The sequence below is a fragment of the Raphanus sativus genome, chromosome 4, assembly GCF_000801105.2.
Source record: "Raphanus sativus cultivar WK10039 chromosome 4, ASM80110v3, whole genome shotgun sequence".
Classification (NCBI taxonomy): Eukaryota; Viridiplantae; Streptophyta; class Magnoliopsida; order Brassicales; family Brassicaceae; genus Raphanus; species Raphanus sativus.
The window spans coordinates 17,011,720-17,139,864 of NC_079514.1; the positions used below are offsets into that span (position 1 = coordinate 17,011,720).

At 32.8% G+C, this 128,145-nt stretch overlaps 12 protein-coding genes, 1 long non-coding RNA gene and 1 pseudogene across 17 annotated transcripts; 3 read left to right on the top strand and 11 right to left on the bottom strand.

Moving 5' to 3' along the window:
* Positions 1–9,855: 9,855 nt before the first annotated feature.
* Positions 9,856–10,617, bottom strand: LOC108850421 (nicotianamine synthase 1-like). The gene has a single exon (XM_018623958.2). It carries the CDS (start codon positions 10,615–10,617, stop codon positions 9,856–9,858), a length of 762 nt encoding a protein of 253 aa, XP_018479460.2.
* A 16,755-nt stretch (positions 10,618–27,372) lies between these two features.
* LOC130510894 (50S ribosomal protein HLP, mitochondrial-like) lies at positions 27,373–28,732 on the bottom strand. Of its 4 annotated transcripts, none has more exons than XM_057007595.1 (4): positions 28,617–28,732; positions 28,475–28,510; positions 28,004–28,101; positions 27,373–27,863 (listed from the first exon to the last, which is right to left on the bottom strand). In XM_057007595.1, exons 2-4 carry the CDS (start codon positions 28,506–28,508, stop codon positions 27,465–27,467), a joined length of 531 nt encoding a protein of 176 aa, XP_056863575.1. In that variant the 5' UTR covers positions 28,509–28,510; positions 28,617–28,732; the 3' UTR covers positions 27,373–27,464. The 4 variants fall into 4 exon arrangements, with proteins under 4 accessions (XP_056863575.1, XP_056863573.1, XP_056863576.1 ...); XM_057007593.1 differs by having other exon boundaries at positions 27,373–27,866; XM_057007596.1 differs by having other exon boundaries at positions 28,475–28,526; positions 28,617–28,713.
* A 2,878-nt stretch (positions 28,733–31,610) lies between these two features.
* On the top strand, positions 31,611–32,702 carry LOC108835336 (uncharacterized). 2 transcript variants are annotated; one of them, XR_008944419.1, is made up of 3 exons: positions 31,611–31,974; positions 32,287–32,466; positions 32,593–32,702. It is a non-coding gene; the product is annotated as an uncharacterized LOC108835336 (long non-coding RNA). The 2 variants fall into 2 exon arrangements; XR_008944418.1 differs by having other exon boundaries at positions 31,612–31,932.
* A 3,866-nt stretch (positions 32,703–36,568) lies between these two features.
* Positions 36,569–38,519, bottom strand: LOC108855731 (F-box protein At5g46170). Its single transcript, XM_018629616.2, has 2 exons — positions 37,228–38,519; positions 36,569–36,961 (listed from the first exon to the last, which is right to left on the bottom strand). Exon 1 carries the CDS (start codon positions 38,407–38,409, stop codon positions 37,240–37,242), a length of 1,170 nt encoding a protein of 389 aa, XP_018485118.2. The 5' UTR covers positions 38,410–38,519; the 3' UTR covers positions 36,569–36,961; positions 37,228–37,239.
* Positions 38,520–41,180: 2,661 nt separating this feature from the next.
* On the bottom strand, positions 41,181–45,039 carry LOC108853924 (ornithine aminotransferase, mitochondrial). Its single transcript, XM_018627406.2, has 10 exons — positions 44,769–45,039; positions 44,409–44,517; positions 44,085–44,315; positions 43,846–44,005; positions 43,717–43,772; positions 43,493–43,645; positions 43,311–43,408; positions 43,151–43,231; positions 42,837–43,070; positions 41,181–41,542 (listed from the first exon to the last, which is right to left on the bottom strand). The coding sequence occupies exons 1-10, from the start codon at positions 44,921–44,923 to the stop codon at positions 41,398–41,400; spliced, it is 1,422 nt and encodes a 473-aa protein (XP_018482908.2). The 5' UTR covers positions 44,924–45,039; the 3' UTR covers positions 41,181–41,397.
* Positions 45,040–46,295: 1,256 nt separating this feature from the next.
* Positions 46,296–49,475, bottom strand: LOC108853923 (KH domain-containing protein At4g18375). The gene is made up of 7 exons (XM_057007536.1): positions 49,323–49,475; positions 48,378–49,016; positions 47,571–48,299; positions 47,179–47,475; positions 47,047–47,102; positions 46,864–46,960; positions 46,296–46,720 (listed from the first exon to the last, which is right to left on the bottom strand). Exons 2-7 carry the CDS (start codon positions 48,993–48,995, stop codon positions 46,586–46,588), a joined length of 1,932 nt encoding a protein of 643 aa, XP_056863516.1. The 5' UTR covers positions 48,996–49,016; positions 49,323–49,475; the 3' UTR covers positions 46,296–46,585.
* A 939-nt stretch (positions 49,476–50,414) lies between these two features.
* Positions 50,415–51,171, bottom strand: LOC130511141 (uncharacterized). Its single transcript, XM_057008002.1, has 2 exons — positions 51,110–51,171; positions 50,415–51,000 (listed from the first exon to the last, which is right to left on the bottom strand). Exons 1-2 carry the CDS (start codon positions 51,169–51,171, stop codon positions 50,415–50,417), a joined length of 648 nt encoding a protein of 215 aa, XP_056863982.1.
* A 1,704-nt stretch (positions 51,172–52,875) lies between these two features.
* LOC108850420 (putative F-box/kelch-repeat protein At3g17570) lies at positions 52,876–54,093 on the bottom strand. Its single transcript, XM_018623957.1, has one exon. It carries the CDS (start codon positions 54,091–54,093, stop codon positions 52,876–52,878), a length of 1,218 nt encoding a protein of 405 aa, XP_018479459.1.
* Positions 54,094–60,343: 6,250 nt separating this feature from the next.
* LOC108850418 (cullin-4-like) lies at positions 60,344–62,554 on the bottom strand (annotated as a pseudogene).
* Positions 62,555–68,589: 6,035 nt separating this feature from the next.
* Positions 68,590–71,854, top strand: LOC108851947 (alkaline ceramidase TOD1). The gene is made up of 4 exons (XM_018625425.2): positions 68,590–69,006; positions 69,122–69,322; positions 69,634–70,197; positions 71,401–71,854. Exons 1-4 carry the CDS (start codon positions 68,748–68,750, stop codon positions 71,772–71,774), a joined length of 1,398 nt encoding a protein of 465 aa, XP_018480927.2. The 5' UTR covers positions 68,590–68,747; the 3' UTR covers positions 71,775–71,854.
* An 11,840-nt stretch (positions 71,855–83,694) lies between these two features.
* On the bottom strand, positions 83,695–84,593 carry LOC108850417 (phosphatidylinositol 4-kinase gamma 1-like). The gene has a single exon (XM_057007665.1). It carries the CDS (start codon positions 84,319–84,321, stop codon positions 83,941–83,943), a length of 381 nt encoding a protein of 126 aa, XP_056863645.1. The 5' UTR covers positions 84,322–84,593; the 3' UTR covers positions 83,695–83,940.
* A 161-nt stretch (positions 84,594–84,754) lies between these two features.
* LOC108853121 (nucleolin 1-like) lies at positions 84,755–86,256 on the top strand. The gene is made up of 6 exons (XM_018626577.2): positions 84,755–84,798; positions 84,910–85,050; positions 85,140–85,283; positions 85,373–85,546; positions 85,639–85,934; positions 86,024–86,256. Exons 2-6 carry the CDS (start codon positions 84,956–84,958, stop codon positions 86,116–86,118), a joined length of 804 nt encoding a protein of 267 aa, XP_018482079.2. The 5' UTR covers positions 84,755–84,798; positions 84,910–84,955; the 3' UTR covers positions 86,119–86,256.
* Positions 86,257–88,125: 1,869 nt separating this feature from the next.
* On the bottom strand, positions 88,126–88,723 carry LOC108853248 (uncharacterized). The gene has a single exon (XM_018626686.2). It carries the CDS (start codon positions 88,662–88,664, stop codon positions 88,230–88,232), a length of 435 nt encoding a protein of 144 aa, XP_018482188.2. The 5' UTR covers positions 88,665–88,723; the 3' UTR covers positions 88,126–88,229.
* A 5,043-nt stretch (positions 88,724–93,766) lies between these two features.
* LOC108849623 (potassium channel KAT1-like) lies at positions 93,767–98,085 on the bottom strand. Its single transcript, XM_018623205.2, has 10 exons — positions 97,334–98,085; positions 97,033–97,248; positions 96,796–96,951; positions 96,643–96,700; positions 96,086–96,403; positions 95,087–95,326; positions 94,900–94,998; positions 94,604–94,822; positions 94,061–94,514; positions 93,767–93,972 (listed from the first exon to the last, which is right to left on the bottom strand). Exons 1-10 carry the CDS (start codon positions 97,510–97,512, stop codon positions 93,836–93,838), a joined length of 2,076 nt encoding a protein of 691 aa, XP_018478707.2. The 5' UTR covers positions 97,513–98,085; the 3' UTR covers positions 93,767–93,835.
* Positions 98,086–128,145: the final 30,060 nt, after the last annotated feature.

Below are 128,145 nucleotides of genomic sequence, written 5' to 3' on the forward strand. Positions count from 1 at the left end.
CATGTACATAATCACTGAGAGTACAAGAGGAAGAAAGATGACAATCCGCTTGGGTGCCCTAACAGCAAAACTATCCACACAGCTACCTTCTTCAACAATCGTCTCAAGCTTTGGCAAATTTGAGAATTGCTGTTGTTGTTTCTGATGAGACACAATAAGCCTTGGTGCTACCTCTCCCCATGTTTGAACAAACCTCATTCCCTTAGCCATCTTTCTTTCACTCGGTTCTCTTTTCACAACAACAATTCTGATGTAGTAGAAGGGTTTAGTTTGAGAAAGAAAATAAGACAATTCCTTTTTTTTCTGCCGTTGAGGAGGGCAGAGGAAGATTGAAAAGTGATTTTGACTTAACAAATGAAAAGATCTTTCAACGGGAGAACTTTGAGTTTGAGGTGTATATGAAGTGGAGGAGACAATGCTGAGAGGAGGTTAAATAGAAAAGACTAAAGGTGACAAATATGGAAAATGAGAAGAAAACATGAGTGTTTTCCGGGATATCGAAGAACAATATGTGCGAGCTTTTGTTAGGTTAGCTAAATTTAGAAACTCTAAAAACAGATAGTACTCAAAATAAACTCAGAAGATTAGAGGTTTAAAGTTGGAAAAGGGTCAAACAATTATCTTTAGAACCCAAAAACAGAATGGTCATAGAGAAAACAGAGGAACCTTATCAGTTTTGTAGAACTATAGCCTATAGGCTCATAAATGTAAATAAACATACTGCAAGCTATTAACCCACAAGGGACAATGGGGAGACCATTAGATGACTCCTCGGGTTCAGAAGCACTTGTGTGGGTATACTCCCGTCCATGTAACAGTTGTTGATCACTTATACTCTTTACATACCTGAAAATAGAATAATCAGCTTGCAAAATGATGGACTTTCTCACCATCAGTTAATTGAGTAACACAAGGGATCTTGTTGCTTACCGCCAATGGTAGTAGATAAACAATGGGAGCTTTCATATACTTTTGTACCTACAAGTCAATGCATACAAATATAATAGATACTAAAAGTCAGAAAAATACCACCAATATGTAAAAATGAAGATATTTTTTTGATTGGGAAGGAAAAAGGCATTACCTTCACGTAAAGTACAATTCTTTGGGAAAAGATGAACCTGTAATGTAAGACAGTTTGTTGGTTTTTTCAGTAACACACTCAATGTCATACCGGTCTACAATTTCAATAGCCTGCCATTGAAGGATCATTATAAAGAGAACTTAGACCATGATTATCGCAGGTTGGTGGGGGGCACAGAGGGTGGGAACCAAGAAGGAGGGGGAGGGGGAGGGGGGGGGGGGCACAGAGGGTGGGAACCAAGAAGAAGAAAGGAGAAGAAGTCGTTTGGTGAGGATACGTTTATTGGGCTTGTTCGCAGGTCCGACGACACGTGACGGCCCGCTATTGTTACATTTTAATTTCTTTTTTAAAGTCGAAAAAAATAATAGAAAGAAACCCAAGTGGGTATGAGCTATAATCAATGGTCTTACAAGGTCAAAAAACACACGAGAGATGATATTTTCGAGTATGGAGACTTTTACATGACGAGAAGCAACGGAGAGTAACGGGAAGGAAAACAAAACCCATAAATAGAAACACTGTTTTAACCTGCAAGAGATGTGAAATGTGAAAACTTCAAGCATTACAAGCTGTGAGTTTCTGCTGCTTAAACTGATACAGTGCTGCCGGACTAACACACACACACACACAATGATTCAATGTTTCAGTTAACAATGCTTGAAATGGTTACTTTAAATCGAATTCATTTGCCCTAATCTAACTAGAAGCTTCGTGAAATCCCTAGAAAGAAAAGAGAGGATGAGTCACTTTGGATCGCTTCGAACGTAAGAGGAATGATTGATCAGGAACACGATTCATGGATCCTTCCCCTTCCTTCATTATTCATCTCCACTTCAACTATAAATAATGGAAGAGACTTAGGTTACAAGGTTTCTCAGTATTTATTCCCACATAATGATGAATAGTAAACACTTCACGAAAATCAATTTATTCTCAAGTTTAGGAGTGATAAAATATTGTCAAGACCCTTGGTAAGATTAACTCATTACGGTGGTAGGAGAACACCTCCAAATGCTGGATATAACTCCAAATTTACAGACATGTATACCGATCCCTAGAGTCAACACCAACTCTGTTCGGTTACTTTATGAGATCACTCTCAGAATGTTTTGGACGTTATCGAAAACTAAAAACTGTAGTTTAGTTGCATTGTAAGAATTTTTTTTTCTATAGGTTTTGAAAACAACTTATTTTTTTATATTTATAGATATCTTTCAAATTTATCCAAGATACATAATTGAAAATTTTGCAATAATAAATAGAAGAAATAAATTGGCAAAGATATTGGACTACTTTAATTAAAAAAAAAAGATATTGGACTACTTTAAAGAAAATTAATAGTTAAAAGTTTGGAAAAATAATAATAAAAACATATTTTTTTAGAACATCTCCAAAAGACACTCTATAACTTTAAATATAGAGTTTTTTGTTAGCCAAAAAAGAAACTTCAAATTTGGAGTTTTGAGAAGTGAAACTTTATATTTACGATTCTTAAATATTTTCTCATTTCTCATTTTAATCTTTAAAAACTTCATATCTCATAAATCTCAGATTAATTTCTTTAAATTTAAGTTTTACAAATAAAATTATAAAACAAGCTTTTTATTATTTTAAAAGTAAAATTAGACAACAATAATATTAAAAACAAACTTAATAAAAAACCTTTTTAAAAAGGTACATGAAGACATAATTATTATAGAAATTTAATATTACAACAACAATAATAATCTGGTTTTATATTTTAATGTAAGCTTTTATTAATTAATATTTCTGTAATATTTATATATATGGGTTAGTTATTTATAAACTTTTTTATAAATTTATATTAGTTGTGACAAATACAGGGACCACTTTTGTGAAATACAATCAATTTTGAAATTAGTTTTGAAGTTTTACTTTTGGAGAACAACACTTAAAAACTTCAAATATAGAGTTTGAGAAACTTCAAAATCGAGAGTGTTTTGGAGATGCTCTAAGTCGAAACTCAAATCTAAACTGGCTAAGTAATGATAATTTAGTTCTTATCTACAATCAAGACCAGCATGGATATACGCTGAGCCGCAAAAGATTACCACTAGAATCATCAATCTATGTTATAAAAATAGAAGTACAAAAATAAATTATCCCTTAGTTTTAAACTTATTTACAATAGTATACCGCTAAAGTTATTAATTAATTTACCTTTATGATTCTTTGTTTTTCTGTTTAATTAATGTATTTTCTAATTTAAATAAAACTAAGAAAGTATGACAACAATAATTAATAAACCTAACTTATAATATTCATTGTCTTTTCCTATTTTATTATATATTTGTGTGTTTGGAAATAATTAATAAACTTAGATTTAAATAGTTAATGAACAATATTATTTTTAAATTTATATAATTATTTTTATTATTTATTAGTAATAACTAAAATTAAAATCACATAAAAGAATTATTTATATATTATATAAATATATTATGTTGCATATATTTTTATATAAATAACATCCCAATGTAAGTTTAGTATGATAAATGTTGAAAATATAAAATATATAGCCCCATATGTTTTAAATAATATATACAACAATTTTATTATACATTATCATAAAATTTTGATCCATAAAAAAATAAAATATATTTGTGATGATGTACGGGACATATTCTGAAAAATATGAATGATACAATTTATGGTTTACAAAATAAAATAGAACTAATTAATAGAAACTATAAATCATTGTTTTTAGAAATATCATATTAAATAATTATTTAATCGGGTAAACTTTAAAATATATATTATCACTTATACAAATAAATAATTATTATAAATTTAGATCACATTCCTAGATATTTTATTTATTTAAAATTTTCAAAAAAATCTATACTTTTTTGAAAATCTTGCTAACCAAGTTTAAATCTATATATTCAGTATCTTCATAATCTTTAGTATAAAAATAATATTCAGAAAGTTAACCAAAAAGCAATTAAAATTAAACATTATACTCATAAATCAATTAAGTTGACATATACAATCGGCCAAGACAGTTATGATCCTCCCTAAAATGATTTATAAAATATTTTCACAATATATACACCTTCTCTATTTTGAAAACTATGGATACAACTATGCAAATCAAATACTCTATAGAATAAATTGCCTACAACATTTTTATTTTTTTACAAATATTATAACTAATGTATTAATTTTTAATACTATACTAACTCATTTGTCTACTTTTCTTACTTTGAGTTCAGAAAATTTATTTACGAGATGTTATATTTCTTGAAAATGTTATATTGGTACATACTTTGCAAATTATGTATAACATTTAGTACAAATAATGATAAAAGATATTAACACCCGTTCGGTATAAGCAGGTCAAAATTTAGTTAGTTTATTATTAATAATAATAGTTTCCTTTTGAGAAAGTATCTACTAATCATGCTTTTGTTAGATCCTGCAGACCTCCAATCTATTGTTATTTTCACCTCTATAATAACATTTAGAGATGAAAATGTTCTAACCCACTTCTTTTTCTTTTTCTATAATAGAGATCTCTATTTTTTCTCTATTTGTAGAGGAAGAAATAACATTCTTCTATTTTTTTACTCTACAAAATAAAAATTACTATTTTAGAAAAATACATTTGAGCATATCTCACTTCTCTTATAGAATTCTTCTAATTTAGAGGTGAAAATATCAAAATATATCAGAGATAGTCTAATGATGGCAAATAAAAAATTTAAGCACAATAAAAATGACTTCGTTAGAATACTGTAAGGCATATTAAAGATGTATAAACAGTTTCCTGTCATGCGATTGGTTCTCCTCTCTTTCTTCAGATATGATAGATAGTTTCTTGAAAATAGTATCAGACCAAAATAGCTTTGTGACGGTTGAACACGTTGTGGAATCTTACATATAATTTTAGTATAATAAACTTACAGATAGATGTTTTGATGTTTATGTAATGATCAAGACCCTGATCGCAATACACGACTCGAGCTTACTTCTTAATCAAGTTATTGTAATGAAGAAAAAAGTACAACACTTGTAGACATTAAATGAAACAACAAAAATAAATACACTTTTACCGTTATTATTTTTTGGATCAAATACTTTTACTATTATTTTTAATCATTAATTCAGTCATTAGTAGATATTGGAGAACCTGCATCAGATCTGGCCGCCACTAACCCCATTATTCGTCCCAGTCGTGGTCTGACGACCGAGCTTGCGTGCGACGATCACTGAGTTACCAAATTCATTGGTCACCGGGTTATAAATCTTCAAGACCTCGAAGCCCTTAAGATCACAAGGATCAATGACCTGATATATGTGTTAACAATAGGAACAAGAACCAAACTGAATACTGCTTTTATAAATAGAGAAAAGCTAAAAGCGATACAAGAAACAGAGCAATACGAGATGGTCTTATATATGACCTTAGGTTCGAAACAAAAAACAAATTGAATTCCTAAAAGACTGCAACTAATATGACTACTCCAACTACTCCTAGATATCAGCAGATTTTATTTGACTCATTAATAACTTAATCAAACTCCTAAAGACTTGGACAACAAGCAACGATAACTTCATGCTTCAATTCTTCCCCTAAACTGGAAATGTCCATCTTCCAGTTTACTCCTTTTTGATTCCAACTCCCATGTAACTTCTTAGTCTTTCGAACACTTCACGCTTAACCGGCTTCGTCATCATGTCTGCAATCTGTTCTTCAGTTGAGCAATACTCCAACTCGATCACCTCTTCACTCACCAGCTCACGGAGATAATGATACCTTACTTGAATATGTTTGCTCCTTCCATGTAGTACAGCATTCTTTGACAGCTTAATAGCAGAGCTGTTATCACAGAAGATGACAGTCTCTTCTTCCTGCTCGCTCCCAATACTCTTAAGAACATTCCTTAGCCACACAGCTTGACATGCTTCACTTGCAGCCGACACATACTCAGCTTCAGTTGTTGAGAGGGTAACAATGGGTTGTTTCTTTGATGCCCATGATACAGCCCCTCCTCCATATAAGAATATGTTGCCTGATGTGCTCTTCCTATCATCTTCATCTCCCACATAATCACTATCAACGAAACCAACCCAGCCCACCTCCACTTCCAGAATGATACTGTATTCCAAACTCAGTAGTACCTTTCACATACCTCAGAATCTTCTTCGCTGCCATCAGATGCTGCTCTGTTGGAGCCTCCATATATCTACTCACAAGATTGACAGAGTAGATGAGATCTGGTCTTGTAGCAGTTAAATACCTCAGACTTCCCACAAGTTGTTTGAACATGGTAGCATCTACTGCTGCTCCAGCACCTTCCTTCGTCAATTTGCAGCCTGGTACAATGGGGTTTCTCACGGCATTGCTCTCCTCCATACCAAAACGAGCCAGCACTTCTTTGGCATACTTCCTCTGAGTGATGAAAATTCCACTCATCTTGTGTCACTTCCACGCCTAAGAAATATTTCATTCTTTCAAGATCAGTCATAGAGAACTCACTCATCATAGATGCCTTGAACTCACTAATCATAACCGCAGAGTTGCTTGTGTAGATTAGATCATCAACGTATAGGCTCACTATCAAGATGTCATCTCCCTTCGTCTTAACGAATAAAGTGTGCTCGCAGTAGCACTTAGTGAAGCCTTCTCTCATGAAGTATCCTTCGATCTTGCTATACCAAGCTCTCAGCGCTTGTCTCAGGCCATAGAGTGCCTTCTTGAGCTTGTACACCTTCCCACTGTCCTCCTTTGACTCGAAACCCTTAGGTTGCTGCACATACACATCTTCATTCAGCTCTCCGTGCAGGAAGGCACTCTTCACGTCTAACTGATACACTACCCAACCCCTTCGAGCTGACACTCCTAGGATTAGTCTGATAGTATCCCATCTAGCCACTGGTGCAAACACTTCATGAAAGTCTACACCGTGTGTCTGATGGAAGCCTTTAGCCACCAATCTTGCTTTGAGCTTGTCCACTTCACCCTTCTCGTTGAGCTTAGTCTTGAACACCCATTTGACTCCGATCACTTTTCCACCTTCTGGCAGATCAACTAGCTCCCACGTCTCATTCTCCTCTATGGACTCTATCTCCTTCTCCATGGCTCTCTTCCACCTATCATGTTGCACTGCTTCTTCAAATGTCTCAGGATCATCACCTGAGATGAACATGACAAGTATCTCGTCACGATCTTCTTCCATCTGCAGACCCATTTCATAGTCCCTCATCCACACTGGCCTTTGTTTACTTCTACCAGCTCTTCCTTCAGGCGTGACTGAACCAGTGACATGTGTTGGTGGAAGAGCCTCATTTGCAGCCATCGTTGACGCTTCTCCTCTTTCATTCCTTTCTGCATTCTCTTCTCTCACTTCTTCTTCTGTCTCTGTTGGATTGGGTGTTACTTCTTCTTCTGCAACCTCAATGAATCTGTTATCTTCCACAATCTCCTCCCAATCCCATTTTTTTGTTTCATCGAACCTTACATCTTTAGAGATGATGATCCTCTTAGCCGCTGGATCATAGAGACGATACGCCTTGGATTCTTTGCTCACACCAAACATTACACACTTGATACTCTTCTCGTCTAGCTTGATGCGTCTCTCATACGGTATCAGCGCAAATGCAACACAGCCAAAGATTCTGAAATGCTCCACCGATGGCTTGAAGTTGCTCCACTTCTCTGCAGGAGTGACATTCTCTAGTATCACTGTCGGACTCCTGTTGAGAATGTGAACCGCATACTGAGCCGCCTCTGGCCAAAACCTCAGAGGAACTCCCATTCCAAACAACATGCATCTGACCATGTTCATGACGCTTCTGTTCTTCCTCTCTGCAACCCCGTTTTGTTGGGGTGTGTAAGCGGCTGTTAGTTGACGCTTGATCCCCATCTCTAGACAATAGTTCTGGAAGGCTTTAGAGTTGAACTCTCCACCTCTGTCAGACCTCAAGCACACTAGCATCTCTCCACTTTCTCTCTCTGATGCTGTCTTGAAATCTTTGAAAGTCTTGAAAGCTTCTGATTTTTCAACCAAGAAGAAGCTCCAACACTTACGGCTGTAGTCATCAATAAAATTGATGATGTATCTCCTTCCACTCTCAGACACCGGTGATATTGGACCACAGATATCAGTGTGAACAAGCTCCAAAACTCGGCTGGCTTTCCATGTGCTCTGTTTTGGGATGTTTGTGCGAATCTGCTTCCCCTTCATGCAGACTTCACACACAGATTCGGTGAGCTTGATCTTGGGAAGACCTTTCACCATCTCTTTGTCTGCTAGCACCATCAGACTGGTTTGGTTCAGATGACCGAACCTGCAGTGCCAAACCTCTCCCGTATCTTCTGTCGTACTCATCAAGTTGTTTGCTTCCATCTCCTTCTTCGGCTCTCTAACCTTAGCCAAGATCACAAACATTCTGTTTCTGGACATTGTGGAGCTCATGATCACTCTTCGTTGCTGCTTGTGCCACACCTCACACCTATCATCCTCAATCACAATCTTCAAACCCTTTTCTTGCAACTGTCCAACACTCATGAGATTGTTTTTGAGTCCTGGTACAAAGTAAACAGAGGTGATCACTTGAACCAGACCTTTGATCTCAAGTCTCAAGTTACCTCTCCCTTTTACTTCCATTCTCCGATTGTCTCCGAGCTTGACATGTTGATGAAACGAGGTGTCAAGGCTCACGAACCACTCCATAACACCACACATGTGGTTGCTGCATCCAGAATCCAGGTACCACACGTGTTCCTCCTCATCCTTAACCACTTCTGTTTGAGCCATCAGCAACAAGTCTTCCTCTAGTCCAGCATAGTTGGCGCTCTTCTCCCAACTAGGACATTCATTCTTGAAATGCCCCATCTTATGGCACTTGTAGCACTCAACGTTGTCTTTGTTGAAGCTTGAGCTCCCTCTACCTCTTCCACCTCTTCCTCCTCTGTAACCTCCACGACCTTGATAACCACCAGGATAGCCTCCTCGGCTTCTACCACCTTCCATCTTCAGAGCATGATCTTCTCTCAGATGCTTGCTCAGATTCTGCTCATGAACCAGCAGTGAGCTCTGTAGCTCATCAACCGACATCTCTGTGATGTCCTTTGACTCCTCTATTGCACACACAACATAGGTATACTTCTCCACCAGCGTGCGCAAAATCTTCTCAACCACATTTGCATCAGGTACTTCTTCTCCCAGATTTCTCATATCATTAGCCACCATCATCACTCTAGAGAAGTACTCTGTGATAGAGTCTTCCTCTTTCATCTCTAGGACCTCAAAGTTCCTTCTCAACCTCTGCAACTGAGAGCTCTGTACTCTCTTGTTCCCCTGATATTTGTTTTTCATTGACTCTCATATGTCCTTTGAAGTGTCCTTCTTCACAATGGTCTTCAGTACCCCACCACTCCTTGGATCTCAACAGATTCTCCATAAGCATTGCCCAATGCTCATAATCTCCATCAAACTTTGGAATCTTAAACTCTTTGTCACTCATTTTCACTCACTCACTCGTCTTTATCAGTTTGGATTAATGGCTCTGATATCACTTGTTAACAATAGGATCAAGAACCAAACTGAATACTGCTTTTATAAATAGAGAAAAGCTAAAAGCGATACAAGAAACAGAGCAATACGAGATGGTCTTATATATGACCTTAGGTTCGAAACAGAAAACAAACTGAACTCCTAAAAGACTGCAACTAATACGACTACTCCAACTACTCCTAGATATCAGGAGATTTTATTTGACTCATTAATAACTCAAACAAACTCCTAAAGACTTGGACAACAAGCAACGGTAACTTCATGCTTCAATATGAAAGCTCTAAGGCCATGAGCACTCCTAAGCATGAGAAGCGCTCCAGGTGCCATGTGCATCTCCAAATGCTCAATGGCTTTAACCTTTGCCTCTTTGTCCGTTCCAACCATAGCGGCCAAGAAAACAACGTCATAGCCACCTAGCATCTCCATGGTCATGTTGAGTAAGTCGGTAGTGTGGAAAATGATGCGATGGGACAGGTCAGGGTCGCGTGAGACAAGACGGGAGGCGAGAGCGTTGGCTTGAGGGTCGATGTCAATGTTATGGAACATAGTGTTTGGGAGGTGGTACTTAGCTAAAATAATGGTCGAGAGGGGCATAGGACCCGATCCCACGAACGCAATCTTCGTTGGGACACGGGCCGTGTACTGTGTTAGGAGATCGAACTCGATCTTGCTTAGGTTGAGGTAGTTGGTGTAGGTAGGGAAGATATTTATGTGGTTAAGCGGGTCTTCGAGAGATCCCCACATGGTGGAAAAGTGTTGTTCTAAACATACAACGGCTTCACTACGTAGCTTGATGAGATTGTATCTCATGTCTTGGACTTCTTGACTCATCTTTGTTACGTCGATGTCCGAGTCTGTGCGCAAGCACAAGGCCGTGAGCTGTCCGAATAAGGCATCGACTTCTTTGGATGGGCACAAGCTCTCCAGTTTTGAGATTTGGTCGTGCAAATCGGTTATTTGCTTCAGAAGGTGATTCTCTTGGGACGCCATTTCAACACTATGAGGACACTTAGATTTTAGTTTCTAGAGTTCGAAATGCTTCTGTGTTTTGGCCTAAACATCGTACAAGCCCCCTTTATATAATGACACGCATGTGGGATTCATGTCATGTGGAGATCTATTTCATTTATTTATTTCTATATGTATATATCATTCTAATATATAGTACATTTTAAGTTTCTTGAAAATATATATTGTTAAAATAGAAATACAAAATAGAAATAACCTTCAATTTTACTACTTATTTACACTAGAACTAAGTGTTTTACCCACACATTTGAGCATAATTATTTTACAAGTATTTATAAATTTATATCTTATTAATTTAAATGTTTTCGAAAATTTTAAATCAAACATCAAATTATTTATGTATGACAGTTTTTCATCAAAATATATATGCTTATTACTAAGTCAAAATTTGTAAAATACTCACATTTTTTAAACATATCTCTTTAATTAATATATATTCATGAAATGTTTTATCTTAATTTTAAATTTTATAATAAAAAATATAAATAACAACAAAAATATTTATAAGAATAATCTTATTTTTCAAAATTATGAATTACAATAAAAAATAATCCCACCAATGTTTTGAAAATGTTTAGGAGATCTCTTATGTTTTAAAATATTTATATTTTTTTCTTGCAACCTTGTTTTTGTATGTTTCTCATACGAAATATACTCAATTATTTATTTGGTAGAATACAAACATGAAATTTTATGGTAACACATATTAGCAAAATTTAAAATTGTTAGCAAACATATTCTTAAAAACTAAACACTAATAGATTAAAATAATAAATTATATATGCTATTTGTGTTTATATTAACAAAATACAAAAATATAAATTTCTTAATACCAAAAATATGGATATAATACTTTAATGACATATAAGAGAAGAATTTTTTATAATATTAATAATACAATATCAAATAGTTGTGTAGATGATAATTATCATATTTAAAAAACTGTTTATGATCTAATATATAAATATAATTAAAATTTATTTTAAAAATTATTGACTCACCGAAAATCAAATGGAATTTTTATATAATTAAAATAAGATAATATCAAATATTTGTATATCTGAAATATTGTAATTATCATTTTTTCCAAAACAGTTTATTATTAAAATATATAAAATATTATTGACTAAGTCTAAAATCATGGAGAATATGATAAATCAGCAAAATTGCTTCACAAATAATAGTATATATAGATTCCATTGAGATATTTATTGAACCTATATTAAAGTATGCTTATATTTTCCGAATTTATATAATAGATTTAAGCACCTAATATATTTTCCTAATTTAAATAATAGATTTCCCTAATTAAATCGTAACCAAAACAAAATTTTCCTATAGATTTCTAAATTTATTTAGTAGTAATATATTAAATATTTTTTCAATATTTATTAGTAATAAGTAATAAAGTAAAAAATCACAAATCATAATCGATTTATATAATATATAAAACAATCTATCAAGCTATAAGTAATATGTTTTCATATATATATAAGCTCATTTGATTATAAATATTGGATTTTTATATGCTATACTGCAAGATAATAGATAACTAAAATCATAAAATATAATTATTCAAAATAATAAATAAAAATTTTATGTTTTTAATATGTTATATTAACAATAATGTAATACATTTAAATTTACAAGTATATACTACACTATTTTGTACAAAAATAAATTGTGAAACAAAATTTCAGACGGTCACGACTCACGAGTCAAGTTCTAGGATAAACAATAACAACTTAAAATTATTTTTTCAATAAACTTTTTATTAGAAATTCCAAATATTTGGAATTCGAAAACATTATGACCCACCCTATACTATTTTAATTAGGATAATAGACTTTATATCAGAATATTTTATAAAAACTTTAATTTTAGTTTTTGTTATAATTGCAAAAATTAATTTTAATCTAAATGTATGATCTACAAACATATCGTTTAATATGAAAAAAAAAATTAAAAACAAAAAAAATAAATATCCGTACAGTCGCACAGGTTAAATCTTGTATTCGCTTAAATTTAAATCATATACTTCGGCGTTGGATGGGTGGTACTCTAACGTTTTTTTTTTCCTTTTAGATTGTTAAAGCTGTTTGAATGCATGAATTAGACGTATAAAATAGAATGTACATTTTGGTTTTTCATTATAAAAAAAGGATCAGAAAGAAAAACAGGACGCTGAATTTCTTAGCAACTTGTGGAAGCTTCATTTATTCCAATAGTTTAATTTACTTGTACACTAAAAGGTGTAAGTTTGAATTCCAGAAAAAGTGAAATTATGCAAATTAACGGAAAAAAAGACTTACAAAAAATCTGCAGTGTTATAAGGATTTTGTCGATTCCATAAAATGGTTAAAAAGATAGAGTTAAAACGTAAATTTTCATAAGACAAATAAAAATGTTGACTATAGAATCTTATGTATTATTTATTACAGTTTTATGACTAAAGTATCATTTTGTAATAGCATAATTATCGATTATTAAAATAAAAATTTCTTAACGACTCACATACGTTTAGGGTTGTACTTGTAAATCTTATTAGAACTTAATTCGTTACATTTGACCAAAAAGACTTCCAATTTTTTCAAAGACTTTTATTACTTTTTTTGATGAATTATGTTGAATTAAGTTGATGAATTATGCTATATATATGCGTTTGCTTTTTTGATGAATTATGTTGTGCATCAAATAAATAAATGGAGGAATTTCAATTCTACACTTGCTAATTTTCTTACATTGAACTAATATTAACTAGATTTTGACCCGCACAACCGTGCCGGTATTTATTTTCATGTTTATATATATTTGTTTTATTTAATTAGTATATATTTTTAAGATATTCATATATTTAAATGTTTAAATCACTAATTCAACTACAATGATTCTATAGTTTTCATGCTGTTAATTAAATAATTATTTAAAATAATCATATATATATTGCTTCTTATTATGTATTTAATATTTTCTATTGAATTTGATTTTTGATGATTAAAATGACATATTTGAGAATTATTTTATATTTAATTTATTATAATCCCCGTAATTAAAAGTGTTAGATTTTCTTGAGAAATTTTTTTTGTTTATTCAGTTTATATAATAAATTACTATATATATAAAAGTTTAAGGTTGATGACAAAAAAAGTATAAGAAAAGTTATTTCTGATTATATTTTATGCTATTAAAATTTAAATTAATCAATTTTTGAAAATAAATTTTGAAAAAATTCTGAAAAGATTTTTCAAAGTTTTTGTTAGAATTCAGTTGACTTAATATTTATTTTTATTTTAAATAAAAATGAAGATATTAAATGATATTATAGTTAAGTTATGTCTATTTTATAAATCTTCTAAATAATGGTCCAACTTAAAATATTACACATAAAGTATATTAGTATTTCCCCATGAAGTTATGACTTCTCTTTAATATAATAGATATATAGTATATATTTAGTTAAACAAGTATATTAGTACTTCCCCGAAACTCTGCAATTTTTTTCGTATGGTTGTAAGTTTGATTATTAATTATTTGTGTTCTAAATTGGTTATTAAATATGTTTCTTACATAAAACGCAAAGGAATCCATGTGATCCACAAGTTCTCACGTTTCTTTCGATCTAACGTACCTGTTTCCTAATCTAATTGGATATCACATGGGCTTAAAAAATTGAAATCATAGGGATTTTATTATATAAAGTTTGGTTCTTCAAAGTTACTAATTAACATGATCACGATACATGGCAATTAAATTTTTTAAGATTGTGACATCTTTTTAAAAATATAATGATAATTTTCCTTTTTTTATAATTCAAAATTTGTTTTTTATTTATTTTGTTAGTATATATATTTTGATTATTTAATTTTAATTTATTCGAATCCTAATCAAAAAGATCAAAAAATAAAAAATACAACTATTCACATATTAACACAATTTAAAAATAGTAATCTTTGTTTTTAGAAATTCTTATATTATTAAATATTAAAACATAGTAATTTTCATTTTTACAAATTCATATATCATTAAATACTAATTTTTCTTTACTAAAATCATGAAGAAAAGATTACTGTAAAGAAGTTAAAAATATATATATATCAAGAAATATTTAATAGTAATTATCTTTTTTTCTAAAACTTAGACCAAAAAAATGAAAAAAATATAATATTAATTTTCCTTTATTCAAATGATAAACTAAAAGGAACTAGGATTATTCACATCTACATATATATAGAACTAAACTCCCTTATATTTTTCACTTCTCATATTTGATTACCAAACATAACTATTGATTCAAGAAGAGATACAAAGTGAGGTTCAGCCATTCAGACATTAATTTCTTTTGTCATTATTGTCGTGCTGCTTAAGTTAAAATCTGCTTGCATATGTTATGGCCACCAATATGATTAGGCGTTTGTGCATACATATACATATGATTATTATCATGCTGTTTACTAATATAATGTTGTTCTATGTAGTGTAAGTTCATGTCAACGTAAATTTTCCGCTTTTCATTATTGTCTTACGTATATCATGACCACTATTATGATTATGCGTTTGTACATACATATGATTATTGCCATGCTGCTTAATATAATGTTGTTTTAGGTAATAAGTTCATGTCAACATAAAGTTTCTACTTCAATACGTTTAATTGTGAATATATGCTTATGTGTGTTTGTCCTAATTATTATTTTCTAACTGAAATTGTAATTTAATTTGTTACAATGAATCTTATTATATAAAATTTGGTTCTCAAAATTACTAATTAATATGATCGCGACATGTGATATGTATTAAACTATCTCAAAAGTAAAAATAAATATACTAAGATAATAAAAACGATTTTTGTTATAAATTAAATATATAGTAATTTTCCATTTTTAAATCTTAAATAAAATATAATTTCAGAATATTAATTGATAGTAATTTTATTTTAATATTGTGATACTAATAAAATAAATAAAAACGAATTTTGAAAAATCTTTTTCAAAACTATTTAATAGTAAATTTTATTTTTCAAAGTTATTTAATAGTAACTTTCTAGAAATTTTCCTTTCTTAAAATCCTAAAGAAATATTTTTTAATAACTTATTTTATACTAATTTTCCTTTTCTAAAATCCAAAAACAAAAAGATAATTGTAAAAGATCATTTGGTATTAATTTTCATTTTAAAATTTTACATGTATCATAATGTCTCATGATTAATAAAATATATAACAAGATAATAAAAGGAATTGTTTTAAAAGATATTTTAGAATTATTTAATGGTATTTTTCTATACTTTTTGTTTTAAAAATTTTAAATAAAAAAAATATTTGTCAAATAATTTATTTAAACTAATTATTGTTTTCTAAATTTCTAAAGAAAATATATTGTAAAAAATTTTGATAGTAATTATTTGATAGTAATTGTCTTTTACTCAATCTTAAACATAAGAAAAGAAAATTGTGAGAGAGTGTTTTAAAGTAATTTTGTTTCTTCAATGATAAAACGAATTTTGAAAAAACAATTAGTTAATTGCAAAATATTATTTTAAAATGATTTAATTGTAATTTTTTCAGAAAACAATATTTGAAAAATAATTTATTTAATAATAATTTTCGTTTTCAAAAATCTCAATGAATATGTAATTATAAAGATTATATTGAGTTTGATTATTCAAAGTTATTAATTAACATGATTGTGTACATGATAGTTATATATTTAAAATTGTGATATCTATTAAGCTATCTCATAATTAAAAATATATATACAACGATAATGACAAACGATTTTGGTTAAAAATTAATTATAAATAAAATTTAATAGTATTTTAAAATCTTAAACAAAATAAAATTGCCAAAGATTCTTCGATAGTAACTTTCCTTTAAACATTGTGACATGTGTTAGAATATGTCATGATTAAAAATATATATACTAAAAAGATCAAAACAATGAATTTAGAAAATAATATTTGAAATTTATTTAATAGTAAAACTAAAATTTAAAATTTATTTAATAGTAATTGTTCTATTCAAATAACAGTCTACAACTAATATTATTTGAAAAATAATTAAAATTGAAGTATTTGTTAAAAAAAATATCTATATATATATATATATACTATTCAAACATTGTGATTATTGAAATAGAAATATTAATCAAAATTTATGAAAGAAAATGGATTATTATTACTAAAATAAGTCACCAATATATACTGAAAAATCCAAGAACTAATGTGAATTTTTTTTTATTTTTTTTATATATTCATGAAACTAAAACATCAAATAAAACCCGTGCAAAACACGGATCCATATCTAGTTCCTTATAAAAGGTACGTTAGAGAGAGAGAAAAGTGTCCACATGGCCTGCCGTGAGAATCATTATGTGATCATGTGAAGCAATCACAACTTGTACAAGATTGCCGGAATATTATTAACAAAGACTTAAGACGGGAAGGTCAAAACATACATAGTCATTTCATATCTAATAGAGTTATTTTCATCCTAGGACAGTTTTAAGTTTTTTATTACAAGATAGGACACTTATGGTTCCTAAGGTAGTTTTCTACAACTACAAACTAACTATTTTCTAACTATGTACGTTTTTGAAATTAAATGGGTCCTACAGTTTTTTCGTTTTTTCTTTTTTTTTGTAACATAAAAACAAAATTTCTCTCTTTCATTTTATGTTACGATGGTTTTAAAGGTTAAAGAAAATGAAGATGAAGAGATTGAACGGTTGTCACCTAAACAGGATGTTGATATTCAAAAAGTGGTGGTGGTGCCCAGAAATCGACAAAAAAAACTTGGAGGACATGGACAAAAACGTGTTGTTTATAATTAGTTAAAACTCAATTCTTTTGGAAAAACCTTGTTTTTAATTTTTTTTGATTAATCTAAATAAGATTTGCAATTTTTTTTGTTAAAAACGCAAAAAAAAATGATGATTATGTGAAAAGATATTGATGGCGATGATTATGTGAAAAGATGTTGATAGCGGCTGAGATAGAAAGTTGCAGAGTTTTGTAACCTAAAAGGAAGAAGACATGTTATTTACAAAATTGCCACTCATTAAAAAGGATCAACAATAAGAAGACATATGTATATGTGTACATCTTGTATGCGTACATGTGTACATATTTATGTGTATATGTGCATATTTTCACTTGTGTACATCAATATATCACTAAAACACATTTTATGATTACATACATATATGTCTAGTTGAAGACTAGAATCAGTTCGACATGGAAAATGATTCACATGTACACTTATTTGATGTATCCTATATACATTTTTACATACATTTGCAAGTTTAATGTTGCTCTACATGCATTTTAGTGTACAATATTTTTATGTACATATACTGATGGTGTACAATATTTTTATGTACATAATGTTGCTCTACATGCATTTTAGTGTACATAATGTTGTAATGAATAGTGAAAATAGTTTAGTGTACATAATGTTGTACATCTTGTATGCGTACATGTGTACATATTTATATGTGTACATAATGTTGTACATCTTGTATGCATACATGTGTACATCTTGTATGTGTACATGTGTACATGTTAATATGTGTACATAATGTTGTATATCTTGTATGCGTAAATGTGTACAATCATTTCCGTGTATACATGTAAATATTCGTGGTTGTGTACATGTGTACAGTACAATCATGGTTATGTATAGGCTTGGGTTCGCGGGTCAACCCGCCCCGACCCGCCCCGCGACCCGCGGATCGACTTATTTTTTTGGTTCAAAAATTTGACCTGCATGACCCGCGAGTAAGAAAAATAAGACCCGCACCCACCCCGCTCATTTAAGCGAGTCACCCGCGGGACCCGCGGGTAATATTAAAAATAATAAAAATAATAATTTTATATATTTTATTAATATTTTTTTAAAAAATATTAAAAAAATAATATATTTTTATTGATATTTTTAAAAAATATTTTAAAAATAATATAATTAAATTATAATTTTATATATATTCGTAATATTAAATATTTTTTATAAAAAAAGTCATATTTTTCAAAAAAAAAATTTTTAATTTTGCGGGTTGGCGGGTACCCGCAGTTAAAATTCGATCGACCCGCACCCGCCCCGCATAAAATATGCTTGACCCGCACTCTCACCCGCCCCGCAAATTTTTCAAATCTGTTGACCCGCACCTCCCCCGCAAAGGGTCAAACGGGGCGGGACCCGCGGGTAAAGAATCAAATTCCCAGCTCTAGTTAAGTACATGTATACAATCGTGGTTATGTACAATATTATATATTATTTATGTACACATGTGTTCCAAACATGCTTATTGCACATCAAAATTGTCATTTTATATTACAAAATGCACAATCCATGTGTACACCCATTATCATGTACACCATATTCAGTTTGACTTGATCTATTTTATTATGTATTTTATCATGTACACCATATTCAGTTTGACTTCACCATATTCACATATATTTGTTCATTTTGAATGTACACATGTATATATCAAAAAAGTGTACACAAAATAACATGTGTACATTAAATAAGGTGTACACCAACTTTAGAAATGCATCTTCATAGATCTCAAAAGATAGATCGAGTAATGAAGAAAACGATTTCATCAAAAAAAAATTGAGAAAATAAATTTAAGAATCAGATTTGATTTTTTAAAAAAAAAGAGAATGAAGGAGGAAGAAGACGAAAGAGAAAAAGGAGGAAATATGGAAGAAAGATGTGTGGTGGAGATAAGGACCCGTCAGTGCACTCTCTTTAGTTAGTCAAGGGGTTAGTGGTTAGAGTTGTTAAGTAACTTGGTTGTTTAGAAAAAGTAACGAAATGAAAAAAGAGTTAGCATAAACCGTCTTTGTAGCAAAAACTGCTCTTTTATGTAAAAACAAACTTAAAACTGTCTTGTGATGTAATTGTTTCTATCTAATATATGCAATGCGATATATTCAATTCATATCTCACTTATATGGTGTCGTACCAAAATATACTTGAATTTATATGCCGCGCTAAAACAAATATATTTTATAATATTTTAGCGAAATCATACATCAGTCGCCACATCAACTGTCATGTCATCTACATTTGTCAGCTAATTTTACTCACGAAGATACCATGTGTATAATTATTTTTGAAAAAATAAATAGTCTTTGTATAAAAATAATTTTTTAGAAAATATAAAATTTATAAAAATTTATTATTTAGTAAAATTAACAAAAATTAATTAATGAATTAAATTTTCAATCTTATATAAGAGTTATATTCATAAATTTTTCGATCCTATCACAAACCGTCTTTATAAAAGATATATGTGTTCTAGTGTTCAAATTTAATGCTAGCTAGTGTTGCAAACGTATTACTCTTGATTAATCATGGTTGTGTTAATCTAATTTTTAAAATGTAAATAACATATCTATGATTAATAAAGCATAACAAGATTACAACACTAGCATTGAATTTGAATCATTACAACACATATATAAGTCTTATAAGGACGGTTTGTGATAGGATCGAAACATTTACGAATATATCTTTATATAAAATTAAAATTTAATTAATTAAATATTTTTTGTTAATTTTACTAAGTAATAAAAATTTATGAAATTTTACATTTTCTAAAAATTTACTTTTATTAAATGACTATTTAGTTTTTTTTAATTGTACACATAACATCCTCGTTAGCATAATTAACTGATGTAGCATCCACACAAATAAAAGTAGATGACGTAGCAGCTGATGTGGCGACTGATGTATGATTTCGCCAAAAAATTATAAGCCGGATATGTTTTGGCAGGATCATATAAGTTTAGGTATGTTCTGGCACGGTCATATAAGTTGGATATAAATTGAACATACCGCGATATATTAGTTATGAAATAGTTGTTTTCATGTGGCCTTAAAGGTACATTATTCAAAGAAAGTACTAGAAACATGTCATGGGTGGCGTGGTCCAAAATGACAAAGCCAAAGGCGCTAGGTGGACTAGGGTTTTGTGATTTTCAATGTTTCAACGATGTTTTCCTTGCAAAGCTGAGCTGGAGAGTGCTTAATAACTCTGCTTGCTAACTGAGACGAATCCTGACTAGGAAATATTGTGTAGATGAATCATTTTTACAGTGTACTAGAATTTTCACTACAATAAAACCTCTGCATAACTAAAAAAATTACGAGGAAACAGCTGAATCATAAATTTACATCTGTTATACATCCACTTTACGATGAATATTAAATTCCAAGTATTTTAGTCGTAAACTAAGGAGAAAATACTTCCGTCGTAAAACTAAAGTTAGTTTACGAGAAATTTAATTTTCGTTATAAAGTAGTCGTAAAATTATCTTCTATTTTACGATAAAATTGTTTACATCTCTCTAACGATAAAGTTTCGAGTATATCTACTTCCTTGGTGTAAACATGTTTTTGGTTGGGCTTACAAACAATGTTTCCGCGTAAATGTCTAGTAATATTTCATCTTCTAATTTTGAAAATCTTCTATATATGTCATTTATCTTTCAAACGAAACACACCAAAAAAAACCAAAAACATGAAAAGAACAAAATATGTCTGGTGAAAACTTTCGAGTTACAGAGTTGGATGTATATGCACAGAGATACTAATGGGAGAGTGACGAAATAATTTCTTGATGAGCTGGAGATATTTATGCATCAAACAGATTCTACACCACTCACGTAGAAAAGCAGTAAGTTTTATGTCTTTGTCGAAAATGCAACAATACAAAATTTGCCTCTCATGAAAATGTATGGAAGCATTTAGTAAATAGAGGATTCACGCCACATTGCTATATTTAGTTTCAACATGGAGAAAGTTATAATTGAGGAAATGAAACTAGTATTAGTAATAGCAAATTTCAGGATGAACTTGTTGACCATTTGCATAATGAAAATATTTACCATCTGGAGAATCAGATGGTAGATTATGATAGGGATCATAATACAGAAGAGTTGTGATAGATATTTCTTCTCCAAATTTAACTACAAAAGAAATTGAAAAGCAAATTGATTACTATGAAGCTCAAAAGTAAATTGTGGGGGTAATTGGCATATTCCTGAAAATATACCTGATTATTATGGAGTCCAGCACAACTAACAGAAGAAAAATATATTTTGGGAGTTGTCATATTAGAAGGATCTTCTTTTACAATACAACCTCGATATGATTCAAATAGAGAATAATGTTTTGAGAATATCATGAATACAATATTGAATGTCCAAGGGAAGACAAATGACAGTTGCTCAAGAAGTGAGTTACATATAAAAATTGATGGAAAATTTCAAGTTCCAATATTCAAATCGTCATCAGAACAAAAGTTGGTATTGTTCAACTGGGTGGCATTAGAAGTGAATATTCCTGATGGATACGTTCTAAATCTTTCTAACTGTGTTGAACAAGGTCAAAAGTTCTCTTGAATGAAGAGTAATGATTGTCATGTCTTTATGCAACTACTTCCCTTTACATTTGCAGAACTACTTCCAAAAAATACATGAAACACTTGCAGGTAATATATTAGGAATTAATTCATTAATTTATGCACACATAAATAATATTACTACTAAAGTGTTTGATTTTTATAGAATATACAAGTCATTGGACTATTTTTGAGGGATCTAAGAACATGCACTCTAAAAGAGGATGTCATTCAACAACTTCATGAGAAAATTTTCATCTTAGTGTGCAACTTGGAGAAGATATTTCCTCCGATTTTTTCAAAAATCATTGAGCATCTAGCTGTCCACCACCCATATGAAAAACCACATTTGCAAGAAGAACACATCAATGAATTCGGGGAACCTGAACAACAAATTGATTACATCCTGCTCATTGATCCGCATAATCATCAATATGAAGACGATTTTGATGAAAGTGATGATGTTTGTAGTGATAACTCGGATGTCAATGATGTAGCCAAATAATGGTGTATTTTTCCATATATAAATCAAATGATGAATTTCAGTCTTAATGCATTTGGGGGTTAGGAAAATGTTAAAGGGTTTATGGATTGAGGGTTTAGAGAGTAAAGAATTTATAAGTTAAAGAACTTGGGATTTAGGGATTCGGATTGAGTGGCTGTTCATTCGTCGTAAGAGAGAAACACGAGATCTGGTTGATTTGGTCAGAAATAACTTGTAATATAAAGGTTTCATTGTAAAGTCCTTATAAAAAGAAAACACAGATTTTTACGTAGTAAATTTTGTCGTATAGTCCTCGTAAAATGAAAACGCAGGATCTGGTTTATTCCACGTCATTGCGTCATAAAATCCTTGTAAAAAGAAAATGCGGAAACTGGTATATTCCTCATAAAATGAAAACGTGAGACCTGGTTGACTACTCGTAATTTTACGAGGATTTTAAGACTAAATCTGAAATGAAGACGCCGGATCTGGTTGATTACTCGTAACTTTACGAGGAAATCTAATTCTCTGTATATACACGAACCAACTCGCTGTTAATTTCATAGTTTCTGCCTCTCATTGTCCAAGCAAGGTACTCCTCTCTACTTCCTTTTTTTTTTTTAGTTTAGGTGGTTAATTTAGGGTAATTAATTGATTAGGTATTAGTTTAAGGAATTTATAGATAAGTTTATAGAATTTATAGATTATAGGATGAGGAATTTAAAATGTTACTTGATTAATCTAATTATTTTTTCAGATGGTTAGGAAAAACAAGTTTACACCTCATTACATACCCTTATTTGGTGCGCCTGGTAGTCATGCAGGCTCATCATCTTCCTCAACCCCCGGTTCTTCTGTTCCGGATACAGTCTCTGATTCTCAATCTTCTCAGATAGTCTCCCATATGCCTCTTTTTACTGCACCGCCAATACCTCCTAGGACGACATCATGAATAAAGTAGAAAAACAGAACATCATAGAGGCGTTTGAAGAAAGGTTTAAGTTTTGGCATATACAATATACAATATACAATATACAACATGAACATAGTGGTGTTAGACATATACAATATGAACCGACCGGTGATAGAGCGATGTAAGTTTTGCGTAAGAACATCACATATAAATATGGTAGAGGTCGTTTGTATATTTAACTAAAAGTTTTATTACCAATTTAAATATAATATTTTGATGGATATATATATATATGTAAACTACATTTATTTATTTAGAATATAATTTTATAAATTTAAACTATATTTTATTTATTTGAAATACAATTTTACAAATTCATAAAATTAAAACATGAACTAAATAAAATTAAAACATGAACTAAATGAAAATAGCTGCAATGTCTGTCAAACGAACAAAACTAACAAGTCTGAGCCTACGGATGCTTCAAAACGAACAACAACCAAACAGTCACAGCCGCAAATTCAGACGCAGCTGCAGCTGCAACAACTAAACGAACATCACTTAAATATTGCAGCAACCAAACGAACAGCACTCACATGTACTTGTGATGTATATTAATAATTGTTGTTGGGATTAGATTGGCTTCTGAAACGTTTACACAAGAGACTTTTCTTGAATGAGTCCGACACTGTAAAATCTTGTTTGGGACTAGGATTACTAACTTATCAACAGTTTAGATCGTTGAAATTAGGGTTTAGATTCTTATATCAAACAGAAGTAAGAAATCGTATATACTTAATCCACACCAAAATCAATAACCAAATCGATTTTTATTAAGAGTTCTATATTTCGTGAGAAAAAACAAAGGACAAAGACATGAGAGTGTAGCAGCCACTTTAGGTCTACCAGTCATTGCTAGGATAGCTTTAATCGATTCCCGATTAAAGTCATATCAACAAGCATGTATCGGAACAGTCCAAAAGACATTAAATGCAGGAACAGTATTCGTAACGCTGTTTCCAAACTTTAACGTTTCGCTACAAGATCCAAATCTGTTAAAGACGCTCAAGGTACAACTTCAGCTTATTGGAGCACATACGCAAGAGAAGAATGTAGCAGCCACTTTACATCATCAGATCGTCTACCGAATTCAGGATCACGCTCTCGATCTTGTACTATCCTCATCTGACGAAGCCCTATATCTCGAAGTTACATCAGCATCTCATGCACCAAATTCGATACAAATTCCTCGCCAGATATCACGCGAAGAGCTGATAAGACGACTACCGGAGTCTTGGGTGACAAGCTACGAGACGCTTCATCAAGCCACTCAATCGCCAATTCAATCTTCAGACGTAAGCTTTCATTCGCGAAAAGATGGAACAACGAAGATCAAGTTTGAAAAACCAAGATCTTCGTCATTCAGGAGGCAATTATTTACTCAATTTGCCATCGAGGTTGATGAAAGAGATTTCTACGGCCCAGCTAAGAAACAAGACATTCCAAGGCCTTGTCGATTCAATAAAGACGGAAATATAGTCTATCCTTTCATAGATGAAGATGGACATTGCCGCTTTGACATCTGCACAGCCTGTTCAGACGCCTACTGGAGCTACGAATCCGACGATGAAAAACGAAGACGAAGAAGAAAGACCCTCTATACAAAAGGTATCTCGAGGGAGATCCTTCTGTTGGTCCGTTAGGCGATGATAGTTACGACTTTATAGTCGAATACCCCAGCGCAAAGAAAGCACCAGAGCAAGACTTACTGATGATCAGCCCAAACAACTTTCCTCTGCCGGAAGATTTCATCAAAGACGACGTCGCTCACACCCCAAAAATCCTTTCTGCAGCAATAGGTTCTTCTGGACCAACTCAGCTTAGCCAAGTAGAAAAAGGTTCTAAACTGGCACACAGAAAATTCTCTTACTCAGAATTATCTGTTAACGGCAATAAACCAGAAGGTTAATCAGCTGACTGAATGAGTTAACAAAAGACATCTTAGCCTTCAAAACTCAATAACAGAAATACACGGTCAGCTCAACAGTCCCCATCAAGAAATGATGACGATGGCGAAGCACATGATGGTTGACACGACTCAATTCCGAAACAAAAACGGCTAGCCTCAAAATTCAATTAAAAAACCTCCAACGGAGTTTAGAGAGTCTTATCTACAGTCAACGGCAAAAGGACTCTTACTTTAACCCTTTGGGGAGTACTTCGACAGATTTACCGATGTACCAAGGATCATACTCTCCAGGATTCCTTTCGGGCTACCAAACCCCAAAAATTAGATCGTCACTACCTGGTTTTCTATCCTCCGATGAAGCCTTTACATCAAGGTATGGCTCATATTCTATTTTCACCGAAAAGCCAAGACAAACCAGATCAAAATCAAGGAGGCACAAAGAAGCTGAATTTCAAGTCAACCCATCAAAAAGGCCAACTCTTACGTCGTCGTTCAGTCATGAGTCGGTAGACAACAGAGGAAAAGATATCGCGGAAAAGATATCGGTATCATCGAATTTTCGATGACTAATTTACTAGATAATCTCGTCAAAACCACCGAATTACCGGAGAATCAGCCAGTTCCTCAAGAAGAATCTCAGCCCTCACCGATCGTCAACATCAAGCACTTCTCAGACTCAAGCTCCACTGAGTACGATATAGATTCTGACGAAGAATCGCTCCCAAAACAGTACGTAATTGGTGAAGGATCAAGTACTCCTAAACAAGAGCCAAATATCAATGAAGTATATTCAAGTGAGGAAGACATGAATTATGAAGCTCCAAAAGAAGAAACTCGCAATAAGCGCTTCTCTTCGAAAGTTATGGTGTTTACGTTCGACGACATTCCTTTCGACAGATGGAATGACCGGTTAGACGAATTCCATGCATGGATGAACTCAGAAGCCATTTGTTGAATCACCAAATGCAGAGGAGCTTGAATCACCAAATGCATGGATGAAAGGAATGTCGTCGAACGTAAACACCATAACTTTCGAAGAGAAGCGCTTATTGCGAGTTTCTTCTTTTGGAGCTTCATAATTCATGTCTTCCTCACTTGAATATACTTTATTGATATTTGCTCTTGTTTAGGAGTACTTGATCCTTCACCAATTACGTACTGTTTTGGGAGCGATTCTTCGTTAGAATCTATATCGTACTCAGTGGATCTTGAGTCTGAGAAGTGCTTGAAGTTGACGACCGGTGAGGACTGAGATTCTTCTTGAGGAACTGGCTGATTCTCCGGTAATTCGGTGGTTTTGACGAGATTATCTAGTAAATTAGTCATCGAAAATTCGATGATAACCATATCTTTTCAGGAGATCAAGTTTGAAAAAACCAAAATCTTTCGTCATTCAGGAGGCAATTATTTTACTCTCTTGTTTAGGAGTACTTGATCCTTCACCAATGAAAGCTAATGTCTGAAGATTGAATTGGCGATTGAGTGGCTTGATGAAGCTTCTCGTAGCTTGTCACCCAAAACTCCGGTAGTCTTTTTATCAGCTCTTCGCGTGATATCTGGCGAGGAATTTGTATCGAATTTGGTGCTTGAGATGCTGATGTAACTTCGTCAGATGAGTGTAGTACAAGATCGAGAGCGTGATATTGAATTCGGTAGACGATCTGATGATGTAAAGTGGCTGCTACACTCTTCTCTTGCATAGGTGCTCCAATAAGCTGAAGTTGTACCTTGAGCGTCTTTAACAGATTTGGATCTTATATCGAAACGTTAAAGTTTAGAAACAGCGTTACGAATACTGTTCCTACATTTAATGTCGTTTGGACTGTTCCGATACATGCTTGTTGATATGGCTTTAATCGGGAATCGATTAAAGCTATCCTAACAATAACTGGTAGACCTTTTGTAGCGTGTAAGGTCAAACCAATTCTTACTACACCGAAGTGGAGATGGGTGTAGCCTTGTTGTTGCCATACGGAAGAGATAACATTTTAAAAAAAAAAGACACTACGTGGTTTAGGGTTTTATGTTGGTTGTCTCAAGCAATGTGTTGAGCCAAAGCAAGGATCTTGAGATGTTTCTTCTTGCGAAGCTCGTGAGGAACAGGACCAAACACTCTAGTCCCAATCGGCTGCCGATCAGTTTTAGTTTTCTTGTCTTTATTATCAACAAGAACAACGGCGTTATCGTCGAACCTAACTTCGCTTCCATCAACACGGCCTCTCTGCATCGCAGCTCTCACAACCACACCGTACACAACCGCTCCTTTCTTCACTTTACCGTTTGGCATGGCTTCTTTCACCGAAGCAACGATCGTATCGCCAAGCCTAGCTCCTTTCTTACCCTTGAGAGCTTGAATACACATCACTTTCTTGGCTCCAGAGTTGTCCACGACTTTGAGAACCGTCCCCATTTGAATGAATGTCCTTCTCTGTTGCTGCTGCTTCCACCAATATTAACAACAACAAAAAAAAGTAAGAATCTTTCAGACATCAAAACATTAATTTTGATCCACTTATGTGTTCTGATTCGATCAAAACCAAAACAGATACTTAAAACATGAGGAAGGTTTGTGACCTGAGAAAGGAGGATACTTTCATTCATTATTCCATTGGAAGAAGTAATAGATCCAGAGAACTCATTCTTCTTAAGACTTCCAAGTAATGAACGTCCTCCTGCTCATTATTAGTGTATAAATCAAATTAATTATAAAAGAACATCAACAAAATATTATTCAAAAAAAAAAAAAGAACATCAACAAAAATAAATTACAGAGTTGGAAACTTTTGATTTTAGATTTATTAATTTTTCGAAATCATCATCCAATTAAGATCCAAACCCATCACAATTTAGAAGATTGAATCTCATTTCATCATAACTTTTAATCCCCCCGCCCCCCCCCCCTCCCCCAACCCCGGTTTCTCAAGATCGAGCGTTGCAACCTCAAAAGTCAAACCTTTAACCAATAAAATAAAATTATTATAATATTAATAATAATCAAAACTTGTAGTTCAAAATATAATGATGAGGAAGGAGCAAGTCGCTTACCACGGGAGATTCTTGAAGCTAAAGCTGCTGCCATGTCTACAATAACAAGTTTCTATCTTAATGTCAATCATAAAATATAACGAATATAATTGTAATAATCTTATCAAAAGAGATATATAGATTCGTAAAAATGTTAACTTACGAGGTGTTGATGGACAACAACAGATTCGTTACAGGAGAATCAGATCAGTGAGTGACCAGAGAGAGAGAGAGAGCGAAGCGGAGGATATAGGTAAAGGGTTTAGGAGTGGCAACATATGTAAATACCAGGTTTTCTCAAGGGTATAACCGTAATCATCTTTTGATTCTCCGGTATGTTTCTATTTTCGGCCCTAACAATGAGTGTTGGGCTTCATGTCGTGTATGGCTTTTTTAAGCAACAAAAGAAAAGCTCCAGTTGATCAGGAAAAAGGAAAATTGCGTCGCTGAGTTTCGCAACTTTTCTTTCTCGTCAATGCTTGTACACCATTGGGCTTGGGCTCTAACATGCATAACATTCTCTACTCCTTTGTCCGCGACTTTTAGAATCGTTCCCATTTGAATAAAACGGGTTTAGAACATCTTTGCAATCAATTGTTTTGTTAGTGACGTGAAAATTGAATTTTAAAACTGAATAAATACAACTCTTTGAGGTGTTCATGAACCACTTGCAAAGTATTTGCATAAAGTAGTACAAAAACATGATACGTAAAACAAACCTGAATAGCTGAATAAAGAAAATTTTTTTATCTAAATATTTAATATATATATTTAATATATGCTATAAAATTTTAAATAGTAAATTTATCTAAATATGGGTGAATTTATTGTGAGTTTATTGTTTTACAATCTAAAATATGTATAGGATGGTGAGAGAAAGTGAAACTGGTAAATAATTTGCTAGTTACTATCCAAAATATTTATATATCTTGCATATTTAAGTTATTATGAAAATATATTATTAGTCTTAACTGAATGATATATATTTTTACTTTAAATCACTAAACTTACATTTTAACTTACAACTAGATTTTTACCCGCGCTTTCAAAGCGCGGGTTTATATTTGGTGAAAAATTTATATAATCACATTTATATAATCCGTCTTGTATATGCATTTATATAACTCGTCTCATATATGTGTTTTATATCCGGGTTTATGTTCGGTTAAAACTATATTGTACATGTATTTTTAGGTTTTTAATTTTGAATTAGATATTTTAAATATAAATCAATATAACAGTTTTATAGTTTTGATCGGTGTTTTGAAACCCGACTCGGACCTGCGGTTGAACGAATTACCGGTTTGTAACCCGGTATTTTTAATATTGTGATTTTTTCTAATGATAAGACAAACTCGATGATCATAAGTTGGAAATTTGTTTAAAATATATTTATATTTTTCAAAATCGTTCTAAATGATAATGATTGTTGTCAAAATTAATAATTTTAGAATTAGAAAACCGGTGGTTAATAACAGTATCAAACATGGAAATAATCGATGCAGTATCAAACAAAGAAATAATCGCAGACCGAAATTAAATTAGGAAACCGGTAATTAATGACAAATCAAAAAATAATTAAGAAGAAATTGGCGTAGAATGTCCAGAATACCCTTAATGAATACAAAGGAAAGGTTCTTCAGTAGGGGTAAAAAGATTAAAAATCCAAAACATGCTTGTACTTTAATAGTATAGATATAGTTCAATATTACAGTATTTCAAAAATATTTATGATTTTTAGAATTTAAAATTTAAAATGAGTTGATGTCAGTTACTGTGATGTCTTCATGACTGCTGCCGTTGTGAAACAACCTTCAAAAATTGACATCAACATTTATTCAATATTAAATTTAAAATGTTTATAAACTTAAAATACCATTATTTTAAAAAGTAATAATTATAAAACTGATTATATAGTTTATTTTCAAACTTATGTTGATTTTTTACAGAGTTATTAAACCAATCTCACACATGTTTTGTTTAATTTTTATAAGAATATTTAAATGATTTTAATTATGATAAAACAAACAAATCAAATAGATGCTCCTATATTTACTCTGAAATTAAATCTAAATAAAATATTTTCAAATCTTTTTATTTATAATATAAATTTATATTTCATTTTTTTAAATAAAAATAAACCTTTTAAATATTTTTAGTTTCATATTTATTTAAATTAAATATATATTTCATCTTTCCTTTTAAATAATTTTAAATATCTAGTTGATGTAGTACTTATTTTAAAATGAAGTTTATATTTCCTGTTAACTAAAACAAACTTTTTAAATATCTAACCAATACCAGACTACATGGATCTGGTTAGTTATACTGAAACATAAGCTTTGTTATACTTTTCTATTGGTCTTACCTCACTCATCTCATTCATAACGTCAGGTGTCTGTCTTACCACCAGTTTCAGTGCTTCTTTATCGAAAATGACAAAGATTCCGTCATTGCCATTGTCGTCGCGAACTCTAACCTCGAACCGATATCTACCACATATGATAGATCAAAATGTGTAATCCGATTGAAGCTTAGTAGCTCTTTAGTTGTGTGCTTTAGCATATGTTTTCTGTATTTGATTATAAATGAACCTAACCTGATGAGCCCGGCAGTGTTTGGTTTCTTGCACTGAAGTTAGGGCAAATGAAAGATGTTTCTGACCTTTCCAGTTGCCACTTGCAAGCAGTGCACGAGATGAAGACCAACCATATTCTTCCATGGCATCCGTTATTGTTGCAGTGCAAATGAAGCTAGCGATCTGAATTTTAGATGGGTGTAAATACTAAAAATAAAAATAAAATAAAAAATATCATTTTGTGCGAGGAAGACCAGATCTATGGTGATTCATCTATACTAATAAAATTAGCATTTTGAAGTTCTAGTGAGTATCCACGTCAGCAAAGACGGAAAGAGGCGTTTTAGGACACGAGTCATCCAAAAAAATTACTCTGGCCTATTAACGAATTGGTATTCATCATTAAGTCCAAAATAAAATAAAATATTATACGAGCCCGAAACATTTAATACAATAAAGTTGAGAAATCTGCTTCCTCAGGCTATCCATGACATATTTGTGGGGGAGGCAAATAGTGACACATGTTGCAATCAGACTGGTCTGTGTGTCTCACGCGGTAAGCCTACTTTTGATGTTTGTGTAATTGCGTAAACTACACGCGCATTCATTGTATGCGATTTGTTCTTCGCCGTCGCCGCCGTCTTGGTACCCTCTTCGCGAACGCAAGAGAAACGACTACGAAATCAAATCAGAGAGGACAACCTCTGTCAAGCATTACTTCCAAGCTCTCCCCCCTCCCCTCCCCTCCCCTTTGTTGACTGACTTGAGGGAGCTAATTACAATTCTGCGTACGAATACGAATTTGATGAATTTGATTGGATCCTCTTTTATGTAGGATGTTCTTGCCTCTTTTGGTTATTGCTGAAATTCTACAGGTTTTAGTGGAGTTTTAGCCTCTTTGGTATGTTATGGAGTTTAGCCTTCTTCTTGATTGTGCGAAGAGGTTGTTTTTAGAGAATTTAATCGATTTCGTTTTAAGTTTTGGTTTCTGTTGCTTTTTTGCATAGTTTTCAATGGAGCTTTTGTTCTAATATTAGAGGTTGAATGCTGATAAATGAATCTCCACGATAGTTTGATTTTCTGGGGAAAGTTAGGTTCTTTTTGCTTTAATCTAATCCCTCTGTTTTTTTTTTGTTTTGGTCAAATCTAATTCCACTGTCTATAAGTCATCTTGGCATACGTCAAAGTTTGCGCCTTTAGCCTCTTCTCTGTTCCTCCATTCCCTTTAATCTGTTTTTTTATACCTTGATTGCAGCTAAGCAGGCTTTGTACCAAAAACAGGGTCTGTTTCTTATCTCACTGATCCATCAAAGGTGGAGGAGGCTTCTGCTGAAGGTAACGCACAGCTGGAGGTTGTAGAGAGGTTGCTCAAGGTTTACTTGGCATGCCCTCCCAAGACCAAAAACATCATGGAACTCAAGGTTCAGTTGTAGATGTACGTTTTGCATTTTCAGTACCCTCAAAACATATTTGTTGTTGTTCATGTTTCTTAATTAGTTCTTTCCAACTATTAAACTTTAATTTGTGCGATCCTTATGTAACCTTTGTCATATGTATGCAGACCTTTATTAAGTGGAGAGAGCACACTATCAAAGAATAATAATGGCTTAGAGCAGAGATAAAGAGCAAAGAACGCAAAGAGTCTTTTGTTAATTTTTCTTAATAATAAACCTCACACGATTCTGCAGTTGTTTCATTGAAATGTTTGCAATTTTTTTATAATTTTATGTCTATCTTTAGCACTGATGCTGTTAGGTTATAAATCTTTGGATTCAAATACATTAATGATTTTGTTCAGAATTTTGTGGAGAATAATATGTATGATACAAAGAACAATATCGACATTTTTGCTTCTGTTCTATACAATAAGATTTTGGTTTTCCATAATAAGAACCAGTTTTGAGTTCTAAGCAAAAATATCACAGAATATCTAAACAAATGATGCATGTAATGATCATACACAACTCTGTTTTTCTACTTCCCAGAGGCTACATTGATTGCACTCCGTCGTCATCATGAAGATGTTCAGCTCCTTTGTTCTTTTTTTTTCTATTTCACTTCACATAAATGATGGTAATGCGGCTTAGGTTAGACAAAGAAGAGATGCGTACGTTATTCTTTAGTATATTTATACACAACAAAGAATGGAAAGATAATTACAATTAACTGGAAAAGAAAACCAAATAAAAATGGAACTGTTGTTAATGCAAACTAAAATAAAAACATTTAAACAAATTAAATTACAATATTCAAAACATCTACACATTCAAAATAATATCGAACATAGATACAGTATTTGTTTATCCGACCCCGAATCCATAGTCAAACCAATAAACCCAACGGTCTATAACCCGTATGTAACATATATATATAATTTGTTAATATTATAAGTGTCTTAAATTTATCTAAAGTTGCATATAAACATACATATATGTGTATCCAAATAGTATAGTTTGTAAATCTAGACATGTCTTCCATTATATTTAAATGATTTTCAATGTTTAAAATTGGATAATTTTAATGATAAAATATTATATTTGATAATATTTTTTTGAGGAATATAATTTTCGGAAAAATTCCCAAAAAATATAATTGATATATTAAATTAAAATAGTTTGTACACATTAATAGACGCTATTTACATATCTTGGAGTTGATCTGCGTAGCATTAATCTAACCGAGAGTAGAGAGTGTCCTTGATACACAGAACTTAAAAACCGTTGCAGTGTCAACATATTTATGCACCTGTAAGCCACAAAAAACCCATTATATATCAATTAACCAAAATGGTTCCATAGATGAGTCTCCTTCGATTTTGGGAAGTCCAGAATGTTAAGTTATAATTTCTGAAAAATTCCCAAAAAATATAATTGATATGTTAAGTTAAAATATAATTGATCAGTAAAAACCACCACTTATGCTTAAAAAACCACTTATACTTTTTCTTTTTAATTTAATCAACTTCAAAATAAAGTACTATACTACGGTCACTAACCACTACCAATTTGATCAAAAAATAATTTTGAATTTATTAGAGAATAAGATATATGAATCCGGGGCGTAGCGCCGGAATACCACTAGTATTAAATAATAGGAAACAACCATGGTGATTTGTTACCTTTGCATCCTAAACAAAATGTCTATGGGCCATCATGTATTGATTTTCAATTGGATTAACATTGGAATGACACGTGAATTATTAATCCAACGATATTAGTCAAGCCCAACGAATAACCCATGCATCTCCAATTTCTTTTCCTTGCCACTCAAGCCAAATAATGAAAAATATGAAGTTTTACATATTAATGTGTAGTTTTACGTTTTTAAATTAATATAGTTTTACGTTTTTAAATTAATATAAAATATAAAAACGGAAATCATGCATTAAACATTTATATGAAAATATATAGTTTTACATTTTAATGTATAGTTTTACATTTTCAAATTATAAAGTCTTACATTTTTAAATATATATAATATAAGAAATGAAAACATTGCATTGAACATTTTCTAATACCTTAACATTGCATAAAAATAATAAGTAAATATACAATTTAAAAAATAGAAATACTACATTAAACATTTTTTAAAAAATGTTATAAAAAATATACCATATAATAAATGGAAATATACAACATAAGAAGAAAAAAAGTAAATAAATAATTCTTTAAAAATGCAAATACTACATTAAACAAAAAAGGGAAAAAGTATAATTTTACATCAAACACGTTGCCACAAAACCCATGATCTCACCAACATCAACCTCACACCCATCAAAAAAACTCCAAAGAACTCTAGCAGATAAAAGACAATGGCTCCACCATCAACGCTTGCTGTCCCACCAACGTTTGACGATCTTGAAGGAAATTTCTGTGACAAAGAAGTTTTGGTCAGGCTGATTCATTGCTGAGAAGCCCGGAACTTCAAAAAGAGGAACATGCTTATGGGAGTTGAGTTGCTCCTCAGACTCAAATTTATTCTCTCAAATTAACCTACCATACTTTTATTGTTACCATTCATCACTAAATCTTACGTAATGAAACCACCACAGTCGATAACCATTCATAGGTTTATTTCGACACACTTCCTTCCCCGCTACAAAGATGAACTGAAACCCAACATAAATTTACAAGCTCAACAGGTTAAACATCTATCATAAATTGTAAATTGTGTTGGGTTTCAGTTCATCTTTGTAGTGGGGAAAGAAGTGTGTCGAGATAAACCCATGAATGGTTGTCGGTTGTGGTGGTTTCATTATGTAAGAGTTAACGATGAATGGTAATAATAAAAGTATGGTAGGTTAATTTGAGATAATACCTTTGAGTCTATGAGGAGCAACTCAACTCCCATGAACATGTTCGCCTTTGTGAAGTTCCGGGATTTGCAACAATGAATCAGCCTGACCAAAACTTCCTTGTTACAGAAAACTCCTTCAAGATCGTCAAACATTGGTGGGACAGCAAGCGGTGATGGTGGAGCCATTGTCTTTTTTTGCTAGAGTTTTTTGGAGTCTTCTTTGATTGGGTGTGAGGTTGATGTTGGTGAGATAATGGGTTTTATACCAACGTGTGATGTAAAATTATACTTTTTCCTTTTTTTTTGTTTAATGTAGTATTTGCATTTTTAAAAAATTATTTATTTACTTATTTTTTTTCTTATGTTTTATGTTTCCAATATTATTATATGGTATATTTCTTTTTTTAACATTTAAAAAGATGTTTAATGTAGTATTTCTATTTTTATATTGTATATTTACTTTTTATTTTTTATGCAGTGTTAAGGTATTAAAAAATGTTCAATGCAATGGGAAAGAATTTCTTTTAAAAAAAAAGTAATGTGAAAGAATCGTTAGATTGTATAATACTAGTGAATTATCATGTAAACTGCATGGACCGGGATCCAAGTTCAGACCGGTGAAGAACAAAAGACCATGCCCCACTCTTTACTTATTTTTGTTTAAGATAACTCATCAAAAATCTGTTTGAACAAAAAAAAAAAAAAAAAAAAAAAAAACTCATCAAAAATCTTTGCAAATGAGATGATCTAATATGTAACAATATTTTAGATTCTGAGTTTCGACTTTGGTCGATTAGACGGTCCGTAAATCTCATTTTCATATTTATACCCCAAGTTTCTGATGCTGCTCGACGTTTGCAAAAAAAGTCAAAATCTCTTTATTCAGATGAGAGCGAAGAAGACTAAATATGTAATTCAAACAGTAGCTCGGAAAGGTAAATTCTCTCTACTCAGGTTCTTGTGAGTAAACGCAACTGACAGTAAAGTGAGAAATCTAAGGTTGAGACATAATCATTATAGGCCAAGTTATACATTCATCAAACGCAATGATGAAGTTAACCTGTCCACCCCCTCATGCCTTCCAGAATGGGTCCAGCTTGTTGACATTATCCATATCACCGTATACTTTGAATATAATAAGGCTTATGCTTCTGTAAGCTAATGTCGTGTGATATAAGATAATCCATATCATCACTCTTAGCACATGAAAATCTATTATTATAAAAACTGCAATTTGAGAATGCTCAATTATGATATAAACATTCAAACATCAAGTTGCTTTATACAATTCTAATATCTCTGTTTTATTTTTCTTAAATAACTTTAATAATAACAAGCAAATGTAAATCTCATAACTACAATATATTCACATAAGAGAGACGACAAGCAAAGCGCAAGACATTGTAAGCAACTAACAAAGACAGACAACAAGCCTTACATGATAATAAGTAATTCGTTGGTATTTATATGATTGAAAGATCCTGCGAAAGCTTAGAAGAAAAAATCGCTAGCTGATGCAGCAGGTAGCAAAACTGGTTTATGTATTCATCAAAACTGGATTTAGCTCTCACTCTCTGCTTCCTCTCATTATAGCATTTATATGTAATAATCATCATGAATCGCCATCGGGTTCCCTAACAAACAAGAAATCAAAAACAATGAGAAAAAAAGTTATTTGCTTTCTACGAACAGCAACGAAAAATTGTGACGATAACACAAATTCTCAATTTTCATTCTTCCATCTACGATCACAAATGCTTTAAATAATCATCAGTCGCAATACAGTCAAGAGATAATGACAGTTAAAGTTTCCTAGTGTTGATCAACTTAGAACATTCACAAAGGATATCCTCAAATCACTTCATAATCAGATCATACAGACTCAAGAGAACCAACTTACCTCAGATTCAAGCTAGAACGAGTTCATTTCTAAACAATAAGTCTTCCTCTTGACCAGCAACTTAACAGCTGCCTCATAAGGCTCCTCAAAAGCAGCCGAAGAAACCCAAGAGACATCCGACACTTCCTTCTTGGACTCGCTCGGCCTAATCGCTACCAAAGTCGCACCTTTCAACACAGTCCCATCAGGCAACTCCAAGGTGGGAGCGTACCACAGCCTCATGTTCAAGGCAGGGACAAGAGTTCTCTTGGAAGCCGAAGAAGCCGACAACGGCTTCACCCTTAGCTCTTCAAGCTGATCTCTGTTCATACAAAGCACACCTTGCCCATCGGAATCACTGAGCACTAAACTCCTCAGCGTCTTGTGCTCGGCTATGATCGGCTGTAGCAAGTAATGCCGTGCTGACGCAGCAATCAAAGAGCTGATTGTCCACACAACACGAAGCTTCAAGCCTCCGTTCGTGTAAAACGACTCCGGTATACTCCCGTTATCGTCGGGAGATTCAACGGTTGTAATGTCAGTGAGTTGAGAAAATCTAGTATTCGGTTGGATCACCGAAGATGCTCCGAGAATCAGGCAGTGATCCAAGGTGGAGCCGAACTCAGCTCTCCATTTCAACAAGACTCCGTCGTCGATCCCGAGCTCTCCGGAAGGTAACTCGATGCGTAGGTAACGAATCTCCTCGAAGTTCTTCAGAACCTGAGTAGGAGAGTGGTGCGTTACTCCGCCTTGTTCGATCTCTCCACCTTCGTCTCCTCCGCTGATAGACAGAGACGAGGAGGAGGAAGAAGAAGAGCCTCCTCCGCACGATCTCTTCGCGCCGAGGAACTGCCCCAACGCTTGCAACGGCTTCACAATGCCGCCGACGACGAGGCGGAATATGGAGGAGAAAGGTCCGGACGCGGCGGCGGAGCGGGATTTGATCGAGGAGAGGGAGGAGTTATCGTCGTCGGAGATGACGCAGTCGACGCGGATGAGGACGTTCTCGACTTGAGGGACGAGGGAGTGGAATCTACGGGAGACGACGCAGCATCGGCCGAGGGATTTGACGTCGGAGATTTTGTTGAAGACGAGGAGGAGGATCGAGTCTGGGAGATGGTCGAAGTGGTCGATTTCTAGGGTTTGCGGTGGTGGTTCGGGGTGGATCCGGGAAGGTGGATCTGAACGGGGGATAACGGCCATTTGAATTTTGGATCTCGCGATTTGGGGGAAAGTTGCTAGGGTTGCAGAGAAGGAATCGAATCGGAATCTCTGGTTTTAGAGAAGATAACGCATGAGATATGAAGTTTCGAGAGAGAGATGAAAATGGATGGAGGAGACAGATACACGAGGTTTTTGTCTTTACTTCAGCGCGTGATTGAATCGGCGTGCGTGTTACGCGCGAAGAGAGAGAGAGAAAAAAGGCATTTTACTCATCTGTAATGCAAAACAAAAAGTATTTATTGGTCTAAATTCATATTGTGCATAATTTAGCTATTCCCCTTCCACCTGGCAAAAATCTTTGGGAAATCACGAAAAGTACTATTTCCAAACAAAACTTTCAACAAAAAATGATTAAATATTCTAAATTTTAAATATTCTATTATTAATATTTCAGAAACTTCAGAGATATATGCTAAAATTTTCAGTAAAATATTTTGTTACAAATCTCTCAAACTTTAAGATATATTTCTTTAAAATATTTGTAAAATTTTATAGATTAATATAATTTTAATTTGAGAGATTTACTTACAAAAGTGTTCTAAGTTTTATATTATTTTTTAAAAAAATTTACTAATAAAAATATGTATTTAATTTAATGGGATTTAACCACTAAATCAATTTAAATTTATGAAAATTAGATTTTTGACTTTACATTAGGAAAATATAAATATATATTAGTAGGTGATATTTTGTTGTACGAAGAAAAAGAGAATACTCCCTCTGTCTTTAAATAAGTGTTATTTTGACAGTTTTACAAATATTTTAAAAATAACGAAAATACATGTAAATTTTTATTAGTTACATCTTTTTCACCAAAAATATTTGAAAAAAATAAAATTATTTATAATATCAATGCAGTTTGCAATTAATTTTCAATTGAAAGTAAGTACTCTCTCCGTTTTTTTAAGTTATACATTCTAGATTTTTCACACATTTAAAAAACACATTAAATTTGCATAATTTTTGTGTTTATTTTTTTCCCATAATTTTAAGCCAATATAAATTCAATAAGTGCAATTAAATTTTTCGAAATTTGCAATTAGATAATAAAACATGCATTGGAATTGGAAATGTAAAATATAGATTTTTTTGAAACAATTTTTTTTAGAATATGTAACTTTAATAATGAAAGGAGTATAATTTGTATTGAAATTGTAAAGTGATTCTTCTATGTAACAAGAAGAAAAAGTTAGAATGATATTTATTACTAGAGTATTTAGATAATACTTTTTCTATGCGACCTGTTACCATCAAACATGGTTTCTCCCACCTTTGCAAAACCTAACGAATCTCACTCTTATCTTTAAATCACAATAACTCGTGACCAGTGAGAGATGCATGAAGCACTCCTGGCTAGACAAGTCTTGTGCTGATATGCACGTTGTGTCATGTGTGTTTTTCCGTTTTGCACGCCTCGGCGTTTCTTGATTAAATGCACATTTTACTAGTAGAACATCACAGTTTCTTCCCTCAAAATAGTTTTTATTCCATTGGACAAGAAGAAATGAGCGATATTTTCTCATACAAAAAAGCCGTCATTGGCTGGTATATAATTTATGTGTTATTAAATTTCATCAGGTAATTAGATATTCGAGAGCCAACCACATATGGGGCTTCACGCCTCTGCATGTTTGGGTTGGGCAATTATAGAGACAAGCATATGTGTAATCATGATTTCATGTCCCATATCAATATCTACATACACATGCCAACACGTGGACATACACATTAATACATCCATAATCCATTAATACGTAAAATTTATGAATACAGGCAGTCAGGCAGTCAGGCAGTGGAAATATGATCATAGAAATCTGATGAAATACAAGATTTTTGTCACTATCTAAAATTTTAAAAATATATGAAGCTTTGGAAGATCTTCTACATTTAGAATATATATGAAAACCTAAAAAATTATATATAATTATTGTATTTAAGACATCGAAAATATGTTTATATCCAAAACTATATTTAAATATGGCAAACTAAAATTAACAATTAAATATTATTGAAAATAATAATATTTCAAATTTTAAATATAATAACTATGATATATTAATGTTGTTAAAAATAATAACTATGATATATTATTTGCAATTAAAAAATATAAAAATCAATATATATATACTATAAATGTAAATATAAATATATTATACTATTTAAAATAAAAATTTATATATCATATACTCCCTCCGTATTTTAAATTACATATTCTAGATTTTTCACACATTTCAATAAAACACATTAAATTTGTATAATTTTTTTTGTTCATTTTTCTTCCATAATTTTAAACCAATAAAATTTCATTAAGTGCAATTAAGTTTTTTGAAGTTTACAATTAGATAATTGTAAAAAAAAATAAATCTTTTTGAAAACTTTTTTTTAGAATATGTAACTTTAAGAAACGGAGGAGTACTAATTTTATATAGTAATTTTATATAAACTATTTACTATTTTACTGGTCATATTAGTAAGTATATTAATTGATGTTGCAACATACTTAAAATATTTTTAATCTCACTCTATAAGTAACTCCAAAAATACAGTTTGAATTAAGATGTTTGAACCTTATTCTATTTTTTATTTCATAATGGAATCAAATATGGACTTATTCTATGTAAATATGGGTTTGGAGATGGTCATGTCTATTCAATAACACACTGCTATTATTTTATCGTTAGTTAGCTCTACCAATGAGGCCATCTTCTCTTTGGGTTCTTAACATAAAAATAACTGCCAAAACCAATAAATGTGGAAACAACTAACTCGATTTTATTAAATGCCAAACCAGAAATAACCCAAAGTTATTTCTACCGAGTCCGGTGCGATCCGGTTCGGTCTTTGACGTATTTATCTTTGCTATACCGAACCAGAGTTGTCTTATGAACTCACAAGTCACAAATACACACATTCTTTAAAATAAAAACAATAAAACTAAACCAAATCCAAATCATGTTCCGGCCTGGTTCAAGCATAGAGGTTTCTTCCGCAGCGATCACACTCGGTTAAGTGAGAAACCGGGGTTTTACCCGCATTGATTTTCTGCAGATTTGGAAGATCGACCTCAAGAACATCACGAAGAGCCTTAGAGCCTTCTCGGAGTTCATCAGAGCTGGCAAAAGGAATATAAATAGGGTCAATTTGCTTAATATTCATAGCAGCACCATATATGAAGAATATAACCATGCCTGAAAAGCTGTGTCAATTTGATACAAAAGTAGACAACGCTCTCCTTTCCCGCGAGTAAAAGATAATTAACACAACACTAGATATCATACTATATTATATTTGTCTAATATATAGTACAGAACAATTATTTTATAATACCAACCATTATGAAGAGGATGAAGAAAATAAAAAAGTTGAAAAAGATGAAAGGTTTGTAGAGAGTACACTATACCCTAAACCTAAACTATATACCTTAAACCCAAAACCGAAATTCAAACCATATACACTAAACCCTAAACCCAAACCATATACCCTAAACCTAAACCCTAAACCCAAACCATATACCCAAATACTAAACCCTAAATCCAAACCATATACCCTAAACCCAAATCTTAAACCCTAAACCCAAACCCTAAACCCAAAGCATATACCCTAAACCCAAACCATAAACCATAAACCATAAACCCAAACTCTGAACCTTAAACCCAAACCATATACCCTAAACCCAAACTCTAAACCCAAACCATATACCCAAACCATATACTTTAAACCCAAACCCTAATCCTAAACCCTAAACCCTAAACCCAAACTTTTATCCATTTCGTGACTATACTATACATATTATGGTATGGAAAACTCGACATTCCCACAAACTTTGTATATATAAAATTTTCTAAAATTTTCTTAGAGAGAGAGATGATGAGTGACGACAATGTTGGAGAACAAAACAGTGTAACTGATCAAGTAGTGAGTAAGAAGAATCAAGAGGCAGAGAAAGACATAAATTACAAAAGAAGAGAAAAAAAAATTATCATATTATACTGTAATTTAAAATAGTATGGATTCAAAATTGCGATTATGAAATATTATATAAAATTTATAAAATATATGTTTGTTTTGAAATTTTTAAAAGTGTAGAAAAAAGACTTGTTTTTATCATATAAACAACAAAATTGTACAATTGTTTTTACAGAAATTGAAACCAATTAAGAATTGAAGGGGAAACCATATTTATAAAAAAAAGAAAAAAAAAAAGAAAACCTCATTCAAGGGCAATATAGCAAATATTTCACAAATATCATAGCCTATGCTTTGCTATGTATATATGTTTCATTTAAATCCTACAATGTATATGTGATCAAATTTCCCATATAAATAATCAGTAACTGAAGAATTAGTCGATATAACTAATGATACCGCTCAATAAACCAGACCGGTTAAAGCTGTTTTCAAATTACCTTATGGAGAGTGGTGGAGTTAACCGGACAATTGTGTTGTGAGTCGGTTTAGCCAACACTCCTCTCTCCTTCAAGCTCAAGCAAATATCATAAGCTGAAACAGGAGATAAGCTTTCACTGTTAAACTCAACCGCATTGAACAATCCTCTTCCTCGTACTTCTTTAATGTGATTAGGAAACTGTTTCTTGATTTCATTCAGTTGAATCCTCAGTTCTTCTCCAAGACTTGCTGATCTACAAGGTTCAACCAAATACAAGAACTGAGATATGCTAATCCAAAGAACCAGAGTCGATTTAGAAAGTAAAATTGGTACCTTTCAACGAGTTTCTCTTCCTCGATGACATCTAAAGAAGCCATAGCTACAGCACTAGCTAAAGGGTTTCCACCAAATGTGCTGATTACAAAAAAAGGAACAAGCTTAATAAGAATGATGAATGTTTATGTTACTAAGAAAATATAACGCTTATGAGAACCTTCCGTGTTGGCCAGGTTTGATATGAAGCATCACGTCCTTATCAGCAAGCACTGCGCTTACTGGAATCACTCCTCCACCTAATGCTTTCCCGAGTATCTTTCAAAAACCAAACTCAAAATGATTTTTGGATAAGCTATGTTATGTAATGGTTTCGCTCATCAGAAAACTAAAAGAACATACCACCATGTCGGGACGAATCTCTTCCCAGTCACAAGCTAGCATCTTTCCAGATCTAGCTAGACCGCTTTGTACTTCATCAGCTATCATCAAAACGTTGTGCTCTGTACAGAGTTCTCTAACAGCTTTCAGATAACCCTCAGGAGGAATAACAACCTATAAATACCAATATTATGATTAATCCTCTAAAATGATTTAATCATTTCTAGAAAAAAAAGGAACTTTACTCCAGCTTCTCCTTGAATAGGCTCGAAAAGAAATCCAGCTATTTTATCTCCCTTTTCTGCAATCATTATAACAATAAAGATGATCCACTCATTAAGCTCACTCAATGCAGGAAACAACTTTTTCAGTACCTTTAAAGAGCTTCTCAAGTGAATCGGCGTCACCAAAATCAACTTTAAGATTGCCAGGCAACAATGGTCCAAACCCGCGAGTAGCATCATTGTCACAACTCATGGAGATAACTGCTAACGTACGACCATGAAAGCAACCACAACAAGAGACGATTATAGCCTGTAGAGAGAGAAAAAAAAACATTTATACGTTTGATGCAAACAAGAATGATTCATATGAAGCGAAATATTGTATACACCTCATCTTTGGGAATGTGTTTCTTCTCGTGACCCCACTTTCTTGCAATCTTCAAGGCGGTTTCGACACCTTCAGCGCCGGTGTTCATAGGAAGCACCATCTCGTAACCGAACATGTTAGTGAGACGCTGTGCAAAGACGGGGAACTTGTCGTTGTAAAAGGCTCGTGAACTTAGAGTGAGCTTCTCCACTTGTTCCTTCAGTGCCTTGATGATCTTAGGGTGGCAATGTCCCTGCAGAAAAGAAATCTAACAAGTAAGAAACTTTCGAGTTTTTAAAGTGAAGCTGAGAAGGAATTGAGGTTTTGGAGTGGAGTGTGATTAAACCTGATTAACAGCGGAGTAAGCAGCAAGAAAGTCGATGTATTTTTTGCCTTCAGGGTCCCATATGGTTGAGCCATTCCCGCGAGAAAACACAACCGGAACTGGATGGTAACTAGTTTTTTCAGACTAAAAGGTTAATAAACTAAAGATTTGAGAATTTTCAAAAAAAAAAAGAAAAGAAAGCTCTCAGCCTTTTCTGCTTTTTATTTACATAATAATATCAATCAAGTATGTAAAATCCATTAAGGAGAGACATCCACATCCGATTTGGTATATGAAAGATAATTGGGTATTACTCAAAAAGAAAACAAGTTCCATATTAAATCATGTTCTATACTAAAGAGAGAGAGAGAGAGACTTTACTTGTGGGCGCTGAATTCTGATTCAAGTTCCATCAATCGCTGAGAAGAAGAAGGAGCTTTTGAGTTCGATTCCGCAAAACCTCCATACCTACGCCGTGCTCCGGCAGTAGAGATTCTGGTAGAGACACGCTGAATCAATCGTCTCGTCGCTGCCATTTTTTAGAGTGTTTTAGAAATGGACGCAAACGTTTTCTTTTCTTTTTCGTTGGGCGCTTCTCTCTTCTCTTCTTACTTTTGTTCGTTTCCCAAGAAAGTGTGATAGTTTCTTTCTCGGGATGCAAATCATGTTAAAAAAAATGGTTCGATTTATTAATGGATATTTAAATCGATTTACGGTTTAGTTCGGTTTGATTTCTTTTGGTCTTTTTTTTTTTTCTTTTTCTGTCTGCCTTTTGCTCTTATCTACCCAAGCTGAAACCAAACGAAGGAGAGGTGTGCTTTTGTGATACGGACTTGAGAAAACGACAATATATATATATTATCTTATTTTCATAAGCTTTTTACACATTCCCATGTTCTTATCCTTATTTTTGTTCATTCTGTAATTTAGATTATTATCCAGCAGAGATGAGAAGAATAGAAATCATTTTACAATTGCGTAACGTAATCTAATACTACTACAATGTCAATGACCATATGCGTTTTACAAAAACTTCCAAACGGACCAACATCTCTCTGTTTCTAAGAATCTATCCATCCTCAATGAATTTTTTGATTTACAAAAAAAGATGCTTAAGACTATAATTTATAAAGAAAGTTTATATATGCATATCAGTCACATTGATGAAAGATTGTTAGGATTAAGCGGGAAAGAAGAATTAGAGACAAGGTTTCTAACAACCTAGTTACTAAGTTGAATCCCAGGTTTTTCTGTATAAATGCCAGCGCAAAGTGATCAAACCCGTAAAAGCTAAAGCTCAACACAATCAGAAAACTCTTAAGACATTGATTCTAATGAGAGGGAATCGGAAAGACGCAGTGCGGAGTGACGAGACCCTCAAAAGCTAGAGTGAAACACACAACACATTTAGTAGTAAAGCCTTTACTGTTGCGTGTTCTAATGCTACTCATAACCTAGTACGCTACAAGCACTATCGGATGGATCATGATCAAGTTATGGAGATAAGATACCTCAGAGTTCACGCTTTATGTCTTCTCAGGAAAAGAGTGAATAAGAAACGGTAGTAGAGTTAGATCAATCAATGAACTGCAGCTACTATACCAAAAGAGGAGAGAGTTCCTTAGATTTCAAAATTATCAGACTGCAAGATCCCCCCGGTCATTGAGGAGAAAAGATCTTAAAAGGCTATTGTTATTGATGTTCACTCTAGGCTACTATAAGCTATGGCTGTTCACTGGAGAAATTTCTAGAGAAACACACAAGAACATGATTTGATGAGGATGTGATGAGTATAACTTGGCAATCACATCTGAATAAGCTGAGACATGGAGACAGAAAAACTAACACATAAATGGTCGGACTGCTTTGGACTAAAAAGCATAACGCAGAGAATAAGCAAAGCTTGAATAAAATAAGAAACGATTTGTCTTTTTATTGCACAGAGATAATCATTTATTGAGCGAACAGCTCGCAAGGGAAGGGAGAAAGAATTGTACTATAAGATGTCTATAGCACGAGAAACTATAAACGTTACCGGATGGAGGTGAAGTCTGATGACAGAATACAGATCCAACCATAATCAAACATGAGCTTGATGGATGGATGGATGGAAGGATTGAGAGAGAGAGCTAGAAAGACAGGAACACACTTCCTTGGATAGATAAGAGGATTTCGAGGGGCAAGAGCAAGCAAACTGTTCAGGTGGACATGATAAAAGCTTGGAACAAGTTCTCTGCGGTACGCTTCTGTTCAGATGTTCCGGAAATGAGAGCAATGCGATCACCATGAGAAGAAGATTTTGAATCAGAAATTTCTATCATAGCTCCTGATATCTGAGAGATAGAGAGAGAGAGAGCAAAGAAGGCACACATCATGTGAAAAATGTTAGTTTGGAAAGAAAGAAAGACAGAGAGACGAACGAGGGTATATGGTGATCAGAGAGGAACGAGGAAGGAAAACTAATAATAAAACAAACCCTTCTTATGTTGTCCAAGTTGCCTCCTCCTCTGCCCATTACTTTTCCCACTGCATTGGACGGGATTCGAATCTCCATTGTAGTAGACTGAGGCAACCTGTGAATGCACACATGATATGTTGAAATAACAGAAAAAAAAAAAAGAAAACGAAACCAACTTTCTCCTAATAGCTGCAAACTTACCCTCCATATCTACTGGATGAGTATGAAGAGTTAGATTCATAACTGTTATTCCCCACCTGTTTGTTCAGAAGCTTATGAGCTAACACTAAACAACATAGAAAATCAAATAATTTGAGGAGGAGGAGCTGTTACCGGGAAACTTCCATAACCATAGAGTCCACCACCGCTCGAAGAAAGCATGCCTGGCTCTGGTCTCCTATCAAAATCTACAGAAGAAACTTGCGGAACAGAAGATATGAAAGATGGAGTTAGTGCAAGAGCAGCATTACTACTTCTCCCTGAAGAAGAGAAGAAACTACTCTTCTCAGATCTTGCAGGAGGAGGTTGGTTCCTTGAACCAGTCGTCTCTCTATCTCTTAAAACATCATCTCGAAGCCTCAAAACAATCTGAATAAGAGCATCCCTCACATTGCTTACTTCACCAGATATCTAAACCAAAAAATATATATATATATATATATATATTATTGGAGCAATTAAGCAAAAGCAAAAAAAAGCTGAATGGTTCTAAGAATGGTTTTTACCTCAACGAGCTCATCATTAGGATCAGCACACTTAGGCTTATTATTATCTTTCGAGATATAAATATTAGCGTTTGTCTTCTTCCTAATCTCGCTTATGATCGATCCACTCTTCCCTATAATGCACCCAATCACCTTGGAAGGCACAAGGAGCTGCATCTTAGGTTTCTCATCGTCTTCATCGTTAATCTTCTCTTGAAGCAAAAGCACAGCCTCAACCGCCATAGACTTCAAATCATCAGGAGACTCTTTAGAAGTCACAATGATAACACAGTCCTCATCATGATTCGCCCTTGCCCTTGAGTCATCCACCTCGATATGAGACCCGCTCGCTTGTCTTATCCCCTTAATGGTCGAACCTCCTTTACCGATAACTCGACCGATGTTAGAAGAAGAGCACAGAACTTTCACAACCAACTCTTCTTGCCTAGAAGACCCACCACCAAAAGTACCATGATGAACCACAGGAAGAGCAGAAGAAGAGAATTCTCCATAACCCTGTGGTAGTGTCCCTATAAAGGATGGAACATTGGCTCCATGCTGGAAGAGAGGATCCTGATTCTGGTATAAACCGGTTTGCGGATAGATGGAAAGATCAGATGGGATTATAATACTTGCAGGAGCTTCTTGAACCGTTGCGTCAAGAGGGATCTTTTCTTTAGGACTAAACTTGTACATGATTGCAGAAACAGCAAAAAGAGCTTTCTTCACAGACTCAGCCTCTCCAGATATCTAAATCACACATTAATCAAAACATTAGCAAAAAGAAAAGAGATAAAAAATAAGCAAAAAGGCTTTAAAGACACTAACCGAAACAATGTTATCAAAATCCAAAGCACAAGCATGTGAAGGATCCGAGACATCTTTGGACACAATCTTAACGTTAGCACCGGTACTACTCCTAACCTTCTTAACCGTCGAGCCAGCTTTACCAATCACGTTAGAACACTGGCTAGTCGGTACCAAAAGCCGGCACTCTCTAATATCATCTCTATCTATCTTAGAGTTCTCAGCAGCGGTAGCCAAAGAAGCAACAATAGCGTGGTGGAGTTTAAGGAGAGCGTCTTGAGCAGAACACAAAGGGGTGATCTGGTCGCTCTTCTCTATTTTTTCAGCAATGTCTTTCTTGTCGTTGTTGTTGACCGTGCAGTAGATCGTTAGGACTCTTTCGGTACAGCCTGGGAAAGGGTCAACGACTTTGATTCTGGCTCTGGTTTCTTGTCTGATCGTGTTGATTACTTTGCCGCTCTTGCCTATCACGCTTCCCATGACTCCGCTAGGGCAGAGGATCCTGTAGACGACGAGATCGTCTTTGTTGAGTTTTTCTTCGGTTTGGTGTGAAAGTCTTCTCTTCTGGTTCCTGTTGTTGTTGTTGTGATCGTTGTTGTTGTTACGGTTGTGAGTTCTCTTATTACCACGCTCAACCATTGTTGTGTCTCTTTGCAAAACCTGAAACATGAAATTGGTAATCTTTATTTTGTTAAATTGAAATTCAATTAAATCCAAGAATCTACAAGGCAATTGAATTAGAGAGAAGCCCTAGAAAAAAAAATGAAAATTTTGAAATCGGGTGGATAAGAAAAAATGAAAGTTGGATAATTGGAATTAGATATGAAATCAATTCAATTCAATTCAAGAGAAGGTGAACATACGAGAAGATTGAAGATATTTTGTTCTGTAAGGGGATTATAAGAGATGAGGAAGAAACAAAATCTAATTGTTTGTGCAAACGAGGAGAGAGGTTATTGTCTGTACCAGAGGAAGAGGACGGCGACGTGATACTTTGATGATCTCTTCGGACTTCCGTTATATTTCCTTGTGGGATCAAGGAAGAACCTTACCTTCTTTTTTTTTTTTTCTGATTTTGGTATTTAGTCTTTCTTTAGTCTTATTCTCTCAAAATTATTTATTAGGCGTGTAAAGTTTTTTTTCCTGCAAAGTTTATTTAGGAGGTGTTATTGAATATTGGAATTGAAATCAAGTTTTGGAATTCAAGTACGAAGGATTTTGATAGAAAAGATACAAGTATTCTAATGGATTTAACTGGACTTTTAAATACGTGATGGAATCTATTGTTTTATTTTAATTTTTATGATGGATATTAAGGGAATTCTTTTACGTGAATCTTTGTATTCTTATTCTCCACTAGCGAAGCACAAATGGTGATTGACCATATCAGATTATGGATATGCAGTAGCAAATGCATGTGTTCTTGCTTAGATTAATCTATTGTTCGTGTGTATATACTGGTTGGATTATCTGGTGCCCTATATTTCATGAATCACGGATGGTTCTCCTCAAGTAGTGTGGCAGTTGCGTAGACGGAGGCGAACGGTGGAAGAGGAGAGAAGCGGTGAGTGGTTAGAGATTCGGCGAAACGTTTGGTTTCTTTAAAACGGGCGGATAAGTCGGAGGCGAAGCAATTACAGTGGTGGTGAATGGAGGATGATAATGAGAAAAATGGTGGTGAAGGAAGGATGAGAAAGAGAAAAAGCGATTATATGATGTCATCGATAACGATTTGAAAGTCACGTAAAAAAGGCTAGGATTTGATTCCTCTTGTTTTTTATTAAAAAGTCCATCAAATTCTATTATAACTAATTTCTCAAGAAATCTACGAGGATATTAAATAACAGGTGAAAGTAATTCTTTTCAAATTCTATTTGACAAATCCATAATCCAATAACACTTGATTTTAATTCACCTTGCTCAAATCCACAATGAATAACACTTGATTTCGGGTCAGATTTAGATTCCATCGAACTCCATTAAATTACCAAATTTAATAACACCTCCTTAATTTTCCGTTTTTTTTTTTCTTTTTTTTTTTTACAACAATATGCTATTCTAACGTGATTCCACCGGTCCAGAAAGCCAAACTAGAGGTATCGAATCGACATATAACATAGCTGAAGGTGAACTCCTTGCCCCATGTGCAAGCTTGTCCGCCATTGTATTTTGCGCCCTTGAAATATGTCGAATAGTGAAATTGGAGAAGAAAATTTTACTTCGTCGAAATTCCTCCATATGCGTAGTAAATGCTGGCCATTCTTCAGGTGAGGACACCATCTTTACTAGTTGAGAACAATCCGTTGCAAAAACTACATCTGAGAACTGTAGGGTCTTCATGCACTCCATTGCCCAAATCAGCGCTTCAAATTCTGCGTGTAAAGGAGATAGGCTACGTCGGAGATTCATCGCCCTCATCATCTTGTCCTCTGAATCTATCTTTCGGCAATACCACACTTGTCCAGTAAAAACATCTTGTTCCTTCCAAGATCCATCGACAAAGCATACTCTTGTAGCTCCAAAAGTTTGCCAATCGGTAGGAGACTGAACATTTCTCTGAGGTTTTGGTATCAATAACTGTGCCTCTGACCAAAGTGTTTCTTCAAGGTTCGCTATCCGCAGTATTTCCTGTGGATTCCCATTCCTGTTCGTGTAAATCTTATCATTTCTATTCTTCCAAATATACCACATAATCCAAGGAAAATAATTTGAATCCACTTCTTTCGGTATCCTCCAAAAAAGATAATCCAAACTTGTGAAGACTGATGTTGAGGGGAAAGTTCCTGGTGGGGATGGGATCCTTGATAAGGCCCATGTTTGCAGAGCTGGTGGGCATTCAAAAAGAACATGATTCATTGTTTCTTCCTCCGCTCCACATATATTACATCGAAGATCACATTCAATACCATGTGTCTTTAAATTTTTAAAGACCGGTAATGTTCCGGATAGTATTTGCCAGAGAAAATGCTGCAACTTTGGGGAACAATTTATTTTCCATGCAAAGGCCAATAGAGGTTTTATATTTGGTCCAAAAAATGTTATCCTTGGTCCCTTGTCCGGATACATTGTTTCCGTTTTAAATCCTGATTTAACCGAATATTTTCCAGATTCTGTAAATGCCCAGCCATATGAATCAGGCCGTTGAGTTCGGCTAACTGCCATACCTCTTATGATCTTAACATCGTCCGGATGTATGTATGCATTGAGGAGATTTACATTCCAAGTCTTGTCTAGTGGATTGATGAGGTGCTCCACTAATAAAGATGGATTTAGAAACTGAACCGGGTTTTTTTGTTGTGCTGATCTCGGGCGAGGAGCCGGAATCCAGGGATCATTCCAAACAGAAATCGATTACCCGGTTCCAACTCTTTTGACTAGCCCTTTTTTAACCAGAGATCTAGCTGAACAGATACTTCTCCATCCATAAGATGCAGAGTAAGATCTGTGATCATCCAGTGGATGAGAGTTTCGGAAATACCTTCCTTTAAACACCTTCGAAAATAAACAATCCGGCTTCTCTATTAGTCGCCACAGTTGTTTTGCCAATAAGGCCGTATTGACATCCTGTAGATCTCTAAAACTTAGGTCTCCCTCTTCTTTGGGTGTACACATTTTGTCCCATAAAAACCAGTGTATCCCTTTTTTGTTTCCGCTCCCCCCCACCAAAAATGTGATGTGGAGCTTGTTAGTTTTTTTGTTACCCCTTTTGGGGAGTCTGAAGCAAGACATAACATGCTTTTGCATAGCTGAAGACACTGATTTACTCAACACCTCTTTACCCCCTCTTGTAAGAAACCGAACTGTCCAGTTATTTACCTTCTTATTAACATTTTCATTTAAGAAACCAAAAATTTGTATTTTTGATCCACCGAAACTTTCAGGAATGCCCAGATAATTTCTCATCCCTTCCAAGCTGGAGATACCAAGCAAATCATGAATAACAACTCTATCCTCTGCTGGAACCTGTAGTGATGATTTTAAAAAGTTAATTTGTTGATCTGATGTCCTCTCATAGTCTTTGAGTAATTTAAGAATTACACCACATTCTTGCATTGTCGTCTTACAGAAAAATAAACTATCATAAAATTAAGTTGAATTGAAATTTATATAAAAAAAACAGATGTAGGAAATAAAATAAAAATAAAAATGTTGTCAGTTACATCAATTATATTATATGTCATTACTAACGGTCAGTCCACAATGTATTTGTTCGTTTTCATTTCGGGGATGTATTTATGTGTATAGAACTATACGGTATTGGATATTTTTATTGCATAGATTCTATTGTGGATGTGTAGAGTTTTTTTTCTCTTTAATTAACTCTAATTCGGAATTCGTGGGCGGAATACCTAGTTCAAATTTATGTGCAGATACCTTGGCTAAATTCGCGATTACTAGTTATCATGTATTGCGTGTCTATGAGTCATGTCCTCTGTTTTTACAAAAAAAAAAGAGAAACAACTGCAAATAATAATTGGACTATCTTTTTAAAAGAGACTAGGTAACTTAAATAAACTAATCACTTATCTCTTTTGACTTCACCTGCTACTTGAACCAAACTTGGAACATAGCTGACGAGAAGATCTCTATAATCATCTGGTCGTAGATAAATATAGTAATCATCTGATCCTCGAAGTCGAAGCTGCCAATAATCATATTGTCCTTGTGCGAGATCTCCATGAACTTGTTTACATGCATGTAAATTCTGGTCTCCTCCAACAAAGTAAAATTTAATCCTGTATGAACCTCTCCCGTCTCTACCACAACACACGACCTTGTTATTCTCCTCGTCCACCAAGAAACTCTCTATACACTCCACTGCCATCATACCTGTACTCCAACTTTCACTCAAATCAACAACTAAAAAATATTGGATACTAGCATCTTTTGCCTCATCGATATCAGTGTCTGTCACCCATATCTTCACCTCAAATGAATCATTAGAAAACCTCTGAAGAAACACAGAAAGCTTCTCTTCCCTAACAACTGAGAGATCAAAAATTATTCCATCGAAATAATTAACCTGAAACGGAAGAGAAAGACGTTCAAAAATCTCTCTTTTGAAATCAAACCTTAGTATGTATTTCCTAGTGCAAGGTTTATTCTTGTCCGAAGCAACCCAGTAAACATTTCCCTTCAAAGACACACCACGACTTCTTATAAACCAGATATGAGTGACGCCATCAAGAAGCCTCCATGAATCAGAGTTGAAGTCATATAATTCAAACTCATCCAACTTTCCAGCGCTAGACCTCAAGATTTTGTAGCATTGGCAAGGTTCGTTGTTGTTCTCATATCCTAGAAAATACTTATCTTGCACACTGTTACGATTACTCGGTTGGATCCACCTTGTTTGACCAGTACAAGGGTTCCAGACCACTAGTCTATTCACTAGGCATCTATTGTCCTGTATAGTGCACAATAATAAACCATCACACTGATAGATAGTAGATATCACGACCTGTTGTGAATCTTCTAGAGGGGTGAGTTTACCTGTAAACTCAACGGATGGATCATCAAAGCTGTTGTGGAGATCGATTCTGATTGAATAAACACCATCATCTTTCTTTAAGATAAACTGCCTTGCTGCTTTACCCTTATTCTTCTTGATGAATCTAGGATCTTTGAATAAAGCGAACCATCGTTTGCAAGTTGATCTTAGTTGTGTTAAAGATGTGGCCGGAACCCTAACCAGTATTTCAGATTCTAGTTCCAGTGGGAGATCGGTAAATATCATCGTTGTTTCTCTTTTGATCGCCTCCAAAGAAGGAATGGACAGCAAAGGAAAGTAGGGTTTTTAACTTTCAGCAGAATTTTATAAAACCAAAAAAAAAAGGAAAACTTAATCTAAGTTCAAGATGATTCTTTTTGAGTAAATCTAAATAAATCGCTCATGTCAACTAAACCGACCCGATTCAGGTATAAATCAAGTACGATCGTCTCTTTCTCTCATTGTAATTCATGATCTAACTAGGTGTTTGTGCAGCAATGAAATTTTTAAATTTAATTTATATTTAAAACTACAATTTAGTATTATTTTTAATTTTTATTATTTTTCTTACTAATATTTTAAATTAAACTTTGATTTATTTGAACATAAAATTAAGATTAACTAAACAATTTTTTATTATTTTAATTTATATTTAAAATAGACATGTATATATTTTTCAAAATTATAATCTTAGATAGATTTTTATTTATTTCTTTTAGATAAAATATATTAAATCAACTTGTGAAAAAATAATTAAAATTTTTATATAAAATTATATAATGATCAAAAAGTGAAATTAAACAATATTTTAAAAAATTGTAGATATATAAAAAACTAATGATATTACGTAAAATTATAATTTTATAAAAGAAACCTAGAAAACTGAGAATATTTTTGGTGATAAAACTGTATAATCATAAAAAAATAAATAAACAATATTTTGAAAATTTAAAATATTATTGTATATATATTATTATATTAGTTATTGTCATATTTGAATATATTTGCTTTAATGATGGTGTATAATTTATGGGAAATTTTCAAAAATACCACTTTTATGGTACTACTATTCATTTTACCACCACTAAAAACATATTTTCAAAAATATCTTATTTATTAAAAGATTAAAGATTCATTTTTATATGCTTTTCAAAATTCTAACCTCAAACTCTAATTCTTAAATCCCAAATTCTAAATTCTAAACCCTAAATCTCCAACTCTAAACCCTAAACTCTATACCCTAAATTCAATATCCTAAACCCTAAACCCTAAAACCTCAACTATAAACCCAAAATCCTCGACCCTAAACCCTAAACTATATATCCTAAACCCTAAAACATCAAATCTAAACCCTAAATCCTAAACCTTTAAATCTAAACCCTTCATTAAAAATGGTGGTAAAAGTGGTTAGTGTAAACATGAAAAATGGTACTATGAAAATGGTATTTTTGACAATTTCTCATAATTTATTATCATATTCTAAAAATATTACCAAAAATATAAATCAGCATTTAATGTAATCATCCCTATCACATCTAATTACAAGTAATGTCATCGTTTTAGTATGTCACTAGGTGATAATCCGTGTCCAGCGCGGGATGATGATTTTAAAAATAAAAATTGATTTTGAATTTAATATTTGTGCAATAGAAATTGGAAATTCGTAAATAAGATATAATATGTTATATACGTATTCATATGCATTTTGTCTTTTGCGTATAATAACATGTAAATGAATATCAATCGAAGCATAATTATATATTCTTTCTTCCTATGAGTATATAAATGTGTCCAGTAGTAATATTGAAAAATGCCAGATGAGTTGATGTTGAAATTGTTTATTATGAGGTGATATGCATGTGGTTGAACTTTATGCAGGTTTTATATATATATATAGTAAGAAAAAATATCACGATTTGTGAGTACCTTAAATATAGTAAATGTAATAGAAATGTTGAAGCAATTAGAGCAAATTATAATGATAATTCCTAATTTATAAATCGTCTAATTAATTTGATACTTCCTTATTTATAAATTGTAATTGAAGAGAACTCCCAATTAATGGGATCTGATGTTAATTATCATTAATTCTTTACAACTTGTTTTGCAAGTAAATCCGATATTTGCTACTCCACATCATAAATATGGTAATTTAATCTGCCATGAGTTTATAAGCAAGTATACGATATGTTAGGATCAATATTATCGATTCTTTGATTATATATAGTAAAAATGATCAGCCGTTTTGAATAAATATGGAGATTGGATCTTATATCAGTGTATAAATAAATATATTTTGATTCGAAAATACCTTTTCCTGGATTTTTATCCAGGGATGAATTTTTTTAAAATTAAAGGCTTCACTGTTTTTGATATAAAATGTAATGTGGTCAATTAATACTACTTATATACACTACAAATGAGTATTTATACTTTTTAATAATTTTTATAATTGATACTGCATATATGGAGGGCTCTGTTTAATAAAGTATTAGTATATTATTTCCATGCAATCATATTAATATAATTATTTCTTGGCAAGCCTATTATGATCATAAAAATTGGAATTAAAGCTATCATAAATTTGAATTAATAGATATTTATTTTCTTAAATGCGGTTAGAATAGTATGTCATTTAAAACTTATGGTATATTTTTTTAGCAATATATATTTTGTTTTAGTTGTCCTAAATGCAATAAAAGAGAGTTAATAAGAATCATACGAATAAGCCAGATTTTATTGAAATTCTATTGTAAAGTAAATATAAAATAAAAATAAGCAATATAATAATAAATCCTTCTTAACTCTTAAAAATAGAAAAAATAAACAATAAATTCATCTGCGGTAATCACAGTCTTCAGAACTCTCCATTTGCAATCCTATTATGATGATTAAAAAAATTGTGAGGGTTAATAATATATTTAAGTAAATCTGTTTGTATAAATACATTACCTCTTTTTGAAATCATTGATTTATGGCAGATCATTGGGATCAAACAAAATTTTCGAAATGCCATCAATGTTAGTAGTATTGAGAAGGAGAAAAGTGTGTGGAAGTGTAGCAATGAGGTTGTTGTATTTATATATGAAAGCTGTCTAGGTCTAGTGCTCTAATCAAGTGTCAATCAAATAAACGTATACAATCAAACGTAATATTCGCACTTATTTGTACAAAATATTTAAATCTTCAATATGGCTGACTCGGCTAGTTTCCTTTTTTACAACAAAAGGGATCGTCAAATAAGAGAAAGAAGGCAAGTATAGTATTTGACTTAAGAACTCGATTTTAAAATATCAATCATTGCCATCAATGGTGTAGATTTGGTTGTATAAATTGATACGTAATATTATATGTATAAATTGAATGTTTAATGCACAGTTAAATATAGAATGTACCAAAATGAAACTTATAACGATTTTGAAAACATGGAGAGATCATAGGCCATCAATTCGTCAATTAATTCGTCCATTAATTCAGAGGAATAATACAAAGGTCCTTACAATTTCGTATATGAGTAATTAGTATGTCAATCACACAAGTAAGGTTTAATTTATCAATAGCACAATATGTAATAATTCTAGTAAGTTAAGGGTTTTCTCAAGATAGCGATGAGAGTGAATGTGAGAATGCCACCTAGGAAATGACATTATGTAAATAACACATCAAGTTAAGGTTGTTTTCTTTTAGTGCTCCTAAAATAATATATAGGAGATGTCATATTTATTTGGTGAAATTGATTCTGAAGATTACACGTGTCAAATTCACTTAATGTATAGATAACCGATAAATAAGTTATCCTCCCAATTCTTCCCAAAGGTTATCGACTTATTTTGGCAGGGTGCTTTTAAGGCCTTATCTTCGCATGATCAAGGAGATGAGCTCTCTAACTATACTTTCATAAACACTCTATAACTTCAACTATAAAGATTTTTTTGCTCTCAAAATTTTTTTTTTCAAAATTTCAAATTTGAATTTTATCTTTTTATTTGCATTTTGATCCTTACAACTATGCATTCTATTTATGATTCTTAAATATTTTCTCATTTTTCATTTTAATCTTTAAAATTTTTTATATCTCATATATCTCAGATTAATTTCTATAAATTTAAGTTTTACACATAATCTTAAATAAAAGTTTTAAACAAGCTTTATATTATTTTAAAAGTAAAATTAGACAACAAGAATATTACAAAACAAACTTAATAAAAAATTTTTTTTTAAAGTTACATAAAGACATAATTATTATAGAAATTTAAATATTACAACAACTAATAATTTGGTAAGTTTGCTCCGGAAGTTCCAACAAGAATATTACAAACCAAATTTTGATATAATTACAGCATGCATTATAATGCATAACATGATAATTGAATATGAACGTGATGTCAATGCGCTGACAAAAGGATACAAGATCAGTGGCAGAAGCAACAGTTGAAATGGTGGAAAATGAAGATACCTGTTTCCAAATTTTTAGCTCGTAATCTACAAATTAAAAATGAAAAGAGTCATTTCTTACTTCGAAATGCACTAGATAATCATATATGGGAGCATTACCGAAATAATTTTGTGGAATAATGTGGTATTTTCTTGTAGTTTAATATTTAATTATGTAATTCTATTTTTAGTTTTATATTTTAATGTAAGTTTTTATTAATTAATATTCTGTAATATTTTTATATATGTGTTAGTTATTTATAAAATTTTTATGAATTTATATTAGTTATGACAAATATAAAGATCATAGTGTAAAATACAAATAATTTTTAAGTTAGTTTTGATGTTTTACATCGGGAGAATAACACTTTAAAACTTCAAATATAAAATTTGACAAATTTCAAAATAAAAGTGTTTTTGAAGATGTTCTAAGTACGATGGTTATGCGTGTGTTACGGGTATCAAAGTCCAAGGTGAATGAGTGAGTTCCTTCTTGCAATCCGGATCTGCCACCTTGATATATATGTACATTTATATTATTATATTTTATTTTTCAGGGGATAAATACAACTTGGTCCAATAGTTCATTAATGTTTTTACACCCGGAACAATTCTCATAAAGGTGATAGAATTGTCGGCCGTAAAATCGTTGTAATAGCATAATTAATTAGACATTAAAAAAATACACAAAGTTGATTTTTTGGCGATGAACCATGATAATCAAGCACAAAGTTTGATGCTTATCTCACAACCCTCAAAAAACAGCGACATTGTTATTCAAACCTTGGAACGCAGATGTTTCAATGTTATCTTTAAACCCTCTGATGAGGTCACCATTGACCCCTTTGAGTCGCTTTGTAAGAGACTAAGAGCCCACCACACCCTAACACCCAGACCCTCTAAAGTCACCATGCCGGACGCTCACCGACGTAAGCCGAAAGCGGAAATGTAAGTTAAATTCTTTTGCCTGAGAGATTTCTAGTATATTTTGTTGGCTGGCTGATTCAGCTTTAATCAAATTGCATTAACTGTGTTTTCTCAGTGAGTCCAGTACTCATCTTCTGATTGGTAGACACTTGCCCTTCTAAGCCATATGATTTTGGTAACATATTCAGTTCAACTCTTGAGGATAAAGGTTATGGTGGTTTTAAGCCAGTGACAGCCTATGGTGAAAAGGGAAAGAGTTCTGATGAAGTGATCAACGGCTGTATCAAGTCAAGACTTCGGGTGAGACTCACACCTGAAGATGATGAATTCGAGAAATTCAATTTGATGGTATCGGACATGATTAACTGGACATATGCTTCTGGGGCGCCTTTTATTTTTGGGTTATCTCCAAACCCTTTAGAGATGCCTTGTGCGACAGTGTCTTTGAAGATCTTAAAAGCAGAGGATGCAATGTTCTCTTTGAGACTGTTGATTACATGGTCACATTTGGAAGCTCTTTGGTCTGCAAAAACCTTATTAGATACAAGTTTCAGCGACAGCTCACAAGCGCTTGCTTAAGTAACATTGACATTTCATTTTCCTTTTGGTTTGGTGAACTCTTGTTAATGGAATCACATGATTCCGCGTCTTTCGTCAAATTAAAGCAAATCTTACTCCATTTCCATTTTTTAGCAAATGGTTTTATACCAGACTTAATAAAAAAAAAGATAAGAGATTTAGTTTTACACCATCAAGTAAACAAATCCTTTTTTTTGTAATTGCACTAGCGCTGGACTAAAAGCCTAAAACCATCAATAATCATAAAGAAATTCGCGTTGTGCCCAAGAAAGATTTCCATTTTTAGAAAGGGCGTAGAAACAAGTCTCTAAAGCATAGTTTCCGAACCAAAGTCATATATAGAGAGACACTGGACTTTTAATCCAAAAAAAGAGACACCTTAACTGGATTATCTGATTATGTCTTCTCGATTAGTTATGTGATGTATAGAAACTTGTTATTTCGGAAACTCCGAACTAATTTCCTATGCTGTAATGTAAAGTAATGTCGGCCATTGTTTGTGAATAAATATACAGAGAAGGAACAAAAGTTGTAAACGGCGTTCAACGGAGAGATTTTAAGCAAGATAGTTGTATATCTGAGGGTTGCTCTTGTCCCTCTCCAAGTACTCTCGATCCATCAGGCTTTCGATCCTCTTCTTCAGATCAGCCGGTTTTATTGGAAATTTCAGCTGCAAAATCACAAAACATAACCCATACTGTGTTATTACATTTACAACGGTACTGATTAGAAGAGCATGGCTCAACACTTTGATATCATGAGGGAAGAGATGAATAAAGTTACCTGTTGGAAGAGCTTAGTGATAAGAAGAGTATGGCTCAATAATTTTCTCGTCTTCATTATTCGAACAATTGCTGCATCAATCTGTAAGCCAAAGTTGCGAGGGGAAAGTCATTAATGTAAAATCTTCTCTCATTCTAAGAAACAGTGTCGTAAACAAGAGAAGGAATCAAACCTGGTATTGTCGGTCCTGGAATACTCTCTCTGTTGTACTCGTGTTCTCTTCTACCGTCTCTTTCATCTGGATTGCATTCACCTGCACCCACAAAAAAAAATAGCAATTTGGTTTATATATATATATATATATATATGTCAAAAAGGAAACAAGAGAATATTACGAGGCTCTGGAAAGCTGGATTTACTTTAATGCAATACAGAAGAGCTGTAAAGGTGTCATTAAAATCAAATTCATCCCCGTCTTGTACGTCTCTTCCCTTTGGATACTGCAACAACATTTACATAAGTCTCATCAATATGGAAGCAAAAGCCTTAACCTCAGTAGTAGAAAGCCGAGTTTAACAGAGTGTAGATTTTCAGCCTAACCTTCTGCAGGACACGAACTTTCCCACAAGCCAGCGACTGCAGAGTACTTCTCAGTTCCTTGTCCTCTATGCCAGTGGAATCTTTAATGTCTTCAAATCTTAGTTTCATTGCATTGTTAAATAACATCAATACAACAGCCTAAGACAATCAAAGACAACACATCTTCTAAGCAAAAAAAATGGCAAGTAAAAGCTTGAAAAGGGAGTAAAATAAGAGAAAATCGACTGACCTGAAAAAGGGAAAGAGTAAGCTCCTTTTTACCTTTGGAGAAATCTGCCTTCAAAACATAGTGACCTAATGAATTTTGCCACATTAATCTTCTGCCAATGTACTTGCTCAAATAAAACTCTTTGAAGATATCCTATGAAACAAACATATAAATTAGAAGGAACCATTGTAGAAAGGAAAGTTATATCGGAACTTCTGGTGGAACCTGATAGACATTTAAATCATGAGGAAATTTAATATCCATATGTTGATATGTTGGCCAGTACCTGCATCATGCATGGGAGGTTAATGAAGTTTACAGATGTGTCATGCTATCCCGTAATAATTCTGGATCAATTTGATACATAGCACATACATACCCTGTTGTTAAAACTGTGTGAATGACTCGTTGATTTCCTTTGACAACTCAATATCCTGGAGAAATTTCAAATAAGCAGGGAGTACAAGCTCATTGTAGTTATTCTACATGCACACAGCTTCCTTACAATTGGAATGTTTGCAAGAACATCCAACAATATTGTCTGTGATAAAGTAACAAAGAGTATGCATACTAGGATATATTGTAAGTGTAATGCTCCAGAAAGTAACGTGATAAGAAAGCATCCTTATGTTTCTATAGAATAACTAAAAGACCCACATCTTATGAAAAAATAGAGAAGGAGAAAGAAAAAGAACCTTGATCATTCCTTCGAGCTTGTTTGTAAACTGGCTACCACACTCAGTCTTAAGCTGTAGGTTTCAACAAGGTTGGATCATTGGGTAAGAACTTACCAATATAAGAAAAAAGATCAATGAGAAAGAGATATAGTCAACATGAGTCTGTGATATCCATTTGTTACCTTAGAGATCATTGATTTCTCAGCATCAATTGAAGTGCTCTTTTCCAACAAAAATCTCTTTGCAAGATCCTTTTTATTAAATGCTTCGAACACATCTTTACCCTTCGATCAGAAAAATACGGATTCTTCAGCAAAACCAAATCTAAATGGGTCAAATAGCTGTTTTTCAGACCATGCACTGGTTTAATGCAGTAATGAAACAGAGACAAACACAAAACTAGATGTAATAAATCAGAAATAACCTGAATAAATCTGAACAAAGCCAAGACTTTTTCAAGGGTACTCTCCAATTCTTCTTCAGAAGTACACTTATTCCCAGCACGGAGCTTCTCTTCCAAAAATTTGGCGATAAGTTCATCTGGACGATTCTGCAATATATATCAAGAGTATACATTAAATGGAACACATACTAACATGCAAAATTATATGATTTAATATGGTGAATTATTTATGAGCAGAATGCTAAAGTGATTTTTTGTCGTGATGATTCTTGGTCCATACATAAGAAAATCATTGCTCAACACTTGAGCTAGAACTGGATAAAATTGGTCAAGAGTATTTGGCACCGGAGTGATAGAAATGATACTAGTAACAAGTCAACAACATTATTGTAACTATAATCACTATGTAGGAAGATACCGAAGAGTTGATTTCTATTTAATACATTTTTTTTTGACATTCTAAAACACAATATGCTGGATGCACCCTTTCACAGAATCCAACACGTTTTTGGACATGAATGCCCTTTGCGAAGCAAAAGAAAACAGAAAAATATAATTGTATTCTTTAGTTTAGTTAGCTGTCTACGTAATTTATTTGTTTTCTAGTTAGGACTCAGTTGACGTTCAATAGCTATTAAGATATAGAAAAAGAAGGATATGTTATCGGCTGTTGGATGAAAAAATAAAATGAGATCTTATGGCTAGAGTAATTTGTACTTTTTACCCCATCATGTTTAATTCATTATTTCTTCAATTTCTAATACGCAAATAAATATATAATGACCATATAGAAATCTATTTCTTTTTACTTATTATTTTGATATCGATATACATATACTTTGTACTTTTTACTGAAACTTTCAAATTATAATTTATTGGATATGTGAATTGTGGACGTGGACAAAAAAGTGTGGATAATGTATTAGATATATTTTTGATATTTTATATTTTATGTTATTATTTTTTATCTTATTTCAATTGTGTTTTCATTTACTGTTTATCTCAAATTTTAAGATCTATAAAAATATAATTAGTAAAGTAAATTATATATAAAATTATCTATCTTTGAACATCTATTTTGGTATATATTAACATTTATACCAAAATATGTGGACGTGGAGAATAAAAATGTGCACTTAGGTATGTACGAAGAATTAGTGTACGACAAGAAGTGGATATTCAAACATTAGAAATTGCAATCTATGCCAATCCTAATAATACAACGTGAAGAACTCACATAATCTCATATATGTCATCATCATAAGTTTGATGGACAGAGTTCTAAATCTTACAAATTTTGGGGATAAGGCTTTGTGGAATAAAATTTATGGATATGTTTTCATGGACAAGGTTCCATATTCTTAATAATTACTAGGTAGGACATGCGCCTTGCACAGGGTGAGATTGGTTTCTAAAATTTTAATTTAATTTTAATATATGTTCTAAATTTGTAAACATAGTTTATGGATCGGTTATGTAATAACATTTTCAACATATTTTTGTTCATAATTATTAACTACAGATGATAGACATTTATTTTTAACTACGGATGATAGACATATATTTTTAATTTTCATCTATCTCTTCGTTCGAAAGGTATGTAGCGACAATTGAGTGATTTTTGTTCGTTAATGAAATAAAAAACCAAAATTTCATTCCGGTTTGGTCTTCTGACCAGTGTCTTTGTTCTATTTAATTTTGGTTTGTGTAGATCTATCTGAGGAAGCTTTGAACAAATCAGTAACAAAAAATCAAATACAAATCCCAAGACAATCTGAAGCACTGACTGGAATCAATCAAATCTTTGATAGGTAACATTAGGTTACGTGTATTTTTGTATTGAAAATAGTTAAACTATAGACAAAATACCATCGAAAATAGTTACATGATACGATTCTATAGGTTCTATAGTATAAAGAGAGGAACATTATGCATAACTGAGATCATGATATTGAGTTTTAGGTTAATTGGCAAATATGATTAAATAATATGATTTTTTGGTTCTATAGTATATCATTTATTAGGTTCGTGAATGTAAGATATTATACCATAAAAGGATAACCAAATATCTATATTATTAAAACTGAATTACATTTCAGTTTTGTTTAGAAACATAGATAGTAATATTAAAAAAAAATTAACTATGTTTGGAAATAGGAATAGCATTCGGTCGTTTTTTGCTTTCTTCGCTAATGTCATTTTTTGTAATTTCAGTATCACACGGCTTTAACCAAAATCAAAATCAATAAAATATACATTATCAGTTAACTTACCATGTTTATCTGCTAACCAACTGGTTTGTTTAACTAAACAATTAAAAAAAAACATTGTGTACAGAAAGTCATTTTAAATATAGAAACAACTAAAATTTGACTTAAGCGTATATCTCGAAAAAAAATATTATTAAATTTGAATCAAAAGTGGATAAATATCCAAACAAATTTATCATTCTGGTATCTAAATAACCAGAACCAAACATGATCCGATCGAAATATTTCGGATATTCGAATGTATTTGAATCATATATACTTGAATATGTTATCTATTTTAATAGTTAATATCCAAGATATAAGCTATCTTAAAGTTGACTAAAATATTTGAAATATAAAAAAACACCAAAATACTTAAAATATATATTTCTTCTCCATCCAAATATTCAAGTTAAACATATTTTTAATTTAGGTAATTTGGCTTACATTACTCAAATTTACATGTTATAGTATTTTTATTTTTAGATTTAGGGAAATTTAAAGTATAGAAATTTAAAAAAATTAAAAATAGTTTAAACGGGTTAGCCGGACCCGCAAAGATCTGAATTAAACCGGAATCAAAATTTATAAATAGCCGAATAGAGCTAGAATCTTTAAACTCAAAAATCTCAAACCCGAATAAATTTTAACGAAATTCGAATGGGTACCCAAATACCCACCCTTAGCTTAGTCAAAATAAAATGATCAAATATTACAAATATATAATTAAGTATAAATAAATGAAAACTAAAACTGAAAATTAATACATGTGCGGTCCTACGGATCAAGATCTAGTAAATGTTAAATGTGGGTCTTCTATGTGAGGGGCATATTGTGTAGACAGGCTTCAAATCGCCAACAAATTAAATCTAAACCTGCCATTTATTTAAGTACTGGATCTCAAAAAAAGTTAGAGACAAAAGAATAGAGAGAAGATGATATCATTGAAGCACTTCCATCACTTATATTTATATAAGTTTTAAATTATTTCTTTATTAAATGAGATCAATATATCAAATATACGCTCGATGATACTGATTGGCAAATTGCAAGTTAAGATTTCTTCAAATTTTTTTGTTTTCGGAAGTTGATAAATACGGTTGAATACTGTTTTAGGTTAATATTAAACATTTGAATCAAGGATTTCGTTTGTGATGTAAAGATTAAGAAGGTAGTATAAATAACGGCAATCAGCACTAGTTTTATCTCCACATAAAATTTTGTGATTGCAATCAAGACTTTCCATATACAATACAATATTGACCTAAATAATAATCTAAATTTGCGTGGAGATCAATATATTGATAAAAAATATCACTCACTTATATTCTAAATCATAAATGCATTAAATTAAAGATCATAACTTGCAAATCACGATTACAAATTGATACCATAAAGTGTATCATTTACATTTAAATATATAGAAATTTGATTTCAATTAAATTAGTTTATCTGTGAAAACATTTCAACTTAAATTGTTCTTATATTTTTAATGTTGGAAATTAATATTCTATTTTCTGTAATTTTTTTTTTGCATTGTAAAATAAAAATCACTATAAGAAAATACATATACAAAAACTACAAAAGAGATTTTGCAGGTACAAAAAATATTATAACAGGGGTTTACTTCTTTTTTTTTGAACTAATAATAATGATGAACTAACGTAACTAATCGATTATTTCATTAGTTTATACCGGTACATATAAAATCCAGAAGACGAACCTTCAATGGTTGTTAAATATGTCCCAAAACTATGGAGTTTATTACTCTTTCAATATTTCTTACCTTCTTTTGTTTCCGAAATTATACCTGCGAAATCTCTTTTGTAGTTTTTATAATATTTATAAACTAATCGATTATTTCATTTCAATGAAATATTTAGTAACAAAATAAAACAAACTAAACAATGGACAATAAATAACTAAAAATAACGCTTTCAATAGTTTAGTCCTGGCAAGATAATTTAAACGGTACATAGTTCATCAATTAGAATCTTAAGATCAAATGCTAAAAACAACAATGGTACAAATCAAAATATGAACGATACGTTGCAAAGGCTTTATTATTCAGAAACTGAAAACCAAAATAAAATTTGAATTAATATGCAACTCACATGAAAAGGTTCTTCTTGGTATCCTGAAAAATAAATCATGTCAATGTAGTTTGTGTAAGCAAACATAGAAGTAAAATAATTAACAGATGAAAATGTTCATATATGCTTACTTGTTTTTGAAGGCTTCTATTTCTAGGAGTTCAGGGTCAAACAAAATGTGAGAACATGAAGCTCCTCGTCTATTTGAAGTCACCTGCTTATATATTTGAATCAAAAAGAGAAATCAAATCCTTTTTATCCTTGTTTCAGAAAAGGATCAAACTAAGAAACCAAAACCTTTTTAAATGTCGCATTTTGTCCTCCTACAAAAATTTACCATATGAAAGTGTTAGTTGTTTGGTTAGACATGGCTAAATTGATATAGAGCATATTGCAATAAACCAAAAAAAACTTATTTTTGCATCCATACAAAAATATTATAAAAGTTTCTACACCTTTAGCCTAGTATTGCTTCCAAAAACTTTTTACATCTCTTTTTCACCTTTGAAATGTTTCAACTCAGATATTGAGTGCATATAACTCATTTTTTGTTAGATTGCATACCAGTTCAAACTTGGTTGGTAATGATGCTGAGTAAATGAGTTTAGAAGATCATATATAGTCAGGCAACTTAGGGTTTAGGCACACAAGAATTACCAGAAACAAATATTGAGTAGTTTACCCAAAATTTACGCTATTACTATATTTAACTACACGCATTATCGCCTTCCAAAATTTGGTTAGTACTATATTTTTGAACCTAATATAGGAAACAATATTCAATACGATATTTGACCAAATATTAAGTGTATAGTATAAACTTAAAATGATAACCATTTCTGTGGAGGATTTGGCATAAATTACGGTTATATTAAATAACATACTAAATTAGTTTAAAATTTATTGCAGTTTTCATATATTAAATACGGTTATAATAAAATGGCTTCTGATACATTATATGACTTCTGATACATTATAAAAAATGTTTAGTTTACTTTTAATAAAATGGCTTCTGATACATCTTGCATTGAAAAAAAAAACAAATATTAGATTTTACAACATTATACTACATAATTGCGTAATACATTATATGACAATGATCTATGGTAACCTTTTATATATGGCAATATATTTTGATAGAAAATGAAATCATGGAATGAGTTAATGGGAAATAGAATTAAGAAAAATAGTAATGATCTTTGACTTTCCTTAAACATGAAATGATGAAATCGGACATATCTTTGACTTTCCTTTTTACACGAAATCGTCCAATTATTCATTTTGAACTATAATGTATATGAGGAAATTCGAGTGGTACCACAATGGCATTTTTTTGTAATTTCTCTAGTGAATCAAGGGTGATTTTATATATGGGCTGAGAGTGAATATGGTGCTGACACGTCAGCATGGCACTCATGTAAATAACTTACACATTTAAGGTTACTCTTTAAAAATGCTTCTTGATTAATAAGAAGGAGATTTCAGTATAAATATTGTGTAAGTTTAAGGGTTAATCTCAATTTGTACTTAGATAATTTAGTAGCAACTATTAAAATGTAATAACCAATTCGAAAATCTATCACCAGTGTCCAGAATTTCTGGAAAACAATGTGTACACAGCACATTGTGACAAGTGGTAAATAGAACTTTTAGCCGGCATGAAAGAAAGAAAATTACTAATTCGAAAATCGCATCTTTCCATATTTGCTTTTGTAATATTTTCTTTCCAAAATGTACATCATAAATTATAGAAACGGTGAGCAAAATATAGAAACAAGGATTTTAATTTAATTTATAAAAGATTTTCGGCCTTTTATAAATAATTAAAAATATTTTTTCAGTAACGTTTCACCATAAAAAGCTGCTAAAGTTTCTAACTTCCAGTTAGTTCATCAGCACAAACTTAAATGAAAGATCCTCTCCTTTCCTCCCTCTCCATCATCAACACCAATTCTCAAGAAACAAATTACCAAGAATGATGAATAAACCGTAAAATATTTCCTTCCGATGAGAAAATTCATCAGAATCACCGCGTCTCCGCCTCTCTATGTCCGATCAAAGCTCCTCTGTTTCTCACTTGTCTACTTATTCACAACACTTTCTCTGTTTATCTACGTCTCTCTCTCAAGAAACCAATGCATCTTTCGGTATTCACCTTTCGATCCGATCCAAACAAATATCTTCTCTTATCCTTCTTCTTACGGTGAACACAAATACGCTCTTCCCACACACAGATCTTCTTGCTCTTCCCCTGTTTTCTTCTCAGGTAAACCAAAAAAAAAAAGATCATAAAAACGCAAGTGTGTTTTCTGTAAGATGGGTATTAATGTTTTTAACGAGTAACGATTTGGGCATTGTGTTTGTTGTTTTATTTGAATCAGATTACTGGACAGTGTTGAATGAGATACAGAGTATATGCAGCGACTCATCATCGTCGGAGGAGTTAAGATACATTAATGGAAAAAGCGAAACTTTCGGTGGAAACTTCAGTACCGAGAAGAGATTTTCTTATTTCAATCATTCGGACAATGACGTCGAAGTTCCATGTGGTTTCTTCAGACATTTTCCTGTCAGCGACTCCGGTGAGATATCATCCTCCTTAGTAAACCAGATATTGATTAACCGGTTGAACCAGTAACCGATTTATGAGTTTTTTTTTGTGGTGCACAAAAAAAGTTATGGTTGTTTGTAATATTATTATATATAACAATTTTAAGCATGCATTTTAAATGTTAAAATCATAACTGTATTTGTTGTCACTATTTGAGAGCCCAAAGGGTTAAATAGAGACTGTGATTAGCGCAATAACATCTCTTGCGATGGTTAGATATTTATTAGTTGAATTTTATCTATAATTTATAGTTTATTTAACTATTTTCTATGATTTTGGTAGATAGAGCTGAGATGGAGAAATGTGGACTAGTAGTTGCATCAGCCATTTTTAACGACCATGACAAAATCAGACAACCAGTCGGACTTGGAGTTAAAACCCTAGAAACCGTTTGTTTCTACATGTTCATTGACGACAAAACACTAAACTCTCTCTTCCACCACAATGTCATCCCTAAAAACAATCCAAGAGATTACAGAGTCGGCGTATGGAGAATCATCAAAATCTCAAAGTCCGACAATCTATACAACAATCCGGCTATGAACGGGGTTATACCAAAGTATCTAATACATAGATTGTTTCCAAACTCAAAGTTCAGTATATGGATTGACGCGAAAATCCAGCTCATGATCGATCCGCTACTTCTAATTCATTCTATGTTGGTAGTGCCTGATGTTGATATGGCCATATCTAAGCATCCGTTTTTTGTAAATACGATGGAGGAGGCTATGGCTACTGCGAGGTGGAAGAAATGGGGAGATGTTGATGGGCTAAGGATGCAGATGGAGACTTATTGTGAGCATGGTTTGAAGCCTTGGAGTTCTCATAAAATGCCATATCCCACAGGTAATATGATTTTCACTAGTAACGAACAAGCTTTAAAACCTCTTTAATGTAAAATAAATGATACGGAGTAATCTCAAAGTACGAACTATGATTTTCGTATAAATAATCTGATAGTGGATTCATTGTGCAAGCTTATGCTGGCTGATAATTATTTTTCAAATTAATGTTGGTATGATTTTAGACTTTAACTTTTATTTTACTAGTTTATTTTCACTAAAACCCAGTGCTTATTTTATCTGTTTACTTTTCAAATAGAAGATCATAGTTCAAACTAAAAATTTCTTTCATATCAGTGATTTTCTTTCAAATTTCTATTTTGATATTTGGTATATATTATGATATTATGGTCCAAGGTTGGTTGATGTATAACATATAGTTAGAGTACTCTCCACTCTTTCTGTGCTAATGAGGTTAAGGTAATCATCTTTAGAAAAACAGATACCTTTCTTTGTCTAGAATGTTTTATTTTTTTGAAATTTCTTTGTCTAGAATGTTGGTGTGTACTCTAATACATTACTTGGCAATAAAGATTAAAAGAGTCATGTCTTATGCATGAAGATTGGCTTTTAGTCGGTTAGGTTATGCTCTTTTTAATTGTGGCTTTTCAAAAAAATGGAGTCACGGGTAATCATGAAAACCTTACGTTCAATGATTCAATTCGTAGAGATAACTTGATCTTTTAGTGATCGAGTACCAGTATTATTATGTAGATCATTATCGATACTGGAATATAGGAATAAGAAAATAGTATTACAAACAACAAAAAACATTTTAGATTAAATTAGATGATAAAAACAATATGTGTTCTTGCTTGAGTTCTCGCTGTAGATTTGTTTTTTCTCTTTGGTTTGGTTGTTGGGCATATTCGTTTTGGAAAAATAATCATAGTTGCAATCAAAGAATCACGATGTGGTCCCATATAAGAACATCAATGAGAATATGAGAGAGAGATATGAGGGTCCCAAAACGCAAGTTGATCTATGGTTTTGGTCGATCTAAGAGATATTTCTTACGTCATATAATTGCATATATCTGAAGCTAGAGTAAGCATACTTCTATTTTCTTATATATGGATAATAAAAGAATAAAAATACTATTTTTACAAGTTTTATGTTGGGTATTAACGTTCTTAAAAATCAGGTGTGTCATAGTAAATGTCGTGACCAGCGAATTTACAATTTGCCTTGATGTTGACATTTTTAGATGTACCAGACAGTGCGTTGATACTGAGAAAACACGGAATAAGAAGCAACCTATTCTCGTGCTTCATGTTCAACGAGTTAGAAGCGTTTAACCCTCGAGACCAGTTGGCCTTTGCGTTTGTGAGGGATCACTTAAACCCAATGGTGAAAATGAACATGTTTGAGGTCGAAGTTTTTGAACAAATAGTTGTTGAATACAGACACAATCTCAAAAAGATTGAGACATCTTCGCACGAGGAACAAGAAGAAGAACAGAGACAAAAGTCATCAAGAATAATACAGAAGAAACGTAGATGGTTAGATCATGAATCTTGGTCTCTCAACGGTAGTAGTTGTAAGAGTTATCTCATGGAGATGTGGGGTGATCACCATTGATTTTTCTTTTTTTTTGAGCTGGTATTTTAAGTTGTTAATATTATTTTCACTATAGGTTCAACGTTGAGGTTTTATCTTCATTACTAAAACATTTCAGTGTAGTCTAAATTATGATTTTCGACCCGCTAAATAATTGTAGATTGACTAAATATGAAAACAGAAGTAATCATACAAACGTTATTACATGAGATGATTATCAGCTAATGTATGTAGAAAAAAGAAAAGTTCAGCGTACACCGTTGTCAAATCATTCTCTTTGGCGAAAACAGCGACGGGAAAAGAACGTGACAGTCCCGACGGACCAGCAAACAGGGGCGGCAACGTACGGGTACGGGGTCATGTGCCCCTACTCTTTTTTTTTGTTTTCTCTTAAATAATTTAAATGTATTTGATTAAATATTATATAGTTTATGGTAAAAATACAAAAAATGCCCCAATCTTATTATATTTTTGATACTGTTAACATTGTGCCCCCAATTGTAAATGTGTCTAGATCTACCCCTGCCTAGCAAATGTGATTTTCATCGGGTCTCGAGCATCAATAAAGATCATATGAAAAGCTCTTTGCTCTTGATGCCCGTGAGACTGACCGTTCTCAACAAAAGCAGACATCCAAGTTGTAAAGGTACGTAAAAAAAAGTTGTAAGGTACGTATCAAGCATTTTTTTTGGAACATAGAAAAGACGAAATTATCATTTATTTTATTTAATTATATTAATTTGAGCACATTTAGCACATTACATAATTATTTTGGTCAGATATTACAGAACCGCAAAGATTTCTACGGTTCAGTTATTAAAACCAATTGTATATTTCTAAGATCCATAATACACACATGAACCATAACTTGGGTCAGTGCTAGTGATTATGCCAGTATTATTATTGTAACCTCCACACCATTCCTTGATGCGATTATGGAGTTGGAAAAACGCATTCATCACAAATGACGCATGGCTGATGAGAGTATCAGGCTCGAAACAAGATCCACCATGGTAGATTGGTCTACAATCGACGAATTTATGTTCGCACCCTAGATATATATTTAGTTTTAGTTCTGCATCTGTCGCCGTCGATTTTGCTATGCACCATTGTTTGGAGGTTGCTACAGGAAGGTGATGCACCGCAATGACAGATAAAATTATGAAAAGGACTTTCAACAATAGGTAAACTTTTAACATTGTTTGTAAATGGTAATTGAAATTATACGAAAATTAGTATGTATTGGATATCTATGTGATTTTACTTGTATATATATATATATATATAACCACACATAACTGCACATGTATTAATATATTGCCCAAAAAGAGATGACTTTTTTTTTCTGTTGACCAAAATCTAAAATTTATAGAAGATAAATTAATAGAGTTGAATATAATATTTACATATATTCTATTAAAACTAAATATCTATTCTATTAAAACTAAAGTACGAAATAATATTTGTCTATTTTTAAGTGGTCTATTACATATTTTCATTCATTTTAAGTAATCTTAAACCATTTCATTTATTATCATTTCTAATAAATTTGACAGCATTTATCACGACGACAAAATAAAAAAAAGACAGCATTTATTACAAAGTATAAAACACAATTTACCTATTTTATTACATCTTTCTTTTTAAATTTTCATAACTACTTCATTAATTGCATTTAATATAATAGTTCTAGCTCTAGTTCTTATAAAGATAAGACTGCTGATTGATATAAGGAGAATTAACAAAAGTTGCTTAGATTACAGTGAAATGAGCCGTTTCAAAAGAAAATGCTTTTGGCTCTTAAATATTACAGCCTAACCTCTTTAAATTAATTATACTTGATAAATTAATATACACTAAAAATCTCTATAAATTAATATAATTTTATAGTCCCAAATTGAGTTTTTGGTTCAATTAGTATATCGATAAATTAATACTCTCTATAAATTAATAAAAAAATTATAGTTTTGGTGTACTTCCAACATTATTAATTTATAGAGATTTTACTGTATATGGGAAAATCAATTAAAAACCTCTAAAATGGTCACTATTTCCACTTTAAACCTTCAAACTTTAAATTTCCAAAATAAACCCTCAAATTAATAACATTCTCAACAAAAACATTGAAAGTGGCTCACATGTTTTCTTTATTATTATGGTGGACATAATTATAGACATCATTGATGTGATTCTTAACTCCATTAGTTTTACTTAAACATATATTTTATTAACATTAGTTAATTTATTACCGATAAAATATTTTTATTTTATTTATAGAATAATTAACTTAAAATCTCTGATCGATTTGGTTTTTAGAACAGTCGTAAAAATCTGAGAAAAAATAATAACAAAAACTTTAAAGAGAAACCAAAAAGTGAAGAAGAGATCTGTTTATATTAAAGAAAATATAAAGTAATGATATTCTTAATATTTTAATCTTTTTAATTCATATTTATGTTTCCTAACCTGTGGTGCTTCTTTAATTTTAATTTTGTTTTTATTGCGGAGCTTTTTAAAAGTTATAAGATAACCGTTTCAATTTAGTTTGATTTGTAGGAGTAAAATAATTCTAGATTGATATATTCTTCGTATACAAATTGTTTATTACGATAAATTTTATTTGTTTACACTGCAGAGAAGAGGAGACAATGAAAAAAAAAATTAGTTTATTAAAAAAGTAAATCTAATAAACTATATGTTTAACTAAAACAAATATAATTAATCATCACGTCAACAGTGTTTATAATTCTGTCCACCATACTAATAAAGAAGCACCTAAGCCATTCTCATCGCTTTTGTTAAAAGTGTTATTACTTTGAAGGTTTTTATGAAAGTTTAAAGTGGAAATCATGACCACTTCCGACTTTGTAATGGGATTTTCTCCTTCTATACGCTTCCCTCAACATTTTTCATAAATAAATGATTTCATGCACCTGAAATTTAACTAAAAGCATCTCAAAAAACTATCTATCTAAATATTTGAATTTTCATGGAGAATTTCATGTTTACCATTTTAATAGTACAATTATTCATGTACGTGAATTTTTGAGATAATCATAAAAGGGAAAAGTATTAAGAATATACCCACTGAACACTGTTTGATGTTTGATGAGACCATTACATCACCAACTTTCCCATTTTCTTTCTAGAAGCACGTGAGGATGAAGTGGAAGAAAAAAAATATGTGATTCATGTGTTTCTACCAATTCTATGGTGTAACATAACACATAATATTTTATTTAAAATGACACATCTAAAGAATCCAAGCATTGAGCGAATACAATGACAATAAAGCCAACACTACTATCATATATATAACTTAGTATTGTCAACATATGCACCATCCGCCAAAGTCCGCATGTTCTAATTCATATGTGTTGTAAACGAAGGTATCATATATGAAGTCTAGGTGGCTAGACAATGTTACACATAAGAAAGAAGAACAACACATATAGAACCGGTGAAGTAAGATGATCCAAAAATGGAGGAATCAACTATATAAGATAGCACAAACATATCCAATACTATACTATAGATGTTTATTATAGTATTGTTTGAAGAAACTACAACACACTGTCTACTTAATTCACTGGGGTACGTAAAGAAAGAAACCACACAGTGTGATAAAAGGTGGGCGAATGTGTTATCTGCTGATAGAAAAAACACAAGTAACTACTTCGGATCGTAAAAGGATCTCAATTGGCGGAATTTAATATAGCGGATCCATATATTACTTAATTATTGCTTAAATAGTTGAAAGTTATTCTATATTATCAAAGATAGTAGTATAGAAATGATTGAATACATAGGAAACCTGAAAATCAGATAAGGCATGCGACTAAACATTAGAAAAGTAAACATAAGTATTTATATAGAAGTCTCGTTGGTCTACCGAAAAGCATAAGCTTGAGACACAATAGGAGTGAGATCGAAACACTGTTACAAATGCATGGCGACTGATACATAATTCGTTAGTGTTATACTGAACCATACATAACTTTCAAAATAGTACATAAATTGAGCTGCTCACAGCAGTAAAAAGAGATATTAGTCACATAGGTTAGTGTGTCACAAAAAAAAGTCACATAGGTTAGTAAAATTGACAACTCATAAGTAACACATGAGTAGAAAAAACACAACATAAGGGTTTCGTTCAACATGTCGTTATGGTATTGGTCGGGGTTGAAGGTTGAGAAGGCTACAACTGCATATGTATTCGCTGCAAGTGACTTATCAGTGAGCAAGGCACACTGATTCAGACTTCGTGTGGTACTACATTCCAGTAGCACAGCATTGTCACACATATAACCCAGTGAAATGTAAATCATGAACGTCAACCACATAAACAAATGTATTCCTAATAAGAAAACACAATGGTACCTAATCTATAATATACCAATTACATAAAACAAATTGTAGTATATACTATTTCAATTAAGCTTATGGTATATACATCATTCTACAAAATAAATTGTGCAACATATCCGAAACTATGATAAAATATTAGTAACCAATAGTACCAACATATATCATATTAAGGCTGGGTAAATTTTGTGGAACCGAAAAACCGACCTGAAAATCAGGTTCCTGAACTCGATCAGACCCAGGGTAAATAACCAAATGGGCCTAAACTGATTTATCCGAAGAACCAGTACCCAACCCGATCCGAACCGAGAACCAAATGAGTATTTGAAGATATCCAAAATATAAATATATATATTTTAAAATATTATTTATAGAGATATGTATAATTATTTTAACAATTAAAATATAAATTAAATATATTAGTTATTTTGTGTATTTTGGATAAAATATGATAGGTTGGATAGAAATACTCAAAAATGTGTCCAATGAGTATTTTTTAGTTATTTGGGTAGTTTGAATACAAAATATCCTAATCGAATCGGGTAATATGGTTACTTTGAATATTATTATCCGAATTCATTTTAGATATATTAGTTATTTGGTTATGTTTAGATTTTTACATCAGAACCGAACCCACCCAAACCCGGGAGGATCCGACTCGAACCTGACCCGAAATTTTATAATACCCGAATGAGGCTTAATTTCTAAATCCTAAGAACCTGATACTCGAAAGAACCGATCTGTATCCAAACGGATACCCAAATGCCCAGACCTATGTCATATACAATATACAGAACGTTCAACAAACTTCACAATGCCGCAACCAACTATATCAACAAACATTTCCTATAGACACTACATGCACGATACGACACCATCACACACACATTTTGTACAAATTATACTATTACATTGTCTCATGTAGAATAGGCCTACATAATTGAATGGGGAGAAAAATATAGTAAGCATGTCTACAAAACCCATATGAGTAAAAATTACGTAACCACAGCTATACAAGTAACAACTAACGTTTTCAGTTTATTATACGCAGAGCATTGACACCATCCAACACAAGCATGGAAGCACATACATATATAGATCACACTATTTTAAATTCTGTTGGGTAACTATACTATGAACGTTTCACATATAGTATAGTCATATTATCACACGACATCACTTTCTCTCTAACCCTTAACCCAAAACCTTTTACTGAAAAAAACAAACAAAAAGAACACCGAAACTGACCGGATCTGAAAATGCAAAAGCAAGTGTTACCAATTTCATTTCTGTCAATACAAGACAAGATCGGTTCGAAACTTAGACCATGTCCCTAGATGCTATGAAATCAAACCAAACTTATCTTGATTTGTTGGGTTTTGAAACTCAATCGCGACACCGTGAAATTGAAAGAACCCTCGGAGAACCCTAACTTTCATATCATACCTATGCCACACGACTAAACCGTTAATCGCTGATTTCAAAATTTTCGTTCTCAAACTCAGATTTCTACGCTCTCTCTTCAAATCCCTCTTCTTCGTTGAATGCAAGAGTTTTAAAAGTAAAAACAATCTTTTTTTTTCAATTTCTATGATAAAAAGAGGAAGCGCTCGTTTATGTTTGCACTCGAAGGAAATGATATTTTGGCACTTTTCATAACAATATATAACACTAGGTAGTAATCCGCGCCTTGCGCGGAATGAGATGCTTAGATCAGCAATTTTTCGAAAATATTAGAAAGTATATATATATAGTTTAGAATTTGGGTTTTGTGTGTTTATCTTACTCTCGAATTCATTTTGTTATCTCTCTATGGCTCTCTCTCTCTCTCTCTCTCTCTCTCTCTCTCTCTCTCTCTCTCTCTCTCTCTCTCTCTCTCTCTCTCAGATTTTATCAGTATTGATGAGTGTTTTAAAAAATAAGATTAAGATTTTAACATATTTTATTTTAAACATACGAATCGTATTAATGCCCGCACACGGGCATTAGTACGATTCTTATGTTTTATGTATAAATATTATTAATATCTAATCAAATGTTTTATGTATTATTAAAATTAAATTTGTTCTTCAGATGTTTTATGTATTATTAATATAAATATGTATTATTCAAATACAATTCATATGTTTTATGTATTACTAAAACTAAATTTGTTCTCCATTCAGTTTTTGTGGTTCAAAACTATAAGCATTTTAGACATTACTTAATTCAATATACTTTGAGGTTTAAATTATTATCATATACTTTGAAATATGAAATAATAAATCATGCATGTGCGGGCATCGATATGATTTATATATTGCATGTATAGCTATTATTATTAGTGCATAAGTGGATCGTAATTATATTTCACTCTCGTTGTATCTTTGTATCTTACTCATTTAGGTTTATCCACATATAAGTCTCTCTCGCTCATCATAAACATTTTAGTTTTTTGAAAAGGATAAAAAGGTAATTACGATCATATCATGCGTGCGGGCATTCATATGATTCATATATTACCCGTTTAGCTATTAGTATAAATATAAGTAGATTGTAATTCTTTCTCAATCTCTATGTATCATTATGTCTAATTCATATACTACATGTTATGTTATTATTATAAGTGCATAAGTGGATCGTAGTTATCTCTCTCTCTCTCTCTCTCTCTCTCTCTCTCTCTCTCTCTCTCTCTCTCTCTCTCTCTCTCTCTCTCTCTCTCTCTCTCTCTCTCGGTATCCCCTCATCGTAAACCTTTTTTTTTTGAGAAATATAAAAATGTAAACATTCTTTTAATTCATCGATTATCTTTTAACTACCACAATTTTGTTTTATATGGGAATGTTTCCTAGTTTAATATTTTATCATGAATTTTTCTTGGGTGAATTACCAACTAATCATAGTTTGCCAATTAATGTACAGTTTTATAAAATATAATAAATAAAATAATAATAATTTGTGTTAAGTTTTTAAAATAAATGAAAAATATTAGTAGCTGCCAAAAGGTGAATTTTTTTAACAATTTTAAAATCGTCACAAAAGAGTAAATCATAAACATTAAACACTATACCCTAAACTCTTGGACAAAACTTAAACTCTTGGGTAAAAATCCAAACACTAAACCCTAAATTCTTGGATATACCCTAAACCCATGGGTAAATCCTAAATACTAAACTGTAAACTCTTGGATATACCCTAAACACTAAATCTCTCTCTCTCTCTCTCTCTCTCTCTCTCTCTCTCTCTCTCTCTCTCTCTCTCTCTCTCTCTCTCTCTCTTTCTCTCTCTCTCTCTCGGTATCCCCTTCATCGTAAACCTTTTTTTTTGAGAAAAATAAAAATGTAAACATTCTTTTAATTCATTGATTATCTTTTAGCTACCACAATTTTGATTTATATGGGATCTAGTTTAATATTTTATCATGAATTTTTCTTGGGTGATTTACCAACTAATCATAGTTTGGCAATTAATGTACAGTTTTTTTAAATATAATAAATAAAATAATAATAATTTGTGAAGTTTTTAAAATAAATGAAAAATATTAGTAGCTGCCAAAAGATGAAATTTTTTTAACAATTTTAAAACCGTCAGAAAAAATTAAATCATAAACACTAAACACTATACCCTAAACCTTTCGACAAAGCTTAAACCCTTGGGTAAAAATCCAAACACTAAACCCTAAATTCTTGGATATATCCTAAACCCTTGGGTAAATCCTAAACACTAAACTGTAAACCTTTGGGTATACCCTAAACACCAAATCTCTCTCTCTCTCTCTCTCTCTCTCTCTCTTGATATCCCCTTAATCGTAAACCTTTTTTTTGAAAAATATAAAAATGTAAACATTCTTTTAATTCATCGATTATCTTTTAACTACCACAATTTTTATTTATATGGAAATATTTCCTAATTTAATATTTTATCATGAATTTTTCTTGGGTGAATTACCAACTAATCATAGTTTGCCAATTAATGTACAATTTTTAAAAATATAATAAATAAAATAATAATAATTTGTGTTAAGATTTTAAAATACAAGAAAAATATTATTAGCTGCAAAAAGATGAATTTTTTAACAATTTTAAAACCGTCACAAAAAATTAAATCATAAACACTAAACACTATACCCTAAATCCATGGACAAAGTTTAAACCCATGGGTAAAAATCCAAACACTAAACCCTAAATTCTTGGATATACCCTAAACTCTCTCTCTCTCTCTCTCTATAATTTTTATTTGTGTTTTTAATAAAGTAATTATAGTGTTTTAGTTTATATAGTTGCAATATTATTGCTAATAAAAAGGCAATACGAAAGTAAATGCAAAATTAGATTATGTTAAATAGATATCTTATAAGTTCGAAGTTTAGATATTTAACATTTTTTTTACTGATTTGAGACTTGGTAAGCAAGAAAAATATTTAGTAGGTAAATATGGTAAGCAAGAATTTATATTTTTTTAACTGATTCTGCAAAAAACTTAACATGCACTACGTCCTCGTATGTATTAAACAAAACATATGTGTTTTACAGAATCTGATCGATATTATTATCATGCAATGTTATCTAAGCCAATGAATTAGTTAAACAAATGTGTTTTCTTGCACTGTACGTCTATTTAGCTTCTTTCTATAACCTTACTTGACAAAAAAGAGAAGAGAACCCTTTTATTAGTTGAAGCTGTTGTTTTGGTTATTAAACTTCCGCGAAGAAGACACACATAGTTCTTTTTTTTTGCTTCAAAGAATTCATACAACATATAACTTACATACATGAAACATCAGTGTGCACAAATAACCAAACTATAGCATACAAAAAAAATACATGACAGTCTATCAAACTTGACTATAATGTTACTGGTTCGTTCAATCCAATTTTGGCTATGCAGAGAAGCAAATGACTCCGAATATTACTTAAATAAAAACTATGGTTATACCATAGCAGCAAATGTTTGATCACAATGCAAGACTTCCTTTGAATGCAAGACTTCCTTTGAATAGCAGCAAATCACCATAGAAGCAATTGTTTCACCCACTTGCCTTGTCAAAATACACGACTTACTAACGTAATGCTTGCGAGAAACATGGAAATAAACATCAGCTCCACGAGCAGCTCGGTTCTACAAAAACATGAAAATTGTAGATAACTATGGTCGACCTATAAAACAACAAAAAATCAGTGTAGAGACTATGAAAAACATAAAGTTTATTCTTCGTAAATGTATCAAATCTTTTCCTTCTCTCTCTCAATCTTCCATAGTTACTCGGGACTGAAGTTTGCTCGTCCGTTAGCTCGCCCTTAGCTCTTCGTATTTGCTCGTCCCTTAGCTCTCCCTGTTTGCAAACGGAAAACTCATCCGATTTGGCATTCGCAACTGAAGTTCAAACTCATCCGCTTTGGTGATGTTTCAAAGTGTTTCTGCTTCGTGGTGGTGAGTTTCGTACGCTCTTTATCAACATGCTGAGATGGGGATTCAAACTATAAGTTGGAAATGTAGTTGTTTCTACACGTTTAACGTCAACGCAGTTCGCGCATGAATGAAAAAAAAATTGGATTCGTTTCTTGTAATGGAAGCAAATAAGGAAACAAAGCAAAGAATTAAATGCTCCGTTTTTCTTAAACTCGCTCACAGAATGACACGTGGATCCGAGCTTTCTCATGCATTCTCACAAAAATCGTTTAAGGAAAGCCTTAAAAATGCTTCTCCTTTAATATATAGGGGATATGATAGTCAAAGTGGTGTTATGGGTATAAACTTAATTCTTATTTTTCTTATGTATATGTGCTCCAATAATTTTTAAATAAATAATTTGTTATATTATTGAATTATACTTTTTCAAAATTCTAACCCTAGACTCTAAACTCTCAACTCTAAACCATAAATTCTCGATTCTAAACCCTATCACCCTCAACTCTAAATCCTAAACCCTAAATCCTAAAAATATATATATTTTTTATGTTTTAGAATTATAATTTTTCGAAATTCTAACTCTAACCCCTAAGCCTTAAACCATAAACTATAAATTCTAAACCCGAAACGCTAAATCCTCAACTTTAAACCCTAAACTCTAAATCCTATCCCACCTCTCAACTCTAAACCCTAAGTTTAGATTAGTTAACCCTAAAATTTTTTTGGTCAAAACTAATCCTAAGGTTGTAATTGTTTTTTGTTCCTATGTGAAAGTGAGGGTAAAAATGGTTAGTATAAACATAAAAAATGGTATTATGAATGTGGTATTTTTGACAATTCCCAAAGTTTCATGGTGTTCCTCTCCAAAAATAAAACTTCAAATATAATTTCTAAATTATTTATATTTTACAACAGGTCCTTATATTTGGAACAGTTAATGTAATTTCACAAAAATATAAATAATTAACATATATATTGAAATATTACAACAATATTAATTAATAAAATATTACATTAACATATGAAACTATAAATAGAAATACATAATTAAATATTAAACTAGAAACAAAATAACACATTATTTCATAAAATTATTTCGTAATTCCCTCATATATGATCAACTAGTACATTTCTAAGTAAAAATAATTCTATTTATTTTTAATTTGTAGATTACAAGCTATATTTATAAAGAATAATTTTAAATATTTATGAGATTATAAAATATTTTAAGGATTAAATCGATAAACGCGAAAATATTTGAGAATCATTTCAAGTTTCACTAATCATTATTTCAAATTTGAAGTTTTAAAGTTCATTTTTAAAACAAAAAAAACCTTTTTATTTGAAGTTATAGAGGTCTTTTTAGAAATGTTCTACATGAAACCAAAAAAATATATCAATACTATTAAAATAGCAGTATGACCAATTGATAAAATGTTGTGTCCACATTAAAATATAACTGAATGACATTAAATATAACTGAATATAACTGCATCTAAAATATAACTGAATGACATTAAATATAACTGAATATAACTGCATCTAAAACGTATGTAACCACCTTCTTTTTTTTCAAAAACCTACGTACCATTTTCTTTTTAAATAAAACTTAACCACCTTCTATAGTCATTTATAAACTCCTATTTTATGGGCTATGTACAAGACAACAAACAACAAATATCGAATTCATATCTGGTACATAAATATACTAAATTTAAATTTATGATCTACAAAGTATATTTTTGGAAGTAAATTTAAGAATACTAAAACTATTGAAGTTGATATTATTATGGAATTATTAATTATAATATATATATAACAGAATATATTAAATTTTTATTTTCTTAAATATTTTTTCAAAAAGAATTCGGCTTTCGGTGCGGGTTAGATTTGATATTAGTTTTTGGATATAATACTTTAAGAACCGTTGGACTATATAGGTCAGGTTCTAACAGAATATGAGACTTTGATTTTCGAGTCGATTCCGAATCGAGTTTTTTAAGAATAAAGTTTAAAAATAATCTCTTATATGCATATGGTACAAATGTATAATTATACAACTTGACATATTTAATATAACAACCAAAATTATATTAAATTAATATTAAATACAAATATGATTACAAAAAATAACACAAATATAAAAACAAAATTTCTCAAAAAAGTAAAATAAAAAATATACCCGCCCTTCGGAAGAAAGATAATAATTATTAAGAGTGCGTTCAAAAGCCCTGCAGCTGCTGCTTGTTTCAAGTAAACCGTGCATACTATAAGGACACGTATAGCAGATTCAGGCAAAGAGTGTCGTTCATTTCTAAGAAGTTCTGCGTCTTTGAAAGGATCTAGATTAGATATATACTCCAGCTCAGTGTCTGTGAGTGGAACCAAAGCTTGAGCCAAGTTAAGCCACTCAAAGTAAAGGATCATCTAGGCACTAAGGGAGGCAGAGACCATGATCTATTGGGACAAGCTCAGCAGTTCCAACTCCCTTGTCTTGTTCACATCTCTTCACTAGCATATTCCCTGCGTGTCTGTCAAGGTTCAAGACTCTCACATCAAGTATACCTATCGGATGAACCGAAGCAACCGTGAAGCTTCCTGGACCTAACTCTCCGGCATCAAAATCAAGACACATAAATCTCTGCAAGGAAGAAACCTTATAGGGCATGGAGGAGAAGGCGTCATTGACATGGAAAGGAACATGCGAGATACTAACCAAAGCTGTTGGTGGAACACCAGAGAAGCCTTGGTATTCAAGAAAGTAAGCAGCTAACTCTCTTACACAAGTTTCAGCAACAGGAATAGAATGTTTCATACCAGGTTGCCCTAGCCTCAAACTTCTAGACTTTTCAGGGTTGTTTAAAGCTAAAGGCTACGGTTTAGCCACAGCAATTTTATGACCCTTTCCGGTTTGGAGAAGATAAGCTCCTCCCAAGGCACTTGGTAAAAGCATAGGCTAAGCTCCAGAGACGATAGCCATTGTCACCTCAGCCACAAGGGCACGAGCGGTGGGGAGTCTTGTGTATACTTTCTCGACCGAGATCATCAAATCGATTTGGATAGTATTAGTAGTGTGAGAAAGATATCTTCGTAGTTCCCTTTAATATTCTCTTAAATATATTAGGCTTTATATATGTTAGAGAAAATCTTAAAACTTGGTGAACAAGTCACACAAGTCCTGATCGAGATAGGTTTACGGAAGTTAGTTCCTAAGAATTTAGGAAACTTTAATCTCTATATAAGAGTTACTTTAAGAGTTTAGAGATTGAGTTTGTGTGCTTAAATTTTTTGAGTAAGTTTCTAATAAAGAATTATTGAGATCATATACAATCTTTAAACAATAATATATACAATTTAAAAAAAAATTAATTGACGTGTGTATAATCCCAAATCCCTAAAACAGGAAGCACATCGTAAAGCGGCGGCTTAGGGTTATTTGCCTCTTCACCATGGACGCGTACGACATCCTGAGATCCGAGAGGGAAGAGTTCGAGAGTGAGGCTGCTGAAAAAGCCTTTGCCGACAGGATCAGTGGCAAGCCCCGGTAATTAAATTATTTTATTTATTTATTTGTTTGTTTGTTTGGGGATACTTGTCGTGTATGTTAATTTTTAACTGTTGGTATCTTCCTAGAGCTTTGATTTCTGTGGCGGGATACAACCCTAATCTGCCTGAGGATGATATCAAGAAGGAACTGATTGATCTCTTCAGTTCATGTGGCGACGTTACAAGGGTTATTGTTCCCAAAGACCCTGATCATAGCCCTAATCTCGACAGGTTTGTGCGTCTCTTGATATATTTTTCATTGTTAATTTCTTGCCGCTAAGCTAAAAAACCAGGGTGTTTTTGTTTGTTTGTCTTAAAAGACGTGCTTTAGTTATTCTTTTCGGAGATGGGGCAGAAGAGAAGGCCTTGCAACTTAATGGAACTGACGTTGGAGGATGGAATGCTCTTGTTAAGGTTGAATCGGATGAAGAAGATGAGGAGGCAGCACGCTATAGATCCTCTCTGATTAACGAACTAATGAATGACCCAAAATTGTAAGTTGATTTGCTCTTTCTTTTTTGGGTCTAATTATCTTATGTATTGTTTGTCGTTAAGATAACACATTTGCTAAAATTAACTGCTGCAGTTGGTATGGCGTTTCGGTTAGGGGATATGACACTAACCTCCCTGTAGACGAAGTCGAGACGGTTTTGAAAGAAGTTTTCTCTGATTGTGGGGAGATAACTCATGTTTTTGTCGATACTCTCGACAAGCTGACTAATGTCTATTTTTCCCTACAAGAAGGAGAAGCTAGGGCGCTGGCTCTTGATGGAATTAGAGTGGGAGAATTCGAATTAGATATTTCTGGCGTACCTTCAGTCCTAAGTAACCGTCCCAGTCCCTTTGGCAACGGTGAAATTGGTTTGGGCTATACTGTCCCAGGTAAGCACAGCAAAATAAAAATTGTTTCAAATTGATTCTTCGTTTTCAAGGGAAAACAAACTCCTCATGAATTCTTTTGTTTGTTGTAGCTCATATGATTGAGTTTGCCAACAAGGACGACGACGAGATCGAGAACAAGGTCATTGCTTTCAAGAAGCAGAGGAGGTCTAGCTCTATCGTGTGATGATAATACCATGCAACCTTGGGTCTTTTTTTACTGTTTAATCTCAAAGCTTTATGCATGACGTCGTTTGTGTGTGTGTGTGTCTTGATGATGAACGCACTCTTAATAATTATTATCTTTACTATTATCAGCTCTCTACTAATTCGATTTGCTTAGGTAGACATAAGCATCAATTCCAGTCATTCGATTTGCTTAGGTAGACATAAGCATCAATTCCATTCATTGACGTTTGAGACTCATAGTATTAGATTTCTTTGAAAAAAAAGAGAATTATTTTTTCAAACCCAATAAATACACCACATTGTCCCATTAGGGAAGTAGTCCATACATGTGCTTTTGTTCCATTAGGCTATTGATATTACAAAAAGTCAAAAACCCCCGATAGTGTCCTTGGAAAACACAATTAAGAAACTAATTATGAAATTATTAAAAATATATAATATAATCACACCATAAAATAAAATACACCTTCTCGATCTGGTTTCAAGATCCGAGACGTTGAGCTTGTGGTCCGTTCCGTTCTCGCGAGGTTTTACGCGGAGGACGTGAGGCCTGACTCTTGGAGTATTTTCAACACGTTCGGGAAATGGTACATAGTAACAGCGTGCGAGTCCACAGATCATGGTCGAGCCGGTCGTTCATTATCGTCATTATCTCCATATTGAGCATCTTCGTTCTCGGCCAAGTCGAGAGCGCTTTGAAGGAACATTTATCTGATTGTGGGGAGATAACTCGTGTTTTTGTCAATGCTCTCGACAAGCAGACTAATATCTATTTTTCCCTACAACAAGAAGAAGCTAGGGCGCTGTATCTTCACGGAACTAAAGTGGGAGGATTCAAATTAGATATTTCTCGCGTAGCTTCAGTCCTAAGTAACCGTCCCTTTGACAACGGTGAAATTGGTTTGGGCTATACTGTCCTAGGTAAGCATATGAAGTTTTGTTTTTGTTTCTAATTGATTATTCGATTTCAAATGTAAAACAAACTTCTCATGAATTCTTGTGTTTATTGTAGCTCATATGATTGAGTTTGCCAACAAGAAGGACGACGAGATCGAGGACAAGGTCATTGTTTTCAAGAAGCAGAGGAGGTCTAACTAGAAATTTCTCAAGAACTCTATCTTTGGTGTTTAATAATAACAAACCGTGTGATGATAATACAATGCAACCTTGGGGCTTTCTTACTTATGTTTAATCTCAAAGCTCATTATGTATCTACGCGATGAGCCGTTTGTGTGTGTCTGGATGATGAACGCACTCTTAATAATTATTATCTTTCTCAGAATCTAGTTTTTTTTTTGGGAATTTTCAAAAATACCACTTTGAAGATACCATTATTCATCTTTACCACCATTAAATACACATTTTCAAAAATACCTTATTTATTAAAATGTTAAATATTCTTATATCTTTGTTTTTATATGCTTTTCAAAATTTTAATCCAAAATTCTAAATCCTAAACCCTCAATTCTAAACCCTAAATCTTCAACTCTAAACCCTAAACCCTAAACTATATACCCTAAATTCAATATCCTAAACCCTAAACCCTGAAACCTCAACTATAAACCCTAAATCCTCAACTCTAAACCCTAAACTTTATACCCTAAACCCTAAAACATCAAATCTAAACCCTAAAACATAAAATCTAAACCCTAAATCCTAAACGTTCAAATCTAAACCCTTCATTAAAAGTAGTGGTAAAAGTGATTAGTGTAAACATGAAAAGTGGTACTATGAAAATGATATTTTTGGCAATTTCTCTTTTTTTTTACAAAGCAGAAAACATGAGTTTCTAGTGCTTCTTCTATCCATATAACATTATAGATATAGGATTTACAGTTTCACAAATAATTCTAGAAACCGAATAGGCACATTTAAAAAAAAAAAAACAAAGCGCCCACTTAATTAAATTATGTAAAATTAATTAATTAAACTTTCAAAATAGGAAATAAGAATTATATTGATAAACAGATTTCTATAAAATATATTTTTAAGTATTTCTGATCGGAAAGATGCAGATAAATAATACATATTTATGGAATAAAGGGAGGGAAACAATACATAAACAGCTATATATAGTTCACGAAGCAAAGTTTTAAGACGATAGACAAATCACTTCTCCTCTTCCTCAAACGCAGAGACGGGAAAAGAACGTGACAATCCCGAGCGACCAGCAAAGGTAATTTTCGTGGTATCTTGATCATCAATATAAATCTCAGTGATCGTAACCCAAATGAAAAGCTCTTTGCTCTTGATTCCTGTGAGACTACGCATCCGACGGTTCTCAACGAACGCAGTGACCTCCGCATCATACGATACGTTTTTGCCGATGGCTTTAAACTGGTGCTGAACATTGTTGTTCATCTTGATCCATATAAAACCGGTTGATTTGTTGTAACCGATCTCTGTCATGTTGTCTAGAGGGAGAAGACCTTTTGGTAGATTCATGGACGATAACATCTCGTTTGCTTTTTGCTTGCACGTTGATGCGCCATTGACGATCTCAGCTCCTTCTCTTTGATCGGTTATGGTTTCTTGAGACGCCATTAGATTGATTCTGTGAGTTTTGTGATTTGTGATATATGAGATTTGTGATTTGAAAGATTGTTTAATGATTTGGTTTTATATAGGTCGAGAATGCTTTTGGATGAAGTTACGGAATTTGCGCCCCGATATGCTTTAGTGCTGTCAAGACTTATCGGATTAGACGACTGTTTTTTTTTTTTACCAATCAGATTTTTAAAAACAGTAACCATTCTAAATTTGTAAGAGCCTTCTCCTCTTTTATTTTTTTTTTCTAAATCTTTAATAAATGTGACTTTCAAAACAATAAGTTTCTATTTCCTATTTTTATTGGAATTTTTTTCTTCTTCCTTTCTATCGTAACTAAAATTTTTAAGTTACTACTCCCTCCGTTTCATATTAAGTGTCATTTTAGAGAATTTTTTTCGTTGCAAAATAAGTGTCGTTTTAGATTTTCAATGCAAAATTTATTAACTTTATTCTCCATTCTATTTTTCTATTGGTTGAATTATATCGGTAATGATGTTTTTATATTGAAAATATGCAAAATTAAATGCTTTCTTAATCTGTGTGCACAAGTCTAAAACGACACTTATAATAAAACAGAGGGAGTATTAATCTTATCTCAATCTTTTGATAAATTAGCAGTTATTTTTTTCTTGTTTTCTCATATCCATGTTACTTTATTTACAGCTCTTCGTTATTTATATAATTTTATATTTTAATACAGAATTTATAATAATATTCATAGTTTATAGATTTTATTATTATTTATATTAATAAATTTTAAAATAACAATTACAGTTTTAAGTAACAAACAAAATATTTACGGTTACAAGTTAAAAAAGACAATTTAAACAGCGATTTTTGTTTTTATTTTAAAAACAGCTAAAATCTTTAATAATCCAACTTTAGAAAACAAAGGGAACAAAGCGATTGCAGTTTTAAGACCATCATTAACCCAAACCCCCAAATAGGGATGCTTATTCTTTTTTTAATAATTTTAAGTTGTAAAAATAATTTAAGATGCAACGCTAAGCATCCCGAACATTTTCGTGCTCCAATGGGAGGTTCTTATTTTAGGGTTCTTAAAAAAATTCAAAATATTATTTTTTGAAAGATACAATTTATTTATTAAATAAAACATAAAAGAAAACTTTTAAACATAGATTCTAAAATAGAAAATATAGATTTTTTTCTTTTTCATCTTTGGATATCATTTTGGTCATTTAAAAAAAATGGTGCTAGTTAGGTCATTTTCATCTTTAGGTGTCATTTTGGGTATAAAAACAGTGTTTCAGAAAAGAAAAAAAAGAACAAAAACAAAAGAAAGTTTTTTTCTTTTCCATATTTGAGTGTCATTTTGGTCATTTTCAAAAAAAAAGTTGGTGTTAATTAGGTCATTTTCATATTTGGATGTCATTTTGATCATAAAACAGTGTTTGAGAAAAAAAGAACAAAAAAAATATTTCCATCTTCGTGTGTCATTTTGGTGTTTTTCAAAAAAAAAAAATTGGTGTTAATTAAGTCATTTTCATATTTGTGTGTCATAAAAGAAATATTCCAAAAAAACAGTGTTTAAAAAAAACTGATCAATGGCAGCACGCCATGTGTATTTAAGCACTTTAAGCGCCGAGTCTTCCTCTTTCTTCCTCTTTTCCATATCAATACTATTAATTTTGGATCATGACCAACTGATATCTGTTGGGTCCAATTAAAAAAAATACAAGGAAGCAATGTTTAACTGGTTTTATACGGCATATTTATATAACTACTTAACCACTAATCTAACTTTATATATTACGAATCTAAACAACAGAGTAGAACAATATTTCAATAAAATAATTACTTTTTTTTTCTTTCTGCAGATCAGTTTATACTTTTTAGAAAAATAAACCATATATTTTTTAACTGCATCTAAAATGGTGGTTATGTACAGAAATGATACAGATGTACAGGAATGAACGTTAACTATATACAAATGTCCTTTAAAAACTGATCCGGATCCACTAAGTTATGTACACGAATGATACACAGTTAATGTGATGGTTATTCGCCGGCAACTCGACGGGTAAACGTGAAATGGAGGCAAAACCGTGGTAAATTGACTTCACACAGTCAGTTGCTCTGAAAAAAAGCTCACTGTTTCGATGTTTCTCATTCGAAACTACTTTTATGTTATAGATCTATTATATTTAGGTCTGAATCCGTAAAATTATCAAACGAAACTGTGAGATCTTGAGAAAAAAAAAAGAAAAATGGCCATCAAAAATCGTAGAGGAATAAAGGTTGAAGATAAGGGTATTTTTGTAAATTTTTGTATAATTAAACCTAACGCAAAAAATACAAATACAAAAAATGATAGTAATTTTCGTTGAACCCACGACCTGAAACACATGTAGGAAGTTACTAACCACTAGACCAAACGTCCACAATATTCTAAAGCACAAAATTAACATAACGGCTAAAGTATATAAATATATACTAGAGAAAAATTAAATATTCAGAGATATAATTGGTTACAGCCTCGATTTTATAAAAAAATTATTTCCTAAAAAATATAAAACAAAAATATATTCATCTTTTTAGGGCTGATTATAAATTTAGTTCAACTATTTGAAAAAATCGATTTGCGGATGCAGATAATGAGCATTTTATTCGGGGTGGGTGCGGGTTGGTAGATTTTAGATTGCGGGTATCCGCCGACCCGAAAAGTATTTAAAAATAAAAATAAAAAATGTAAACAATTTTTTAAAAATATGGTAATTTAAAAAACAATTTAATTTTTTAAAATATATAATTTTATTATAAATATAGTTTTTATATTTTTATAATAATTAAATTAAATTACCATATAAAAATATATTTATAATAAAAATTATATATTTTAAAAAATTTATAACCCGCGGATAACCGCAAAATTAAATGGGACGGGTGCCGGTACAAATTATTTGTTTGCAGATTGTACGAATCATATTTTTTGACCAAAACAAAATTAAAAGCCACGGGTTAGCGGGTTCGACCGGATCAATTTTTGAATTGCTATTATTTAATAAAATATATTTTGATTAAGATTTATACAAAAATATGATTATAAAGAAAAATACAAATATAATAACAAAGAAAACATAAATATAAAAATTAAATTAAAACAAAAATATACCCGTCCTTGAAAAGGCGGATCAGAATCTAGTTCTTTTTTAAAGTTGTTAAGCATCGGGGGTAAGTACACCCGTTAATGATGATCTAAAAGGGTATAACAGTTAAGCTACATACTCGCATAATACGTCGGTGGGACGCATGCACTGTGTTTATTACCAAACATTTTTTTTATCAAACATGCACTTCCCGTTCGTGTAATCAGGGCCGTGCCTGAGCACAAGCAAGTAAAGCATGTGCTTCAGGGCCAAACATGATATATAAACCTATAGGGCCAATTATTATGTAAGTTTTATATAGTTTTACTGGCAAAGACGCAAGGTTATGCAGTTATGGTCGTGGGTTCAAAGTCTGAAGCTGCATTCATAGTCTATTTTTTTTTCAACGGTAAAGGGCCAAAATAACTTTTTTGCTTCTGGGTCAAAATTTCTCAGGCCCGGCTCTGCGTGTAATATATGATTCTTTTGGTTAATTTCTCATCTCGTATAATAATTATTCCTACTAAACTAAGACGGTTATATTATATGAGGAGTTTCAATAATATTTCGAAATGTTGTTTCCTTTTACAAAATTGTATGCAATGCTGGCATGCAGGTCGGCAATGGCGGACCTACGCGGGGAAATGGGGTGTCCCATGACATCCCTTAAAATTAAATAATTATAAATTTGTGTGAAAGAACAATAAATTGTCACTAGCTCTAGTGGCAAAGTTTCCCCTTTGACACCCTTAAACCCAGCTTAAATTCCTGCATAAGACACTTTTATTTTTTTTTCTCCTTTTAAATTGATAGTCTGACCAGGTAAAATATATTCCTGGTCCGCCACTGCAGGTCGGTAAGGGCCGGTTACCAAAATCTATTAAGACAAACTGATATGTAACATATAGATTTGTTTAGATTTTTCCAAGGTTCTAATATTTGTTGGTGTGGCCTAAAGCAGTTGTGGATTACTCGAATCAGATGTATCCCGACAATTTAATAGCATGTTTGGAAGACTGGCGCATTTTAGGCCCAATAATGATTTGCACTCAATACGCTCTAGTGAAAAGAGGTGAACATCGACTAGACCATGCACGGATGCACCCTATGCATTCGTCTTAGCTAACCTTGAAGAAAATGTCGTGTGGATGGCTTCCATGGATAACAGAAGTTACAGAACCGGAAGGGAAGCACACCTGGTGTCTAAATCAATTTTAGGACCAAATGTCTATACATATGTTAACCATTTAAATTTTAGCGGCTGAATATTATGGCTGGCTGTGTGAAGATCAGGAAGGATTCGCATCTGTATATTATGAGTGAGAACCCAGGATATGGGTCGTGATCACAATTATTTATCACCAAGAGAAGCAACATTAAAAAAATCATTTAGTGAGAGCGCGGCTAAGTTTAAACATGTAGACTAAATAAGGTTATTCTTTGCTGTTTTTAAATTCATTTTCCAAAAATAATGTACAGTTGTTTCGTAAAAGAACAACAAACAACAATAACTTTGTAACGCCGGACCGTCGATGGCTAATGGGTCATCCACGTCTGTTTTTTGGGCCCGTGGGTCTATCCCATACGACGATCGGTTCGTTAATTTTCCAAGACCTGAAATCATTGTTTATTGAACCTGCAATCACCATCCGACATTTCCCTGTGCTTTGGCCTCACTCGCACAGTGTCGAGAATCACTTCCCGAGAGGTCATCCATCCTTCCACTATTCCACCTCAGACACACTTAACTCTAGAGTTCTAAATGAATGTGTAACGGAAAAGGTAAGTCAAATTTAATGACATAGTTAGCCAAATCAATTCTTTTAAACTTTTTTAAATATCACAACTCGGAATGTTATAAATTTATGTATGAAATTTATTCACGCATTACCTATCTTGTTTTCATAATTTTGTTTTTAAATTCGATGTCACACATATATTTTAGTGTCAATCAATATCAGTTTTGAGACTATGCTTATGATAATCGAATTGTACTATGAAGCCGGGTAAAAACTATATTGCCGCAAATATATATTACAATGCTCTAATGAAGGAAGGCTAGTTTCCATTTCTACCTACAAACTCAATTTGATGAAAAAACAAATGATCACCGTCCCGAATGACATCTAAATCATCAATCTCAGCATTCTCTGCATTAGTGATGTTTGTGAAGCTGCATCCTCCAAACTTTTCACCTACACAATTCCCAAAATTGCTTGGTTAGAAACTTTTTTCACAAGGGAGGGTTTCTTTCCCTTCATTTTGAGTATTTTCAGAGCTTACCTGCTAGACCTAGAAGCTCTTCTATGGATGTGGGTAAGAGTATCAACTTCCCGTTATGGCGCTGTGATAGATCCTTCTCTTGTGACAACATGTGAATAGTAACTCTCTTATCTTTTACTTTAGCTTGGATGCTGGAGCTACAGCACTGATCTGAATCGTTACTTCTTTGTTTGGTTTCGCTATTTGAGTTTCCTCCTTTTGCTTCTGTTAGAACCTTTGGTTCCTCTACGTTAATCCCTCGTTCAAGTAGCTTCTTAACCATTTCAACATCTCCCTTGTGAATTGCATCCAGCAGAGCCTTTTCTCCATTTTTGGAAGTCGAGTTTGAAACATCTGAACCCTTGCAATGTATTCTTGAATCCATCCACTCTTCCCATCCCATTCGTTGGAAATCTCTGTTTTCTTGATCATTATTTATAGCATCTATTCCTATTGATTGTTGTCCTCTAAGTTTCTGCAAATTTTGTATCAAAACGTGGGTTTCCTTATTATTTTAAAAAAATATATACATAAATTTCAAGAATATGGTTTTAGCTCACATACCATGAAGAGATTGTTCATTATAACACGTCCATCTTCAGCATGAGCATGCATCGCGCTCATCAGTGATGTTCTGCTTATTCGTAGTATCTGAGACAACTCTGTTGTTCTTACCGTGAACGGTTGTGGTGTATAGCATAAAACTCCAATCTCTCCAAACGTATCTCCAATAACTGCTTTCCCTTGAACCTGAACATGTCCATCAACATAGGATTCAAAGTCCTGTAACAAATATAACACAACGTTAGAAGGTACATTTTTATTTCGATGCCACTTATAATCAAATATTATTTGCTCACCACTGCTCCTGAGACCAGAATGTAGAGATCGGTAGGCGCTTCGTTCTGTAGAATTATATCTTCTTTAGGTGGGAAATACTCAGCATCTATATCTGAAACCTTAAACATGAAAACGTAACTTCATGAAACCTCTTAGGGTTACAATGATACTAAATTCAAATGAAAAGTTAAGAGAATATGATTTTACCAATTGAAAGAGAAAATCGCGAGAAACTCCTTGAAAAAGGTAAATGTTTTGAACAATGGGAAGGAAGAGATAGTTTGCAATGCTTGACCGGATCCCTTTTGGCAAATTGTTCAAGGTTTCTTGTTGTTTCAGGCCCTCTGTTTTGAACTTCAAGCAAATGTGTGAGAGCATTTGGTCTTGTATGTCATGTGGGAGTTGGTTTCTTGAAGCAAACTCTGAAGCAGCTCTCACCGTATCTCTCTGTTGAACAAAAAGAATGAGTATTTGTCTAGTTTGAACTCATTAATATTGAAGATGATTATAGTTCAAGTCAAAAATTTGACCGTGTATTTAACTTTCAGTAGGTTGAAGTTGAACATTTAATTTGAGGGAGATTACATATGCATGTGCATTTCGGATCAGGTTACCCAACCCTACCACCGCCTATTTAAACTAGAGACAACTACCTAAGATTGCCATGTAATACCATCTACAATCCATTTTTATATTTTTCTTCACAAATAAGAATTTCGCTCCCCTGTATTCTTTTAAAATAAAATTGCTATTTCTTCATCTATTTATAAAAAATGCTATTTTTCTTCTAGTCTATTTATGAAAAAATGCTATTTTCTATCGATAATTCCTTCACTTTAAAAATTACACTCTCTCAAAGCCCATTTCTATTTTTGAGGAAATATAGAAGTATTTTAGAGAAGAAATGAACTTAATAGAAATGATCTGTTAGGGTTAAAATAATTTAAATGATCTGTTTTAGATAGACTATTTCAGTACTTGAATAACTACTATTTCAGTACTCGAATAACTTGTTTGGATATATACTCTTAAGTTATTTGGGTACTGTAATAAAATATATTAAAAAAAAAAATTCAAAAAATTAACTTTTTCAAGCTTTTTTAAAAACAATCTCAAATATTAATTTTAATGCACTGATTAAACTTACCCGTATTCGCTATTATCAATGAAGATGGCTAGATAAACAAAAAAAAGGATGAAACTTACAAAGCTTCTGGTTCGGCTGGTCCAGTGAACGACGAGGTTAGTCATATTTCCAATAAGGTAAGCCGTTAAACCGAGGTTGAACATCATGAAGAAAATGTCAAAGAGCATTTCTCTTGGATTCTCAGGATGCAAATCTCCATATCCAGTGGTTGTCAACGTAGTAATAGACCAATAAAGTGCAGTCACATATCTATTCCAGAGACTTGCTTCCTTGAAATCTGGATACACAGCTCCAATCCATGTCTTTCTTGGTTCAGGATATCTATCCGCAATCAGGTAGTTGAAACATCCAGCACAATGTACAGCAAACAAAGTGACCTGAGATCGTAAAAATATTCAAGTAAGTTACTATAATTAAAGATAAATTTTTTTTTCTCAGACAATTAAAGAATTTGTTTAGTGACTAAGTCTAAAACTCTTAGATCATCTATTAGGGGTCCCATTTTCAATTTTTATTGGGAGGAATTTACACTCTAAATGAAAGTTTGTACTTCGTTATAGAAGGGTGTAAGGCTTCTAGTCACTTAAAAGATGTTTTTGCTCTGTTTGAGACTTACCGAAATAAGCTTTGTACATCGTATCCAGAAGTAGTTGAAACGTATATCTTTCTCAAGCCTGATGTGAAGCAAAAGAGTTTAACAGAAATGAGTAAACACTTTCTTGTTCAAAAAAAACTAAGAGTAATATTGTCTTTAAAAATTGAAATAAACCTTGCGAACAGCGAGCTAACTCGTCTGAGCCGCCATAACCTAAGCATGCTGAGAATTCTGAAGCCTAACTCGCTTCCATTGTAGTTGAACAGAAGGCTCAGTGGCTGAAACGGTGCAGTGGAACACACATCGAAGGCGAACCAAGTAGAAAGGTATCTGAAAACGTTACTTTTCAAGATTTTTTCAAGAATCTGATTCACTTATAAAAGAGTTTCAAGCTAAGTTTATTTTTCTCACCTTATTGCTATTTTCTTGGGATTGTCTACTAGAAGATAAGACTGGCTATCAAGATAGGCAACAAAGAAGGTGAGGACAATATCAATGGCGAAAAAGCCATTAACAATGTTGTCGACGATGAAAATAGCGTCTTTTTTGTAGGTGATAAAGGCAAATTCAAAGGGACATATCCAAGCTGAGTAAATAACTAGAAGGACAAGCCACATCTCCCATGCTCTGTAATGAAACATAGTTTAAAAAACAGAACATAATCTTGTTTAGTCAAGAATTACATTAAAAAGAGTAGAGAGGAGAAACTTACCTATATTTTGAATTGAAAGGAGAGATTATATGTTTACGGAGCTTAGTTGATTGGTTGATTCTGGCTCCAAGAGATGGCAAAAGATCGGCGGATAGGAAACTACTCTGCTTTATGTTGTCAATATTGTATTCCTCAACGCAGAATCTTTCAAAGAAATTTCTAGTACAAGAGATTGGCATCGTTTGATGTTTTTTTTTGACAAGAGAAATGTTATGTGAAAGGCTGTTTCTTGCAGGTGAAGGCTTTTCTTTTTGCAAGGTGGTAGTTTATAAATAGTGATGAAGCTTGTGATGAATAACACGGGAAAGTTTCTGTTAGGACCTTTATAGCAACTTGCTCTGACCCAATTGATTATCTTTATCTTCTCTTTTACTGAGGAATGGTCCAAAAGGGTTTAAATGCAAGAATCAACAATGGTGAGCAAGAAGCCGAAAAAACGGAACAGAGTGGTGTGTGAAACAGAAAAAGCTTAAGAGATGAGACAGAATTTAAGTGGTAAACATTGAGCTTTTGTGGAAGAAACAATACACATGTTTTTTTTCTTTTGAAAGGAAACAGATTCGATATCCAACATAAAGAAGAAGAGTAGACGCAATATGGTTTTTGGGAGATTTCTACTTGATGAGAGTTTTGACTCTTGTGTGAAATACACATTCTCTGCATTTGAAGGTGTGTGTGATATATAGACATACCACACATGAAGAAAGAAGGTACGTTTGGGTGTTTGGTGTGTGTTAACTGAAGGACACAAATGGCCATGAAAAATGATGGTGTGTTCATTTTGAGAATCAAGATATGGGACCAAGCAAGAAAATAAAGAAAGAAAACGGCATTTTGACAGAATATTGAAGGGGCCAGAGTATATAGTTTTTTTCTTTCAGAATAACAAAATTATTTTCTCTTCTACTGTTCTTTAAAGTATATCTTCTCATCCTCAAAACTAATCATTAGTCTACGGACTACGGCATGTTCAGACATCTATCTTATTAAAACAGAAACATTCTATTGGACCTAACATTTATTTTATAAGTTTTTAAATTAAATACATCTTTATACTTTATAGTTAAACTTACATTAAATCATTAATGTTTCTTTCTTTATACTACTATCTATGTTTCCAAACAATATATTTATTTCTTTATACTATTATCAATGTTTCCAAACAATATATTTTTATACTACTATCAATGTTTCCAAACAATACAATAATTAATCTTAGTTATGTTATATCTATTATTTTCTTTTAAAATTTTTGTAGAAACGTCATAATTTCATAAATTGTAAACTAATGAACTTTAAAATTTGGAGTATAAGATTACAAATTATGAAATTATTACAATTTAAATCAAATTAGATTACATATCGGTCATCCAACAGTTCAATCGGTTAGTCTCGGGTTTTAGTAATTTTTTTAATATGAATACTTTAAAAACCTAAATTGAATTGTCAGATCTCCGAATTAACCGGTATAATCACAATCGGGTTGAATTTAAAAATACTGATTTAAATGCAAAAATATTTTAAATACACACTTTTAAAAATTACCAAAATATTTGTTAAGTTATTAGTAAAATATTTCATCGTAAAATATTCCGCGCTTTCAAAGCGCGGGTCAAGATCTAGTAGCATATTATTAGGGTAAAATAAAACTGATTCATTTTTATGATACTACAACATACTATATAAGTTGTTAACCTCCTTGATGATCAATATAATTAAGTTACAACCTTCACATGGTCATTTTTATGATACTACAACATACTATATAAGTTGTTAACCTCCTTAATGATCAATATAATTAAGTTACAACCTTCACATGGTATCAAAGTTTATGATACCTAAATTCTAAAACTTTTTTTAGGTACCTTTTTCATCTTTTCAAAAATCTCCGATCATGTCAATTTCTCCGGCTACATCCAATGAAACGATCACCATATCCGAACACCAACCCTCATCAATGTCAACATGACGAATATCTCGAAACTCACCTCCTACAAATTTTTGATGTGGAGCCGTTAAGTTACATCTCTTCTTAATGGGTATAGTCTTCTTAGTTACTTGGATGGATCTATTATCACTCTAACCCCAACACTTATCGTCGATGGAAACACAACCATCAACCATGCTTACTAGATCTGGAGGAGACAAGACAGTCTCATATTCAGCACACTCCTCAATGTAATAACCAACAAGATCCAATTGATCCTCTTCACGGTGCAGACGTCGTCTGAGATCTGGACTACTCTCTATGACACATACGCGAAACCAAGTCGTGGTCATGTGAAGCAACTCAAATAAAAAGTTAAGGATGAAAGAGTCTAAGTCCATTAATGATGAATATTCTCAAGAATTTACGGCAATTTTTTATCATCTCTCGCTCCCTGGAAAGCTATATGACCATGAAGATCATATTGGGTTCATACTTGGGGGACTGCCTGAAAAGTACCAAATCGTCGCAGATCAGATTGAGGGCCCCAACATACCGCCTTCACTTATTGAGATCCATGTGAAACTACATAACAGAGAGGCCACCATCCAAACAACTGCAACTGCAATTACTCTTGCACCAGTAACAGCCAATGCAGCCGATTCCAGAGGCTCAAACAATAACAACTCCAACAACTGTCAGCACAACAACATTCGTAACAACCAAACTTGGCACAAAAACCAGTTCACTCCATGCAATCATCAGAATGCACCATGTGGCTACCAAGGCAAAAGTCAAATTTACGGCGTGTTTGGCCATACTACACGCCGATTCTCGCAGCTAGAGCTCCCACAGTGTGACTACCCAAAATTGATATCTTCAGAAACATCCTCCTACGATCCATGGAAGTCAAGAGTGAACGTTGCAGTCGCTCCATACAATGCCGCGAACAAACTTTTGGACAGTGGAGTTACGCACCACCTAACCTCCGATCTCAACAACTTAGCGCTCCATTAGCCTTATCAAAGAGGAGAAGATGTCACTATAGCCAATGGTTCTGGTTTGAGAATCACACACTCTGGCTGTACTTCTCTATCTACTCCAATTCGCCCATTGTTGCGTAAAGATATACTATGCGTTCCTGATGTGCATAAGAACTTGATCTCTGTCAAAGTGTCGGTTGAATTCTTTCTTTGTCAATTTTCAGGTGAAGGACCTTAGCGGGGAGTACATAGTCCTGCGATCATTCCTATCCACCAAAGGAATAATTCACCACACCATCTCATACACCACAGCTCAACAGCATTTTTGAGCGTAAACATCGTCACCTAGTGGAAACCTGTCTCACATTTCTCACGAAGTCCAAGATGCCTACTACTTATTGGAGCTATACACTCGCCATCGCCACCTATCTTATTAATCGTATGATCACACTGGTCTTTGATGGCGACTCTCCCTACAAGAAAATCTTCCAACAACTGCCAAACTACAATAAGCTCAAAGTTTACGGTTGTTTGTGCTATCCATGGCTCCGCCAATATACAAATCATAAGCTCGATCCAAGATCACTCCCGGGTGTATTCATCGGATATTCACAAACTCATAGTGCTTCCTTGTGTCTTCATAGAGACCTGTTGTATCTATACGTCAAGGAATGCCTTGTTCGTTGGGAATGAGTTTCCTTTTGTGACACCATCAACTCGTCTCCCTCAAAAACCTGAAGAACCATCAATAACTACCTTTCCATCGTTACCCTAGTCCCGCTAAGGCCATATCGTATAGCTCGTTCTCGGTCGCCTACGTGCTCTGGTCCTACCCCGACAGTGTCAGGTATGAATTCTCAACCTCACTCACCATCACAATCACCAATGCCTTCTGTAAAGACTCAACCTACCACCACCCACCCAACAAGCCCTATGATACCTATTTCCGATACCCAAATACAAACAGCCAACCCTTTACCATCAACCACAGCCCCACAACAACCTAACCCGACAGCCACACAGCCTCAAAACTATCACCTAATGCACACTCGTGCCAAAACTAAGATCACAAAGACAGTTCAAAAATACTCCCTTGCGACTTCCGCCGACAAACCAAAACCAAAAATCCCTACCTCAGTTGCAGAGGCACTACGTGACCTACAATGGAGAAAATCCATGCGTGATGAGATCAATACGATCATATAGATTGGTACATATGTCCTCTTACCACCTGAACTTCAACAGAACATTGTGGTAGGTAAATGAGTATGTACAATAAAATATCTACCTAATGGTGAAGTGGGAAAGGTACAAAGCAATGTTTGTTGCCAAGGGTTTTGCACCAACAACAAGTTAACGATTTCACTGAGACCTTCAGTCCAGTCATAAAATCAACCACGATCAGATATGTCCTTCATGTTGCATTGAACAAGTCACCAGAAATACATCAGCTGGATGTAAACAATACTTTTCTTCAAGTAACCTTAAACAATGAAGTTTATGTTGCTCAGTCCCAAGGTTTCATCAACAGTGATAAGCCCTGCTAGGTATGTCGTTTACGGAAAGCTCTCTATGTCGTTTATGGAAAGCTCTCTATGTCCTGCGACAAGCTCTAAGAGCTTAATATCAGGAGCTACACAAGCATCTTTTTACTCTCGGGTTTGTTAACAGCATAATAGATACATCTTTGTTCACGAAAAGAGTTGGGAATAACCAGTTATACGTTCTTGTCTATGTGGACGATATGCTCATCACAGGAAGCTCTACAAACCTCGTACAACAGTGCATCTCCAACCTCTCAGCTCGATTCTCGATTAAAGACTTTGGAGAACTTCGATACTTCCTTGGCATTGAGGCAACCAAAAACCAAGTCTGGACTTCACATGATGCATAAACTCTATACTAAAGATTTGCTGGACAAAACAAACATTCTACACACCAAGCATGTGGCAACTCCAATATTTCATACGCCAAATCATTCTCTTAACTCAGGGTCCGTAATCCTATAGAGTATCGTGGAATAGTAGGAAGCCTACAAAACCTCTCTCTAACCAGACCAGACCTCGCATTTGCTGTGAATCGTCTGTCACAATTTATGCATCAATCGACAGACTTGCATTGGCAAGCTGTCAAACGTATTCTTCGCAACTTGGTAGACACCACCACACACGAAATTCTGATTCGCATAGGTACTCCTCATACCTCCATGTATACTCGTATAGTCGTATGCGGACTGGGCTGGTGACACTTGATGACTATATCTCGACAAATGCATACATTGTCTACATTGGCTTCAACCCAATCTCATGGTCTTCAAAAAACAGACGTGGGGTCACAAGCTCGTCTACTGAAGATGAGTATAGAGCGGCGGCTAATACTGCATCTGAAATCACATTGATATGCTCGCTATTCACTGACCTTGGTATCCGCTTCCAGCTGGACATGTTGTATAGTGCGACAACGTCAGGGCGACGTACCTTTCAGATAATCCCATATTCCATTCACGAATGAAAAATATAGTCCTCGACTATCACTTCATTCTGAATAATTTTTAAGCTGAAACTCTTAGAATCACTTACATCTCTACCAAAGATCAATTCGCTGATGCGCTCACGAAGTCATTACCGATACCGTGGTTCACCGAACTCTCTTCCAAGATCTGAGTCACACATCTACCTCCGTCTTAAGGAAATGTAAGATATAGATAATGAGATGACTATTTTGTAATTATTTTATATACTATCAGCTCGTATATATACTATATAAGTTGTAAACCTCCTTGATCAATGTAATTAAATTACAATTTTTACACTTTTAACCTTTGTTTAGAAATATACTAGGCGTAACACGTACAAATAATATTGATGTAGCATCGAATAAAAAAATGAGAATAGTACTGAAATTTATCGGAGATATTTTTGGTATATTACTAATAAATTTACCTATATAAATTAAATATTATGTTTTGTACATGTTGATATTTTATCTTCTATAGATCCGTGTTATATGGAGTGGTCTTCACAACCCACGATCGAGTTAAGTATAATTTGTTTTTTTTTAGTTAAGTAGAAATTTCTAAGTAATCTTAATTTAATTTTAGATTTCTAGTTCCGTTTTATTAAGTTTTCTACTTAATTAATGTTAAAAATGTTATATTTGTTTAGAATACAATCTTTCTTTTTTCTCCTAGTATATTTCTTAATAAAAAAATATAGTTATTGTCATTAATAAAGTCGGCCGTCTAAATGACAACGTTATTACAGATTTTGTGTAGACTGGAAACATTTGGATGATCGATTAACTCAAGGAAGCCACTAGATTCATGGCAGGTCTCCACGTGGTGAAGCCGAATCTAGCTAGTTATTTGTTGACTTTGGTTCACTATAAGAAACACACAAACAAACGCAAGATGGATTTTCCATGTTTGTCTCGTGGAGTAATGACACTTGATTAATCCTCCCTCACACTCCCCTGTCCCCTCGGTATAGTGGCCCCCCTCTCATTCATGTTTTGATCCTAGTTACTTTCCTAACATACCCACCCTTTCTTGAATTTTTGGTGTTAACACTTGAGTAATATGCTTTTTTTAGTTTTACATAATCTCTAACTTATCTCGATGGATGGACAAATCTTATGCTAGTTGGACCGTACAGTAGCTGAGTAAAGCAGATCTTACAATTTTGGAAGTTATAAAATATTTTAATATAAATTCTAATTTGAAAAATTGGAGAATTTCCGGAGTCGGAATCTGTCTCTCTTTATTCTCTTTGCTCTTCTTTTCTCTTCTTTTGGATCTTGTTTTTTCATCGGGTTCGACTTTTTCTAGATCTCGATCTAGAGAGAACAAGAGTCTTGTTGAGCTTTTTATGCATGCATCAATTAGTCAATCTTGCTTAGAACTTCAGTTTGTTCAGATCCCTTTTGTTTTCGAATCCAGTAGTTCGAAGAACATGCATGATTGATTCTGAAGCCCTTTTGTTCATCTCAGTATTGATCTTCTTCCTTCTCGATTCTTCGAAATTGTTGAATCTGGAGATGTTCTGTTTCGCTCCTTGTCTTTTACTATTTGATCTGATTAGATATTTCTCTAGTCAAGCTTCTGGTTTTTCAAGTCCGACTCTTGCCATCATCTCCGTCTCCGGTTGAAGACTTCCAAAAATGAAGTGTTTATGTCTTCCCAGTGTTTGAAGCTTTGTTCTTAATCTGCTTGGGCTATTCACTATAGGAAGATCCACAAGTCATGGATTAGGCCAAGTTTGCCTCTACTATTTGTTTTTGTTCAAAGGTGCTTTGTTGATGTCGTTTGCATGTTTCGTCCTTGAAATTTCTGGATTTTATTTTTAGATTTTACTAGTTATGGATGTTGTTTGTCTCATGTTCCTCCCATTTGTGGGCTTAAGTTTCCAGGGGCATTGTTTTGTTTGCTTGGCTGTTGTATTATGGGATTATTCATCACAATAAGCAGTGTTTGTAATCAGTTGCAGATCTAATAGAATCATCAGTGTTTAAAAAAAATTGGAAAACTAAAGGGATTCACTATTTTATTAGGCTATACATGAGTGTAAGTGCAATGAGGTCAGAAAAATAATATGTAGAAATAAATAAGATACAAGTTTTATCTTTTTTTTCGAATTCATTAGAACAAAAAAGCAAATACAACTTATTCACTAACGCATAAATCATGCACAACCTTTCTGGAATACCGTCTTATTCTATTATTAAAATTCTTTAGAATATATTACTCTTTCTCTAAGCTTAACAAGCCTAATAGTACTACTTCCTATAATATTTTACGAACTGATACAAAATATACAACCAGTGTCAGCCCTGAGATACAAATCATCCCATGTTTAGCTTGGTTGATCGACAAAAGGAATTGGACCCGGGGTTCCAGCCAATTTACGCCATGAGACTTTTGAGATGTCAACCATTACATCACCATTCTTGATTTTTGTTGTTGCTAAAATGTTAATAAATAAATCAGAACGATAATAAAAAGTGATTCATAAACTCTATGCATACCTTCACAAGAAATATGAATTTAACACAAGAAATATATTAGATTAAATTGAAGTTTTATACATCTTTCATTTGATCTAGATCAACCCTGACATTCTTCAAACAAACTGCATATTTAAAATTTATAAAGCGGAGGAAATATAATTAAATTTCCGAATCGTTAATTCTTTACTAAACTGCAATGATTAACTATAGAATACTATTTAATAAGATAAAGAGAGACAAATGTATGAAGATAAATTAAAGACACTTTTTCCATAATAGGAACGAGATTATGTCACTAAATTTACAAAGGGTCCTTAGCCCTTAGAAAAATATCATAGCTTATAGAGAAATAAATAAAAATACATTCGTACACGAATATAGATTTTTTTGGTAATTCTTTTACTAAACTTTTATTTTGGATCGCAAGTATAACAATCCCAAGTATAAATTCTGCAAACCTTTCCGACAAATTTGTTTTTAACAATTCACTCCAAACTTTTTTATTTATGCGTCGATTTAAGCCCGTTCGAATGTGTCTTTCATGATTCCTTATTGATTGGTGCTAATTTGATTAACGTTATACTCCTATCTACCATAATATAATACAAACTAAAAACTTGATAGATATCATTTAGAAGAAAAATACATGAACTAAAAACTTTCGTTTTTTTTCTTCTTATCTTTATTAGTTCTACAAATTCTTCTTTGTGTTAATAGTATTTCCGATGTACTTGTTTTCAGAGAAAGAGCTGTTTAGTTTTGGACTGCAACTCTCCCGGTTTTAAAAATGGTCTGCCAAGGTATAATAAAAGGCCACTCCTTTATAATTGTTAATATTCATCAATGGACATAAGTAGATATCTGACCGTTGTAATATTTTTGATCTGCTTCCTTCTTTGCAATTTAACAGTTTTCTATTCCGTACGGATTTTAGAATTAGTAATAATCATATTAAGTATGCATTAAATATAATTTATTTTACGTTCTTCTAATAACAAAATAACAAGTCCACGATAGGTTCTCGGCTTATATGACTTGTTTGGTAGGAAACGAGCACCTCTCCAAAGACAATTTTTAAGTTGTTTGGATGTGATGACCAAAATTCTAGATTTCTTTTATAGCACACTTTATCCTTGTGTCGGATGTCTGAGAGCTGTCTCTATGAGATGGCTAAATCTGTTTAGGACATTAAGAGTTTGTTGTGATCAGGAACAAACATAATGGTATATATCACCGTTTTTGAGTTTTCACTAAGTATACATGTTTGAGAAGATGTTAGTGTGTATTTCTGTTTGGTCATCCAATCCAAGAAGGTGTTTTTATCGAGGAAGGTAATTGTGGCGAAAGACAGTTCTTTAGGCTTCTGCGACGTCTCGCGATGCTGAAGGTTGGTTTATTGTGTATGCCGCGTTTTATGTTTTAAATATTTGCGGGCTTGAAGATTTTTCGCAGTGTTTCAAGGGTTTAGTCTTAAACCAATGTTGGAGAAACATTTTGGTTTATCTTCGGATGTTCGCAGTCAAAACAGTTGTTCCTAATTGGATGTTACGTAGTTTGATTTATGATAGATGAACTAGGACCAAGGGTTCGTGTAGATTGTTTCCTGGGAATAATTGAATTCCTTCACTGTACTTTGTGAAGAGTCGGTCCTCCAAGATTTATTTCATGTATTTTTACGGATGCTTTGTTTGGCTCCAAGAGTTTTGTTACGAGTTTTCCTTACATGCCACGTTTCCTATTGTGAAATCGTTTTGCATGATGCCTATCTTGTTTTCCCGTAGACTGTATCATATAAAAAAATTCATTTATACGAAAGTAACGGGTGACTGGTTTTATGAAGGTAGCGATGTTTCTGCAGATTTTACGAGAAACTTATATGCTTCGATTTCGAACTTTGGTGAAAGTTCCTCAGAGTTACTCATGGATTTTTACCGAAGTCTATTTTGTTATGATCTAGTCTTGGAACGTTTGCGTATGTTTTTGAGAGCATTCCCATGACATATTCGTTTCTCGAGCAGAACAAATTTGTCAAACAGCGGTAGATCTAGTCAACGAACAGGGAGAAAGTGTTACCCTTGTTGTGCTCACTGCTACTTTTATTCTCGATTTTTCTTTCTCACAAATATTTTGATGCTGAGGTAAAAATATTGTGAAGTACGGGAGTATACAAGTATAATATACATACATACTCCCTCCTTTTTTACGAAAGAAAATGGCTAAACCGATATTTTGAAGGGTTGTATATGTTTTTTCTTGCGAAGACTGAGATGATCGACAATGTGGGTCGATTTAAAGACGACGTTAGGATTGTGACTTTTGGTTGTTTCAACTTTGGTGACTTGGAATGGATCCATTTTTAAGAAAAGTTCCAGGAACAAGTCGGTTTTAATGCGTGACAGTAGTTTCTCGGTTTTACGAGAGATTAGATCAGTTTTAAATTCTGCCTCGACAAATAAGGAACAATAGAACAAGACTGGAAAATCACCTAAGACTCAGTTTGCATGACTATTCTCCTACATTCTAAATTCCCTAAAGTTTACGGCAGTTTCCAAGACGTTTCCATTCCTTTCTGACGAAAAATTACAAGTCTAATAAAATTTCTAAGTCGAACATACCTTAGTCCTATCTAGATTCGGTTTCGTCTCTTCTCCTTTTTTCTTGCTTATTTTCCCTTCCTCTTCTCATGTCCATCCACCCTTTATGAACATTAAGAATATTGACTATACCTGGATTTCTCTACTTTACAAGCCGCGTTTAGACTAAAGCCTATCTTGCTGTTTTGGTTTGGTGATCCATATTTTTCTGATCCGAGTTTTAGTTTCAGAATCGATGGTTTTATGAAAACGAACAAGTATCTCGTCGAAATCCTATTAGAATTTTGGGAGTAGCCGAGGGCTACCAGGAAGACTTGTTGGGCGATGAGGTTTTGGTGAGAGAGGATGGGAGATCGGGAGAGAGGAGGATGAGCAAATTTCACTTCTCAGCTTTTGCAAAATCTCTTTCCTTATCCGAGAGTCTTTTTGTATGATATTTGTTTGATTTTCCGAAGGTCGGCGGATAGCTTTGATTTTTGTTTATGAGAGTTGTATCATAAATGTTGTCAGAAAATTTCTACGAAAATTGTATCATAAAATACTACCTCGTTTCATTTTACGAAAGTTATCCTGCAAATTGTCATGAGTTTAGTTTTACGAAAACTGTTTCATAAAATATTTTAGAGTTTAATTTTACGAAGTCATTCTGTAAACATGTTTTCGAGTTTGACGGTACAAGAGCCATTTTTCGGAAAACAAACGTTTTGCGGATGTTCCACAAATTTAGTTCCTGGGTTTTAGTATTGAAACTATGGCCATGATGAGCTTAATCAGAAATTTTCTCGTTTCCACATGATTGATCCGACTGAGTTTTGACTATTTTTCTGAAGTAAGCTTAGGTGATAATTATCGAGAATTCACTGAATATGTTACTATAGAATCAATGCCTGAATTTTTACGTCTTATGTTTCAGACAACGTTTTAGCAGTGAAGGATACTCTCTCCCGTTTTTAGTTTAGTCTTCGTCAACCGTTTTAGGTTTCAAGTTATTTAATAGAAATCAACTTCGTTTTTCTGAAAGATATTTGGAAGAAGTCTAGCAGTGGAGGATTAAGGATCCAAATTGCTGTCCTTCTATTTGCGTGAGTAATCTAGAGTTCCTCCGCAATTTTAGGGAGAAAAAGTTTGGGTGAATCCCTACTCGTTGAGATTTCTCCAACTCGGCAATGAGACGAATTTTACGGGGTTGGATAGATTTTATCGTTGTCCTTTCCTTTTAGACAGAGATATCGTGTGCGCGTTTCGGTGCTCTTCCCGTGACGAAAAGTCGCGACTAGGTTTTCGATTTTGTCAAGCACTACAGCGTTTGCATAAGCGTTGGCCATAAGAGAAGTCAGTGCTGCGAGTTTGTCTTTCATATTTCCAGACATCATTTTGATCAAGCGTTTTACGGCACTGAGTTAGAGTAATCCGTACCCCCTCCTTCTAGCGCCAAATTGTGGTAAACAAAATTCGCATTATTGATTCGTAATCGGAGGAAATTCAAGAAACCCTAACTTTCTATGAGTTCATGTATTCTCTCCGAAAGCCAACGACAAGTGATTGAATAAATACGGACAATATAAAAAGACAGCAAAACGAATTTATATAGAAAGTAGATCTTTATTTCGAATCCGCATAAGAGCGTTGCGATAACTACAAAAGATTATAAAATCTTCGGCTGCAAAAGCTGTGAGCGAGTTCCCTAGTTCTTGCCACCAAAACTGTAAACCCGTTGAGTCGCAGCTCGATAACAACCAACCAAAAAGATACGAAAAAGGTTTTTACGATTTGGTTGATTCAACTGGCCATTGGGCGAGTATGTTTTGGTTCATCCAACGCGCCCAATGGAAAATTGGACATGATAGCTTTCCATGTGTTGTCCATCCAGTCAGAATTCCATAAGCAGGAAAGTCACTTATGGTACACAGCGGAATTGCTCGCATCGTAAAATTGTTTTTCTTGGACCAATCATACGTCCTCACTCCTTCTGACCACAAGTCCCTAAGCTCTCGTATCAATGGTTAACGAAAAACATCTATCGACCATTTTGGATGCGAGCAGGGACTAATATGGTCAAGATTAAAAATTCTTGTTCCATGCACATCTTTGGATGTAGGTTGTACGGCGTAAGAATGACTGGCCACAAAGAATATTGTCTCCTAGACATTCCAAAATGAATAAATCTATATGTGCATAACCCAAGATAAACATTCCAAATATTTCTAGAGAACTCTGGGTGTACTGTGTTGAAATGTTTTCTTGCAATTGATTGATGAGTGACATCACCATCCCTCTGGACATGTTCAGTATGCCACTTCATTGCTCCAGCAGTCTTCTCAGATTGATATGATCTTTTCAACCTTTTTGTAATTGGTAGGTACCACATCTTTTGGTATAGTACCCTTTCATCCCATGTCCTTGCGGTTTGAGTCGTGGTTTCTTGTAGAATCGACACTCTTCTAATGTCTCATCATCTCTCGAGTAGATCATACAGTACTCGATGCGAACATCTATCATCTCCGAAGGCAACTCAAAACTATAAACAAATTTCTGAATCTCATAATAAGATTCAGCTAACATGTTGTATTCTGGTAAATACTCTTTAAACAACCCGTCCCATGCATCTATGCAATTCTCAGGTAACTTATGATATTTTTTAATATTTTTCATCCTAGCTGCTAGAGAAAATTTAGAGCGACCTTCTCTACAACCAGTGTATATTGGTTTATTTGTAGCATCTAGCATTTCATAAAACTTTTTGCATCCAAATTAGATTCTTCAACGTTTCCAGTTTCATTGGTTACTGTTCTAATACTTTTAGAAAATGCATCAGTAATCATGATCTACCATCTGCTCCTCCCGATGATAACTATATTCATTATACAAATGATTTGATTCTTCATTATTACCAGCATCCTGAAAATTACTATTACTACTACTAGATTCATTTCCACCATAACCATCTCCATGTTGAAACCAAATATAGTATTGTTAGAAACAAATTCTGAATTCTTGCATTTCTGACAAGGACCGAATATCTTACCGCTTTCCTGCATGATCGGTTGACAGCCTGCATGGTACATGAATATCTATAGCCCACTAAGAAATGCACATGTCACTCTATCGGCGGTATCTTTGTGCATATACATCTACTCAGTAACTCGTAAATATTTCTATCATCAGATATTTTTTTTCCTTTGATTTTTTTTTATTTTTTCCTTTGTTTTCGTTTTTGTGTGTTCTGAATTGAGAATGCACATATATAGGAAATTTTCGAATCTAGTAGGTGAAAGTATAACAACGAATTTACAAAAAAGGACAAACTAGGGTTTTACAAGATCTTAACATCTATTTTACAACGAAATTACAATGTAAATTATCATAAACAAATACCCTTTCTATATTATAACTAAATATAATTTTGAAATGTGTTGTATGCAAACTGTAGAAAATTAAAACAAAAATTGTAGGAGATTACCTATTTGATCATTTCATATTATGAATTTATATACCAAACTCGAAAATATATTAGTATGTAATAACAATTAATAAAAAAATAAAATATATAAAATAAATCGTTATATATTAATAATGCCGATTAAGGAATCTAATCAATAAAATTATAGAATCACACAGTACAAAAAAACTAAAATGTAAATCATATATTTAAAATATTGTTTTATATCAAAGTTATACAATTATAAAATAAAAAGTTATTCGCACAGACTTGTGGATCAAAGTCTAGTATATCTAATTTCTTCAGATTTTTGTTTTTGTTATATAAACAGAAGGGCTCGAGTGACAAACTAATTTACGGAGTAATAGGAAGATGTTATTGCTAATCATGACGTCTATGGTGACCAGCCATATATAGTCTAAAAAGTTGTAGAGTGAATGGAAGTTGGCACTATTGTTTTGATCTATTGGACCATATTATTACTAACCTTTTTAGCAAATTTTCGGGTTGATTTTAAGAAAATCATTTGGATCTATGTCTCTAGATGAAAAGGCTGAGATTTCATGTGTATATATGTACATATCGAACATCCATTGTTGAGTGAAGGGCAAACTGGTTTACTAATATGCCGTTATTGCGTTTTTCATTTGAGGGAATTTCAGCATTTTGGAAGTTATCTTCCATATTTTTGTACGCCAAACACTAAAAGATAATCTTAATTTTTATTTAATCACAAATAAAATTACCAGCCACTCATGTTTTTATCACTTCACCTAAGAGGAAGTAACAATTAGCATAACAAACTTCTTCCAATAGATTCTGAACAGATTTGTTTTATAGTTAATAGTTTAGCTAACACATTTAATTGGATTTTACAGCATGTGATTAGTTACGTTAATTTAGTAAAAAAAAGATTAGTTAGGTTAATAATTTTACGTAGGTTGTGTCATGTGATGTGTGTGTAACGCGATTAGGATTACATAGTTAAGAGTTGGGTGGAGTCAAAAAACCGCAAGGAAAGCGCTAGCAATTGTCCTACAACTTGGGAAACTTTTTGCGATAAAGCAAAGTTAAAATCAATCACACGTCTTTTGTTTTCTAGTTGGGTAGGTATATATAGCCTGTGAACTACGAAAGGTTTGAGCTATTAAATACTCACTTTTTCTAGGAACCACATGACAGAAAGTTCTACTTATTTCCTCTTTAATTTTCTTCCCATAATCAGGTGCTTTAATTTCCTCCCGACACGATAATTAAATCACAATTACTGAAAAGGTATCGTAATCTTTTTTTTATTTACATCAAAATATAATTAATATTAAATTTGAGCTAATACGAAAAAGTAATCTAAAATAGAATAACTAATAAAAACGATTTTCTATAAAAAGACATTAGGCTTGGGTATTTTATTCGATAACCGAGAATCCGATTCGAAACCGACCTAAAAATTTCGGAAAGGAATCTGGTGTTTTAATATATTTTTTGGTATTACGGGTATTTTTCTAAGTTTCAGAATTTGATTTTCAGATATAGTTTTGGTTTTCGGATAAAATTAGATTTTCAAAAATTTAATTCGGATAATCAGATAAAAGCTTGGTATTTTCATGCCTTCGACTCATTTTTTAGATAAAATTTTAAATATTTTCAGGTATTGAAATATTTTCAAATATTTTTTGTGTTTTGCATATTTTTCAGACCAGACCATACAAGATCAGAACCAAACGCGATCCATACCTTATTGGGTCTTATAACTATTTAAAATTTTAACTGATCGGACTCCGGCAGAACCCAAACCGAACTCAAACCGATTAAATCTAAATATCTTATTTGATCTATATATCTATAACACGAAAGATCCAGACCTCGAGAAGACTCTGATCCAAACTCAACCCTAAGACCTAAATGCACATGCCTAAAAAAAACTTTAGCAATCCAAATTAAAGAATCATCAATATTGCTATGTCCATGAGGAGTACATGAAATCCCAGTGTTATAAAACCTCGTTCGTAAGGCCTCTATTTTCTTCAGCTTTGTTGAAAACTTTGGTTACGCACTTGCCTCCCCAATCAAGACAATCAAATTTTTACAATTCGTTCCAAATTGTTTGCATGTTGAATAATGAAACATATTTTCTATTCTTCAAGAAAGTGTTTCCAGCTTCTGAGTACTAATGTGGCTCTCTTTTTCTTTGATTTCTTGTTCCTGGTAGTTATATAGTTATATAGTTATATATAACTGAATGTGGTTTTCGCAACCAACAATGTTTAACCAATGAAAATATTGTTTACTTTAACGCAATGACTAAGGTTTCACATGCATAAATAAATTTCAGCAATGTGAGAATTTTTCCTAGTTTTGTGATCAAGCATATAGAAAGAACAAAAACATAATGTTAAGAAAACTTTCACGAAGTGTTTAAAATTCTTATTCAGTTGTAAATTATGTTGATATTTTTACAACATATTTGAATTTTTGATATACCATGGAATTACCCATTTTTAGCTATGATATATAAATGTTTCAAGACATAATTATTATATTTTAGAGTATATTTAGTATGTTATAGGTCCATAAGTGATTTGGAATAAAATTGTGATTTTGGAGCATTTTGAAACATTTTGGAGATAAAAAGAGAATTCACCAGAGTTAACCATCGAACCAGACTTGAGATTGATACCAAGAGATGATAATCGATCAATGCACACACTCTGTGCCATCAATCGACGGCAAAGCCCCATAAACACAGTTTGGTCTCAGCCGACCTAAAGCTCAAATCTCCACCAAACTACAAGATTTTCTCTGGCCGATTTTAACCTAATATTTATGTGCTCAGCCATTGTTATAGGCAACACACGCTTTCATTATTTCTCTTTTACACATAAAACATATTACGCTTTTTAGTAGATTGGAGAGAAGATCCAAGACTCCTTAAGAGCCTTGATATTGGAACTCCATTGATCTCTATCTATCAATTTATGCAGTTTTATTTATATATTGTTATGAATTGCTTAGCTATGTCTGAGTAACTTACCTGTTAGGTTTAGGGTTTAAATATGATATGAAGAATTAACCCAAAATATAGAATTACTAAGTTTCTAGAGTTATTCATCATTAGAATTGTGTTTATTACTTGTGTTCTATAGTAGCTAACTAGAACCCATATAATATGATAGTTAGGCGCAAGCGACAGCTTGGTCTTCTACCAGAATAGCTTCTCTGAGTTAGGATTGCTAGAAACAAACGGAAGTTGATCTAGAAAGCCTGGTGAGTATATCCAACCTGATCGTTAAAGCTTGCTAGACCATTGATTGATAATCCAATAGATTAATCGATCTACGGCTCAAGAGGTGTGTCGATCGATATTCCTATAGAATCATCGATCAGAACTTTTTTCAGATCAACAAACGGAAGTTGAGGTCTGAAGATCTAGACTATATATAGTATAAACAAACGGAAGCAAACGGAAGTTATTCGACAATTGCTTATGTTGAGTTCTCAAACGGAATTTGTGTTTTTCATTTAGATTGATTTTCTCTTAGATATATAAATATATTTTAGTAATAGTATTATATATATTGTTTTAAAAATCAAATAGAAAAATAATTTTAACTGTTAATAAATTCATAAAACATAAATAAATATAAAAATATTATTTTGAATCTCATCCATATATGTTTTTCAAAATAAATAAATGGTAACATTTAATTACTGTTTTATTTTAGTTATTGGTATGCTTTAAAGTAGGAGTGGTCACTTTACCCGAAATCCGAAGCCGCATTCGAACCCGATCCAAAAAAACCCGAACCGAAATCCGAACCGAAGTAGCAAAATACCCGAACGGGTATTAAGTTAGGAGAGATTGGATATCCGAACCCGAACGGGTAATACCCGAACCCGAATAGATGTCCGACGATAACCGAACATATGTATACTTACCCTTATAGTTCTAATTTACATCTCTCATTTTATTTAAAATATTTATATTGATGTTATACATACTTTAAGATCATATATATATATATATATATATATATATATATAATTATGGAGAAAATAATTTGATATTCATTTAAAATGCATATCAAATATTTTGTTTATATATTAACAAAAGTTATATCCAAAGTTTAAAATAATAGCAAAATTAATATATATTTTTTGAAATGTTATCTCCAAATTTATTAATCATTCAATCTATAAAAAATAGAAAAATCAGTTACATGAAATCTATATTTTCAAATACAAGAAACTTAAAATATGAAAAATTATTTTTTTCTTTTAAAATCTAAATATCTGAACCCGATCTGAAATAACCGAACCCGAACTAAAAATATCCGAACCCGACCCGAAGTACAGAAATACCTGAACGGCTTCTATATCCCTATACCAAAATACCCGAAAATCCGAAATAACCGATACAAACCAAAAGGGTACCGGAACGCCCATTGTTCTATATACTAATCTGTGAATAAGGTGACATATATTCATTTGTATTGAAGTATAATTATTTTTATTTTTATTAAACCAAATCGGATTGATTTTATTTATGGCATCAGTTTCAGTTTTTCATCTTAAATGTGTAAATATATTTTTATAATATTTATAATAATTTGTTATTTGTTGATTTTCTAAAATATTTAAAAAATAAATCGATGATCAGTAGAAAGTTTCATAAAATAACTGATAAAAAAATTTTAAGCTCATAAACGCATATCGATATTAATAATAGTTAAAATATTTTGTAAGCTCTAAGTAATATTATACTTTAGATTTATAAAAGGGGAAATCGGCCAAAAAAACACTGAACTTTTCAAGAATTGCCAAAAGAAACCTGTACACTTGTCTGGCTAATAAAACTCTGAACTTTTATCGACTTATTTAGATTATTAAGAAACTTACGATTGACTGACCAAATTAGCACACCATTAAACGAGAGTTAAGACAGCGTTAATCCAACGTTAATTGTTGGCGTTAAGTTAAACAACGTCGTTTCATTTTACACGATTTGAAAATAAAAATTGGTAGACACCAGGGTTTGAACACAGGTAATTTGGATCAAATAGCAAGGTATTTTACCACTAGGCTAGTGGCTCATTCATTGTAGGAACAAACACGTTTAGTTTTGTTTGGTATTGATTTTGAATATAAAAAATTCTCGAAAAATTTAAAAGGTTTTTAAAATTCCAAAAATTTGAAAAATAAAGAATTTTTTATAAAATTAATTTTCAAACTGTAATTAAAAATAAAATTTTATTTTTCCTTTAAAATATCAAAAATCTTCCAAAAAATCATTTTTAAAAACAAATTCAAAAAAAAATCATTTTAGGATTAAATAAATAAAAAAAATCGAAAATAGCAAAAAAAAGTTATAAAAATAAATTCGAATCTGAAAATAATCCGAATCTATAAAAAATAAATTTTTATTTTATTATTTTTTTTAAAAAATGCCCAAAAAGAAAATTTTAATTTTTCAAATTATTAAAAGAAAATTTGAAAAAATAAAATAATTCGAAAACAAAATTCAAAAAAAAGTGATAAAAATTTTCAAATCTGAAAACATATAATCAGAAACTATAGAAAATAAATAATAATAATAATAATAATAATAAATTATTTTTTATAGTTTCTGATTATATGTTTTCAGATTCTAAATATTTATAACTTTTTGGAATTTTTTCGATTTTTTTATCGATTTTTTTTTCAATTTTTTTTATAATCCAAAAAACGAAAATTTTCTTTTTTTGGAATTAATTTTTCAGTTTTTAGAAATTTTAAAAATCTTTTTAAGTTTTTAGATAACTTTTTATATTCAATTAGTACCAAATATAATTAAATGTGTTAGTAACTTTATTGATTGAGCCACTAGCCGAGTGGTAAAGTACCTTTTCATTTGATCCAAATAATCTGGGTTCGAACACAGTGGTTGACTTGATTTTATTTTACAATCATGTAAAACGACGTCGTTTCACTTAACACCAACATTTAACGATGTCATTTTTTCTGTTAAATTTGCTGACGGCATGCTAAATTAGCAAGTCAACGAAAATATTATTAATTAATTTTAAAGTCAATGAAAAGGTTGTATTGTGTTTGACCAGTCCATATGTCCAGGTTTCTTTTGGCAATCCTTGAAAAGTTCAGTGTTTTTTTGGCCGATTTCCCTTAATAAAAGAGCAATTCTTTCAAATAGATTTTTTTAGTTTTTATCACAAAACAGCTCTCAAAAATAAAATGACAAAATAGCTCCTTTTAGTTTTGAAATTTTTTAATTTTTATTTTTTATTTTTTAAAATTTGAAACTCTACCCCCGAATCCACCCCTTAATTCTAAACCCTAAATCTTAGATTAATTAACCCAAGTGTTATAATTGCATATTTTCCCTTAAATAAAATCTCTTTTCATCATTTTCCTTCAATTTTAATATAGTAACTATATGTAATAATATTTTTAATTCATTAATGGTGTCATTGTAATCAACCACCGTTAGAGTTAACCTGAGTGCGACACGTAAGAAACTGACTTCTCAAATAATATTATAGAGATGTCATATTTAAACAAAAGTAAAATTTTATCAGATTAGCTTAAAATATTTTAAAAAATAAATCCAAAATTATTACCGTTAACCACTTCAATTACTCTAATTCATTAGTAATTAGCGTTTATATATATTTTGTAACTTTAGAAACCCATGTTTTTCTTTATCTTACCCACACGCTTTTATATTATAAACTTATGCTTTTATGAGAAATTTTTGGGTTCACCCCTAGAGTGAATCTTTACGTTCATCCAACCAATAGGATTTCGTTATTTCATATCCAGTATCTTTTAGAAAAGGAAACAAAATATTGTTAAGTTTTATTATGTTTTTAAATTAAAAAATAAATAGAAAATAAAAGTAGTCGCAAAAAAAGATTTTATATTTAAAATACGTCAGCAAAACACTAAACCCTAAACTCTAAATCATAAACCTTAAATTCATGGTAAATTCTTGGATAAATCCTAAATCTTTGGATTTTTTTTAAAAATATTTTTAACACAATCAGCAAAACACTAAACCTTAAACCTTAAATACTAAATCCTAAAACCTTGGGTAAATCATAAACCCTTGGATAAATCATAAACCGTAGGATTTAGAATTTATCTAAACATTTTGGATTTACCAAGGGTTTAGGATTTACCCAAGGGTTTAGGATTTAGGATTTAGGGTTTAGGATTTAGTGTTTGGGTGACGGTATTAAAAATATATTTTTCTAAAACGTATTTTTGTTTTCGATTAATATTAGTTTTTATTAATTTTTATTTTTTAGTTTAAAAATATTAATATAATTTGACAATATTTTATTTTCTTTTATAAAAAGATTGTGAATAAAAAATAACAAAATTCTATTGGTTAGGTGAACCTAAAGGTTCATTCTAGGGGTGAACCCAAATATTTCTTCGCTTTTATTATGTCGTTGATCTTACATTAAATGGCCCTTGATTTTTTAAAATATTTGATGTCCTAGACAAATGTTTCTTTTTTTACAACAACTGAGGCACGGGTCTGCACAACCCATAGACCATAGTTGGATGCACCCCGAATCACCCTTACACTGGATACAAGTTCATGATAGTTCTCCGTATTTTCTGCATGATCTCATATATTAATCAAACGGTAACCGTTCTGATACCAATTATAAATACAACAACTACAACAAGAACTATATATAAAAAAAAAACAAGAACTATATATAACACATAACACACAAGAGAATATCTCTACAAAGATATATATATGTATTTATTAATATTTATTAATGTAAACTCAAAATTATCTCTTTAAATCGAACTTTAACAAGATCAAGACTCTCTTGATTTACTTCTCTAACCTCACACGTCCTAAAAACCGAATAGGAAATCTTAGAATCTTTCTCCTTAGCTTTTTGTGTTTTCTTTCACTTACAAATTTATGAAATCTACACTTATACTAAAAATACAATACAATTTTCGTGATAACCCTAATATTCAAGTCGAGTGTGACTATATATTCCAATAGCCACTCGGCTAACTTAGCATTCTAAAAGATATTTACTAAATCTCCAAAAAATGGTAAGTTTTCTTAACTTATAAATTTTTAACAACTTTCTCAGACGAGATTTCTATTCTTTAAAGTGAATCTCTACATTCTTTTCTCCAAGTGATTGATACATTAACTCTGAATTGATCGCCGATCCAGTCTATAAATCTTTAGCCCTATCTCATCTTGATCATTTCATATGCATACTTGTTGTAATAGATCATGTCATATTTGTTGCCGTATTGGCAGCTGATTCAAGATGTCCACTTGATCTTTTTTTTTTTTTGAAAAAATGTCCACTTGATCTTTACATCTTCACAATGGGCAATCACCTGTTCAATCTAAAGATGCGTAAACAATTGATTTATTTTTTTCTGTAAACCATTGTACCATAACGTAATGAGCCGAAAATATAGAAATACACATGAACGAAGTCAAATTTCTTCATTTGAAATAGTTGTGTTACATAATAAATTAATTTTCATTTTGTTTTTGCACTCAAAAATAGCTTGAGAGTAGTTTCAGGGAATATATAAGTACACAAAAAAAAAAATATCAACTATAACAGAGACACATCCATAGATGTATATAGATTGAAATGATACTGATGATCACGCTTCAAATAACAAACAAGATTTTTATTTTTTCTCAAGTACTAAACATACCTGAGATAGACGAATATTTTAGAATTAGATAAATTGCTATTATAATTTGTCGATCATAGTGGAGGAGAAACGTTGTTATTTTGTAATTGGTTCTCATTTCAAAAGTTCTTTACGTCATAGTTATGGAAAAATCTAAAGATGCTCTTTTTGAAAGTTCCTATGATCAAGAAAATGTAGAATACAAAGGTGGGAAAAAGCTGCATAAAATGTAAAAGTAAACATTATAATAACCACATAGGGGTGGGCACTTTACCCGATATCCGAAGTGGCACCCGAACCCGATTCGAAAAACCTGAACCGAAATCCGAACCGAAGTAGCAAAATACCCGAATGGATATTAAGTTAGGAGAGATTGGATATCCGAACCCGAACGGGTAATACCCGAACCCGAATGGATATCCGAAGATAACCGAACATATGTATATTTACCTTTATTTTTCTAGTTTACATCTCTCATTTTATTTAAAATATTTAAATTGATGTTACACATACTTTAAGATCATATAGTATATATATAATTATGAAGAAAATAATTTGATATTCATTTAAAATGCATGTCAAATTTTTTATTTCATGTATTAACAAAAGTTATATCCAAAGTTTAAAAACAATAACCAAATTAATATTTTTATTTTTGAAATGTTATATCCAAATCTATTAATCACTCAATCTATAAAAAAATAGAAAAATCAGTTAAGTGAAATATATATTTTTAAATATATATTTTTAAATACAAGAAACTTTAAAAAATTGAAAATTTTATTTTTATTTCTTCTAAAATCTAAATATCCGAACCCGATCCAAAATAACCGAACCCGAACTAAAAATACCCGAACCCGACCCGAAGTACAGAAATACCCGAACGGGTTTTATATCCCTTTACCGAAATACCCGAAAATCCGAAATACCCGATCCGAACCCGAACGGGTACCCGAATGCCCACCCCTATAACCACACAAAGGTGCTGGCTGGTTTTCCCGCTACCACCCGCAAACGCAGCTTTTGCGGTTCATAGCGGTTGTTGGCGTTTCGAAACAATCACAGAAAACGTTACAAATCGCTTCAAACCGCTCCGAACCTCTTAAAATCAAAAGCTGGTTCCAGCTAGCGTTTGCGGTTGCGGGCGGTTGCGGAAAGGTAAATTTTTTTTCGTTAAAAACAGAATAAATAAAAATAATACTAAAAATATCCAATAAAAATTTTCAATTGAAATAATAGAAATTGTAAAATGTATTCATATTATATTTCAATTTATATTATAAAAATTCAAAACTAAAATATTTTCTATAAATTTTAAAAATTGAATAATATGATTTTATAAATATAAATTTTATATTTATCATATTATTATGATTTTTAATATTTTTATAATTACATAAAATGTAAATATTGTTAAATTATTATTTAACAGATGTTGTGTTTGGTAGTTTACCAGTCATAAGAGTCCCGCAAACGCAACAATTTTTAACAGTTGTACCAGTCGTACAAATCTCTAGAAAACGCTTAAAACCGCAACCACCCGCACCCGCAAACTCCCGCAACCGCAACCGCAACCGCTGCGGTTACACCAGTCAGGCCCAAACTACTATTGTTGGTAGGCGGTCAAAAGTCAGCAGAAGGAAAGTAGAATACCATGGTTGATGATCAAGAAAACCCATGGAAAGTTTTCTTTTCGAAACTTGGTACAGATTTTTACTGTCATAGTTTTTTTTTGGCAGCAACATAAAAACAGACTCTATAAGATTCATGTAGACTCTGTGTACCAACTAGAAAACTCTGAATCCAAATGAACAACAAACGACGGTTGCTTCTTTAGAGCAGGATTATCGCAGAGACCCATTAAAAGGGTTCTTCAAATTTTTTTTTTTTTTTTTACTTTTTATCTTGAAAAAAAAAAATTAAAACGCACCCAATCGTGGGCTGCCACCTGTCGGTGAGGCCCGCGAACAGTGTCAAATACCCCCAACTCCCGTTTCTTCCCTGGCGACTTTGGTAACTGATAACAAGACTTTTCGGGTCCCTATCAAATGCAGTAGTATAAGAGATGTCGAACCAATCCTATGTGATTTCGATGCACTGAGAATACAAATCTATGCTTAATCTAAGTGCAAACAGGTTTTGAATGATGATGCTAACTAGAACTATGCTAAGATGCAATAAAGGAACAAGCTTTCAATCAATCTAGGACGATAGGACTCATGGGGCTAGGCATTTGACTTTAAGTGATTAAGATCCAATCTAAGAATGACAAACTTTCAATCAATAACTTCCTTAAGTCTAGAACACTGAAATAAGCAAGCTCTATGGTCAAGAAGAATGCTCATTTGCTTTAATCAATTAGACATCAAAGGTCTTTGAGCCTAAAAGATCTAAGCAATCATTGGGGATGAGTCTATTAACTATCTAAACTCCCTTAACACAATGGTCTTTGTGTAAGGTAAGTTTAGAGCAAGCTCTACTTGGTTCAGACATTTCATCAAACACCTTGTGGGTGGGAAATGTCTAGAGCTCTAGAATAAAGAGGCCAACTTTAATCTAGCATTAAGAGAAGTAGACAAGCAAGGAAACAAGAGATCTAACACTAAACACCCTTAGATCTTCACTTAATCACCCTAATCACCCTAGCCCATGAATCCAAAAGGTAACTACTCACTAATAGACATGAATAACCCAAAACCCATGGATGATTGAAGGTTAATCATGCTTAGTGGTCAAGATTGATCAATAATCACAAGAGATAAAGATGAAAAGAAGCTCAAGATTAAGTCTTTCACCAAAATAGCTAATGTGATTACAATGAAAACAAGATATCCCTCAAAATTAGGTCTAAAGGGTATTTATAGAAGCCTAAAAACGAGTTGGGTCAACCCAACAATCCTGGATCAACCCAATAAAAAAAAGCAGTTTTTTCGCCCGTAGCGACCTTGCTTCCCGCTACAGGTAGGTCGCTACAGAACTCTTCAACTCTTCAGGATCTGTAGCGACTTTGCAAGTCGCTATGGTGGTCGCTACGCTCACTCGGGTGGCCTCCTAGCGACGTGATCATGTCGCTACGCAGAGGTCGCTACGGACACTTAGTAATGTCTTGGGTTCTGGCTTCTCCCATCATAGTGACTTGGTAAGTCGCTACGCATGTCGCTATGATGGCTCGGGTTGCGTCTTAGCGACCAGGCGAGGTCGCTACGCTGATGTCGCTACAGGGTTGATATGCCTCCAGTAGATTGATCATAACTCCTTCAATACAGATCCAAATGACTTGAAACCACCTCCATTAGAAAGCTAACTCAATTTACTTTGTCTTCCCAAAATTTGAGCTTCAAAAGATAGTTTAAGGCCTTCATCCATGTTCATCTTTCACTCTTTTGACTCAAAACCCCTCAAATGTCTCCAAAGTCACCAACAAGCATCTCCAATATCTGATAGAGACAAATGTAATGCAATGCGACCTAAATGCACTATAAATGCATGCAAAGGAACAATATAAGGACTAGAATGAAGCTTAAAAACATGTAAATACACAAGATATCAACTCCCCCACACTAGTCCTTTACTTGTCCACAAGTAAACTTTCAAAAAACTAATGTAGAGAGGTTTGAAGGTGGGAGCACATAAGCAAAAGAAACACTTAGAGCACTCAACTTGACATCCTAAAGAAACATAGCAAATAGCATGAGCAAACTCTCTTATTATACTCTAGCTTCTCTAGGCCTATCAATACTCTTATACCTTTACACAAGATGCAATACTCATCAACCAACAAGTCTTCTTAACCAGCCCTCACATTGATTCACACACACACACACAAGGTGAATTCTCACAAATGGGCACATGATCTCAATCATTTGGCTAGGTGATCAAATGGTCTAATAAGGATGAAAAGGAAGGTTCAATGCATCATTTTAAGGTGGCAATCACTCAAGAATCAAGGAGCTTGATCACTATGCAAAATTTATCTAAGACTAGGAGCAATTCATGCATACATGGATTCATCCTCATCATTCTACCCATTCCTAAGTAATTACAAATTCTACACCCCTATCATTCATCTCATACCCCAAAATAACAAACACTCACATCACTCACCCAATGAACAACTCTCTTTTCTTATGATTTAATCACTAAGGACCTCTTATTCACTTTTCTAAGCTCTAAAATCTTTTTATTTTCCATTCCCCGCTATCTTTTTGAATCTTTTTTTTTCTTTTCTTTTCTTTTTTTTTTCTTTTTTTTTTCTTTTTCTAATATAGGGGGAAAGTCTCAAACAATACAAACAAGAGCTTTCTTTTCTTTCTATTCTAGGTCCTTAGGGCTTTTCTTTCTCATAACACCCTATTGCTCATCTTTCTCACACTCCAAACCCAAGACATTAAACCTTTAAGAAACATACACCCACTCACCATCCTAGAAGCTAGCTCAAATGATGACCCTATGCTAGCAAGAGATGAGAACAAATCCATGTCGCTCCCAATACTCTCAAGATTTTGCACATGACAAACTATCAAAAGAGGCCTCACTCATGCAAATCAATGTAGGCTTCAAAGAATGGTAAGGGTTTTAGGGTAAGGGAGTGCCATTTGGGTTAACAAAGAGTGGTTCAATGGAAAAGATAACCCAAATGTGTATGAGATCCATGATCAAGTATGCAAATGCCCATATGCAAGAGAGATTAAGTTCATTTAACTCAAGATTCAGGTTGGAGCTGGTTTCAAGAACAATGCCAATATCAAGCAAGCAAACATGTTTCAAGAAGAGTTTTCAAGGCACGAAGCATGCAAGGCTTTCAAGAGATGCTGAAGCTACTTGATATGCTTAACTAGGGTGTCAAATTCAGTGCAAACAAGTGTTCTTTACAAGGCATTATCAACAGCTGCTCCATATGCAAGTGAATGCAATCTATATGATCTAGACTCAATCCTAAGAATGCAAGTGATGCAATTACATGATTCTTTATGCATTTTTCAAAATTTTAATTTTTATAGCTTTTTTATGCATATATGAATGCACAATGCAATGCATGAGACGCACAATCAACAAAGCAAACATGATCAAATACTTGGTACCTCCCCCACACTTAAATCACACAGTCTCTGTGAGTAAGAGAGAAGGAGATACCGAAAATATGATAAAGGTAATGGTATGTACAAAGAAGGGTTGGAGTGATACCTCAAGTGGAGATTGGAGTATGACAGTGGGTGTCTAGGGCTTCTGCAAGGAGCTGGCATGATTCATAGCGACTAGAGGAGACTACTATGGGATGTCTTCTCTCCTCTAATGTTATACTCAACCTGGAAACCTCAATCACACTTATTAAACAACTTAAAATAAATAAAGAGCAAGAGTATATACAATGGATAAACATGGGACTTCCTCCCAAGTGAGCTTGTTTTAAGTCACTAGCTTGACTACCTTTTCCCTTGGCTAGTGAGAAGGAGGATCCTTCCCACCTTCCAGAGTGATGGTGAGGACTTGAGAGAGAAGCTCTTGAAGCTTAATTGGATCATCTTGGAACTGTGGAGTGATGATGGCCTTTGCACTTGAGAATGGTGTAGACTTTCCCTTGCATTTGATCTTGTACTCAATAGCTCCATCCTTGAGCTTCATTGGGTGAAGAGTGAGTGTGTGTGGCATCATATCAAGAGGTGGAGGGTGAGTTTCTTTCATCATCTTCTTCTTGTCATGAGTAGCCTTTGTGGCTCTACTCACCTCCTCCATTTTAGCACGTTCCAAGTGCTCATCACAGATCTCTTTAGAGGACTCTCCATCAAAACCTTCTTTTCCACTAACAACCACTTCATCCTTGATCTTCTCAATGGAAGGTTCTCCACAAGTGATGGTTCCACAATACTCAACATTCCTCATTGGATACTGAATTGGGTAGGAGACAGCTTTGTTGACATTTTGAAGTGTGACTTTGTTGTTGGCAAAGTCTATGCAAGCTCCCACTGTTGTGAGGAATGGAGTGCCAAGGATCAATGGGACTATCTTCCCAGTTGCCATCTTCAAAACAGTGAGGTCTATAGGGATGGTGCATGCTCCAAGCTTCAAAGGGAAATCCTTGATGATACCAATTGGGGTTGTAGAAGAGGAATCCCCAAATTGGAGCTGAGATGTGGCTTGTAGCATGTGCTCAATCCCTAGACTCTTCATCACCTCAAGTGAGATCACATTCACACTTGCACCAGAATCCACTAGAGCATCATCAAAGTTAAGCTTTCCAAGGGAGCAAGGCAAAGTGAACATCCCTTGGTGTCCTAGTTTAGGGAGGGACTTGGGTGGGATTGGTGGATCAAGCTTGAGTGTAGAGATGTCCAGGAGCTCTGCTACTTCAGCTTGGTGGTCTAGAATGTCTTTGATGAGCATCATCTGGACATGAGCAGCTTGCATGTTGTGAATCTCTGGAAGCCTTACTCCAATATCACTCAAGTCTTTTCTGAATTTGGAGACCACCTTCTTTTGAGCTTTGGTGAGGAATCTCTCTGGAAAAGGGAGCTTGTCATAGGGGGATAGCTCAACCTCAGTGTCTTCCAGCTTCACCACATTCAGCCTCTGATCAGATCTTCTCTCAACTGGTTTCTCAGCCTTGTGCTCTCTGCTCTGCTCAACCTTTGCTGCAACTATCCTGTCAGCTTCTTGCACAATCTTGGACTCAGCTGTTGCAACAACCACATGCTCAACCTGTTCAATTTCAGTTCCAAACACCAATCTTTCAATCTCATCTACCTCTCTCTCGTAGTTGGCGACCTGAGAAGTGTCACTAGAGAGGAGAACATTGCAATGTTCTCTTGGGTTTGCCTCTGCTTTCTGATATCTTGCATATTTACATGTTTTTAGCTTTCATATCTTATGCATTTTGATCATATAGCTTAGATTTTAGTGTCTTTAGGATCCATATTGCATTCATATGTCCCTATCAGGTGTTGGAGCATACTATGAGATGATGTGAAGTGTTTAAGAGCTCAAAGATCCAAAGGAGGTGAAGAATGAAGCTCAGCAAACCAAGTACTCTCTTAGACTCGACTAGACCGGAATGTCAAGACCGGAGTCACCATGCCGGGCGTGGAGAGACAGGACCGGATTGTGAGGACCGGGAAGTACACCCCGGGCGTGAAGCCATGGACCGGGATGGAGGACCGTGAAGAGCAAGCCGGGCGTGAGGCAGGACCGGGATGCAGGACCGGGATCACCATGCCGGGCGTGAAGAGAAGAGAGAGTGGTCTAGGCTGGTTTTCTCAAACTGGTTCGGTTCGACCCAATTCGACCTTGGGTCATTTTAAACGCTATTTTGAGGTTCTAATTAGCCTTATCCAAGGGGCACTCTAGTCTTTTATCCTATGTATCTTTCTTTACCCTAAACCTAAGTATAAATACTTTGTAATCTCCATTTTGGAGAGATTATCTTATTTTCTCTAAAGAATCACAAAACCTCTTTTGGGTGAAAGTTCTTCCCTTTGTTCTTGTGTTCTTAAGTGTTTATAATTTCATTTCTTGCTTTCTTAAACATGATTAAGCTTGGAAACCTCATGGGTTCAAGAGTAATCATGGTGATTAGTGAGTAGATCCACTTTTGGATTCATGGGTTAGGGAGATTAAGGGTGATTAGGCTTGATCTAAGGTGTTTAAGTGTAGATCCTTCTTAATCTTTGCTAGTAGAGTACTTTTAATGCTTCTTTAGGGTTGGCCTCCTTAAAGTTGAGTTCTAGACATTTCCCACCCACAAGGTGTTTGATGAAATGTCTGAACCAACTCTCCTAAGCTTTTAACATACTCTACCAAAGAGATTTGTTGTTAGAGGTGTTAAGATGGCTATTAGACTTGTCATTAATGATTGCTTCCTAAACATTCAACCAAAGAGATTTGATGCTTGAGTTTTGGAAGTGAATGAGCATTCATCTAGAGATAGAGTTTGTTTACTCTTGTGTCTAGGTCTAAGGTAGATAGATTGATTGAAAGCTGACACTTTTAGATTAAGTTTGATCACCCAAGGTCTAAATCCCTTATCCCATGAGTCCTTTACTCTCATAATCTAAAGAAAGTTTCTTGCTTTATTGCATTTTTATTCCTATTTTAGTATAATCTCTCATCTCATCTTGATAGCATTTAGCTTAAGCATGGTCTTGCATTCCTAGTGCTTCGCATTCTCTTAGAAT

What these genes read in the sequence shown, in the direction of transcription:
- LOC108853924 (XM_018627406.2), bottom strand. Translation starts at nt 44,923, where the DNA reads ATGGCAGCGACGAGACGATTGATTCAGCGTGTCTCTACCAGAATCTCT. An exon ending in AACACATTCCCAAAGATGAG is followed by an intron (nt 44,006 to 44,084) that starts GTGTATACAATA and finishes CTCTCTCTACAG; the next exon opens with GCTATAATCGTCTCTTGTTG. An exon ending in AGATTCGTCCCGACATGGTG is followed by an intron (nt 43,409 to 43,492) that starts GTATGTTCTTTT and finishes GGTTTTTGAAAG; the next exon opens with ATACTCGGGAAAGCATTAGG.
- LOC108850417 (XM_057007665.1), bottom strand. Translation starts at nt 84,321, where the DNA reads ATGAAACATTCTATTCCTGTTGCTGAAACTTGTGTAAGAGAGTTAGCT.
- LOC130510894 (XM_057007593.1), bottom strand. Translation starts at nt 28,508, where the DNA reads ATGGCAGCAGCTTTAGCTTCAAGAATCTCCCGTG. An exon ending in AGCTTCAAGAATCTCCCGTG is followed by an intron (nt 28,102 to 28,474) that starts GTAAGCGACTTG and finishes AATAATGAGCAG; the next exon opens with GAGGACGTTCATTACTTGGA. An exon ending in AAAGTATCCTCCTTTCTCAG is followed by an intron (nt 27,867 to 28,003) that starts GTCACAAACCTT and finishes TGGTGGAAGCAG; the next exon opens with CAGCAACAGAGAAGGACATT.
- LOC108853121 (XM_018626577.2), top strand. Translation starts at nt 84,956, where the DNA reads ATGGACGCGTACGACATCCTGAGATCCGAGAGGGAAGAGTTCGAGAGT. An exon ending in CATAGCCCTAATCTCGACAG is followed by an intron (nt 85,284 to 85,372) that starts GTTTGTGCGTCT and finishes TTGTCTTAAAAG; the next exon opens with ACGTGCTTTAGTTATTCTTT. An exon ending in CTAATGAATGACCCAAAATT is followed by an intron (nt 85,547 to 85,638) that starts GTAAGTTGATTT and finishes TAACTGCTGCAG; the next exon opens with TTGGTATGGCGTTTCGGTTA.
- LOC108853923 (XM_057007536.1), bottom strand. Translation starts at nt 48,995, where the DNA reads ATGGTTGAGCGTGGTAATAAGAGAACTCACAACCGTAACAACAACAAC. An exon ending in CTAATGATGAGCTCGTTGAG is followed by an intron (nt 47,476 to 47,570) that starts GTAAAAACCATT and finishes TTTTTGGTTTAG; the next exon opens with ATATCTGGTGAAGTAAGCAA. An exon ending in ACTTGGACAACATAAGAAGG is followed by an intron (nt 46,721 to 46,863) that starts GTTTGTTTTATT and finishes TCTATCTCTCAG; the next exon opens with ATATCAGGAGCTATGATAGA.
- LOC108855731 (XM_018629616.2), bottom strand. Translation starts at nt 38,409, where the DNA reads ATGGCCGTTATCCCCCGTTCAGATCCACCTTCCCGGATCCACCCCGAA.
- LOC130511141 (XM_057008002.1), bottom strand. Translation starts at nt 51,171, where the DNA reads ATGGGCCTTATCAAGGATCCCATCCCCACCAGGAACTTTCCCCTCAAC. An exon ending in CTCAACATCAGTCTTCACAA is followed by an intron (nt 51,001 to 51,109) that starts GTTTGGATTATC and finishes TTACACGAACAG; the next exon opens with GAATGGGAATCCACAGGAAA.
- LOC108849623 (XM_018623205.2), bottom strand. Translation starts at nt 97,512, where the DNA reads ATGCCAATCTCTTGTACTAGAAATTTCTTTGAAAGATTCTGCGTTGAG. An exon ending in CCTTTCAATTCAAAATATAG is followed by an intron (nt 97,249 to 97,333) that starts GTAAGTTTCTCC and finishes GTTTCATTACAG; the next exon opens with AGCATGGGAGATGTGGCTTG. An exon ending in AGAGCTTCTAGGTCTAGCAG is followed by an intron (nt 93,973 to 94,060) that starts GTAAGCTCTGAA and finishes GGAATTGTGTAG; the next exon opens with GTGAAAAGTTTGGAGGATGC.
- LOC108851947 (XM_018625425.2), top strand. Translation starts at nt 68,748, where the DNA reads ATGAGAAAATTCATCAGAATCACCGCGTCTCCGCCTCTCTATGTCCGA. An exon ending in TTCCCCTGTTTTCTTCTCAG is followed by an intron (nt 69,007 to 69,121) that starts GTAAACCAAAAA and finishes TATTTGAATCAG; the next exon opens with ATTACTGGACAGTGTTGAAT. An exon ending in TAAAATGCCATATCCCACAG is followed by an intron (nt 70,198 to 71,400) that starts GTAATATGATTT and finishes TGACATTTTTAG; the next exon opens with ATGTACCAGACAGTGCGTTG.
- LOC108853248 (XM_018626686.2), bottom strand. Translation starts at nt 88,664, where the DNA reads ATGGCGTCTCAAGAAACCATAACCGATCAAAGAGAAGGAGCTGAGATC.
- LOC108850420 (XM_018623957.1), bottom strand. Translation starts at nt 54,093, where the DNA reads ATGATATTTACCGATCTCCCACTGGAACTAGAATCTGAAATACTGGTT.
- LOC108850421 (XM_018623958.2), bottom strand. Translation starts at nt 10,617, where the DNA reads ATGGCGTCCCAAGAGAATCACCTTCTGAAGCAAATAACCGATTTGCAC.